The sequence below is a fragment of the Trachurus trachurus genome (assembly GCF_905171665.1).
Source record: "Trachurus trachurus genome assembly, chromosome: 3".
Taxonomy (NCBI): Eukaryota; Metazoa; Chordata; class Actinopteri; order Carangiformes; family Carangidae; genus Trachurus; species Trachurus trachurus.
Window position 1 is genome coordinate 12697875 of NC_139893.1, and position 143382 is coordinate 12841256.

Here is a 143382-nt window from a genome sequence, read left to right on the forward strand (position 1 = left end):
TGTAAGTGATTGCGGTCGGAAGATATAACTATTTAAGACTTATATTAACACAAATATATCACTCACTTCTGCTTTAATGTTAATGTTTTTGTCTAACACTCAAAGAAAGCAAATCCTTCTGTATTCTTACCCCTCTCAGTCTGACACCATATATAATACTACCTGCTATTTTGACATTTTAGTGAAAACATCTGTACATGTTTTCTTTTTTCTACTATTCCAACAAGATTATTTATGTTTTATGCATCATTTTAGGCAAATTTGTCCCCCCAAAAAACTATTAATTCATCACAATTTTGCTGTACAACATTGGTTTGTTATGACAGAATACTGGTACATCAGTGAGGTTGAATGAACTTTATTATCTTTGTGAATCATGACAATTAATCTGCTCCTCTTGAAGAATAAAGACATTTAAGGTTCAGGGAAGACATGTATTACTATGTGTCACTTAGTGAGATGTGCTGTGGAGGAGGAGGGACCCGTTATTTGTATTTGAACAAGGATTAAAAAAGAAAAGAAAAAAACCATAACCATAACATTAACAGTTACTTTTCAATATGTTCGATGTAGATTTTTCAGGATGTAATTCTTGGATTGTATTGTTCAATTTGGTGCAGATTATCACACTACTGTACTTCTGTTTCCCTTTATTTTTCAATCATAAGAGTTGTACAGATGTGTAGTTTGACCTCAGCACAGTTATAAGAATCTACTGAGTACCATTTTAGTTTGCTTATGTGTTGGTTCATGCCTATAACAGCGCCTCTTAACAGCCCTGAATGTGTTTGTGTGTGTGTCCGTCTGAGAGCGTGCACTGTATGTGTGTGAATCTTCACTGCAGACGTTGTGCTCACGTAGCTTCCTGCTGGTCTCATGGTGCCCCCTGATAAGCTGGTGCTGCGGAGGGTTTCAGAATGGCACTAGTGGCAGCGGAATTAGCTTCCATTGTCATGATAATGACAGTGATACTCTTGCCCCGTCCAACTCAGACCAGCCATTGTATGGAAACAGGAATGCAATTTCTCCTGCAGCGGCAACCGACAATCCTCTATGAGAGTGAAAGGTCCCTAAATGACTCTCCATTCAGGCGAGGCTGAGGGGGCCAGCAGCCAATTAAAGTGGGAGCAGCAGAACAGTGCCATCCCAAAGACCCGAGGCTGTCTCTAAACACGCACATTAAGTAGTACGGAGGCACACACACATATACACACACCCATTAGTTGCTGTATTTCCTTTTTTTTTACAAAGAACATCTAATCCCCTCAACTATCTTTTTCTTGACAGACCTGATTCTTTTGGGGGCACCGGCAGTTTGTACTAAATAACTCAAGAGGTGTATTCAGCACAATATTTACACAGACTCAGGAACATGAGTTGCCAATTTGAAAATGCCTCAAAATTATAGTTGTGGGATTGTGGGACAGAGCTCCTGAGCAAAGTGGAGGGAGGGAGGCACTCTCCAACTGCATCCATCATGGTTAAACTCTTTGGTGGTGTTTATGGTATCAGACAGTCTCCTCTGGGTGTTTATCTGGCAGCTGAGGCAGCGTCATGATGGAGGGTGAAGGGTTTCGAAAGTGTTCTCGCTACTGAACTGTGAGTAAAGTGGATGTGTGCTGCGGGGCTCCGAGAGCCTTGAGCTGAGAAGAAGCCCATTGGGCCAGATAAGTTTGTTTTTAAGCAATGCTGTTAATAATCACCAGCCACGGCACAGACAGTTACTCAGAGATTCTTGTCAGACCCCCAACTCCATACAAAAACAAAAAATTAAAAGAAAAATCTCAATGCCTCATTCTGCAGCCACTTTAAGCTTTTTCTCACTGGATTCACTGGTGCTAAATTAACATCTATCTACAGGTTGAAATGCATCTTAACATGCACTTAAAATAAGAATAAACATAATTCTTCCTCATTTAAATGTCATTAGTTCTTCCAGCCAGACGTGCACAATGAAAATGTTTTGTTTTGGTGGCAATCAATTTTTTGTTCATGTCCTCTGTAGAGCATCTTACTAACTTCAGCAGTCGGTGTAAGCTGGAGTGCAAACTACTGCATGCAGAAAAATGTAGTCATTTCAGTTTAGCAATGTTTTTGGGCGTCGCTGTGACTTCTTCAGTGACTCTTGCCTTGTTTGTTTGACTTCTGTGCAATACATTCAAAATATCAAGTGTAAATCTGTCATGATAAAGAATGAATCACTCATATTGAATAGTTTTTGTCCACACTTATTCTATTGCAATAATTTATTTTGAGTGAGTAGGCTACCTCCTCTCTAGCAGGCGAAATGTGTATAAATCCACTACACACATCATTTGCTATTTGCAGAAACTGCAAAGATCAGCTGCTGTTGTAGGATAATCTGCATTTTTAAATTCATTTTCTTGAATTTTAAAAACAAATGAGCATGGGTCTGTCCAAAGTATCAACACTGTTGGTTTCAGCCTTTCTATGGGTTTCATTGAGTATAAAAGATAACCCCAGGTTGACATTAACTTTATTCTTTAATCTGCCATTCACACTTACAAGTTATAAGTTTGTACAGTAAGACCTGTGAGCTTGTAACATCCAACAAATCATCTGTTGTAGGCATTAAACAGCTCCTCAGTCACAACACAGAAAGACGTCATGTCATTCAGTCCTGTTATGTTGGCCATTGGCAGCATTAATGCACATTCAAAGGTAGCAACAAGATCAAGTACAAAATATCTGTCCTCCAGATGATATTAGAGGACGGGTTTAGATGAAAAGCTCTCATCAGACAGGATGTTTTGTTTTTTTATTGTAACTAGGGCTCTTATGTGTTTAAGTATCTTGTGATAGTCATTGGAGGCTGCAATCAGTCTGCAATTATCTCTCCTTACATCTCAAAGAGGAAATCCAGCTGCACACTAGGATCTAATGGCACAGGAGGAGGAGTATCCGTTTATGTTTATGAGGAGAGGTAGATGATACTTCAAAGCAAAATTACAGGGTGATTTGTAATCATGTGAACCAGTCGGGTAAAGATCCCTCTAAGTCCTCGCTTTATGTCTCCACCTGCTCACGTCCTCTGCTTATGGAAACTGGGACGATGTTTTTCATCTCTGCCATGCTCTTCTCCATGCTGTGGTTTATACTCGGCAGTGGCATCTCTCTTCTTTTGATGCTGGATTGAAAGCAAACAACATGAGGGCATTCAAAAAGCCCCTATTGTGTTGGTGAGATTGAATTACGATTATGAATTCTATTCAATTATTTGTCAGAGCCATTTATTCTTCTCTAAATTCTTTCCCAGCTCTAACAAATTCAAATGGACAAAGACAAGTATTGATTAATAGAAAAGAAAAACATAAAACATACTTATCAGAGTTTCAGATATGAACACAGTTTAATTTAACATCAAACCAATATTCAGTCTAGTCAGAGGACTGCAGTGATTATTCTGCCCGCCCTCATTCACCATTAAACCATTATTTCTCCGTCCTTTATCTACATGATGCTTTCTCTCTCTCTCTCTCTCTCTCTCTCTCTCTCTCTCTCTCTCTCTCTCTCTCTCTCTCTCTCTCTCTCTCTCTGTATGTGTGTGTGTCACTCCCCCCTTCTCCCTTCCCCACCCCCCTCTCTCTCTGCTGCTGCTTGCTTTGTCTTTTTCATTTTCTCTTTTCAGTGCAGTCAGTATTGAGCGGCCCACAGCATTTGGATGCAAGATGAACTTTGATAAGAGTTAATGAGAACACAGCATTGTGCAGGAAAAGAATGGCTCGAGCTGCACTCAAGAGCCTCCTCACCAGGAAATGGACCGTAAAGAGCTGCAGCCACCCACTCCTCCGGGTTTGGAGGAGGAGAAGACAAAAGAGGAGGAGAGAGGAGAGTAGAATCAGAGTTAAGACAATAGGAGAGACCAAAGAAAGACAGGGCAGGAAGAGTGTGAAGGACAAAGAATGGAAAAACGGAAATATACGTCTGCTGCACAGAAATGTAGATCGGTATAGAGTCATGGGTTCAGACATAATGAGGGATAATTACTGTATTTTATATAACACAACTTTGATACGGCAGAACACAGATTAAAATGGTTCTGAGCTCATACAGCAGTTGTATGTCTTACTGCACTGACAGATTGTAGATAACATTCAAAACACGAGTGTGTTTTTCCTTTTCAAACCCTTTAATGTTTAAAAGAAAACGAACGAACAGCATCTGAACATCTTGTTTTAGGTGACCTCCAGTGGGTTTCATCCTCTCACCATGCAGCAGTGACATATAGGGCGGGGTTGGGAGATAAACCACCTCACAGAACCAAGTACACAACAGTATTTTCTTTCAAATCCAAGCCTAAACCAGCCAGATTTCTATTTCACGCACGTTTTACATCAATTTTCTCAGTGAAGTGCGACATTAACCAACAACGTTCAAACAAGTTGCACCATTTCAATACATTTCTGTTTCCACTGACAACAAGAAAAACACAAATGTTGCTGTCTTCAGTGGTTAGCAACCTGCAGCTCCACCATTGTTTCCCTGTCAGATATGGGCTAAACAAGTGTTTTTCTTACTATTGGCGACAAAAATCAAAGATACTGTACAAAAGCAAAAAAAGTGCTGCAACCACAGCAACCTTGGTCTTTACATTTGGATTATCCTGCTCTGTGCTCGGTGCCGGCCACAACAATGCTCCTGCATTCTTTGATTTGTTAGGAGCAAGGCCACACACACACGTACAAATTGAACCTGTGCCATGAAATCCAGCCATCCTGGATATAATCCATATTTTCAATGCATGCATTAGTCAGGAGAGATCAACGTCCTGCCAATGTCCTGCCTTCATCACCTACAACAGCCTCTTTCTGGCGAGAAGTGTGTGTATTCAATTTACACTAAAATCGTTTATATATTATTTGTGCTTCCTGTCAGAAAGAAATAGTTGATTCTGCAGCAATCAAACTGGTCTCTGCTGAGAGAAAACTCTCAATTTCTCTTTTTGAGGAAAAGAGCTTCTGGGAAAGGTCTCAAACAACTTGGGTTCAAAACATTTTCTCAAGAATTGCAGCTTCTCCGAATTATGGGGAGAAAGCTTCTTAACTTACTTGGATTTAATTTGACACGATAATCTAATTTGAACTAATTTGCATAGTGAGTTTCGGCCTTGTTCATGAGATGTGATGTATTTTATCCCTTTGTATATTGCTCAGTGGTGTCCTGTGTGCACACCAAACAAATTTCCCAACATATTTTGTTATAATGCCAATAAAATCGACTCAATTTACCATGCTATGAGAGTTAATTACACATCTTTTTAAACCTTTTAATGGGGCCGTTTATCTTGGAGGAGACAGGGAGCGATGCAGGGAGACTAAGATGTAGTGTGAGGGAAAGAGAGAGTACAGTGTATGAGAGGGACTGAGGAATGAACGAAAAGGAACGTGAGAAAAATGTAAGTATAATGGAGGATAAAATGATAATATCGGAAGAGCAGATGCAGCAGTGCTTGGCAAAAGAGAAGTCTTTGTCATCATCCACTGATGAGAAGGTTTCCTGGCTGCTACCAAGAGAAGAGGAGAGGAGGAGAAAAGAGATCAGGAGGCAAAGTAGTGGAACATCTCGAGAAGGCTGCTGATAAATGAATAAATGAAGAGTTGAGGGAGGAGAGGGCTTGTCAAGGATGTCATATCTTAATTGAAAATGACAGCTTCAATTAAAAATGTCTAAATTGAAAATCATTCCGTCCGTTTTCTAATTAAAAGCGAAACGACTGATAGTTTTGACTCATTAACTTCAAAGAGTGATGCTGCCTGACAGAGTTGGGGAAGTGTGTCATTTGCTGAGCGGAGAAGGAGCCGTGTAAAGGATGAGGAGGCCTGATGCGCCGGATGAGGATAATCTGCTGCAATGACTTTCCCAGGGAGAGAGACAGAGCTCTTGGTCAGTGCATGAGTGGTTAAATTAAAAAATAACCAGGAATCAGTGAAAGGCTATCGCCGTGGGGGCTGCAAGGCTGCACTAAAAGCAGCAATTAATTTCCAAAACAAAAGAGCACAAACACAAACTTCCTCTCAACAAGCCAAAAGGACATTCAAGGTCTGATCTACAGGGACTGTTCATTGAGTGAGGACGACTGAACTGTCTTCTTGGTTCGTTGGAGACAAATAAAGTTGTTCTAACATGAAAGATGCGTTGTACAGTAGGCTATATGGCTTCATAGCTGCATTGGTTAATTGATTTCTGTCAGACAAATACCATTGTTAAAGTCCAATGTTCAGCCTTCTTTTAGGTTTTTTCATGTTTCCACCAAATCCAGAATAAAATGTCTCGTGCAGCTGCTTCAGACAGTTATTTTACGTCTGTCTGCTGTTTTCTAAAGAATGAAGTCACCAATCACTTCATTAATCTGAATCTTTGCTTTCAGCTCAGTGTAAATACTTATATTATAGTTACTAAATATGCACTGTAGTTTGGACGCTTTCAAAGGAGCATTCAAATACACCACATCAGTGAATACAATTATAGCTCACAGTGTTATCATTTACAGATTTACCAGTCCTTTAATGTGTCTTTAATGTTCCGTATAACATGGCTGAGCTGACTATGTTGTCCTCTGTTGGCTGCACTGGTTTGCACAGTTAGCATCTTTTTCTTGTTTATGTTGTTTCCCAGCTTGAAACGTGCTTACTGTCAAGGTTTTTATTTCCTTTGCCTGACCCTTGTTCCTGCAAATTGCCTAGATTGGTTCCTGACATTCATGATGTATGGAAGCCCGGCAGTCTGCACAGTCTCTGTTTAATGAGATGTCATTGGTGACTGTTTATTGGTTTAAAGGTCATTAATTGTTTTGACTTTTTATTTCCCTCATGATGTCTTGTATTGACATGTTAACAAGGTTAAAAAAAACTACTATATTACTGTAATACTGCAGCTTAATTGCATTGTTTTGTTCCTAAACACTGTATTGTTACTGCTATCGGCTGTTGCATATAGGGAAGAAAGGTGATGACAATTCAAGGGGACCACTATACGTTTTCACCTTTCAATGACATTAGATACAAGAAAACCAAAAGTTACATCGGACATAGTGGAGAAGTATCAAATCTGAATGACAGGCAAGTTGCCCCAAATAAAAACATGATATTACATGGTCTATGAAAAAAATGGCGATGAAAAGTCAGGAGGCAGGGGCAATAATTTTTCAGGGGCCCCAGATTTACTAGCAACAGCCCTGGCTCGAATGCAGTGTGTTGTTCCTAAAATGACTTAAACCAATGAGGGATTCATGAAGTCTTGAGTGCATTTCAATAAAGACAACAACAACCAATTCAAGAACAAAGATTAAACATTGATTATAATGGTACAAAAGCAATTGTTAAGTTTAGACTTTGTAGTTTGAGGAAAACAATTCCCTGTGCCAGCAGCTGTTCTCAGAGCTGTGAGACCAGGGTTGAGTCTGGGCTGCACTCTCTGCATAAATTACTCCGTCCAGATTTAATAACTTAACTTAACTTTGCAAACTCGTGTTTTAAATTTAAGTCCTGCTGCCCACACATACCTCCTCGTTAGCTTGTTTACATAAATCTGATGCATATATGATGTTGTGCACACTAAAACATGCACTCATACACACACACACACACACGATTTGAACTCAAACAGCATATAAAATCGTGACATGATCCCAAAACATTTCTTCCTGACCTGACGTACAACCTGATGGGTAATCATTGAAAACAAAGAGAGGAAACATATCATTAGACCGTTAGCTTACATACTGTTGCTACCTGAGGTAAGTGGAAAACAAGACCTGACTGCTCTTCATTTGCCTAAACACACAGACACACACACACACACACACACATGCATTTTTAGAGAGAGAGAGAGAGAAAAAAGACAAAATAACTATAATATTCTGCAATTATCTCGTTAAGTGTCAGTTGTAGGCCAGAGCGAATGAGCAGGAACTGCTTGGTGAAATAGTCATTAAGTCATCTATTAGTTCTCTTGTTTACAGCAGAGTCGAGTGTAGCACCATCATCTGCTCTGCGGCAGACAGCAGCTGCAGTTTACGCTTTGCAGAGTATATCAAAGGATGAAATTAAAGGTCTGGCGGAGTCAACAGGTCAAAGACTTACTTGAAGTGTTACAGTAAAGCGGCTGTAGTTTTATATTAACAGTCTATCAGGGGAAAAGGGGTTACCGTGGTGATGAACCAACATCCAAGTTATCACCCCTCAGACCTGCACAGCTTTAAAGCTTTTTTTCAAAGTCATTGTTGTGACTCTCCAGCCCACAACTCTACTGTTTGTGTTCACAAGCTCTCTTCAGTAGCTGGTTTCAGGGGAAAACCTCCCGGCTGTCGACTGGAAATCAGTGGAGACCAAAAGTGGAGCTGAAGCAGAGTCACTGCTGGACCTAGATTTTATGAGCTGTCAGAAATGAGAGTTCAAATAATTGTTAATCATGTTTAATATTTGATTAATGTACAAACAGGGAGTTACGTCAGTTACACAAGTTACACTACAGTATGTTTAAGTTTATTGGTTTAAGGCTGCAGAAAGAAAACCTCAGAGTGTGAGCTTGGTTTACTACGACTTTGATCAGTAAGTGATATAGTATATTTTATATAGTCTCCTTATTTTTGTACTTAAATGCATTCAGTCTTGAGTGAATCTTACAAACCCAATCAATATTTACTTAAATTGTAAACTGTATTTACTGGAAGTGGCTGAACTGCCCACAGCAGCTGATCTCCAGATATGACACCAAGCAGCAGGCAACAGAATAATCAACTTTTAAATGGCGCTTTTGTTTTATATATTATACAGTATATTATTCAGCTCCATTTAGATTTGGGGGTTTAAATGTATTGGCACAGTATAAAAGATAAAAGTCAGTCTATATTCTGCAGATGTAAAGTGTGCTCTTGGGATTGAATCATTATTCTGTGCGTACAGCTTGTTCAGCATCCCACAGCTGCTGTTGCACAAAACGATTTATTTCTCTAAGGTCTAGAGAGATGATAACAAGACAGAGAAAATGACAGAAAATTCAACATGCATGAGAGCAAATATCTTATGAGCATGTCATCCTCTCAAGTGTTTTGTTCTTGTGTGTCTTCATGTGTTTGCCTGTGCTCTGTCAGGATTTCTGGCTGATTCAGTAACGTCAGGTTGGTAAAGAGGGATTTTCTTTTTCTTTTTTTGTCTTTGTGGTCACAGTTGGACAATCCAAGTGAACAAGGCTATCCCTGACGCAGGAAGATAGGGTGGTGGAGGATGATGAATGGGGCTATTGAGGATGCTACTTGGTTCGGCCACACAGATTTTGTCTGTCTCGTGGTGGGAGACGGGCGAAGACACACTATAGTGAAGTTAACTGAGTTGTACACTCTTACTATCTCTGAGCATAATTGAATCTTTCTTCTAATTACTCATCAGAGACTGGTCAGTTTATCCTCTGAAGAACCGGCACTGATCCTTGTTGAGCCGGTTTTCTTTGTTCCATACATCACAAGTTTGGAAACAGTGTAGTACAGTCGGCATGTGTGTTCTGTGTCCTAGAGTAGAGATGCTCCAGGGGGACACAGACTCATCCAGAACTGAAACCAGACTGGATAGACGCCACTGTTATCTCACAATCAAGTTGCCAGCATTAAAAAGAAAATCCCAACAACAAAGAAATGGTCTAATTCCATGTTTTACAACACACGACGCCACCTGCCTTCGTTTTTCAGTCACAGCAGTGAAAAGATTTGATGCCAAGGTTATAGATTCTCCTCCATTACATTCAATTTTTAAAACTTTTACATCTTTTGAAATAAAAAATGATCCATTCCCACAGTAATATATATCAGCGCACACACTGCATTTCTAAAGAATGGGCTTTATTGAACCAGAGTATGTGTTAAATGTAATAGCTGAGGGCCGGCAGCAAAGCAGGGTGAATGAAGTGCCAGTTAATGCCTTGTGAAATGTGTAGCTGGCCGCAGGCCTCTTACCATCAAGCTCGGCCAATTCATGCTGCTGCCACGGATACCCAATGCTCAAAAAAGGGGGAAATTTCCCCACCTTGGCGCTGTCACACTGACGGAGCACCGCCTGATTTATTCACCACTGATCACACATACAGGTGCCTGAACACACACACACACACACACACACACGAGGCATGAATGCATGTGCAGTCTGCACTCAAACAAAAACACAACACTGGCTCAGACCTGGGCTATAGCTCTCTGTCCAATTGAGTTTGCAGGTCCAGTAGCAGAACATAATGAGGTTTTCACACTGAGACACTCCAGCTAGAGAGAGTGGCAGGGGGAATAGTGTGTGTGTGTGTGTGTGTGTGTGTGTGTGTGTGTGTGTGTGTGTGTGTGTGTGTGTGTGTGTGTGTGTGTGTGTGTGTGTGTGTGTGTGTGTGTGTGTGTGTGTGTGTGTGTCGGGGGTAGTGGATGTGGCACAGAGAAAGAAGGGGAAGGAAAGAGAAAAGGCAGTCAGTGATAATATATGAGCTGTCTGTACTGCTTCATGGGTAAAAAGGAGATTATCATGTCAAGATACAGTAATACCTCAGTGAACATGGATTTTCATCTGGGTTTGTCTGGGTGTGAAGACTCAGACTGGCTAATCAAGAGAGAGGGTGTGTGTGTGTGTGTGTGTGTGTGTGTGTGTGTGTGTGTGTGTGTGTGTGTGTGTGTGTGGGAGGGACGTACTGGCTCCAAGACAAACCTGGGTTAGAACAAGATCCAAATCCAAATCCAAATGACGGTTTCCTATATGGATCTCATTCGCTAGGCACGATTCCATTTAAGAGGCAGAGTCAACATTGGTGCTATAATTGCATGCAAATAAACACATATTGTTGTGAAACAAACTAAAATAATTGTGCAATACAGTTCATTTAGTGACCTTATGTTCATAAGAAATGTTTATAGTGATACCTGCTCTCTGGTCCTTCCAAAAAGATAACCGCTGTCACATACAGACAGGCACACAGACACAACATCTACTGTAGGACACATACCATAGATGTTGTTTTGTTTTGTTCAGCTATGCTATATTCGTTCAACACATACTGCATGCAAATCAAGACAAGAATTGCAAATATGGACTAGATTTTAAAGTTAAGAGCAAAAACACAAACAAAGAAAGCACAGGAGGATGCAGGTGAATATGCCAAACTGAAATACGCATGTGTCTCACATAACAACAAGCAGGTCATCAGCAGGCTCAGAGGTTAATAATGATAACAATGAATCCATGTCAAAACATGACCAACCCTGATGCTTTAAGTTCAAAACAAGTGCATTTTCTCTAAGGTAATTTTCCTGCCGCCCTTTTCCTCCTGAGGAATTCAATGAGTCAACCTTGGTTAAGAAAAAAGGGAGAACATTTTGCAGGAGAGCAAAGCAAGGGCCAAAATAATCTACTTTTAATTCCCCATTTATAAGTTAATTTGAGTAGAGGCTGAACTTACTCTAAATAATAATCAGTCTTTTGCTGTTTTGTCTTCTTGTTCTATTGAATTCTCAGCTTATTTAGAGGAAAATTTATTTTTGAACCACAATAGAAACTAGTTACAAACTAGTAAACAAATAGTTGTGTGCTCTGCACTCTTCATATCTTCTTTCCACATTCTCCCCTTTAAAAGATTTACATTTCAATCTTTATAAGAATTCAGCTGTGACTTGGCCTTAAATGACTATTTCTGTAGCATGGCAGCAGCAGCGAGTGGTTTCAACTACAGTATGAGTCAGAACAGACACATGAGGATCTTGGTCGTCTAGCATTAACTTCTCAACATCGCAACACAACGCAACCTGTTTTTTTTTTTCAAGCAGGATAAATGCAGCTACATATGTGATGGTTTTCCTTTTCGGGTGTTGTTTTGTTTTGTTTGCAGTCTGACTGCTGAACCTCAACACGACCGCCTGCCTCCTCACGAGAGTTCATCGACAGCTCATATGCTGCTTAGCTATGTGGTCAATTTATTAGTTGGTTAAGCACAGCTTGAGTACGTCAGCTAAAACAACCCTCTTTCTGCACGCCACTCGCCTGGTTTCAGAGGTGTTACTGTAAAACAGGAAATACCAGCCAGAGCCAGTTTTCAATAAGTAATTACATATATCCACAACTTTTCAAAAGCGAGTGAAATAACAGATTGCAGAATTTATTTATTTTTTTCTTCAACCTGAACAGTTTTCTTTTAATGTAAGTTCAAACTTGCTAATATATCCCATTTAAATCCATGCCTGCGGCCCCTGTACATCAAGCTCAGCTCAGTTTTTTCTCCCTCGGTCTGTTTTTTATTCAGATTTTCTGTATTATTTCCCTCTCTTACATTCTCTCGTCATTTGTTCTTTTCCCTGTACCCTGTACTTTTAAACTCATTCCAGCCATTTCCTGAGGCTGCAGGCTAATTTTCTCTCCCTCTCTCCGCTGCTGCCCTACCCCTCAGCCCTTTCTGTTCAGGTGAGTCAGTCCACTGGGCTGCATCAAGCCGAGTTCTGCTCCACTACCTCTCTCCTCTCTCCCTGCTGCTCCCCCCACCCCCTTTCATTTACAGTGGAACGAAATGTTAGATGTGGCGAGTGCATTTATGCTCGGTGCGTTCTCTCACATATGCAGAGAGATGGCTGTACATATTGTTAATTTCCTGTGTTCTCCACAAGCCTCCAGGAACTGGGCTGTGCTGCGAGTTTGGAAAAGTGTTCACAGTCTGAACTCTAATTCATGCGTCGCCGTTTGGCCTAGAAAATGTTTGTTAAAACTATGAACAAGTCTCACTTACGTATATTTAAGTGCTCTGAGGCTGCATCCAGCTCTCTTAATAAATCACTGAAGTACATAAGGTGATCAGCTTTAATTGGAATGAACTGGGCAGCTCCTTGGAGCCTGTAGCCAGCTCTCATTATAACACATCCATGGAGGGGCTGCTGCACCACTGGCATCTTTAGTGTTTCTTATGGAACAACTCAGTATAATGTCACATATATTATGTATTAAGCAGAGTGATACTTGGTAATACCCAAATATAGTTTTTTCTTTTTAGCTATTCCACCAACTGTGCAGTTTCTGATTCATTTTAGCAAAATTTTACAGTTTACATTGTTTTTGCATTAACTGACCATACTGTAGGCTTGTGTTGTTCGCAAATGTTTCGTTCAAAAGAACAAATTGTTTGGCTGATTAACCGTTTGGTTCATTTCTCAGTTCAGCTGAGCTCAGCAGCGAGCGTGCAGGCCGGCAGTGGAACTGCTGTGTGGTCCGTGAATCACTGAATCACTCGTGAATCTAGTGGCAGAGACTCTCATTGCTAGCCTCGTAAACCAGCCGCTCCCGGAAATGCAATTCATTTCATTTCTGAGGGAGAGTCTGGCTTCATCCCCGTTGTAAGCGTTTGGCCTGAAACCCTCAGAAGGCCGAGCGAATCAGCGTCGCTGCTGTGATTGACATAGCACGTTGGCCAATCAGGGACCGACTGGTGCAAAGCCCCATCACTACACCAACTTGCTGATTGGCTGAATGAGGCCAGACTCTCCCGAGAAATGAAATGCATTTCCGCGAGAGGCTGGTTTACGAGGCTATCTCATTGCAAGGAAACAGTGTATTTTCAGTGAGAGACTTACTGAACGTAGTGTCTCTCAGGGCTGAGGGCTCACGTTCACTGAATGTGAGCCTCAGGGCTGACTCGTGAACGATTCGGTGAACAAATCTTTTTAACAAATCTTTTTAATGAACTAATTCTAGGGATTCAGTGCTCTCTAAAGAACTGCTTTGCCCAACACACCACCATACTGTATACCCACAAATACTCACCACCCTCAGCCACAGCCAAGTGACAAATGCAGTCGATCAGTGAAGGCTTTACCCACACGCGCCACTGGCAGAGTCTTTGAAGGGAATACCCATGCAATATAGTATCTTCTTTTTTATGCAAACATGCTATGTTTTGATTATGCTCGTATTGCATAGCTACACTGTTAATCTGGGTTCAAATATGTGAATATGCCACTGACTCACAGTGTGGTTTAGTTGACACATGGAAGCAAAAACAATTCCTGAATCAACGTCAGCGTTACAAATCACAAAAGCTCTTTATATATCGCATTAAATATTTCTAAGTCAGTGCCTATAGAGCTATACGGCTCATGGCTCAATTTGTGACACCACTGAGATCACACAGTTATCCAACAGTTAACAGCTTAGTAATGCAATTGTGCTAGGGTTAAGTGTAGTGTGAAAAGAGGTAATAATCATTTTAGAGTTGACTAAGATTAAAGTTTGGCTTGCAGCCAGTGCTACCCTGTGTTGGTTGTTAAAGAAGCTAATTAAACCCACATGAAAGCCTCTCCTCGGGTGCCAGAAAGATTAAACACCCCCAGGTGTATTCTCTCTTCAACTGCAGCATAACAAAAAACGGGACAACGATGAGACGCAAACTGTTTACAATATGTAAAAAAAAGGGGGGGAAAAAGGGATTCTGCTGGGTTTGTTTTCAGATTCAGACGTAAATCACATTAAAGCATTGCTGTGATATGTGATCATAATGATATATCTGGAGGTGTATTAACCCGTCAGGGGTCTTGTTTACTGCAGAGATGAATTTCAACATGTGATTCCTCATTAATTTAGGTTATCAATTACATTTCTAATTCTGAGTTTGTAATTAATCCGCTCATCTCCTCTGTTGCATAACCACAGTGGCAAAAGACTATTCTTCCTTCACTGTTTGTGTATGTCATACCTTTACTTGGCCTTGATTATTCATTGATGAGCGTCTTACCACACGTTTATTTTTCTCCTGTCATCCTCCTTGAGACTGTGTGTCCTTATCAGTTTTTTTTGTTCTGTGTGTGAGTGTGTGTATGTGAGTGAGTGATGTTGAGTGAAATGTGAAGCAAGTGCTCCGCTCTGTCTCCAGGTTTCTGCTCTTTGATATAATGTGCATTAAGATACAATCACACTCACGCACACTCACTCACGCACACACACACGCTCTGGCAGCTTCTTCCTACCTCGCCTGGCTGGAATTTGTAAAGCCCTGGGCTCCAGCCAAGCTCCTGTTGCTGAGGGGAAACCAGCTGCACACTCACCCAATCCTCCTGCCAGCAGCTCTCCTGCTAATGGAACAGTCCAGTGGCAGTGCATCCCCCCTTCCTCACCCCCCAACACCCCCCTACCACAGGAAAACCAGTTGGTACATCCCGTTGGAGCTCCCCTCTCTCTCTTTCTCTCTCTCTCTAGCTGGTTTGTCGACTGACTCAGTAGTATCGCAGCAGTCAGCCAAAAGGCAGCCTGAACACACACACACACACACGCACACACGCATCCAGACACACAGAGAGTGTGCAAGAGCGAGGAGGACGTAGAGAGAGAGAGAGAGAGAGAGAGAGAGAGAGAAGCCTCTGCCCTCTCAGTCCCGCTGGTTGTTTTGCATCTCTGATATGACCCTGTTCAGCCCACGATGTGAGTATACCAGCGTTGATCCCTCTGTTTTGCGTCTATGTGTGTGTGTGCGCGCGCGTTTGTTAGTGGATGTTATGTTTGCACGCAGCTCGGTTTTCCTCTGTTTCCTCTCTTTTCTTTCTTTCTCTTTCTCTCTTTTTTTTTGGAGCTTTGCTGCCGTCTCCTTCCTGTCCGTCCACCAGCCTCTCTGTTCATGAACTCGTTTCTCTCGACTTCATCCTCAAACCTTTGTCACTTTTGCCTCGTGGTTGTTTTTTGGGTTGATTTCTCCTCATACCTATAGCTACACATTGATCCAATCCAGATGGCGCTCCGGGAAAAAATAGTCTGTGTAAAAAAAAAAACAAGGGAGGCAGGAATCTAAGATGTAAACACTGTGAAGTATGAAGGGACGTCTTTGATAACTTCACCAGAACTGAACTGTGAGGTGCAAATGATCAAAGCTCATCCTGTCCCGTCACATTGGCAAGGTCAGCTGTCTCTCGCTCTTTCTCGCTGTCTCTCCCTCTTTCCCCATCTCTCTCTCTCTTTCTCTTTCTCTGGGCATTAATGGCTTTGAGGGACAGAAACCGCCAAACGCTTAATTATGTTGTGATCCTCCTTTGTGGTTCTGGGTTAAGCTTAATACATTTTCTTCTCTTTTTTTTGATACTTTAGCTGCAGATTTAACGGTGACTTTGTGCACAATTCCTCATAAGTGTAGGCTACTTTACCAGATGTGCAGTCAGAGTGGCTGCATCTCCTCAACTTCCATGCTAGTTCAGAAACAGCCCAGTGCTGCAAAACCTCCAGTAGAGTTCAGACTGAAGGACTGGCAGTAAATGTGGACTGTCTCTGTGTGGTTTGCTGTAATGTGGGATTATAAAACACCTATGGCACTAGTGTATCCCTCTAACTGTAATGCAAGAGTTTTTATTTCCCTTTTTTTAGCTACTCATTTTTTTTTGGCACTCAACAGTAATGCCATCTATTCATATCAGCCCTCCCTACATATCCTATCCATTAATCCATGTTGTATGCTGACAGCGATATCTGCGATTACACTGTATTTAGCCCTGAGAGTGGAAACTAAAACTGGTGGCCGTTTTGGCACTAAAGTCTGACATGAGGTCATTTGCAGTGCAGGAAATCAAGAAGATGCAGCATGACACGGAGCAGAGAGGAGAAGAAGTTGTATGCACATTCATGCAGAAACAAGAATGGCCATTTTCTGATGCAAGCAGCAGAGCATACAGTACAGTGTAGAGAAGGCCAAATTAATTATTGTAAGGCAAAGTAGGAATATAGATGTAGAAAAATCAACTCAAGTGTAGAAATTTGTTTGCCCTCAAGAGAGAGAAATGATCAATACGGAAAAAGAAAACAATAGAAAAGCTTCATTTTTCACCAAGATATAAAATCGTTTCTAAAGTCTCATTGAGGAGGATTAGAAAATATATATATATATTTTTTTATAGACTGAAATAAAACCAAAAATATCAATGTTTGTTATTAGCGGAAATATGTGTGTGTTTTGAATGTAAGTGTGTGATTTACGTGGTGGTAATTTCTTATTCACATATTTTTGATGTGCATGTGTGCGAGTATGTTTGAGCCTAAAATACATGCTGTGCACAAATTCCCCTGATTTCCTGTGTTTGCAGCTAGAAAACAGACAGTAATGGAGCAAACATGAATCACCTGAAGCCAAACTACACATGATGACACTTAATTGAGCGATAGAAAAGTTGCGTTTCCTGTGTGTGAGGAGGTGAGCAGGTTCAGACAGGGCAGCAGCTTTTCCTGTAGCTGGTAAAAAAAAAAATCAGAGTGGAAAGTGACTGGGGTCTTTTCCACGTTGTTGCTGTGTAATTTTGTTTCCAGGTAGTGTGATTAAGCCGGCTCTCACTTTGGCGCTGTACGGAGCGACAGTCTGGCACTCAGCCTGACATCCGCTGATACCGAGCACAGTGACAGACTATAGACCGTGGCAGAGGCTGAGGCTTTATAACTCATTATGGCTGATCATGTGTGACCTTGATGTGTCCTTTAGTGCCCTTTGCTCCTATTTTACAAACATGCTATCAGTTGCATTATAGACTTGATTTCTCCACAATCTGTCTGTCTCTTTTTTTAGCTGGAGTCTCCGGGGCTTGTCCCTGATTCAACTGGTCTATAGTGAGAATCATGACTCACAGCACAATGTTATTAAGTCACGCTGCCCATGATGAAGACCACCAACTTAGAGGCAGTTTTTATGCAATATCATGTGCACGATAAATGTGTTGGATGCATCCCAACATCTGTATCGATGAAGAGGAAAACAAATTGTTGAAATGACAAATAATCACAGGAGTTTTTACAGAATGATAAAAAAATGGAAAATGAGAAACAAAAGATCAGATGTTGTATTTTAACACCTTATTTTGTGTATTTTTACCAGTAAAATGAGTTATAGAATGTCAATATAGTGAAACACGGTTATAGTTGTACAAAATATGTCTTAATAGGATAATTGCTATTTTTAGAATTAACAAATATATAATCATATTTGCATTCAACTATATAAAAGTGTCTTATAAGTTATCAATAGTCATTAATCCAGTGCAGAGAAGTGCTAAATAGGGCGGGTTGATCTAAAGTGAAGAACTGATATGAGTAATAGTCAGGGAAAAATGTATAATTGCATCACAACCACAACCACCATTATCTAATTCATCATCGCAGCAGTCGACACAATTGCTAAAGCAGAATGTGAGTTATCAGTGTGTAATTTATAAAAGTCTGTGTTTAACTAGCCAAGGACAGGGGAGAACTCATGTGTGGCTCAGTTGAACAAGAAGAAAATCAGAACAAAAAAAAAGGTGGGGGGGGAAAGGGAAGAGAAATCAGTCATAATCAACATTTTACTCATCTATGTGCCGTTATTCTAGAGAGAAAAATCCATAAACTTTGCGAAACTGCTAAAAAAAGCAACAGCTCTGATAGGCTGAGATATTGTATCTGTGCAACATGATCTTAAAAAAGCAAATCAATAGTACAATAACTTGCAATTTAAAAACTGTAATTTACACATTCATACAAAAATATACTGTAAATTTGTGTAGGTGTGTGTGGGTGCGTTTGTGGATTTTTCTCTGGAGAAGCTAATTGTAGCGTGTAGGACTTTGTTTACCGAATAGCAGTCTGATTGCCTCCTGAGGTTTGGCTCCTGCAGAGCGACACGACTGTGCTCAGCAGCGTCCTTCCCTCTCTTCCTGTGTCACGGCTTCATCATGCAGTCAATCACACAGTCGCACTGTAGCTCATAAAACATCATACAACTCAGTTTGCATAAATGAAGATTTGTTTCTCATGGTGCACATCGTCCCTCTCATGAGTAGTAAAACCTGTATCTCGACAGTAGAGGAATATGTTGTTAATTTCACATGACAATACTGCACTGGCATATGAAACGTGGGCCTGTATAGTGAAGATGTGCAAATGGAGTCATGTCTGGTTTTAGCTGAGTGAATTAAGATGCCAGTATTTATCTGCCTTTGTGTGTGTGTGACCAAAATTTTAATGGTTTACCTTTTTCTCTGATAAAGGAAAATGACACATGAACATAAAGGAAGTAAAATATTGTGTTGACATTGCATTACAATGTAAGTCTAAAGAAAAACCCTTATGGAATAATGATAGTGTATTTAATGATAATGTATAACATTATTTTATGGATATTTCCAACACACAACTACCATTTATTTGCAGCTGTTATTCCACAGAACAATGTTTTCGTGTGTTATTTTCTCTTGATGGCTTGATAAAGAAAGAGAAGAATTCTTAAAAAAAAAAAAAGATTTGGAAGGCAGGGTATAATTACATCCATTACAGCTTCTCTGAATTGCTAGAACACCAAATTCATTTCTTTGAACCAAATCCTCAGTGGACTGAATCCATTTATTGAATACATCACAACTTTGGTGAAACTTTCTGACCGTTAGATACAAGTTACAGATCTCATATAATCATATAGGGAAACGTTTTGAACGCACTAATATGCATTTTGCACTGCAAGGACACATAAGGCTAAACACAGGTTGCAAAAGCCAGAACTGTTCCCATGTGATGACGAGGTCAAAGGGCAATCAATCAGAGAAGATGGTCAATGTAGTTTAACAAAGTTTTCAGTTTACAGTTTTGAGAACAGCAGTGGAGGTATTGAGAAATGTGTTTAAGCCATCGTGAAAAACTGTAAATCTGTTGTAATTATTGTCACTGTATGATATAATTACATGTATCCATTTTTGGTATTAACCCCCACAATGTGTAGGTATATGTTTCAATACAGGAGTGCTGGTTGGCAATGCATGAATATAAATGATGACTGAAATAATGAATAGCTTTATGACTTAGCAAACGATCATTATAGGCTAATTATAGAGTGGAATATTACAGTATATTATGCCAACCTAAAATCTGTTAATGCTTATGCTTCATGTAGTCTCACTGCCCAATTCATCACTCAGTCGTTGGATTTCTTTTTTTTTCTTTTTGTACAAATCTGACACAAAGCCGCTGCCATGTTAAAATCCTGTTATTAAGTGGATAAGTGGGTGATTGATTCAGTTTAACGCCATATGTTTGCAGTGTGTAAAAAAAAAGAAAAAGAAAAGAAAAACGACCGAAGGATCTTAATCTGCTGTAATGAAAAACATAAATGTATGTCTGAGGTGTCATATCTGATATCAGTTTCAGCGCAGTAGTTCCCTGGCAGTGCAGGTACGCGTGGCTCAGGCCGGTGACAGTTAGTGTAATGTGTCAGCAGCAGGGACCAGTTCATCACAGTTGGCTGCAGAGAAGCCAAACAGAGGTCACCGTTTGACTCCAAACTGTCAGAAAATTATCTCTGCCGTGGGAGGTAAAGGTACATACACGTGTCTACATTTCTTTTCACACATTCAGACCCTTACTTAATTAATTGTAGCTTCCAGCCATTTGACAACCACGCTGTGCGAGTGTACGTGCAGCTGGCCCAGTCACGCTCCATTCACCGCCCATCTGTCCATGTCAGACTGTCCTCTCCTCTCCTCTCCTCCTCTCCTCTCCTCTCCTCTCCTCTCCTCTCCTCTCCTCTCCTCTCCTCTCCTCTCCTCTGACTTGTGGTTAATTGTCTCAATAGAACATGTGTATGGAAGTGTTTTGCAGGAGAAACAAATAAAGACAATGCGTAAAGGGATTCAGCTTTTGAGACAAGCCTACGACAGGATCTGGTTTTTCATTGTGGGCCTGAAAATCTGAGACAAAAAATGAATGCAGAATTGCACAGCTGGCTCAGAGTGGCAGGCGCAATCAACATAAAGTGATAGAATATGGACAAGAAAAACAACCACTGTCAGTCAGAGCCAGCCCCTTCAGTCATTATCATGTCAAACGGTGACAACAGCTACAACGGATCAGGTTAATTTTACTCAAATAAAGAATAAACTTGAGCGACGTATAAACACGACCAGACGGTCCATAGGGTTAAAGGTTAGGTAATCATCTGGAAATCCCTCTCAGCCTGCGCTTTTGTCTCCCTGCTGTGTTGTGTTATGGAGGGTCTTTGTTGTATCACTACAAAGTTAATTGGTTGCTCTTCCATGCAGACATGAGCATGAGCGGAGAGCTGAAGTCCAGTCGCTCCAGGGCAGCGAGTAAGAGGGCCAGCAACACCACTCACGGGTGAGTACGAACCCCTCCCTCCTCACACAGTCCCACCCACCTACACCCGGTCAGAGATGATCATCATGCGCTCTATTATCTGCTGCAGCCCCTTCATCTGCAACTCAGTGGACGCACCTCAGCGTTGCAATCAATGCTGCATTATTTGTCATTGGCTTCATGCTAGCTGCGTTTCTAAGCTGCTATTGATTTCGGCCACTGGTGCTGTCTTCATCGGTCAGTGTTTTAATCTATCTGTTGATGTAGTGCACACATATGATTGGAGCTGATTGCTGTTTATTGCCAGTGGTTCAATCCAGCGTCATGGAGCTACACTAACGTTGATAGTTGGTGGAGGTCAGTCGGCGGGAGGGACGACCGTGCGTTGACTTGTTTTGAATTCATTCATGCTGTCATGAGATTGCTCTTACCTCAACCTCTCTCCTTGAACTGCGGCCTGTACTCCAGCTGCAGCTCTGTAGGCTTGAGCTTGTCTAATGAGCATAAAGCACCGAAAATACTCTGTGTGAAGGTTGAGCAGATTCTCATCTCCTACATAGCTCGTACTCCGCTGCCTGTGGGCGCATCTCTCCTGCTTGTCGTCTGCAAGTCAACACATTGTCCTTCATACAGTGCATGATGTGAAAACAAAAAGAAAAGCACTTAAGTAAAAGCACTACACCCCAAAAAGGTATACACATTCATAAATATTCATTCACATTTATTCCCTGAAAATACATCTTTACTTACATAGATGCACAAAATGATAATGAAATTGCTGTGAATGGCTGCTTCCATACAGGTTTTTTGCTGACAGTAGGAGGACAGATCATCACATTAAAGCAAAAGGGAAAAACATTATAAATAAGACTGGAATAGTTTGCAGGACATCTGCTCCATAGGATGGAGACGTAAACCAGGTTAGGAATGCAAACAGGAAGAGGATATAAATATTAACAGATGCAATAATATTAATGCAAACCTGTTTGTCTCGAGCATAATCAGCAAATCTCATTATTATCATGCACTTCTGCAGAACTGTGACTCCACATATATTTCCAGCATCACAGTTTCTGACAGCTCTATTTCCTGTCCCTCTGATCATTTTATGAAATCACACAGTCTGTTGAGGTATAAATATTGCAGCATGGAACATTAGATGTATTATGTCCCTGTTGTGTCCTTCAGAATAGTTTATCCAGCTTTCCGCCTGAACTCTCTCGCCCTCCACTCCCTCTGACCACGTCTGTCTCACCTTGCACCTCCAAACCTTATTTGCCCATTCCACCATGTAGTTATTCAGCAGCGTGCAACCATGCATTAATGAGGTTAGTCATAAACGCACGCACGCACGCACACACACACACACACACACATACACACACACATACAATGACTAACTGGGACACACCTGAGGTGCGCCCTGATATAACCCGGGCCTGCCTGATTTTCCCAGAGCTGACAATGACTTTAGGTGACTAGAATAATGATATTTTTATGATAACAAAGTATCAAAAAAGATAATACAAATGGATGCTGGATAGAAACATGAATCCTAAGATGTTTCTCTCTGACTGCTGAATGTGTAAATGTAAAATATTTGGTGAAAACCACTTTGCCATATCATCCCTGCAGCCGTGCAGCTGACCACCAGCGTCATTAGGTGTTGACATGTGTAGACTGTGAAGTCAGGTGACCAAAGTTCAACACAGGACAATGTCTGGTGCAAACATAAACTTCAAACAGGATAGTGACGACAGTTGACATTGATATTTTGTTGGTTTTTAAGTTTTCAAATATCCAAATGTGTCATGCCGTGAACCCAAACCAACATCTGCTAAATTTCATGATGCCAATTCACCAACTTTGGGTTTTGATGTCAACCCAATTTTCATTTCCAACCAACGTTTTTGTTGTTGAGTTGTTAGAGTCCAAGCGGCTTTCTGACATTACATTAATGTCCGGTGCCTGCTGGGATAAATCCTGGTGCCAGCTGGTGATAGATCAATGTTCCTTTTCCAACATTTTCCACTGCTGTCACTTGGCCAAAAAAAAAAAAAAAAAAAAAATCATTTATAGCAGGTTTAGAGCAGAAGACCAAGTTGGCAATTTCAACTTCATGAATGCATGCAGTCAGCTAAGGCAAGCTTTCTCTCTCTTTGCAATTTAGATTTGCAGGGAATGTGAAAGAAATAAATTGTAAGACAAATCAAAAACCAATCTACATGATCACTCCCAGAAACAACAGAAAACTACAATATAGCTAAAGTCACAAATGTAAATCACGGCGAAACAGCTACCAAAAATCTCTCTGTCCAGACTCCAATAATCCTGTTCTGTGCTGCTGGCAGCAGTGTGCCCCCGTCTCCTCCCTCCTCCCACTGTTCTCACAGAGCTGGCGAACAAACACTGTGCCTGTGGCCTAGATTACTTTGTGAACAAACTTTCTAACCCATGTCTAAGAAGCTAAAGCAGTGTAATCTACTGATGCAACACCATGCATGTTGCCAGCGTTTCTGAACCGTTATTATTGCTAGAAAGTTGGATTACCAAGCTCAGAAAAAGAAAAAAAATCAGCTTCTATTTACAGTTAAACCCTAATAAAATCTTTTTCATTGTATAAATCGTAATGTATTCAAAGTCATTTCTTGGCTCATAAGAGAATAGGCATGTCTGCTCCCTCACTTCCCTTTGCCACTCTTGACACTCTCTCATGTTTCCCCATGACTATTTACCCCCACAGCGACACTGACAACATAAGGGTTTTGTCATTGTTTATCGTCTCTGCTTCCCGACTGCCATAGGTCCCCTGTAGCTTGGCGAGCCCCAGCTGTGGCAGGGCAGGGGGGATGGGGTAGAGAAAGTGGCAAACGTTTCACAGCCCAGATGCTGCTGCTGCTGCTGCTGCTGCTGCAGCCGTGGCCTCTGCGTGCTCCAGTGCACTACTACAAAAGCTCACTGTGCTGTGTGGCCTGTATAGTGAGGCTCAGGTGCCAGAGGAAGGGTCTCAGAAGTGTATGTGTGAGTAAGAGTGTGTCTGTGTGTGTCTGTGTGCACATGCACAATTACTTATGAAACATGGTAAACCAAGACAAAGGGCTCTATGGGAGTTTTTTTTTCTTCTTTCTTACCTTTTGTCTTTTCAGCCACTTGCTGTCACAGAAGAGCCAGAACAATATTGACAACTAAAAGCACAGTTCCACAATCCATCACTCCAGACCTATAATTATAACAAGATTGATTGCTCCCCCCCAGTGTTAACTTTTAAGGCATTCTTTGCAAACCCTGAGCTCTTTTCTTACTTCATGGCTGTGTGGTCGTAGCTCTTCTCAGTGTTAATGCCCGGCCCGTGTCGAGGTTATTGCAGCGTTCGTTTTATTAACTGCTCCATTTTGCATCGCGGCAGAGAGCGAGGAGAGGGGACCGGTCCTGAGCACTGAGTGGCAGAGTTTAGCGAGCATCTGGTCTCTGGTATTTTTCGTTTGCTTTTTCCACGCACTTCATTCTTTTAATATTCTCTCATCTGTTTTAATTATCAGAGGAGCCGGTGGTAGAGGATTTTGAGTTAGGACGGAAACATTGCAACAAGCCCATCTGTTGTAGAGACACGCTGAGGCTGATGGGGGCAGGAGAGATGGAGGCCTCGGGGTGTGAACTCTGCAGTTTTCTGGAGCAGTGGGTGATGATGCGAATGTGTCATCGTCACTATAAAGAAGTCAACTGAGGCCAGAAGACTAAATGATCATTCAGGATTAAAAAAGTAGGCCTAATTTATTTGGAAGAGTGGACAAGCAAAAATGCTTCAGTTGAAATAAACTGTCAGGGGCAATAAGATCCTTCACAGTTTATAGACCAACTTCCTGTTTCAACTTTGACCTTCTACATTTGTCTTCATTGCTCATGGTTTCCGTCTAGATAAATGATCATGTGACTGTTTTTTTCTCACCCCATCAGACTTTGCTATATGTCACCATGTTCCTCAATCTCATCCGTTACTTCGATGAATGTAATGTTACCATGACGGCCAAAACTAGAGTATTAAAATAAATAGAGGTTGTAATAAACCTGAATTATCCTCCTTTAAGAATTGAATAAATCTGAGAAGATGCAGTCTGCAGCTTTATCGTTCACTCGGAGTGTATTTTTAGTCACATCTTGCTCCATCTAATTTGTTCCCATGCAAGACTTGTCTCTTATTTTGACAGATTGTAAATGTGTATCTAGCCTGAGGCGCGGCTGGGTGACATCTGTAAAACCACCACAAGCAGTGTGGAAGCAAAGGGCAAATGGAGACAATCAGCAGTAAAGAAAGCCGTGTTGAAGTTCACCAGTTTTTATGAATAACCTCAGACGGCTGGACATATTTCTGATTGTCACAACACAGCTGACTCCCAGCTGTTATGACACCCACCTACAGCTAAATCTGCACACTCAATGTCATGATTATTGTTTTATTTTTTAAATGTTTTTTCGAATAATGGGAGTTAAAACCATTACTTTTAAAGAAAGGCTGCATTTGTATTCATTATATTTACTGTTAACATGCCAAAAAATAGCATTTTCCTCAGGAAAACACTTAAATAAATGCAACATGGGGGCAGATCAAACGATATAACCCCCCCACCCATCACCCTCAATGTGGATGTCAGCCTATTATGACCCACCACCTTCGTCTCTTATTTTTTCCTGCGTTTTGCTGACTTGACCAGAAGTCATTGTCGCATTTACCTGATATCTGATTGTTTTTATACATATTATGAAAATCAATGAATAAAACAAGGTAAATACAGATAGAAGAAAAAATGCCTACTGCAGCATGACTTTGGTTTATGCTGTTCATTTGTTGTGTATTGAAAAGCACTTCAGAGTATACTGGAGTTCGCAGTGATGAATTTCTTGCTGTTAAGTTTTTCACAAACAGCAAGAGCGTTCTGCTTATGTCTGCACCTTGGTAAAATGAAGTTAAATGAAGTGTGGAGGGAGTTCTGGGCCTGTGTGACTAATACATCAGTGTTTTCATTCTCAGTTGTAACGTTGGTCTCGCCATGTCAAATGCAGCGCTGACAATCAGCTCTAATGTCTAACAAGAATGAAACTCATCAGCTGACACAGTGTATGTGTGTGTTCATGTCAGACTTGAACCAATTGAACCAGATTTGAGTCTGGCATTCGTTAATGTTAATGAAATTGGATGGAGAAAGTGATATTTAATAGTTCTCGAGGTCTCTGATCCGTTAAAGTCGACCTCTCTTAACATCATGATGAGTGTGGTGACCAGGAGCATGGCGCTTTTGGAAATTCGGATCATTGAATCCAATAATATATTCAAACTTAAATACTAACCAACAACAGATAATCACAATATGCACAACCTGTTTCACATACTGATCGTCCACTAGAAGAAAAAGTACACAGAGTTTACACATGTCACTGCACCTCCTCCCTCTCAGCCTCTCCACCATAAACAATATGCTTTTGAGCTCGGCCATTTGGAGCAGCACTTGCCTTTAAGTATATCTGGATGACACTGGTTTGTTTGAAGCTCACTGAACACTGTAGCATCCTCACACACAATTTCTTAGTGAGTGTGCGAGGGACCCTGAATGGCAAGCACAGGGGTGGCATTTTTTTTGCTTGAGGTTAAAACAGCGCACTAACTATACACCAAAGCCTGCCGTACCTTCCCCATTCACTTTAGCACCAATTTTTAAAAAACGCAACTGCTATTTTCATTTGTCTGTCCGGCTTTTCCCTCCGTCCTTTTTACGGGCTTTCTCTCCGCACGGATGCACAGACAATGTGTTGTCTGCAGTCCGCCCCTGTGAGAGATGACAGGGGGCTGTACTGTAGGTAAAGGTCAATGCAGTCAGAGGTGGATGTACTGCTGGAGAAAAGGTCATCCTGTGCAGAGCAGAGAGGAGAGTGCACCTGCTGCTTTCGGGGCCACTGCCAAAGCCTTTGAGACCACAGAGAACAAGTGAAGATAGGCGACGGGTGGATAGAGACGGAGGAGTATGAAGAAAGGGAGAGAGCGATATGTCGGCTGTGGACCCGATGTTCTGTGGAGATAAGGTCACGAGCCAGCGGTGGTGACACTCGTAGCTCATGGCATGATAGCAAGACTGACCACGATCACTGAGAAAATGAAATGTTTTTTTCGAGGCCTGTGTGGGCATGTGTGTGTGTGTGGGAATTATTTTACATCCATGTATTCTGTGGCCCTGTGCATTACCAAGCCAGATGAGTTATCTCCTCTGTCCTGCAGGCTCATCACTCTACTGGGGTTGGTCCCTCTGCTAATGAAGTCATCTCTATCCCTACTGCCTATGCTTGAGGGGGAAAAGCGAGGGAAGAAGGTGGAGGAGGCAGGAAAGGAAGCATGAATAAGAGAACTGATGCAAAAGGGTGAAAATGCGCAAGGTGCAATACGGAGTAACGACGGCACCGAGGACAAGTGTGAAACAACTGAAAGAGAGAAGAGTAGATAGGAGCGAAAAATGCAGAGAGAGGAAGAAATAACAACAGTCCGGGAGAGTGAGGGGTGAAGAAAGCAAAGGAGGAAAAGCAAGTGAGCACTGCACTGCGTGTCATTGGCCCCCTGGCGTGAACAATCCATCTCAAATTGATCTTCCAGCTCGGCCCAGCAGGGCATTCTGAATCAATCTCAAATTGATCTCTGTGCCAGAGGTCGGGAAAACTAGCAGTGGAGCTTATCAGAAATATAGTGGTGCTGGGAGGATCTGACAGGGAAACTTATCACACTGCACAACAGGAAATGGGCTCTGAGCCCCCGGGGCAGCAAGAGGACGAGCCTGCTCCCTATACGCACACCACACACACACACACACACACACACACACACACACAAACTACACTTACACACACACAGATTCAATGTCTCTGCGTGTACCATACACTGACACATGCTCCCCAGTGTTCAGCACAATACGGACGGGGGTATACCGCGTATAGACACAGACACATAAACAAACACACTCACACCCCCTCCGCCCAGGCATCAGTACACACACCCAGAGGCTAGTTCAAAAAATAAAAAGTTTGTCGGAGCACAATATGTCAATATATTTTAAGCCAGACAGGTGAGATTCGAGGCCTGGAGCTCTTAATGACTTATAACACATTTAATGTGTCCTCAGCAACGCTGTGTGAAAGGCCCGAGGAAGAACAATCAATATCGTCTTGCATTTAGACAGTCGGTCAGCTTAGAGGAGCAACCTGCCTCTCCAGGCTCAGTAAAAAATAAAACCATATAAACAATTGTTCAAAAGTGACTTTTCTCCAAACAGAAAACCCCCAGAAACACTTGGAAAAGTCCGACCCAGGAGTGTAGGAACTCGTGCCACCGCTTCCACTGAATGTCTGTAGTTGTATGAGCTGCTACTCAAGATGTGACTTTGAGTACTGCAGAGTGACCAGTGCTCCCATTGTCAGGTAGTGTAGGTTTTGCAGTGGCTGTTTTTTGTTGTGGGTCAACAGTCTGAAGCTGACAGAGACTTTTCAGAACGCGGCAGGGGGACCAGGACACATGGTAAAACCGACTCAGAGATCATTTCGACGACACGGAGAGCTGCAGAACGACACAGAGGCAGAGCAAAGGGAGCAGTACAGGCAACGAGAGACGGAGGGAGTGCAGTGGAAAAGAGCGGTGGGTGGGTGGGTGGGAGCGGGGGCGTGTAGTGTGTGTGGGGGGGGGGGCTGTCAGCGTTTGGGAGGGCAGCAGCAGCAGCAGGAGAGCCTTTTCTGTGGCCTGGACTGGAAAAACTCTCTGTCAGCACAGAGGGGTAATGGGGGTTAGCAGAGGGGAATAGAGGGAGTGAAGATGAGTGTTTGAGTATAAAAACATGTGCGTGTGTGCGTGTGTGTGTGTGTGTGTGTGTGCGTACATGTGGATACAAGTGATTGCATATCCCAAGGCAGAATACAATGTATCAGTGACCCCAGTGACCCTCAGCACCACAGTGAGAGAACCAGGCAAACATATGAATGCATGCATTCACAACTTCAAGCAACAATATGCACTCTCTCTGTGATCGTTGGCATTTTAGTGTATTTATTCAATATTTGTGTAGATTATTCCATAGAAAAAACTTCTCCTACATCTATTTGAAGGTCCCTTAGGGGCTGAAAGCCAGAAGCTCCTGAGAAACGGCAGACAGATGCTGATTTAAGGACGGATCATTAGGAGGTCACCACCACCACAACAGTGCCAAATGTGCAGGTTCTTTGTTGACCAACGTACTTTAATTAATGCTTCAGCAAAAACAAGCTGATTGTCATTTGGCCTCCATGAGAGAAATGTGCACACACACACACACAAACACACACACTTCAAAGTCACCTCCCCACAGCTTTGTACTCCACTTACTCATGCATTTGAACCTGTGATACCTAATGAATGCCCTTCAGATATCACACTTGCACACCTGCCTCCATGATTGTGTCTTTAGCAGTATGAAGACCATCTGTTGACAGAATTTATTCACCACCACAACTCAAACGTTGCCCTTTACTGTTACTAATATCATTTTAATGGGAACCCTAAACCTTACTTTTAAGCATAAAAAAGCCATTTAAAAAATAATTCTTGGTGCCTTTCAGGCAAATTTAGCCACTCAAATATGTGCAGTCTCCGGTCAACATCCAATGCACCGATTACACAGATGTTATCTGTAAGCTCGCTAGCGATGGACACGCCAACAGTGAGTGTAGGAGTGTTGCTGTGTTTGCATTCAGCTCACAATCTGACTGAATTCATAGCTCAACACGGACTCTGGATGCTTTAGGCATAAAGCTGTAGATTCATGGCTAAAAAGACAATATGACGCATATATATTCATTCTTTTTATTAGATGTGTAAAGCCCTCATGTGTACACAGGGGCTTTGTTTTATATCCCAGGCCGGTGCTGAACTGCACACAAGTGCTTTGTCCTCTTGTTTCTGTTAGGTTCATGAAGCAGATTCATAAAGCCTCGGGAAAAGGGGGATGTTTTCTACTCAAGTTGAAACAACTTGCATCATGAGATCTTGGGATCTGCTGCAGTTGGTACGTCCGTGGCTAATTTGCGCCCGCCCCTGTCTTTCTGTTGCTTTTTCGCTGCCATTCAGTCTAACCATATCAATTCACTTTAACTGGTGGGCTATTAGCCAAAAGAGATATAGAAATATATTTTCAACAGAGAAAATGTTGATGGATGAAATAATATGTGCAAAAAAACAAAAATTTAAAAATCATGAAAATATAATAAAATTAAGAGGATACAATTTAGATTGTAAGAAGAGGCTCCACATGATGGAGGAGCAGCACAGACTCTGGAGCTCCAGCGTCCAGGCTCATGATCCCATGATTCCTTGTTTTCAACAATTCATTTGATCTATGCTTTAAATTTAAAAACACTCTGAGATTAAATCTTTCAAATAACAGCTGGGAAAATAAAGGTGTGTAAACGTTTTTTTTGATCAATGTATCATAAAATACTATGTTTCTCATAAATGGCTTTATTCTGTGAAGCTCAAACTTAACTAAAATACTTTGTGTAGTTGGACTTTTCAGCCCTGCTGTGTTGATCTCGGATCTCTTTAACATTCTGTTAATGGCTCCTTCTTTGCAGCAGCAGACTGTTCAGTTTTTCTCTGAGCTGAACAAACACGAGGGCTTAATCTCGTACACTAGTCTCCCTCTTTGCTTTGAACACGTCCGTCTCTTCACTTTTGATTTCCGTGCATCTTGCCATCTCCCTTCCTCTCAAGAAACGAGGCCGATACAGGGAGGTTGTTGACAGAGCATGGCTGCTGCTAGCTGGGGTTTAAGTTTTGTCCAGTGAGGATCACAGACTGCAGTTTGAGGTTGACTCAGCAAATGTCAGTCCTGTCGATCACAGTTAAAACCACAGACAGCTTTCCTGAGGGCCTTTCTGAATGGCAGCTTATTATTTGCTCTAGATATCCCCTAAACGTCCAGATCCTCTACTGCCATCTGAGGGAAGAACTGGATTTGTTTGGCAAGATGACAAAGTCTAATTAGTCATTACGCACACACACAAAGCTCTAGTATTTGACAGTTCCTTGTCCTTTTTACTTTCCTTTTAGTCGCAAGCAAAGAATGTAATTTTAGCTCAGTGTAACCATGCTGCTTTGCCCTTCATGCAATTGAGCTGAAATGACTTTTAGCTTTTAATTCTTCAATAATTTCATGACAACAGCACAGTTCAGGACGGGAAAACGACGCAGGGGCTTGACAGAGTTGAGAAGGCTGGAAGGATTAATTACTCCAGGCAGCCTCGGGTAACCTTTTAACTTTACGCTCTTAGTTGGTTTTGACGGGGATAGTCACCCCTGTTAGAGGAAGTGTCTTGATGCCTGTGCTCCTCGTGCTCTTTACGGGGGAACGGCGGTGGAGAGGGAGGGGTGTGTGGATGTCACTTGTCACCTTACCGCTGTGTAATGCTGCTAATGAGCGCTAAATATCCTGAACTCTGAAATTTCCAATTACGGCTCCCAGCGAGACCTTGAGCTTTTGATGAATGGCCCTGAGCTCGAGGAGTTGGCCCACATATACAAGTATGCTGCTTCACTAACAGGTAGATGACATGTTTACCAGATAACCTCTTTTCCAACTCTCACTCCTCCATGAATTGTAACAACATTTATTTCACAATAGATTGTCAAAGTTGGTTAAAAAAAAAAATAATGTGCTCATTTCGTTACGTGTTGAGTTGTGTGCAGATGGTCCTAAGTCATGCAGAAGAATTGGTCTTATCCTACTCCAAACACTCTGCCTTCAGGAGGATTAGGCCGCATTCAGTCAACTCTATGAACGTGTTCTCACAGCGTATACACTGAGCTGAAGCCACACTTATCTACATATGCACATATGTATGGTGTGCAGACTTGTGCTGTACCTATACACACACACACACACACACACACACACACACACACACACACACACACACACACACACACACACACACACACACACACACAGAAATTTAGATTATACAGCACTGCACCATCTTTCAGTGATTCACATCCATAGTTTGTGTGAAGCAGAGGCAAGAAAAATCTGTTACCTGATCAGACTGGATTATATCATTTTATATAAGATTAACCCTTTTTTCAGTGACAACAAAACATGCACAGTATTATTTATTTATTTATTTATTTATTTATTTATTTATTTATTTATTTATTTATTTATTTATTTATGTCCAGTCCAGTAAGATTGCTAAATGAGCAATTAATGTAACAGCTCCTGGGGCTTTTAATCACAGTAAACACCTGTTACACCGTGTGATTTGAAAGGCAGATTATGTTAATCTTGTGCCTCGGCAGTCCAGAGCTATTGACTATTGACTCCTCTCCTCTCCTCTCCTCTCCTCTCGTCTCCTCTCCTCTCCTCTCCTCTCCTCTCCTCTCACCTCTCCTTTTCAATCGTTTAAACCTCTCCAGTTGCTCTGGGATCAAAACCCTTGTGCAAATGGTGACATTAAGGTTTAATGGTTACAGACTGCCATGACACCATCTCCCGGCCCATGTGGGAAAACATTTAAAAACACTGTCACTCGTCACTTAGATGATGTATTTCACTTGTTTTTTTTTTCCATTCGTTGCCACATTTTAAAAAAAGAGACCCCCCACTCATAATTTCCATCTCTGGCATTCTTTAGCTGGTTGGCTAATCAAACAGTAACCTACCATGCTACGCCACGCCTCGTCCCTGCCTTGGCTGATCCTACAAGCCCATTGCCTCAGTCAGGAATGTCCACACCCTGACAGCTGTGGGAGAATCTGACTCATTCCTCCCTCTGTCCCCATCCTCCTTGTCTCTTTAACAAACAATCCACTCATCCACTCGTACTCTCCCTGCTCCCTGCACTTTATATCCACTCATGTTTGAGAGCTCTGGCACACCTGCGAGTGTACATAAGGGATGCGTTATGGTGGACAAATGGCCATATAGAGGAAAATGTCTTCCTGCTGTGGAGCACTGTCCAGTTCCCTGATGCATGCCTGTTAGGTCCTTGCACTATTGCACATGCTCTACTGATGCAGCAACACTCCCCAGCTCCACTTTCTGATAGTGTAACTGCAATCAAACCTTAAGGGCTCCCAGCCATTCAGGGCTACTTAAACTAAAGTGAGGAACGATGAGTGCAATCTGAAGCATAAAGCTTATCTATGTACCTCCATTTTTCAGACAGAATAAATTGCTCTCAGGGCATTATTTAACCTTGATGCATGTATGATATAAATTTATGAGCTCCTCCAGTTGCCATTACTCTAGTACCTCTCATGCTCTGGCCTGTAGCTGTATATCACCGCCCTGCAGTACATACAGTATATCCAGATGATGCAGACCAGTGGGCCAAGCAGTAATGGATGTCAAGGAGCAGATTACATGGTGATGTGATATTGATCGGCTACTTTCCTGCACGTGTCATTGATTAAAGCAGCAGAGTGTGTGATCGCTGCCTGTTTAAGTGGCTTCTCAGGAAATAATAAAGATGCTCTTTGTCAAATGTTACTTCTCCCTCCGGATGAGATGTGAAAGCTGCAACGTGTGGTAGTAGCAATTAAATCTTCTAGGTAACTTTATGCTGCGATATCGACATATACCATGATAAATCAGGTATTGATAAAATAACCAGATGGGAATGTTGAATAATGCCTTATGGAAAAATCAAGGAATTTCATTACAACAGTCCTGTAAATCCAGTATTACCCTATAGAGCAGTCATGCTCATTGATTTGCAATATTGCCATTGATGGGACCAGGGGGAGAGGGATAGTGTAGTTACAACAGTGTACAGTAAATGGTAAAACACACACACAGTAAGATTGACAATAGTATATATTTATATATGTTTGTATGTGAAACCCCAGTCAGAGGGATGTGTGCAGTGAATAATAAATTCAAGTTGACCAATATGTGTTTGACATACAGATTAACTGAATTGAATCCATCTAATATAACTTACAAAAGAATGAATCACTATTTGTGTCCATGTGCACATACACATACAGCATAATATGATGTGTATTTGGTGCAGGTTGTTGTAATGGGAGCATCACTCATCGGTTTTGTAAAAAAAATAAAAACAGGAATGACAGGAAAAAATTATGAATGTGAGTGAAATGAGGAGAATAACAGCGACAGTGATTAAATGAAAGGGTAAGAGGGAGTAGATTAGCTTGGAGTCCGTCCTTGGAGAGTGTCTGAGAGAGAGAACGAGCTGCCAGCTCTCCCTTCATCCTCCCCTCGTCCCCCATCAAAGCCTCCGTGCTTTCATCTTAATCAAACTCACCCTTAATGTCCTGTGGTCTCTCTTTCTTCTCTTTCTCTCTTTCTCTCCATCCCCTAATTGTCAATCCATGAACACAAACGTCGTGTTGTGGCGGGGCAAGAAGAGAAATCCCACCGCACAGGTTTTATGTACAATAATCTCCTTTCTGCTTGGCTGCCTGCTGTTGTTGTCAGTCTGTCTGTGTAGATGTCTATTCCACTGTGTCCTCCCCTGTTTATTCTTCTTATGCACAAAAATATGCACAGTTTGTGTAAGTGTATTGTGCCTCAATCAAAAGATTAAAAACAATTTTGTAATTTGATAAATCACAACCAAATTAGATTGAAGCTCTTGTGGTCATACACACATCATATCAAGTGTAATGGTCTTATTTTTATCTTGGATACAGAAGAAAAGAAAGTATCAATACCGGATTTTCTACATGAATTGATTTGTCATTAACATATTCTAACATGATTATTGTTGTACAAATCTCCGTTCTATCCAACGCTTCATGTAATTTGTATATAATGTAGACAATAAATTGGGCTGAAAAAATAGCAAACAGGCAACAAGAACTTATGTATGTATAGATACAGGTACAAGCAGGATGAAGAAGTCTTCATTGAAACATCATAAATGATCAATCAAAGTGTGGCAGGGAGTTTTCTTCTTCATAACCTCCTCTTCTAATGAGGCTGCGTGATTTGGTGGGAGCTGTGGTCTATCTGGGACCGTTTTGTCTCTACAGTCCATGTCCCAAGGTTCAATTCACTGTATTTTTTTTATAATGTCTAATTGTGCTCCACTTTGAAGCACACAGCGTAAAAAACCTCTCTTGACCTTTACCTCTCTATCGGAAAAGATACGAAGCTGAGGGAGTCACTGCTGGGATTTAACGGGGACGATGAAACCTAGAGGGAACATGGGAAGGCTAATATCTGGCCTGCGTCTTGGTCTGTTATTCAAATCGAGTCAAATCGTGACTTAGTTTCCAAATCCTCCTCATTATTCCTAACTTCCAGCATCTCTCACATGTTTTCTCTTGTTTGCCTTGTAAAATATATTACCCAAACTACTGCACAATACCACAAGTATAAGGATGAAAAGGATCAAACCAACATTTTAATTTGACCGTCTCAGCTTTTGGTCACACAGATTTTAGGCATCAGACCCCATGGCACATGACACACATATTATGTTTGTCAAATGAAGACAGTGAAGCTTTCTGCACATGGCTGAACTCTATTTGCAAAACTTATGACTTATTGAACTTTTTCTCAGGATTCAGGATTTCGTAGCTCCCATACTGTATAAGTACTTGAATGAGTTATGAACTATTTGCTCTGTGTGCATTGTACACATTGAGTACACACAGTCACTCGGCTTAAATTAGTAAGTAATAAAGATTATTTTTCTCTGTAGTCAAAACAAACTGCACAATGCTTCACTTATAAAACCATTACACATAAAGCCAGAGGAGGGAAATGATAGCAGGAAATACATCAGTCTGAAAAAGTGAAGGAATAAAAGTTTTTTAAATGTCAATTAAATTGAGTGATCTGATATTAGAGGTAAATTGTTCCAAATTAAAGGCACAAAAAAAGAAGCAAATGCATGGCCTCTCTAAGTTTCCACATTCACTTGGACAAAAGCCCAAGCAATTTAGAAACACGCCCATGCACTTCACCCTGCGCTACTACTTGATAGTTAATTACCACAGTTTTATATTTAATTCCAAAACTCCACTAGTAGATAATGGAGAGAGGCCAGTGCAGGAGTAATGTGCTCGCAGTGCTTTGTCTTTGTTAGTCTGAACCAAGCTGCAACTCTTTGGCTCAGGCAGGGATACAGAGAATTACATTAATCTGAGTGTGAAGACACAAACGCGTAGATTAATGTCTCTGCACTCTAAAACAGAGAGAATTGTTTCTTTACAGGAAAAAGCATGACTGAACAGGTTTATAAATATATGAGGGATAGACACGGGTTAGGCTGCAACATTTGGTCTTATGATACTCATTCTGTTTTAATGTATTATTTTTGGAAACTACCCTGTTGATTGTTCCGCTCACAGTGGAAAAACTCACAGAAATCAAAGGGAGTGAAACCTGAACAGCGGATTCAAGCAGGGCAACAACCCCCTCTTTGTACTCACATTAGGGGAGAACATGACCAACTGTTGACACAACATCATTCAGAGTCTGACTGCATTCGTTCACATGACTTATTATGTCACAACAGGTGAGATGTGAAAGCAGCAGCTATATTATTGGTCACAGTGAGGTACATATTAACGCATAACACAAGGGAGACACACTTTGCCTCTATATATAAGCAGGTTTATTAAAATAGTCCGATACGGCTGATGGTGTTTAATTTTTCCAAACACATCAATATGCTGGTGAGAGTGTTTTATTCTGTGTTGCTGATATAACTCTGACAGATGAATGAAATAATCCTCATGTCCCTGTGCTGCTCACAGCCCTGTGACTCTGTGGTGAATCTGGATGGTTGGTGCGGATAGGGAGCCAGTGATGACTGTGACCATGTCTGTCTGATGACTACTGCATGTTGCAATGCGAATCAGGCTTTAGTTAAAATAAAAGTTGAACTTTTTTATATAACAAATCCAGTTGTGGTGAAACTCATTAATTTCTAATGATACTGTATATGATGCACTCACACGTCACACCTGCATTTTACATGGAAATGTAATGTGTCATCCTTCACCTGCTGCTGTGACTAACTACCGTAGCTCTTCAGGAGCCTGGACGACTCCTACTGTTAGAACAAATCTGTATTCTCAGTGGAGCCAAGACAAGTAATTTAACATCTCTGTCCATCAGTCAATTCCAAATGCTAATGTAAATCAATGACGATCACATTTTGGAGGAGAGAGAGAGAGCGAGAGAGCATATAGTGAAATGAAATGAAGTAACTGGAACTAATTCCTTGTTCTCCAGTGACAAGCGTGCTTTACATGGCTTTGCACTCATTGCTTCATGAGCTGTGTGAGTAAATGTGTCTGAAGGTCGTGTGTGTATGTGTGTGCACCTTACTACAATTTATGCAGTCATGAATATGCGGGAACATTTACATGCAATATAAAGTTTTAACAATACATATGAACAATATATGACAAGCACATTATCTTCTCTCTTTTTGCGAAAAAAACAACAACTATTAAAACATAAAAACATGCTACAAATGTTAAGCTAACAGAGTGGATCTTCTGTGTTAATAATTGACTATTATTTCCAGGCTATTTCTTGACATTATTTCTCAGCTATTTCTTGACATTATTGCATAATTAACGGCCTGTAAATGAAAGGGTTACCAAATTTTGCTATTATTTACGCCAAATTATGTTGTTTCTTAACTATCATCTTAATTATCCAGTCTAATAACTAAACAAGTAGATGCTGACACTGACGTGAAGTGACTGTACAGAAGTTTAGGACAAAAAAGATCAATGATTATTTGTCAAAGATGTCACCACAGTCAAGCAAACAAGAAGCCCACATTAAATGCCAGTTTGATTTATTGTCAGTGAGATTTAAATTGCATCTGTCAAGGCTCTAAGCCAATTGAACTGCATCTCTAATAATTCACACAGTCACTCTCTCTAGTGCGCACACACACATGCACACACACAGACACATTTTTGAACTGATGGCTTTTTATTTGGTAGATGGAGTGAGCATGTTGGGGGAAATCTCTGGGATGCTTTGTTCACAAAAAACAACTCTTTGCCTATAGTGTACACGCACACACACACAAACGCACACACGCACACGCACACACACACAGGCATGCTGAGGCTGAGATGATTTATAGTCTGGCATGTCTAATGGATTGCTTTGGCACTTGAGAAATTATGAAAATAAATTAATTAGCCTTTAGTGACCCTGCTGTCCATCTTGCCCAACCTCTCTCTCTCACTCACACACACACACACACACACACTGCTAATAATACACAGCGATCCGGGCACCTGGCTGCTCACTGTGGATGTAAATACAGTCTAAATGGGCTGTCCTAGCTGTTACAGATTAATCTCCACTAAATCACGCATGCATGAAAATACCCCAAATGACCATATATTTGTTATTCAACATCCGCAACAACTAATTGATGTGTATACAGAGTGAAGCAGAAATGAACTATGAGCAGCTGAAAAGTACAAACTATGCAGCCAAATTAACAACAAAGAAACAGAGATGGGAAAAAAAGAATAAAAGCTCAAGATTACAAAGTGTCTCTACTGAGAAAAGTGATTGAACAAATATTAATTATTTCTGCAGTCTCCACAGCGATGATGGTAAACCAGTGAACGTCTGTGTGAAAGAAACAAGCAGAGAGCGAGCAGCAGCCTCAGCTTAGTTCCCCCTCAGTGAGGATTTTGGAGAATAGCTGTTATTTTCTGTCTCTCTTCAGGCAACTTCACTCAGAGAACAGAAAGCTTGGCTCAGCTGAGGAGGTGTGGAGTAACTGCGTCTCTCTTTCTTTTTTGTACGTCTCAGTTTGTCCTTAACAAGGAGAGGGTGAGAAAGTAGGATTTGCTAGAAATACACTTGTTTCCGTGTCCTGAAAAGCAGAAGCACCCAGATGTCTTAACTGTTTGACAAATGAGCTAAAACAATATGTAGGCCTGCTCCATTTCAAACAGGATAACAGGAGGCTGTCTTCAAATTGGATTGAAATGACTGCTTTGTAATTTTGGGCAGTGTGCAGCTCAGACGTGAGCACTTGTTCTAAATTATTTTGAGGTTTCCTGTCTCCCGAGCTCTGAAAACCAGCTGGTATGAGACCGAGAGGAGTCCATGACAGTAACACTGGAGGAGACGTGATTACCTCCACTCCAAAACAAGTCCGCACCACAGATCCACACAAGCGCATACAGAGGTTGTGCGTCTCATGCTTTTACAACGTGTCATGTTTGGCTCTGTGCGTTTGCACATGTGTGTAATTCTTCTGTGGAGAAGTATGTGGTTAAGTCCCCCCGCTGCTTGTCTCAAAGAGGAGATGAGCTGCAACCACAGCCACCTCCCTGAGCAACAGATAAGCAGATGGCAAACACTGTGGGTGTGTTAGTTTCCCAAAATATGTTAACATGTCCTGAAAAATCGTGTAGTTTTTTTTGTCCTTTCTCGGGCTGATACTTGGATATGAAAATAAATTAACAAGTTGCCCTAAAATGTGAGAACTGTTATTTTCATATCTGTTAACTTTAAAATGTAAAAACTTTGTCTTTTTTTAAATTACCCGTGGGCTTGTTTTTAGTAGCTGACTGTGCAGGTCCTCAGTGTTTCGTGTCTTTCAGCTTATTGTTTTGGTTTTGCTGTCCACAGGCTTATTGTCCTAGTTCTCACCACTCTCATCAGTGTAGTTTATGACTGCAGGAGACAGCTGTTTTTAGCCTGAAAAGCTCTGATAAACCCACTGTGCACCACCTGCCCAGCATCAAACAGCAAACAGAAAATAGTCAGCGAGTAGTTGGTGAGCATAGCGGAGCATTTAGCAGCTAAAGAGCCAGATATTTCCCTCAGGAGTTAGAGGAGACCTAAAAAAAAAAGGAGGATTAGTATTGGACTTGCATTCATCAGGCGGACACAAACTCAGTCACCAAATGAATGCAAATGCTGCTGCGAATATGGTGATAGATGTGTAAATAGGCAACTGTTTTCCTGATAAGTTTGCATCTTGTGTCAGTGCATGAAGTAAAAAAGAAAAAACTTGCACATTGAGAGATGCTAAGCACGAGCGCAGTATCTCATATAAAAGGAGATTACTGCAGGCTGCTGATGCGTTCAATATATTTATCCAATCAATACATCAAAATAAACAGTATTCATATAAAATATTAAACAGTTCCATGTGCCTCAAACTTTCTGGTTCCTGTGAAGGGTCATCATCCAAATGCATCTAAAAAGTAAAAGTGAAGCCAGCCAGCCATCACAGAGAGAGGAGAGTGGTGCAGTGAGTTGGACAGGTGGAAATTGTCACACGCCTTTGGGCGGGCTCTCTTCGAAAACATTCTTGGAGTTGCCCTCAGCTGTGCACCCCAAAAAAGTGAGGGTAGTAGTAGTAGTAGTAGAGAGTAGAATGAGGGAAAAGAAGAGGACAAGTTCAAATCCTGTGTCAGTGGAGAGGTTTCTGGAAACGGATGCAGTTTGACAGTGTTTATACTGACACTTTAAAGCAGCAATAAGTAACAGCGTATCAAATGACAATGTGAAACACCAGCGTGGCAAAGTGAAAAGGTCAGAGAATTATCACCTGTATATTAAGCAGATCCCTTCAGTTTTATGGAGCTCTGTGGTAAGTTTCACTTAATTGTTGTGAATATTGGAGATAGATTTTCCACAGCAACATGACTCGACCCAAGAGACCATTTACTTAATATTGCCTCTATAAGTGATCAAAAACATTATTAGTTTACTCATCCAGTATATCTTCACTGCAAGTACACTGAACAGTGAGCAGGAATTTAATTGTCATACTATTGCAATGCAATTCAGTCATTATTGTGCAGGTAAGACTATTGAATTGAATTGAATTGAATTGAATTGAATTGAACAGCAAGATTGATTTGACGGAAACGAAGAGCAGAAATCCCGACAGATAAATGAAAGAATGACAAAGAAGGGAGAGAGAGAGTGAGTCAGCGAGAGAGACAAAGGCAGACAGAGGGAGGGTGAGCAACATGGAGGGATTATTAGCGACAGTGTGCGGGGATTATGGAGGAATGCTGAGGTCTGACACACCACAATGTGATCTCGCTCTGGCTTAGTGTCACTTTTCTCGCCTCCACTTCCTCCGGTTTGTTCCACAGGTACACATCAGTCAGCCCATATAAGTTCACTACTGTCACAACAGTCACCTGCCTGCACACACACACACACACATATACACACACCTCACAGGTTGCCTCACTAGGTTCACACATGGAGGTGTGGTACAGTTGAAGCATGAGACAAATATGGATTTTCCACCTTTTGATGCTGCAGCAGAACAAATCCAGTGTCTTTTTCCAGCTGGCTGGAGATCATGAACACTGTATTCTTTCCAGATGAAGTGGTTGCACCATATAACTCTGTTGCAGCTCACACACACACAAACACAAACACAAACACACTCAGACACATCCTTCCCTAACACACTGACACACCAACCGAGCTTGCTGTTTGTTTAGACAAATATGTGATAGCAGGGTAAAAGTGCATCTTGTAGTTTTGACAACACTTTTGTAACCTCCTCCTCTTTCTTTTGTCTCTTTCTCTCCACCTCTCCGGCAGATCTGAGTTTGACCTGGACTATGACAGCTATCACGAGGACTACTATGACAGGTACTGTCAGAAAGCTATGCATGGCGGCTCGCGCACCTTATTGCTTGTCTGTGTGTCACGGGAGGCTAAAAGGGATGAGGCTAACGCAGATTCCTCATCCCTGCTGTCTCCAGTAGTCTCCGTTTCCCATCGCTGTCTGCCACACAGCTGTCAGTCATCTGCTCTCTTTGCTTACAATGTTGCCTGTTACCACTCAACAGCCTGGAGCGCACGCGTCACATCCACACACACGTCCGGGCAAAGAAATGTGTGTGCACACACCTCCAAAACAAATCTGTATTTCAAATTGGATCTAAATGTTAACATTAGTCTGTGTTTTATCATTTGCTTAAAGGGATAGTTCAAAATTTTGGCAAATTGGCCCATTGTCATAATCCCTATACAGTAGTCATAGCAGTAGGTTTGTTACGTTTATTAGTCGGTGTAAGCTATTTTTAGAACGGCGGAGCAGAGTCACGAGCTGCTCAGAGCTACGCTACGGAGGCTAATGGGATTTCTTGGTTTCCCTCATCAAACTCATCAAATACACAATCCAACAACTCCAAAACGCTCTGGTGGGCAAGTTGTTACTTGCACATTCACCACGCTATGAGATAATAACTGAACGTTACGAGACAGAGTTGTTTTTGAGGCAAATTCATGCAAAACCGCTGATGCGCGTTGCCGTCAGGGACAGTTTTTCAGAAAGCAGACTCTACATTTAACTCGAAAACAACTCTGTCTCGTAATGCTTGGATTGTGTATTTGATGAGTTTGATGAGGGAAACCAAGAAATCCCATGAGCCTCCGTAGCGTAGCTCTGAGCAGCTCACGGCTCTGCTCCGCCGTTCTATAAATAGCTTGCACCGACAAATAAAGGTAACGAACCTACTGCTATGACTATAGCGATTATGGCAATGGGCCAATTTGCCAAAATGTTGAACTATCCCTTTAAGGCTACATGTCAAGCTTATGATATTATGCAGATGAACATGTCTTCGTCAGGTGCTTGACCACCACAAGTTATAGCAAGGCTCCAGTTTCTGAACTTCAGTGGTGGGATGTCGTCATTCTCCCAAACGATATTCCCACACTTGGTATTTTGATGAAGATTTAACTTAATGCGCCATAGAGACTCCTCGCACACAAACATCTACCTGTGTTCTTCTTCATCACCCACCTAATCAGGGTTTTTTCTTGAATTCATCTGTCTGTGTCGTTGATTAATTTATTTTATCAGCACCTCAACGCCTCAGAAATTGAAGACTCAGCAAACTTTGTCTGCCACTTTATTGCTAAATATGCAAGATGAGACCGTTTTTTTAAACTGCTGTTATCCATTTGTAGCCTACTGTGTGAGTTTGTGGCAGTGTGTTAACAGTGCGACCAAAAACCTGTCTCTCTCTTGGTCAAAAATTGCCTTAATTTCATGGTTTCGATACTTTTGATATTTAAGGCAAAAGAAACAACCAGCATAAAACTAAACATTTTGCTAGGTGACCTTTTCTCTTTTGATTGGCTGCATTTTAACTAAATGTCAGGCATCTCTAAAATGAAAATGACCATGAAAAAGATCAAACTTTTCACACCTCTTTGTCACCTTTGGTAAATTTCTGAGAGAATATGCAGTTTTAACAGCCGTACGATAGAGTCACATAATAAAAACAGCCCCTTAAAAACAGTGAAACTGAGTATGTTGTGTGTAATATTGTGCAGATACAGACTTGTGCAGTTGAGTGCAGTGGTTATGTGGATGAGGAAGTTAGACTGGGCTCTGTATTATTGGTCCTCCACTGAAATTGCTCAGGGACCTTCCTACATCCCTCAGGCCTCACTCATAAACACTCCACTCAGCACATCTGAATAAAAGCAGGCAGTCACATACAGTAGTACACACACACACATATACACACACAAAGACCTTACTCCATTGCCTTTCTCATACTTATCGATGCTCTGTTGCTCTGAGTATTAACTGTCATCTTTTCTTTTCTGTTTTTTTTTTTCCTTTGGTTTGCTTTGCTTTGCATTTTTCTGTCTTTGCTCTGGGGGGAAACACTCACCACTGATTTTTAATTTGTTTTTAACACAGTGCATGATTATTCCCCATTCTGTTGGCTAGCACTACTGACAGCTGTGTGTGTTTGTGTTCGCCTCTGGGTGCGAGTGGAATGGAGACTGCGTGTGCATTTTTGTCTCGGTGTTTGTTGTTTGCGGCGCGCATCAGTATGGGGGGAAGAGAGAAATGACTGTTTTTTTTTTTTTCTCTTTTGTCCGCTGTCCCCTTGTGTGAACACGAAAGAAAAGTGTCTTTCAACACACAGATAAGAGCTGGAGCTGACAAAGCTGCTTTTCGTGTGGGGTCTAATCCATAGAGACAAACACTCTCTCTCTCGCACACACTCCCACACTTTTCTGTAATCCTCACTCGTCTACAGTCTCTCATTGTCTAAGCTTCCATTCTCTGAGATGACACTTCAAAGCCGGTGTAACAACACATTGTCTATCTGCCCCTGCAAACTGCTCTAAAGGACTTTAAACTCCCATAAGTCTTTGGTCTCTGTGTCTCCCCACATGGACAATGCCTAAAGCCTCTAATCTTACACACTTATGGTGGCCTAGTACACTTCATCCTTATGTGACACTGTGATACCTGTGTGTGTGTGTGTGTGTGTGTGTGTGTGTGTGTGTGTGTGTGTGTGTGTGTGTGTGTGTGTGTGTGTGTGTGTGTGTGTGTGTGTGTGTGTGTGTGTGTGTGTGTGTGTGTGTGTGTGTGTGTGTGTGTGTGTGTGTGTGTGTGCTAAGAACACAGTCCGTGCAGAAACCCCTGTATCATGTAAAGTGGCCTCACAGAATATATACGTAGTACCACAACAGAAAAACAACGGAGGAAACCTTTCAGTGAGCCAGGTTGCCTCTGACTGACTTTCCAACAGCTCAATCAGTAAATCTACATTACTGACCGACTCCTTGAGTCTGTGCAGCTGACAGCTTGTCTCCCTGATGCTGGCTTGTGACATACAACAGAGGAGCATTTCCTTCTCCTGGCTCTGCAGAAACCATTTAGGCTACATTCAGACTCTCCTCCATCCAGAAATATCCAGATTGGGACTAGATTTGATTTGGACTGCACAGAATTACAGTTTTTTTTTAAACAAACCACTTAATCTGTTGATCAATTAGGCTACTGTTGTTAGAATAGATTTCATTTCCCCCCCAGGTCTTAATCTCTCCTGGAGCTTTTCTCAATAAAGACTGGTTAGCTTTGATCCAGTGGCTGTGTCTCACCTGGTCATTGGGTCAGTGAATCACCACATAATCTGTATCTCTATTGAAGCACATCCGCATGCACACACACACACACACATCCACACATCTACACACACACACACACACACACACACACATACAGTGTCATTTCTATAACCACTATAGAGTTTGACTGTGATACACCTCCTGTCACCGGCACTACCAGCTTGGTGGGGAGCTATTGATTGGCCCTGACAGAACCAATTACATTTAGTGACAGATAGAAACATGGAGCTGTCCACAGGGACGGGGCAATGCCAGCGCACAAGAGAGAGAGAGAGAGAGAGAGAGAGAGAGAGAGAGAGAGAGAGGGAGAAACAGAGATAGAGAATAAAAGACAAATGGACACAGAATATCAACATCCATATTTATCCATGAGATGCTTGTGCAGCTGCTTTTCTTCATGGTGTACGTGTCTTCCCTTTTATTTCAGTCTCTGGCTTGTATCACTCTTCTGTTTGTTTGAGTTTTGGCGCAGATACATTTTTCACACTTTACTTAAAGGAATGTAAAGTAGGCCATGTTTTAACAGAACTCTCTTTTTTCATTTTACAAAATATTTTTTACAAAAAATGTGAAATGCTGTATAAACAGTTAACCTTGTGAGAGCTATGTGCAAAATAAATAGTCAAAATCACAACATTTCAATAGAAGTCATGAACTAATTGATTTCTTATTGTGCCCTTTAAGTAAAGTGTTTGGTTCCATTTTTATAGAGTTTTAAGTATTGTACCAAAAAAAGCTGCATGGTTACACTTAAATCATTGTAGCGTGCTCTACATCAATCTGGATGAAGATTAAAGTAATCTTTTGTGTAGGCTACACACTCACCACCTGTAAATGGCTTTAAAAGCTTTGTGCATTGCTTCTTCACTGAGAACACAGAGACAGCTCAAACTACCTGCAGAATAATCATCATCTCTGCTGTCCAACTCCAATGCTGCTCAGTTTGGGTTTTTTTTTTCATCAATACGTGGCTGATTACATTGTTTCTAGCTCATTGTAAGGAGCCTCCCATTCATCATGATTTCAGAAAAACACTTATAGCTGCATGAATAGATTGTTAAATTTTTAAGAAATTGCTTCTGCTGATTATCCAGGGTGTATGACTATCAGCGTGTGCCGGCATCTCTGTCTCCTCTACACCTGGGACCCAGTCTGGCCAAGCGATCTCGTTCCTCCTCCTCCTACCCCTCTGGACACAGACGCAGTCGAGACAGAACCCACTCCAAAAGCTCCAGAGCCCACTCCACTAGTTCATCCACAGCCAAGTGTGAGTAATGTGACTGGACACCAGTGAGATCTGACTGAACTAATGCTGCTCAAAGCTGTTTTGTGTGTGGGGGGAAACAACAACAACAGTAACAACACCACCAGTCTTGCAGGTTTGCACTGGTGGTTGACCTCTCTGCATTATGTCTGATGATAAATAAAGAAGTGGACATACAGGTGCTTTATATACACAGGAAGCTATACGTTCATTTGATCTTTTGCATCTCATGCCTTCAGTGTAGCAGTTACACGCTTAAAATGCTGTGTGTAGTAGTGAAACAGTCACTTCTTGTTCTTGTTCACTGACGCTGCTTTGATGAAACAAAAGGAAGAAATCAGCACCAGGATTACTTGACACCTAAATCTCAGCCTGAGTGCCAAATTGGGAAGGGAAATAAATCATGCTGTCTGAGTAGTTCATAACCTCAAAAATTAGAAATGATGGCTTTTAATATAAAATACCCAAACTGTCTACCATTTATGCATTTTTTTTATATAGCAGTGTTTTTTTCACGTAGGTGCTATAGTTTCGAGAAATGCAATTCCACTTCTTGCTGAGAATTAGAATATCAATACCACTCTTAGTTTTGCATGGCAAATATGAACCTAGAGATTTTCAGGCTTTGCTTTGTATGGCAAAACGAGCTATAACATTGAAATTAAGGAAGCTAGTAGGTGGATTTTGGTATCTTCTGACAGAGCCTATAGTCTCGTTGTTTTGCTCTGTTTTCACTCTTAATGATAAGCTAAGCTAATAAACTATATGGAGGTATGGTAACAGGATCAATAATATCAATCTTCAGAGTGAATAACCGTGTTCCCTAAAATGCTGAACTATTCCTTTAAAGTGCTTTCCATTTTCAACTGGTGTACTTTCTTAATGTCCCTCGCACTCACACACTCTCTCTCTCTCTCTCTCTGTGTCCCTGCAGTGGGCATGGAGGAGTTGCAGGTGATTAAAAAGGAGCTGACTCTGATAAAGACACAGATCGATGGGCTGCTTGACAGTCTTGACAGGATGGACACACAGAGGAATGACCACAAAGGTGAGACACTCATTCAGGAAGACAGTGGAGGCAGCGAGGTGTGAGAATGAACGATAGATAATCTATCCGCACATCAAAAACATTTTAAGTTGGACTCCAGCGGTATGCCACTTTCAGATTTCTGCTTGATTAGCTCCACCCGTCGCAACCCCAATCAAAACGATTCAGGATCTGTGCCGCAGGGCGACGAGGGTGGGTGGGGGTGATGGGGGGGGGGGGGGGGACGCTCTGCGCCAGCGGAGCCAGTCCTGTAATACCTGACAAATCAATTATTTTCCTCCAGTCAGGATTTTTTGTCTTCCATTTTCTTGAAAATTGAATCAAAGGCAAAAAAAAAAAAGAAAAAAAATCAGCAGGTGAAGGAGTGTCTGGATTTATGGGTGTGAACAAATTACAGAACATGCTGAATAAACACAGTGGTTGAAGTAACTGACTGATGAGGCCTCAGAAAACACACAAATATCAGGGTATGAAGATGACAGCAGAGGGTTGAGCTGCTGCTGCTGCTGCCCTCATGTGGACCATTCAACACAATACAGACAGTATAACTCCACAGAGCTTTATCACCCCTTCCTAAGGAAATAGCTTCTTAATTGATCTGATAGTGAACTGAAACACAATTTACTCTATGTCCTCAAACTAAAAAGTTCTTGTTAAACTGTGAACGGACACCTGCACAGAAGTGTGTATGGCTATGCATGTGTGTGTTCAGCTATCTACTTTAAATGACCTTGGGCTGTAACTTAATGTAGCCTATCTCTATTTGATTCCCCTCCTCCATCTCCTCATCTGTCCTTCAACCTGTCACTCCCACTCTTGCTTTTTATCATCTGCTACCCACAGTTAAAAATATGTTTTATTAATGGAAGATCCAAACTAAACTCTTCTCTCCAAACTCGATGTGTTCATGTCTGTGGTGCAGGGTCTCCCCTGAGAGAGGACAGTCCAGCTGGCTCCCTGTACGCTCTGTCAGCCAGCAGCCCGGAGCACTCCCTCTCCTCCCTCTCTCCACCCAGCTCCCGCCATCGAATCCACAGGGAGAGCCCTGACCTGAGGGAGCCCGAAGATGACCACCACACGGTAACTGCACCGTAAGATTATATGTACTTTTTCGGGACTGTTTAAAAAGTACACTGGCGAGGGTCCACATGCCGTGTTTCAGGACAAAGGTCAAAATTGGTGCAGCCATTTTAAATTGTATTCAAGCAGTGGATCTTTGTGTGCCAGGGCCTTGTTCTGTGGATAAAAATATATCACTGAATTTGTCTTAAAGTTGAAACAGTAAAAAAAAACGAAATGTACAGAGACTATATTTTATTTAGAAAAAAAATCTAAATTAATTCCAGTTGAAAACTTTTCTTTGGCTGGAAAGTTACACAGACAAGACAACCAGATGTTCCTGTCTTGTGACACATGCAAACATGTCACAGCTACTGTTACTGAACAACTGTGAAACCAATTCACTTTATATAATAAAATTTTACCTCCGTCATTGTGAGCTTGCAGTTTGATAACACGTCTCTTTTGTTTTGTTTTTTCTTTCACTGTCCTGTCTCGCTGTTTGTCTGTCTGTCACAGATGAGCAACCACAGCTCTGACCCAGAGGAGGAAATATGAGGAACGAAAATGAGAAGACGAAGGAGGAGAAGTGGATTAAGTGCCAAACACTGAGGAAGAGAACAACAACCATCACCAACCCAACGCTCATCACAACACACATATCAGAGGCTTCAATCGCCCACCCGGGCGTAAATATCAGAAAACGTAATACAATTAATTATAGATCTCATTGACAGGAAATTGTGACATTGCCCTGATAAAGGGAGAAGACGTGAAACAACTGGTAGCAGGTTAAGTTACCTTAAATTGAACCTATTCTACTGTATGGGTACTAGGTTTTCACAAACAACGATATTCCAAATGTTGTTGCATTAATCCAAATGAGACAATGCAGTTTTCTGATTAAAACATGTAAGCAGCTTACCAGCTTATCTTATTCACATTAAACTCTTCTTATTCTGAGAACAGGCAGCAAATGCCATTTTCAGACTATAGTAATAATTATTATTAATAATAATTTTTGTATAGTCATGAGGTTTTGCCAGAAAGGAAAGGGAGAACATTTCTGCTGCTTCAACAGTTTCTCCCAAAAGCCACACAGCAAAATGACACAACATTTAAAGGAAAATTAAAGCATTTCTGTTTCTTCTGGACCTTTAATTAGATATTCTACCAACAATATAAAGGATTGAAATACTAATGATCCACGAGCCTTTATAAATCATGTAAACAGCTTAATTTAACACTGTGTCAATTTCAGAATAAGGGTAGAGCTGGAATATTGTCTGCACATAATGTAAAGTTAAAATCACCGTCATGTGGATCTGCTGAAAGGAAAAGAAATGTGTTTTCCCTCAGAGTTGATCTTTCAAGTGGGCTTTTTGTTTATAACGGACGAGGACTTTTTCTCTATTGTATATATACAATGTGGCTATTCAAGGTAAATTATAGTAATCCGTGAGCTACTGGATAATCACACTGATCATTCAGAAGAGACAAAGTGTTTGTTTTTTTGCTTGTGAGTTTCATTATGCTGCTTCTCTGACTGTAACCCCCTGAAGGAAATGTACAAATGACCCTGTTATGTTTCACCTTTTAGAAATCGAGTAGTTTCTCCACTTTAAATGTATTAGAGGAGTGTTGCAATTCTCTTCCCCTGTGTGCTTGGCACTTGAAGATGTGCAAAGGCCTAGGTCAGTGTGTAATATTGTGTATTATTGTAAAACTTTACTGTAATTGTTCAGCCGTCTGATTTTAATCTTGCTTTCTGATTTCTCATAAGTTTTTTTTTTTAAAGACAACTATGATGTTATTATAATTCTTATGGTGTTACATGTTTTTGTTTGCAATATTAAGATAAGCCAAGTGGAAATACTCATTGTCACAGTAGTAAATGTATTTTCATACTGACTCTACGATGGAGTTGTGGTGTTTTTTTTTTAATTTTGAAAGACCATGGATCAAGTGAAAAAGAAACAAACACTTCAAAGAAAAAAAACTAGTGCAGCCACTAATCTAAAATCTGCAAATGATATGTGGAGAAAATCAAACATATATCACAATAACTGAACTGCAGGGAGTCCACAGGGAAGCTGATAATGGCATATACATATCACCTTACTTGGTTGGAGACAGAGTGGGCCACTGGATCACATGTCTCTTTGAACCTACAACCCCTCTTTTCCTGACATTCACATAGTCACACCAAAGATCAGCCTGAAGCCCTGAGCCTCAGAAGCAGCAGCAGCAGCACCACAGCATTACTAGGTGCATCGCTTTGAGGAATACAGGGTGGTGATACTGTATCAGCACAGTGAACCACACTCAGTCTACAGCATTTTCCATCCAAAACACATCATTACCCATGCACCACCGAGGAGACTCCCAAAATCGAAACCTCTGTCAGTGTCATAATCCAGCAACATGGCAGTCATGCAGGTCAGAAACAGGTCAAGACATGGATTTACCTCAGTTGATTAAACAAAATAAGAAAAAAAATCAGCATAATCTTTTCAGTCTGTTATGCTTATCAACAGCACTGAGTCACTGCACAGACACGAAATCAGACACGTTTTATATAAATCTGAAAGAAAAAAACAGAAAACAAATGACAGTTTCACCAGCAGCCTCTCTGCCACCAGCTGTCTCTCTGAAAGCCAGCTTAGCCTCAGAGATGAATGAGAGAGAAAAGGTCATGTTTACAAAGCCGAGGTGCTCAGGCCCCACAGGAAGAAAATGGATGATACCAATAATTACGAGTTTATTTTTACTTCCAATGAAAGAAGAATTTGTGCATCACAAAATCTGAATGTGATATAAGACGTTGTGATGAGTTGAAAGAAGAAATAGGACAAAGTCTTTCACTTTCACTTTGCCCTTTTTTTAAATACAAAGTTGTGCGTGTTTGCAACTTTTATCCCTGAATGTGTTCATCTGCCCGTGCACTGGCCTCAGCATAGTCCACTGTGATCATCCATTTCTGGTAAGTTCAAAGTGCGAAGTGCAAACTGTAACAAAGGGAGCCCTTGCATAACCAGGTCTTCTGTTGACAAATCGATAAGCACATGGAAAGTTAGCGGAACATTATGCAGAACTTTAAAGGGGTGATAGGACAAAAGTCGTATGTTGTTGAATAAACCATAAAATTAGATTTAACACGGCTGACCCACATCGGACTTCATTCATCTGTTCACATGAGTGCAAACAGGCTGCAGCAGATAAAGGGTCATATATTGGCTGGAAATAAGGTAAGCACAACTCTTGTTAAAAAAATATTTGTGTTTGATTTTAAAAACTACACATAGTGCAGCATTCGATCTTGTATGATAGGATATGTTATTATATATTTGTTGTGTTGTATTGTACTGATGAATGCATTGCATAGCAACATGGTAGCAAATGGCTATGGAGACATTTTATGAGAGGCAAGAGATCAAGTCAACATCCAGCCTCTAAAATAACAAATAATTTAATTTACAATTAACTCACCATAACTGTAATATAAGGTAACTACATTATATTGTACTTATTAAGACAATTACATCTCCAGTTATTTCATTTCTCTGATTGTTTATGTTACAAAACACCACTTTAAAGCTCAACTCCTGCTTTACAATAATCAGTTTTAGAAAGATGGCAGACAAAACAAGAAAGTATTGTCTGTATGTGTGTTTGTTTTGAAGTGAGATTTTTTTCCCCTGCACTTTCATTAACTAATGTTTCATTGCAGATGATTGAGATAGAAACCACAATGTTAAAAATCATGTAGGCTATCCATCAAAACAGAAAACATAATGAACTTGGTGATTGTCCAATATAAATTCAAGAAGGGATGTTGAAGTGTTTATCTGGTCGAGTTGGAATAAACTGTGAAGTGATGTGAACTACAGAAGCTAAATGTTTATTTAAGAAAGCACCCTGCATGATTGTCATTTCATTCAACTTGTGATTTAATGTAATAACTTGATCCATTTATAGTGTCACTTCATTGTTCTGTAGAGCGCTGCAATGTCAGGTTCACCTAGTCCTCTGACCACCCATGTGCTGAACACCGGGATGGGCGTCCCTGGGTCGAACATGGTCCTCAGCCTCTATCAACAAGACCCCTCCACAAATGTCTGGAGATTGATGACCACTGGGTACAACCATTAGACAATCTCAAACATTACTCTTGCAAAATTCATATCTTCATTTGCAGCTTTTCAACCCTATAATTTCTCAACAGGACCACTAATGATGATGGACGTTGCCCAGGACTCATTACTAAAGAATTGTTTATACCCGGCATGTACAAAATGCATTTCGACACTGCTCAGTACTGGGCGAGTATGGGACAGACCTCCTTTTACCCATATGTGGAGGTGAGATTCACATCTTTCTCAGGTGCCACTGTCAGGTTTACTGCTCCTTTACTGCTATATTCTTGTAACCGGTGAATTTGTCTTGACAATCTTGACAGTGAGTCCATCAACATGTAATTGTTGATCTCTTCATGTTTGTTTTGTTGCAGATTGTCTTCACGATAAATGACCCAGGCCAAAAGTACCACATTCCTCTTCTCCTGAGTCGTTTCTCTTACAGCACGTACAGAGGGAGCTAGACTTCAAACGTGATGGACTCCCACAGCAAACTCCATCTATCAGCTCTCACAGGCAGATGCAACTCCACCACAAGCATTTATGTCAACATATATGATATATAACTTTTGTCAATTAAATACAATATGTTATTAAGGAAGAGTGAGTCTTGTGCTTGTGCAGTTATTATCAAACAGTGTTACTGTCTGATGTGTTTTTCTTTTGTATAAGAATTTTTCAAAATCTGCAGACGTTCGGTGCGCATGGGGCAGAAAGGAGGGACAAGACACGGGGTGAAGATTTTTTTTCTTTTTAGGCATATTTCTATGGCAAAGTGGGTATTGTCATAAAAATATATTAGAAGAAGAGACAGTGCACCCTGATTGTAGGTACAGGGTGCTTAAAAAATAGAAAGACTAGGTAAACTCACAGATCTACACAAGATATAGGTGGTCTTGTAGGAGTAAAATATCAACAGATTCAGTCCTCACAGCTTTATGTAAAAAGTCAAAAAGTTTATTTGCCATTTGTGCATACACACATATAGGAACTTTTGTGCGGTTGTTCCAGGTTACGTGGGAAAACACAAGGACATACTGTACAAGACACAACGAAAAACACTTTAAAAAGGCTCGAGCCTGGAATTAAGCCTGACTGTAAGTCTGACTGTAGCCAGGTAGAAACTATTGAAGAAGCGTGATCTGTGTGTGATGATGCTGTCTGTCTGGTTGTTTGTGTCTGAAGTTGTAGGCTATGTGCAATGTTTATATGTTTGAGCAGTGAGTGAGCTGGGTGTTGTGTCTTTGATGATCCTATCTGCTCGTTTTTGACAGCGCAGTGTGTAGCCTAGATGGAGTTCATGGATGGAAGTTCAGTCCTTAAAATCTCTCTCTCTTTTCAGAGCCTTCCTCTCTGACTGTGTGGTAGCCTATTGCCATACATACCACACAGTGAGGATGCTCTCTACCAGTCCCTTGTAAGCCTGGGTGAGAGGGCGACAGTGCAGGCCTGCCTTCCTGAGCAACCGCATGAATACTCCTTTTCTTCCTCCAACTTTCCTGTCCTTATCCAATAAAAGGCTAAAACTGCCCACAAATAGGCTGCATGTATCATGTGTAGGCCTATGTGTGTGTGTTTTTTTTTTTTTTTTGTAAACAGTAGCAGTTACCTTATCGCACCAGTAGGGGGCAGCAACGCACTGAACCGTACCCGGTCTGCCTGAAAGAAGAAGAGGAAGAAAAAGAAGAAGAAGGGAGAAGGGCCTCGCCTCTGATGGGAGTAGAAAGTGGATTTTTAGTGCGCTATTGACTCCTTTTCAGTCTTTGTGGGCCCATATTTCTGTTGTAAACAATGGCTGACGACGAATTAGAGGCGATCAGGCGGCAGAGGATGGCGGAGCTGCAGGCAAAACACGGGGTAAGAGACGGAAACGTGGTCGCGCCCACCTTATAAGGAGATGCTGAGTCCAGTCAGTCAGTGTGCTGCTGCTAACTAGTGAAGCTAAACCTGTCTCTCTCCACTGCTGCTCATCTGGATTTAGCTGTCACACAGAGGAAACTTAAACTACATAACTCACATATAAAGTCGTGCTTGGTGTAAATAAACTGTTATCAAATAGCTCAGCAGTGGACGAGGTAGCTAAGCAGCATTATTGTAATTTGCTAGCTGTGATTGTACTGAGACGAGGTTCTCATGGTTACCGATATCAGAGCTAATCTGAACAATGTTTCTGTGCTATTATGTACATAATAGAGCAGCTAGCTTTAGGTTTGAGTATTTCCTACTCGTTTTCCGTGAAATGAGAAGAAATGGACAGTTTTCATGAGGGTAGAGTGTGGTTTTAGCCTACATAATAAATAAAGAAATAAACGCATCTAGAGCAGTAATTGCAATGAAAGCATACATTTAGGCTAAGTTACACTATGATTAAAAAAAAAACGTGATTATATGGGATCCTTCATGAATATAATAGGAAAATATCGTTTTTCGATGCAGATATCAATTAGTCTATCTCATCACAGTCAATATGTGGCCTCTACTGGTCTGGACTACAGTCTCATCGCCATGCATAGCACAGCTTGATTAATGCAGTGGTCAATATTGCAGATATTAGCAACTTATCCAAGGTATATTTGTAGCAGTATACATAACTAACAACAACACATTGCAGTACAGAAGTGTAATTGTGTGTTAACTGATGATTTACCAATTTTCTTTAGGTAAATGAATCTATGTACACAATAAGATGGGGTAACTCATTTTGATTTGATTTGCTATCTTAATTATTCTTTCAGGATGCTTCAAATAATCAGCAAGGAGAGGAGGCCAAACAAAGGTAAGATGTGTAATTGTGATTAATGTTTACTTCTCTGTCTTCACTTTTGAACAGTTCTCTACAGCTCTGTATAGTTTTATATTGACAAATAAACACCCATTCTATTGAACAAGATCTGTATTCTGAGTTATATACAAACTACAGTGAAATGATTGTTGTTATAGAGTTATCATTGTGTATTTGAAAAGCACTGAGAACTACGGTATACAATATTAAAAAGTGTAGCTGTGGGACCAAGCTGTTTCTGTTGTGGTTTGCCAGGTTAATAATTGCAATTTTACGTCTTCTTTTTTAAAAGCTGATGTGGGAACATTGTTATTACTTTTAATTCACAGAGAGTCAGACATGAGGAACTCCATACTGGCTCAAGTCCTAGATCAGTCGGCCCGTGCCAGATGTAAGTGTACTCTCAAATTCATCTTGTAGCGCATTAGAGCTTCCCTTTGAAAATTAATCATGTGCTCTTATTGTCTTTTCTCAGTGAGCAATCTGGCTTTGGTGAAGCCAGAAAAGGCCAATGCAGTGGAAAACTATCTCATTCAAATGGCCCGTTTTGGAAAGTTGGGAGGAAAGGTAAAAAAAAACAACAATGTTTTTTTTTTAATTATATGTGTGGCTTTATGGTTACGTATGTTCTTCCACATGGCAACACTGCAGTGAACAGATTTTCTCTTTTAACAGATTACAGAGTCGGGCTTGATCGAGATCCTAGAAAAAGTCAGTCAACAAACAGACAAGAAGACAACTGTCAAAGTAAGTTCCACTGTAACGCCACATATGTTTCACGATGATTAATGTTCAGTCTCTTGTCAATTTGACTTTTTTTTTTCTATCCTCTACCAGTTCAACAGACGGAGGGTGATGGACTCAGACGATGAGGATGATGACTAACTTCAAACTGGAGCCCTGGAATGAGCCAAGACGTCAGGAGAGGATATGCTTTACTGGGACTCTATTAGCATCTTTGACCAGCAGACTCCTCTTAGCTGAATCCTGGGATGCCACACTAGTTTCTGTGTGTCTCTGGAAACTACATGCCAAGAGGGACAAGACAGGATGTGAAGCTGACATTGTGTCATACGAGGGATGGGGGGTGGAATACACACAGTGTCAAATTAGTTGTTCTTTCATGATCTCTTTTCATTCAAATTGCTGCAAGTTTGCACTTTTGGTATTGCACCCCTGATAACTCATGGCACATGTTACACCTCGCATACTTCTAAGTAGTTGCTCTTTTCTCTTTATTTTCTCCACTGTTGACCTCTGATCTTCAAACATAAGAGGCTAGATAACATGCATATGCAAAATGCATAATACAACATACTGCTGTTGATGCATTTTATCTAGGCTGCTGAATGAAAACAATACATAATTCCCAGGGCCAATATTCCATTATTGGCCTTGGATGTTGCACTTAACACATTTTCTTTTTGGTGACATGTATCATAAAGGTTTACATAAAAAATAATAATAAAAAAAGCCTTAAACGCACATGCTTGTTTGTTTTCTAAAATGATCGGCACAAAAATCAGAAAGTAGATCAGAAAAGTTTAGGTGCTGTTTTTGCGTGATTGACTATTTTTGCTGCATCAGCTATTTCAGTTTTTGTTTTTCATTTCATAAACAAGAGTTGAGAGTAATTGCCAAATGTATCCAACTACTTTTAAAATTAAAATAAAAAACGAGGTAGAAATTTGACTTTATTTTCTGTGTAAAACAATATGTTGCCTACAGTAAGATCCCCACAATTGCTGTAGTGCCTTGGATTGCTTATTTGCAGTTGGCTTCGCTTTGAGCTTGACATTCATGTTAAAAATCACTAAAATTAAGTGCATTTACATTTTTTACACTGTTTTGTCATACCATGTTGAAGAGGAGAACCACATAAATTCAGTAAGAAAAGTAGTACCTAGGTAACTAAACGGTTTATCTATCACCAGTTGTAAAGGTAAGAATCTCTGTATGTTAAAGTATGCGAAATCTACTGCAATGTGCATCTTAAGTATCAAAAAAAGAGAGAAAACCTCACTATGCAATGGGCAAACTATAGGATTATGAGTAATAAAGCATTAAGTATTTAATTGTAATAGGTGAAGGTGTTGTAGTACATAGTAATATGTGGTATGTGATGTGATGTACCTGAGTGCTTCCAGCATTGTGTATTACTAAATTTAAGTGTTTAGTTTGAACATGAACTCTGTATTAAGCTCTCGTCTGGCAATTACAGTCAGTTTCATGTTTTATTTTTAATTTATTTTCCTTCTCATGGCTGCTAACCCACATCAGAGTACAAATAAATTTAGCACATAATTCACATGGCTTTACAATGAGCCCAACACTGTGTCAAAGATACTCTATTTGTGAGTAGTGGGATGGTCTCTGCACTTGCCCCATTTTCGCACGACCGTGGTCAGATGACTTCTCATTGGCTACTTCGACTGTTTCGTCAAAACTGCTCGGCTCTGATTGGCGGCGGCGTTAGCCACGTGTTACACACCAGCCAATGAGGAGAGACCTCGCAAAGCGCTTCAGTAAATGTTCAGTTAGCGACAGCGTGAAGCTGCTAAACACGAGAGGAGCTTCAACAGTTTATTTGTGATTAGTCAGGTGAAGTTTTATCGATACAAACGTCGGTTTACATTCACAGCTATGCCTGAGAACAGCGTGGACAAGCCAAATGTAGTTACATGCACCGCGCCAGTGAACATAGCTGTCATCAAATACTGTAAGTATGTTTAGCCCTGTGTAGTTGTAGGTGTAGGACACAGCACTACACCTTTATAAACCCTGTGTAAATGAACATGCACGTGTTTATAGTCTCTTAAAAACTGCATTAGGTGTCAAATATATTCATTTTGTTTAATATCTCAGTGATGGACTGTGTATGAAACTTTGCTTACTTTTTCAGGGGGCAAGAGAAATGAAGAGTTAATCCTACCGATTAACTCATCCTTGAGTGTCACATTGCATCAAGACCAGGTATTTTGACGAAATGGACTATGTTTATGACTGTGTGTGTGTGTGTTGATATACAGTATCTATGAACACTGTAGCAGAACTGGCATTGCAGCAGTGTAGTATCAGTCTGTCATCAATGTGACAAGGTTGCTGAAACAGGTGTATCATTTACAAAATGTAGCTGAAACACTGCAAGAGGTGGAATTAATGGCACATATCAATACTTCATTCTGATTAAAGAAAACATTATATATACTTCTCTTTCATTTACACCTGGACGATGGGTGTCATAAATGCTGTCAGGCGATGTGCTGATATCTTGAGGTTAAGGTTTTTGCTACTTTAATAATATGTTAGTGATAAAATGGCTAACAAGTTGTTTTTGTTCTTATTCCTTATGTTCAGCTGAAAACTACCACGTCAGTTGCAGCAAGCAGATCATTTCAGGAGGATCGGATATGGCTCAACGGCAAAGAGGAGGACATAACCCAGCCGAGGCTACAGTCCTGTCTCAGAGAGAGTGAGCCCTGTGTTTTAGTTTTCCTTTTAAAGAGCACAGGAAGGATGCGAAATGACAGTTTGAAGAGTGTGTGGTCCAATGTAATTTTTCTGTGTTCTGAATTCAGTTCGACGACTAGCACGGAAGAGGCGTAATGATGGAGACCCTGGTCTGGAATCAGCCGGTTTGTCTCACAAAGTCCACATCTGTTCGGTTAACAACTTCCCCACTGCTGCTGGACTTGCCTCCTCGGCTGCTGGATTCGCTTGCCTAGGTGAGAGTGTGAGCTTTGTTTCACTGCTTGGATTAACTACTATTTTACTGGAGTAGTAATTTTACTAAAAAAAGCTATTTTTCAGCATAGAATAATGTCAAGAAGCACACATAGTAGAAAGTGTATTATGTTGCCAATTCTTCAATATGGATATAGCATAGAATTTCAAATCTATTATATTATTATAGATTTAACTATAAAACTGCAAGTACAATGCTGTCTCCATTTTATACCAGGCTGTCCTGTTCTTACTCCCTCCGTTGTCCCTTTGTTACAGTTTACACTCTGGCTCGGGTGTTTGGTGTCGAGGGGGAGTTGTCGGGGATTGCTCGACAAGGCTCAGGCAGCGCATGCAGGAGTATGTATGGAGGGTTTGTGCAGTGGATCATGGGGAAAAAAGATGATGGCAAGGACAGTCTAGCCCAGCAGGTGGAGCCAGAGACTCACTGGCCTGAGCTCAGGATCCTCGTACTAGTGGTGAGTCTGAATTTGTGCGCAACACAATGAAATGACAATGAAAGCATAATGATTGTGAGCCACTGATGCACTGGCACATTTATGCTTTATTGTTGAAGTCACATACTTTTTACTTTTAAAAATGATAATTTCTTGTGTAACAGAGTGAGTGTCTGGGCTTGTACTGTGTAAGTGAGAAAAGCAGAGTTACATTAGATGTAATTTGATGTGCTTTCTCACAGGCGAGTGCAGAGAGGAAGCCGATAGGCAGCACGTCTGGAATGCAAACCAGTGTAGAAACAAGCTGTCTCCTAAAGGTAATTTGTCTCACCCAACAACAGCATGCAGTACTGAATGTACAAACATCAATGCCAATACTGTAGAGGGTGGTTCACACTTCATTTAACACTGATACTCACTTGAAGGGACCTTGTGTGTATGTGTGTGTGTGTGTTTCTCTGTGTGTGTAGCACCGGGCTGAGTCTGTTGTCCCGAGCCGGATGGAGCAGATGATTGAAGCGGTGCAGAAAAAGGACTTCACTGCATTTGCTGAACTAACCATGAAGGACAGTAACCAGTTTCATGCCACCTGCCTTGACACATACCCTCCCATCTTCTACCTCAGTAGTGTGTCCCAACGGGTCATCAGCCTGGTGCATCGCTACAACAGACACTACGGAGAGACGAGGGTGAGCAGCTATTGCGCCTGCTCTATCCCTGAGAAAGCACAGAAAACAAGAACAACAACAAGAAACAGTATAATGATTATACTGACTATTGTAGTATAATGAATTAAGTTTAAGTTAAATGTAAAGGGATGTTCAGTGTAATCTGAACCATGACTTCTCTGAAGGGTGGTAAACCTTTCAAAATGCCTTATGAAATACCTTGCAAAATGGTTGCTGCTGGTCATGTCAGTTATATTGTACATGATGTGTAGTTAATGGAGCTAAAACATGCAAACTGAAAATACTAGTATGTGTGGTGGTGTCTCTGTCTTATAATAAGGTTTTTTCATATATGTATACCTGCAGCCTCCTGACTTACCACTATTACTTACGACTGCGACTAAAGAACGTGTCCGTTCACACAGCTGAATTTCTGAGATGGTGTAATGAAGATGTGAAACTTGTGGGGTGGTTTTCAAACTTCAAAAACAAAACTCTCTCTCTTCATCTGACAATCACCATCTGTTTCCTCCCAGGCAGCCTACACGTTTGATGCAGGGCCCAATGCTGTGATCTTCACTCTGCAGCAGCACGTTCCTGAGTTCGTCCAGTTGGTTCAACATGTCTTTCCCTCAGATACCAACGGAGGACAGTGAGTTTTACAGCTACTGGATGGGTAATGTAGTAAAGCTAATTAAAGCTTTACCGCATTGTCCACTGCAAAGAAACTTTATCCAAGTTTATATACATGATATGACTATTGTATATATTAAGATTGTGTCTTCCCTCTCTGCAGGTTCATTAAAGGTCTTCCAGTTAACCGTGCTTCTCTCTCTGAGGACCTGAAGCAGAGTATTGGTTTCGAGCCCATGCTCAACGGATTAAGTTACATTATTAGCACCAAGGTAAACACAGACACAAATTTAGCTTTTTGTCTGCGCTTCCTCCAAATATGCCTTTACATAACACTTTGTTGCACTATTTCAGCTGAATATTGTAGCACGTATTGTGATACGCAGTAGTTCCTGTGCTTTACTGACCCAACATTAGAGAGTCAATCAACTCTATTTTACTATTCTTTATCAATATTAATCTTTTATTAAATAGAGAGCAGTCTGTCTGTTGCAGTATGAGCTACTGACAATCCTTTCGTGTTTTATTTTCAAGGCTGGACCAGGCCCTTGTGTTGTGGAGGATCCCACTCAGCATCTGCTTGGATCTGATGGTCTCCCTAAGAAAACCGCATGATGCCCTGCAGCCCTAACGAAACACAAAAGTGTCACTGAGCAATAACTACTGTAGGCGAATTCAGCAGGATACAAATTCGCTTTTCAAATATGTATAGAGTTTTCTATAAATTACAGAACACTAGGCATCTTTTTTTCGGGTATTATGCGTAATTCCCCCTTTCATGTCTCAAACTGGACTAGTGCATCTGTCTGTCTTCACATCACACTTTTTTTGCATAGCTCTCCAGAGGTTTTCAGCATCTGGAGGCAGTTTCTGCTGTTGACTTGATGGGTGCGTTTTGCTATTGAGTCTGTGCTGGTAGATATGGGTTGCCAATAATGCACTTTCACCACTTCCATATGTCTAAGGAGGTTATTTCACATCAAATTGTCGCTTTAATTGGTTTTCATTTTAATTTTGTGAAAATTGTACTGTATTCTGTAAAACTGAATAAAGTATATTTTAGTCAATATAAATTAGGTTGTTAGTTGTTTTTTTGAACAGAAGTTTGAATAGTTTTAATATTGTAGATTATATTTCAGATTTAGAAATACCTCATTTATGGGAAATTAGTCTTTAACAGTGCTCAATTTGACATATACATATATAATACAAGTAATAATAATATAATTTTCTCCATTTCAGTTTAATGTAAATGTTTATTTTTTCAGTGGCAGAGCAAATGACAAATTATATAGTAGTCATATCCAATTTACAATTTTTGTTTCCTAGCCAACTACAATCACTAATCAGGTGTTGCATTTCCTGGTTTGAGACATTACTAATGAGTTACCTACAAAAGGATACAGACTGGAAACAGTAAAACTGACATGTCATTCACTGGTTGTTTGGCTCGTAATTCAAGTGTTTGTGGGTTGGTTTAAGTCCATGTCACGTCACTTTTCAGAACATGGCTCTGTGAGGTGGGCGTGGCCACCATAAGCCCCGCCCCCCGCAGCAGCGCACGTCTACATACCTCAAATCTCATAAATTCAGTTCCTTCCTCCATAGACGGTCAGAGGTGTGTGTATCTCTGTGGAGAGTGTCAGTTGTCCGCGGTGGAGCTGAACAGGTGAACGCGATGGGTAAAATAGAGTGGGCCATGTGGGCCAACGAGCAGGCTCTGGCTTCTGGACTCAGTGAGTATGAAAACTTGGTCTAAAGTTGTAGAAATAACTCATCATTGAGTTTCATAAAAAAAAAAAAAAAAATGTGTCTAATTCTTTTATACTAGAAGTTTCACTTATCTAAAATGAGTTCATTTTAAATTATGTTTTGACCTGCCATTTTTGATATACTACCTGTAAATGTAACATATTGTTTTGTAGCTCAAAAATAATTGCACTCTGTCAATTCAGCCCTCTTTCACTAAGAAATAAAACTTCATTTCAGAGTCAAGGAAATAACATGTTTGAAATGGTCTTGTTTCCTGGTGAAGAGTCATAAAAGGTGTATTGTCTCGAATTTTTCATTTTTATCTTCCTGTTTCCTTCTTTCAGTTCTCCTCACTGGAGGCATTGTGGGGGTGGCCGGACAGTTCAGGGGCTGGCAGTTTGCTGCTTATGCTGTGTATCCTTTATGCTTTGCATATACCAAAATAGTTAAGATGACCGATTTACAATCTCTCTTTGTCAAGATATTCAGTTTACATTGTACATTTTTAAGTCCTTTTTCAAATGGCAGACTTCTGTATCCTAACTGAGGTCTGTGCAGGGAAAACTGCAGCTTTATAATTTGTAGCTTTTATTAAGCTTTGATTTGACAATTAGACTTTTAGCAAAATAGGCAACCAGGCTGTGTGAGAATTCATAAATCACAAGCCTTTAAGTAGATAGGATTTTAGGTGAAGCAGAAGAGTAGCTAATTGTTTAGAGTGGAAGATGCTTAAAAAAGAGAGAGAGATGGTGGCGATGGTATCTGCTGAAATACTTGTGGGCGTAAACCACCAGTGTTTACACATGCAGTATGAACGCAATAGGCTGAGAACAAGGATGTGTTGCCTTGTTGTTTTAATCTAGTATTCTATTTTTGTGTATTGTGTAATAAGGCTTGAACCTACATAATGTCTCAAACCAGTCTTTCTCCTTTTAGATATTTTTACAATGAGGGAAATACGACATGGCTGAAGTAGTTTTTTCCCTTGAATTCTTACCATGTTCTACATTCTCCTTTATATCAGAAACAATCAGTCCATTCATCCATTTGTCCTACACCTGCTGACCTACTTCAGGCCCACTGATGTTCATTTAATTTTATGTCGACATCCCATCGATTATTACTTGATTTATTGAACCATGTAGGATGAAACATCCTTGACAGATAACCAGTGCTGCTGGAGTGTTTGTGTGTCTGCTTGAGTATCCCAGAAGCAAAAGGGCCAAGGGAACAAGTGTGGCGAGAACGTGAGTGGTGTTTTATCATTAAATGTTTTTGCAACATATAATTGACTTATGAGTGACGTATGATCGTGTTGCTCACTATTGTGTTGTGTTTTCCCTCAGGGGCCAGTACTGCTTCACTGTGGTTGTTAAAGCGTTTGGACCGTTGACAAGGAACTACTATGTCAGAGCATTTTTGCACGCTGCGTGAGTTCACTGCATCAGACACTTTCCTTTGCTAAACAGCATTCCTCTCATTGGCCGTCAGTCTCTCCAAGAATAGATTCATGACTTGTCGTTACTTCTTTTGTCCTCAAATGTTTCTTTCTTTTGTTTTTTTTTAGAATCTGTGTACCTGGAGGCTTTATGCTCGCTACTGTCCTTGGGTGTGTATGCCTCGGTATCGCCAGCCTCATCTACCTTGCGGTGAGTTGGTAGAATAATCACGTTGTTCTTCAGAGTATAGCAGGTTAAATGTTGTCATAGGTGAAGTGGTTAGCTGTGACAGGAAGCGGCCAGTAACGAGGAAATACTAACAAGGAAGAGATTGTTTCATGATATTCACCTCTGTTGAGACATGGCCCTGCTGTTATGAAAGCTGACGGTCAGGGGTGTGACTTCATCAGTGTAGAAACCTACGTTGTAAAGATTTCTAGGCAACAAACTTATCTTATCATAATCATACACACAGCTGTGAGTGTACGTGAAAAGAGCCACGGTTACTCAACCTCCAATTATTGTTGTTGGTATATTAAACAGTCAAACAGGCTGAGATTTAACTTCCTTGTCACCTTTTGACTTTTATAGGCAGCTATCCGTGGCGAACATTGGGAGCCCATTCTTCCACGTAAGGAGGTCCGAAAGCCATTAGATAGCATGAAGAAACCTCCTCAGAACCCACCGCCAAGACCTCCTCCAGAGATGCGCAGGAAACGGGCGGAAGACCTGGAGGGAGCAGCATATGACAACCCCATGAAGGTGACTGATGAGTAACCAGTCCAATGCCCCATCCTCTGTATCTCTGTAACCAGTCACAGGAGGACATCAGTGACCCTGGATGAATAGTTTTCTGCAGTCTAGTGAAGATGGTTGGACTAAACACATTTAGTCTGTGCCTTTGTACCTCAACCTGCAGAGAAGTATCTTGAATACAGACAAAAAATGAGTCTCAGCACAATCGGGGAATTCAGAGAAGGATGGGTTCAAATGAATACTGTGTTTTACTTTTGAACAAAATCATGCCACAGGAGACAAACATTACAGTAATGCTATAGCTGCTAAGTGGCAAACATGTATAAATATTGACAAGTCAAAGGACATTATGTTGTATTTTAACTTCTGCAATAATATTTGTTTTCTGCCCGAACCATTAAATATTTCAAACTTTGTTGCATCCGCTGTATTATGCGGCCATGCATAGCTCTCACTATATATTGTATACTGTAAACAGTATATCACAATCTGTTCTTAACCCTTGTGTATTTGTGTCAACTGGTCATAGCACTGCAGGACAAGACTTTGCTGTTTGTTACTGTAGCAATAAATTGACATATTTCCTTTTTGGCAGTATCAGGTCAAGTTTATGTACTTTTAATGTCTTGTAAATAAACCAATTGTACCCACTGAATCATGACAGTCTAAAGTTTTTACTTGCATGCATTTCATTGTACAAGTTTCCATTGGAAATGTATTTTAGGTAATGATATTTGCAACTTCCCCCTTTCGCAAACATACAGGATTTCAATACACCAGAATTTCCCCTTCTCATCTTCAGTCTTCAGATTCTGCTTGTCATTGTGACATAATCTGTCACACTGCTATCCATTGTTGATTTACAATTGAAGGAATTTACAATTAAAACATCTGGCATAGCTGCTGTAGTTGTCAGACAAGTTTTTTGTGTCAGATCTTGTCCAGTGTCTGTGTTTTTTATGGGTTTTCTTTTCTTTCCCACAGATGAGACAGTTGACCTGTTAAGCAGCTAGTGTCTGTGTGGCAATCTTAGAGGTAAAATGGTACTTCCTCATTTTGGCTTTATGAGGCCACTACATTTGAGACACACCACTAATATACAGTACTTAAAAAAACGCTCTCACCAATAATGTATTCAAGAAACAACAATAACTTGCCCATCTTGTTCAGGCAGTTTACCTCTCAGCTTTACTCTGCCACCTCCTGCTGCACGAGAGAATTACAAACCAATTCAATTCACTGAGAGAGTTAAAAGTGAAAGTGAGAAACAGCAAGTGAATTTAGAGCACATACACAGACTGAAAGAGTTTAAAAGTTCCCTTAGAGTTAAACATTTTCTCACATTAAAAACTATATAATCAGATCCAAATTTACATGGAACCTGAAAAACTGTTTGACTCCCTGACAAAGGCGTGTAGCCGAAACGCGTAGGAGTCTTTTAATGGTTAACATGACTAAGCCATAACAATAAAGGCTTTTTAACTGTTCACACAGAGAGTGCCTTGGATATTTCTTTTTTTTCTACCTAGTACCTACATTCAACCTATTTAGAATGACACAGCATGAAATGAAATGTATAGACAACTATAACATAACATTATAAACATTTATGTTCAACTTACTTTTGTACTGTATGTCCATATTTAGATATGGAAATGTCAAAGGAAATTGCATCAAAAGGAAGGAACTTGTTCCTCTTGGTGAAGAGTTAAAACACTTAAAAAAAACTAAAAAAAAAAAAAAAAAAAACTAAGGGGCACTAGTAAGAAAATGTAATCTGAAGGGGAGATCACTTAACTATTCAAGCTTTGTTTATTAGGTTATATATATGGCAAAATGAACAGGACTGAGGCTGGGACTCTCTTGATTTGAAGATTCTTCAGAATCAACCAAAGGGGCTATATGCAAATGATGTAGCCGTCAGTCCGGAAAATGAGGTGCTTTGACTGAGAGATTATGATCCAGGTTATCTCACAGAAAGGCATTTACAGTTCCTTAATGCACAGACTATAAGAGAGAGAGTAGGCTATCACATAATTTGTATGCTATATATAATGACACTCTGTAGGCTAGGATATTGCTTAACTTCTCCTTTTCCCATTTTACACTTTGTTCTTTTTATTATAGTTTAATAGCATTTTGACCATAAAAAAGGAGGCTACAACTACTATTTTGTCCTTGTAGAAAATAAATTAGAACCTGTGACTTGAATAGTAAAATCCATAAAGGAGGTAAATGTCTTCGCTCTGTCATGAACTTGCAAGGACTCTGTAGTTGGAAGGAGGCTGCAAGATCTATTTGCAGATCTGTTAAAAAGGTGGAGAGAGGGAATTTCTGATCATCAACAGTTTCTTTGGAAATAATATAGGCTATATGGTGGATCTGATGAGTTTGTTGAATTTCAAGTTTATCCAGATAATAATATGGTGGCAAATTTAGCCTATATTTGGCCTTGGTTGAAGTTATTTAATGGTACTCTATTATGTTAACTTTTTTTTCCCTTTTAGCCTACTGTAAATAGATGGGTATTCTGGTAACTAGTGCGATTCTACTTGATGCTGTTCTTCATAAACCCCATAGAGGGCAGTAACACATAGAGAAGCGAGAGAAAAGAGTAGAAGATAGTAGTAGAAGAAGAAATAGAAACCAATGGAAGTGATCGTCATTTCACTGACTGTCAGCTAAACAAATACCCAACAAATCCTAAATATTGAGGTGTATGTGTCCCCGTGAGTAGCGGACCATGTCTACCCGGGCTCTGCGAAGGCTCCGCGGGAAGCAGCGCGGCCAGGAGGCCCTGGCCCTGGGGGACCTGAGCCCGGAGGAGCAGGCTGAGGCTGGGAGCGAGGAGGAGCCGCAGCAGCTGGACGAGGCGACCGCCGTGTCTCAGCCTCCACCACCGGTCAGGAAAGACAACAGCCGAAAGGCAAAGAAAAACAAAGCGCAGAAAAACTACAGCAACATTTTTGAGCTGGTAAGGCAAGGCGACGGTCCAGCTCTTCATGTGGGTGTTATAATTAACTTCTGTAGTTGGACGTGGCGGCGCTGGTTCGTGTGTTTACAACGATATTTCAGCTGCTAACACAGGCTAGCATGGTTAGCAAAGATAATATCTCCTCTTATTTAACTACGTAGTGAATTGAATTATCGGTAAAAGTTTGTTAGACACATTAGTTTATCACTTAAGAATATGACTGGGTGGTTGTCCACGATATCAGCCTTAAGAAATGACTGATTGAGAAATGTGCAGTAAGTCTACAACAGGCTGTTTAGTAGATGTTATCTATCTATCTATCTATCTATCTATCTATCTATCTATCTATCTATCTATCTATCTATCTGATAGTCCATGCTATCTCCCACATTTGGATCTCTATAAAACCCTTGCAGGACATGGCATGAGAAGTCAAGTTTTAACAGAAAATGCACATAAAAAATAGTGTTTAAAGTAATAATCTTAATCTTACCTGCCATTGTTTCCCATGCTAGAGTAGTATGTATTCTTGCCACTGATTGCTCCATATTTATTATGTCAATGTATGTATGTGTTAATACACTGGAGCTTAGGGCATTTGATTTATTTTAACCACGACATAATGCCAGGAATGTTGTTTTCTTAGCACTGAGCATTTTTTTTAATTTTAGTGTATTTGGTTTTACTCACATCCCTGTTGTTATTGCCGATATCCAATTTTTACCAGATAGGTGATGTCGACAATGAGGCAGAGAAAATCTCACCTGATGAAGATGCAGAGAAACAAGATGGAAATAAAACAAGTGGTAAAGAAAAGACTGACAACAAAGAGGCTGATAAACCAGGTCAAAAGCAGCAGGAGACTTCGACAAAGGTAAGGGAAAAGCAAAGAGTGTCAAAGGGTGTTTTCCTCTAATCTCACTTAGATATTATGTTGATTTAGATTTGTGAAAATATCACCTTTCTTTTCTTCTAACAGTCTTCATCTGGAGATGGAGCTAAAAAGAAGAAGAAAAAGAAGAAATCAAAAGTGACGCCAGTGGATGGACCGGTACGTTTGTTCAGAGTGGATTCAATGCAAATCGAAACCCTAATTATCAATAAAAATCCTATAATCATTCTTCAGCTCCTTTTAGCACTCTTCTATTTTACAGTGTCTGTTATGTGTTAAATGACATCTCTGTTTGTTTTCAGAGTTCAGTACCAGATGATAACATTGATTTATTGCTGGAGAACTTGGAGCAGCCAAATGGTCTGAGTTTGCAAAATGAAGATTGCGGAGCCGATGACAGACGATCTGTGCTACATGTGGAGCACAGGTGAGAAGACCAGCAGCATCTCTTGTGTAAAAACAGAAATAGCTCTTGAGCAGTGCACAAATAACATGACAAGTCAGTGGTCTCAGTGTAATATACTGTACGTATCTGTGATTCTAAGCTGCCACCATGTGGTGGCGCTTAACACCATGTGATCATGTGTCTAAGCCATTTCTCTCAGATAATGCACATCAGCAAAGACTTACAAGATGTTAAAACATATTAACATAATATAAGAGTTCATTTGCAAAAGCAGATAACTTAAAAAAAAATTCAAAACTATTTTTAATTATTATTTACACCAGGTGATATCAGTCAAACCAAAGTTGAGTGGCTTTGACCAAGGAGATGAGACGTAACAAAACAGACGTAGCTCAAAAAAATAAAGCTTTATTGCAAACAACACTATATGCAAAGAATAATTCAAAAGCATCAGCTCATCTTTTCAAAATGGCATTTATCTGCTTTTGCAAATGAACTCTTCAATATTGCACCTGTCAGAGACCAAATAGTGTTGTTGGAATAGGCCATTACCTGTCAAAGCATGTGATGTCACAGTATGTGTTTCAGCTGTTGGTTGAATAGATGGATACCAGTTATGTGTGAAAAATCTGCTTGTTTCTTATATCACTGGTTACTATGATTGTGTGGATTTTGTGTCGGCATGGACAAAACAAACAGTCAACTCACATGTCCACAGCGTCCAAATCTAACAGGTCCCATGTGTTCCTCAGTCTATACTTCTTCAGTTGGTCCACCATGTCAATTAGCCTGTTTTTTCTGTTTATTCACAAGGAATCTCAACCCAGAGACGGAGCTGAAGAGATATTTTGGGGCTCGAGCTGTTCTTGGGGATCAGAGGTAAAAAGAAAACCATACATTTTCTAAGAGATTGTTTGGTGTTAGATGTTTCAGGTCATCGGTATGGATCTCTTTTGTTTTGTTTTGTTTCCTTTGACAGACCTCGACAGAGAAACAGACAGTTTCACCGTAGCACCTGGATGACCTTTCCCAAAGACAGCTGGCCTCGCTTCAGCCGCCCAGGTGAGCTTTTCCTCACAGTGATCTAAAATTGCAGTTTAAACCCTTTTGTAAATGTATACTTTAGGACAGAACAGACCGAACAGGGCTAGCATTAAAAAGCTTAAAATACCTTAGTAATGAATTTTGCTGGTACGCTCAGTCTCTATTGACATATTATGTAAACTTTCCATTAGTCATTCATGCTATGGTTGGATTTTATCACCACAAAGATCAACTTGGGTCGCTATGAAAACAACTTATCTGTACAATTTCGGATTCCCTCAGTCTGTTTCTGTTCAGAACAGAAATTTTCTTATAATCATCCTTCTGTTGACACCATTGACGTCACAACTCATACGATCTCCCACATGTCAGGCGTTACATCACAAAAATATGGGTTGTTTTGTATCTTATAATGAAGTTCTCTGTGATTAATTCTATCAATCAACCATGGCACACCATGCGAAGTGATAAGTTACAGTTGTCTCAGGCCAGATGACATTTGTTGGTATGCACAGAATGTAAACAGCAAACAAATCATCAAAACATCCTTAGTATATTACATTGTCTACATGTTTATACAAATAATTATTCATGCACATGAATTTATGCATAAAAGATACAATTAAGTTAAATTGAGTCAGCATTTAGATTGAGGTGAATATGTCAATTTGAAGAAAAAAGAAGAAAATAGTAATGAATGAATGAATTTGTTAGCCATAATTATTATTTGCCAAAACAGTTGAGTACAAACTGAAAAGTCGGGCATTCACAAGAACATGACAAATGACCTGGCAGACCAAGGATCACAGGTCTTGTGGATGAGTGTTAAATCATTTACTTTGTGAAGAACAACCTCTTTATGTCTGCACACAGCAAGTCAAGAATGGCCTCCAGATGTAGGCAGATGCATCTCCTTGTCAACAATAAAGACCCTAACCCTAACCCCTAACCCTCTGAGGATTTATCACCAGATTATGCAAGCGCCTGGTCAAGCCCCAGGCTGAAGCTCAAAAATATATACAAAAATTAAACTGATAGAATAGAATTGGGGAGTGAAGTTGTCTGGACTGAGGAAACAATAATTTGCCTCTATCAAAAATAATGGACAGAGGATAGATAGTGTGTGGTGTGTACAGCGGTGGCAGCCTTTGTGTGGCTCGGATTGTCTCCGTCGGTTCAGCCATCATGTAGTAAAAAGAGGTTTACATTTTCTTGCAAAACAGTAAGGGCGACATGAGTTTGATGTGAAGTTGCATCGATCTTACTACTGGTTAAATTAACCATGATTTTAGTGTGATAAAGCAGCACTTTACCTGCTAATTGAGGTTGCCAGTGGAGGCCTGTGTCTTCTGATGACTTTTGAACCCTAACCTTTCAATCTATGTGTTAAAATATCTGTATCTATCACACCTTTCCAGCTATATAAACCTAGACCTACTCAAAATAAACCTGAGATTTGGGACTTCAGTGTAACTATTATCCATCCTGTATTATTACCCTCTCATGTAGTTCTTCACTTAATCCTTTTCGACATCTTCACAGGAATCTCAATGGCTTTACTGCAGTCAAAGGATGGCATTCAGTACTTCACTTTTGAGCACGGTCGTGATTACCAACAAGTGCAGTTCAAGTTCCTGGATGCGGTTGAGTCTATGGATCCCAACAACATTGTGGTAAGGGTTAGATATCACCAGAGATGATGTTGTAACCCTCTCTAGTGTGCGGAGGTTAGATGTTGACCTTTCTGATGCTTCTGTTGACCGAGCAATGCTGATTATGCTCAGATTTAGTTACAGTGCTCTGTCACTGAACAACAATGAACCAGACAAAAACAAAAATGTTTAGCCCCCGTGACCTGATCATCACCATGTGTCTGTGCCTGTTGGCTTGTATTACCAATTACCATTATCCTCCTTGTTATCTTAATGCACATTGATGCATGTACTGTAACTGAATTTCTTTTTCTAGCCCTGTCAGTTTGACTACCATCTCTTTTTTTTCTCTCTCTCCAGGCCTTGCTGCAACTTAACCCCTATCACATCGACTCCTTGCTGCAGCTGTCAGATGTCTGCCGCATTCAGGAGGATCAGGAGATGGCCCGGGATCTGATTGGTGAGGGTCATGGATCTTTCCATGGTTTGCAAACCAAAGACAAGAATGGATATGTGTCTGCGACCCAAACTGATAAACACTGTTTATTAAGTTGGCATCACTATATTTAACCAGAATCAGTTTAAGAGCAAATTCTTGGCTCAAAATCTGTGATGGTTCGCGGTCATCCAGTTTATAATTTTATGAGAAGGTTTAATCTCGGTCAACTGGACTTGGCTGTAGATTCTTGAGGACATTTCACCTCTCATCCAAGAGCCTACCTCAGCTCTGAATAATTGGGAAACCGAGGTATTTCGGCTCGGTGGGGTTATTAACAAGGCGAACGAGGCCACTGAGTGGTCAGTGCTCCTGGTCGGTGTGACGACTGTCCCCAGAGTCGTTAAGGTCACCTGAGGTCAGGTGTGGACAACAGTTGTTAGAGTCACATGAGGCCAAGTGTGGATGGTTGTTTATTCTCCAAGGAAGGAATGAAAGGACGGCATTGTAGGTGTGGGATAAGTTGTGTCGTCTCCTCCTCTTGTGTTGAGGGATGGTTTTTCTGCTTTGACGTAAATGACCTCCTTCACTCCTCTTTCAAACCACCTGTCTTCCCTATCTCAACTGTGAAGATTGTTGTTGCTGAAAGAGCGTCCCTTGTCCTTGAGGTGTGAGAAAACCGCAGAGTCTTTTCCTTTGAGCCTTGCGCTTGGCGTAAAATGAGGCTTAGATGGTTTACAATATCGATATCAATATCCAATTTATTGATCTCCGATGTAGCAAGTGTGGCTTTGCTCTTGTAGACAGCTTAAGGCACAGGCTCTGTCTTTGATGCTTTTATGGACACCATGCTTGGTATATAGACATGATATAACACAGCCACTCTGGAGACATGAACGTGACTTTTATATTGACGTCTGTTTTACATCATAGCTAAGAGGACCAGGCATTTTCTGTACATTCAGATTAATATTATTTCATCATTTCACTTGGGTGTTTTTTCTCTGAACATTTCACTTTTCTTCAGTCGATTATTAGTGTAATTACATTTATTTAACTGCATGTCAGTGTCACAAAATATGAGGCATATACCAAATGTGTTACTTTATAATGATGTTTTTGTCTGTGTTACCTTATACCTTAACAACAACTAAAATCCAGAAGAATGTTCTCTATATGAACATATTGCAGTTCATAGATTATTCTGAAGCCCAATTCTTTTAAATGGAAAAATACATGCACATGTAATTACAAATGCACAGTATCATAACCGACACATGTGTCATAACTTTGTAAATTCAACAAACTGAGCCAGTCTTAGCTTAAACTGTTAGTTTGGTCAGTGTATTGCTTGGGCCAAGTGTTTACTTTATCGTGAAGTAAGCTGCATAAAAGGCTGTAGTCAAATCACTGATGATTCACAATTTTTGTCAGATTATTTAGCTAAATGTTCATGGTTGTTTCAGTGCTGCAGTGCAGTTGTAAACTATAAGTCAACAAAACAGTCATTGTCAAAAAGGCGAATTTCATGATTCATTAGCAAAATAATAGGTTTATTATCACAAGCCCTTCCCACGCGCGACTGGGTAAACCAAAATAGTTTATATCGAAGACCAGAGGGATAAATTAACAAAGGATGCCTGTCTTCGGCCCTTGTTACAATTAATAAATTGATATAAGCATAGATAATTAAATCAGTGTTTTCCATGTCTGGTCATCTCAGGTTGCAAAGTTGTGCTGTGCTGTGCTGTGCGGTTGTATGTACGAATGCCATGTGGTGCACTGTACTCATAATAAATTAACCTATGCAGTGTGTTGCATGTTTTTAAATCTCATAAAAATGATTTAAAAAAATGTTTTTTTTTTCTTTCTTTTTTAAAGAAAGAGCCTTGTACAGCTTTGAGTGCGCTTTTCACCCTCTCTTCAGCCTGACCTCAGGTTCCAGCAGACTTGATTATCTGAGACCAGAAAACAGGTTGGTTACTCTTTTCTTTGCTTTTTGTTAGGTTTATTAGGCAACAGTTGGTCCTAAGATCGTTGAAATAGTTTTTTAATGAAATTAATGATTAAATAATCTTTGTCTGCAGGGCGTTTTATCTTGCTCTTTATAAGCACATGATGTTCCTTGAAAAGAGGGGCTGCCCACGGACGGCTTTGGAGTACTGCAAACTCATCCTGAGGTACAAACAGAAAAGCTGGAGCTCTGAGAAAGAGGAGCTATAGAATTAATGGGAAATTTAATTTTTTAGACTAGATTGCTAAAAAAAAACATTTGCTGTTTACTTTAAATTTGATCATTAACATAGCTCTCACCTCAGTTAAGGGTCATTAGTTCCCTCGTCTATTTACTCTTTTATCTCTGCCTCTACAAAAAGAATGAAGAAGGCAGTTTGTACACTCCTCTTCCCATTGTGTCTTTTAGTTCGATCATTTGACATCACACTGAGAAGTATTACATATTATCACATGGCTCACGAGCTAAACAAAAAGAACTCTTATTTCCGTATATAAAGCAACCACCTGAAGCAGTCATCAGACTTAAGATACTCTTCAAAGACTGTTTACACGGCTACTACGTTTATAGCCTTCTGGGGGGGTAATCCATTTCAGGGACAGAGGGAGGTCTAAATTTAATTCTAAAAGTCTTGTTGAATCTCTTGTTTGATGAGTTTGACTACTGATAATGATCAAAGATAGCCCTTACATCATTTAAAAGGTGAGAAGCAACTGAACATGTGTTTGAGGAAATGTTTTCCAAGTTCCCACTGTGCTGCTTGGTGATAGTAGACATTCAAATTTTTCCAATACAACATTTATCATGGTCTGTGTGGCTGTAAAAGTGACAGTGTAACAGAGTTTATGGTAATGAAAGCTAATGGTTATGACCATGATAACATTTACATTGGTGATAAATCCTAGAAATGGTCAATGTAAGCTTTTAAAAAGTGCATTTCATAAAACCTCCCACACTTCGACTTTATACATAGCCTACTAAGAGGGATGTTTTCCTACACACTGTTACATCTTTATCTACCATAGCATTAGCTTTACAGCCCACCTATATGATAATAAGTGCTTTATATATTATTTTTTATCAAACCCTTGCTTCCTGATTTTATGACAGCCATGTTCTGGTCCTTTCTGTAAGGCAGCAAAATGACACTGATTGATAAACTTAAAAATATTGAGAAACACAAGTGTTTCACATATACTGTGTGATATGAGTAACACTGTCAAACTATTTTAAGAGAAAATGATCAATAATAGGATTTCTTTTGTTTTCTGAAACACAGGCTATATTTTGTGTTGGGCACTTGTGTTGGGCTTTGAAGAAAACCAGCGAAATTAACTTATATCACTGCTGTTGTCAGTAGCAATTTGTGCACAACAGACTGACAGCTTTGATAAAAGCTACCACATGGTTACTACTCTTGGTCAGTTGCCCAGGCTTCAAATTTTATTTTAATGGAAAATGGCAGAACAGTGACATAATTTGATGCTTTGTGGTTTTTGTTGAGTTATTTATTTCTCACAAAAGTGGCAGCATTTAGATTATGATGATGACTATCGACTGTGTCTAAGACGTTATGAGCAGTGTTTCTAGCATGTTGAGAGTTTTATGTTCCACCCAGGTTTGTTGGATAAGACCTGTACTAGAATGCAGACATTTGGTCTTAAGTAATCATTTGCTCATAATCTTGTTTGTTACTCTGTTATTAGTTTGGACCCTGACGCCGACCCACTTTGCATGCTCCTGCTCATTGATTTCCTAATGTTGCGTACCAGAGAGTACCAGTCGCTCCTTCAGCTCTATCAGGACTGGGAGGTAAGGACAGCTGTCATGGTCATATGTGTGTAATTAGGGATTTTAAACTGAAGTTCAAAGTTAACTAACTTGTCTTGCGTATGGTTTGTTATTGCATTTCAGGAGCACAGAAATCTGTCCCAGCTGCCAAACTTTGCATTTTCCACTGCACTTTGCCACTTCCACCTCAGTCAGCAGGAAGACATGGATCCTGAAGAAAGCGACAAACAAAGGCACAAAGCCGACCGGATGCTGCAAGATGCTCTCATCATGTTTCCCGGAGGTTAGAGAAGGAGGCAACCACCAGCATATGTGTTAAGAAATGATTCCCCAATGTTCATGAGTTATTATATGATTTCTATAAAATATGAGTTTTTTGCCAAATTACTTGTCACATAAAGTTAGTTGTAAATAACACGTACACCATGTGCTGTAAATGTGCTTTCTGCAGTCTTGATGCCTCTGCTGGATCTGTGCACTGTGCAGCCAGATGCTACAGTCACCTCACATGCCTTCTTTGGCCCAAAGAGTCAAATAGGGTAATGTATGATCCCTTTGTTTCCTTGAGTGTTTCTTAATCCGGCATGTATTGGCTTGAAAATTAATTCAAATTGATATACCATGGTGTCATTTATCATTAATTATTAAATATTGTGTAGCCTTAAACTATAGCAAATACATTTTCCTCCTGCAATCAATCTTTCAATGGTCTTTATGTTTGCCACTTTGTTATGTTTTTCTTCACCTCTAAAACCGAATTTAAAAAAAACAATCCTACCCTCTCTACGTTTTCAGGCAGCCCCCAGCTCTGGCTGAGCTGACAGCTCTGTATGTGGGGAGAACTTACAACGTGTGGAGGGAGGCTCCAGCGATGCTTTGGTTGGAAGAGTCTGTGAAAGAAGTGCTGCGTCGAGTTGATGCCAAAGACCCTTTAGTGGAGGATTGTCAGAACAAGTGAGATCTTAATGATGATAAACATTTTGTTTTTTCGGCAATATACCTCCACTAATGACAATGAAAAGCAAACTAAAAATAGTTCATGGTGGGAATGTGTTGAAATATGGAGATAATAAAAGCTTGAGCGTGATTAGAATTTGTTACCAAGTGAACTGGGTTTATTGCTTTTACTTTAAATGCCTTCATTATTCAGATAATTGTTCTCAAAGCTTTCATCACTCTGTTGAAGGAGGAAACAGAGGTACCAGAGTGCACCAAGGAACATCCATCGCCACGTCCTCCTCTCTGAGATCAAGGAGGCCACCTCAAGTCTGCCTCTAGTAAGAAATGATCAGCAGCAACTTGTTCTCTTGTCAGTTTTGTTATGTAAGCTATTCCAATTATTCACATAGGACACAGGAGCCTCATGATTAAATAATTGCATTACATGACACGTGGCCTCCCTCTCTAAAGTCCCTGTCTGACATCATCTTAATATATTTTTATGTGAGTGCATGTTGCGATGTTCCCTGACTTATGAATCAGATTTCACGCTAGGAAACTCTCCAATGGATCAAATTCGAGATGTTGAGATGATGTCACTTAGAAAATTCAATGATTAAGTCCTTCAAAACCGCAACCACATGTTTTTAGAGCATCAATCTACAAACGGAAAACTAAAAAGCAGAAGGTTAGTTTAGTTTTTTCAAAGGTTATGTGAAATGTATACCAAGATTTGATTGGATCCCACATGTGTCACATATTTTTTATTTATTGCATATACTGACGATACCTTTAGTGTCATACGGGAGGTTTTCACAAAGCCTCCACAGGGTGTTAATCTGAGCTCATGCACTCTGGAGGAAGTGACTAATCATAGTTAATGTGTTTGATAATCCCAGGAGGTGACCACCCAGCCTGTGATGGGCTTTGACCCTCTACCTCCGCTGGACTCTGTGACATCATACACCAGACCAGAGAGGTAATTGAAGACACATTCATTCACCACAGACTGACAGAAGATGTATTGTGGTTTTCAATAAAACAAGCTTCATATCTTTACTTTGCTTTTACATTTTAAACGAGATGCATGTGTGTTCGTGTGTGTGTTTGTGTTTGCGTACAGGCAGCATGTTGGTGCATCCAATGAGAGTACACTGTCGCTGTTTTTCCGGTCGTTACTGCCTAATTTCAACCTTCAGGTGAGTTTAAAATCTTCAAGGAAAATGTTAACCCTTGAGCAGAACCAGATTGTGGGTGTGTAGCTCTCAGCCTCAATTTGTTGACAGACAGAGTTACTTTAGATTTATAGTGAGATTTATACTGTTCAACGTGATACCATCACTGCTTAATCGCTAATCAGAGAAAATATAATTAGTAACAATCTCTGGTGATGCTGATGATCTGGAACATCAAATCAAACCAAAACAAATGTAAAGTGATGTCTGGCCCTAAGCCATGAATATAAATTAACAGAGTATCTCTTTACTGTCAGCTTTACTGTGCGACACAGACACATCCTGATCCGAATCCAGACTCCACAGTCTGAACTAGCGACTAACAGGGAAAACACTCTGTGGTCACTGCATGACAGATTAGGTAGAGACAAAGATCCACTTCCATATACAACGTCACAAATGATATTATCTTCTGCTTGTATAGAGGAATTATCGTAAATGTGCACAAACTGAAATCCATCCATCCATTCAACTGCACCACGTATTCATTCAGGGTCACAGGGGGGCTGAAATCAGTGATGAATAATATTCATATTCATATGGCACGGTACAGTTAATTTAGTGCAATTTACGTGCTTCCATCTCTATAATAGATGTGATGGTCAGTGGTGCAAAATAATCATTTACAGAAGTAAGTTTTTTTCCAGTACATTAAGAGGGTAATTTGTCACTCTCACCGCTGCTGCCTTTGTGCTACGATCGTCCCTTGCATAAACCACTGTTACGTAAAGAGTTTTACATCTAATGGGTTAATACTTTCTTTTGTCTTAGTTTGATAGAAGACACATGGATTATGTATTTCATGAATAAAAAAAAACTATTTCACATGTTTCATATACCAGTATTTAAAGATCAAACATGCTCCAAAACCAAATTCACATATGGTATGTATTTCATGCTATAAATCTTAGTGGTGAATTTTAGAAAGTATTTTCCCAAGCTGAAGAGCCTAGTGATGGCAGAAGCAGTTCTTTTGAGAGTACTGAATCACTTCATTAAAAAGATTTGTTCAAAAAGTCTGTTCACCGAATCGTTCAGTGCTTGGCGGGACCCCTGACTGCACGGTGCATAGTCTGACTCAACAATAGCCACGTTTCCATCCAAAAGGGATTCAAATTCGAATTCGGAAATGCACATTAAAAGAAATTCGAATCCTGTGTGTTTCCATTAAAAGTACGGACTTTGGTGTAAACGCTTTACCGTCTTCCCGACCCGGAGTGCGGATATCACCATGGAGAGAGGACTTTAAAGCAGAAGTAAGCGATCCGGTCGTTTTGGCTAACTTCTTGTCAGCCGATGGAGTTAGCAGTCCCCACCCTCGTCCCTACGTCACCACATTCACGCGCATCCCTTGGCTGCACACACAGAGTGGACTTGTCTTTTGAGAGAACCTGAGTGCCAGTACGCTTACTGAACATACTGATGAACGGCACCTGAATGTACTACACAGACACTTGCGAGCGACACAGCGACACGTTTGCGAACAACACTGAGTGAGCGGGAGCCCTCAGTGACAGTATGTTCAGCAAACACATCACTGAACATGCAATGCTGAGCTCAACTGAACAGAGAAAAGAGCGAAAAAGGGTCAGGAAGTGATTGCATTCAGTACGTTCACTCAAATAATTAGTTCCTTAGAATGAATCGTTCACGAACGACACAACACTAGAAGAGCCAACAAGAACCTAGGACATGAATGAAGAACCCATGGTGTGCACATGGCCAGATCATGTGATTTAATAGCTGTAAGCCCTACTTTCAGATAAAATTTGTTTGTCTCTAACAAATCGTCCATGTTCACGGAGTCTGTGAATAATCAACAATGAACTGACCTGTTCCAAATGGACTTGACCGCTAAGATCATAAATTTTCTTTATGGTTCTCCGGTTTCCTGTGAGAGCTCCAGAGAGTTGTGTTTTTTTTTTTATTATTATTATTGAGCGAACTGTCCAAAGCCATTAAAGGAACACAACATAAAGGTTGGATTTCCTGTTTAACGATTACTGAAATAAGACACAGACAAACCCATTAAGTAGGAGGACCCTCCAGGGCTGGTGAAAACAGCTGAACTGGTCAAAGATCTGGGGAAAAAATCTTAACACACATCCTTGACTGATGAAATATTTCCTCCAAAGACTCATGGCTACCCCAGGGGGTGACAACCGAACAATATCAAAGAAGGCATATGACCTCGTTACAGTTAATTCTGTCCATGATTTCTGACTGTGTCATTGAGGAACAAAACAGTAACAACATTCATGGGTGCAAACTTCCCGTCATCTCGATTTTCCCGTCTCTTCCCAAAAAGCGAGGTTATACGCTTATATAAATTCAAAGGGACAAATTTACTTTCTAAGAATTACTGTGGGACATTTGGACTGTCTTGAGTGTTATTGTCCTGTGTTGACTGCTTCCATTTCAACCATTACTTTAATCTTAGTTGAATTTTGAGATCCAAATCCACCACTGTGCAGCTACTGCTGTTGGCGGGGAGATTTTTTCTTGAAGTATGAAAAAAAAAGTTGCATTAAATAAATAGCAATGATTCTTGGCTTGTTCCAGGTCTATACTGTTCTTAGCAACAAATGAGTGTTTGCTCTTTCCTCTCATTTACTCATCCACTCATTAATTTGCTCACTCCCTGTTCCCACAGAATAGATGTAGTTTGGCCCAGATTGTGAGGCAGATTAACTCAAAGACCATATGGCGACAAGCACATCTGGCTGTAGAGCAGGACAGTGAGATGTCAAACTATCATTTCATCTCAGTCCAAGTCTTATGGCCTTTTCACGTAAACAGACATAGCCATTACTGAACACAGCACTATGCAGTTGCTTTGAACATACATTGCTGTCATTTGACAAAGATGTGATTAGATATACAGTATACAGCTATCTGAGTTCTCATTAGATACGGAAAATAGAAGTTATGTATGGCATGGTTGTTGTGGGGTGACCGCTGCGGTATGCAAGCGTGTGACTTCCACAATGTAGAGCTAAGTTTACTCGGATCTCCTATCAACAGTCAACTGATCTAATCGCTCCTTTGCTTAACTGACTCGTGTTATTTTGCCAAAACTTAAATGTATCTTAATCACAGAAGTGGCACATGACTGGAGCGACATCCAAATTAACTTTTTAACTGATCTATGTTTTTGTCATGTTTTCTATAATAATAATCATCATCACTGTCAACAGGATGGTAAAAGGAAGAACATGTGAATATGTTGATTTTCTGTATCATTGATGATTCACTAATTTTCCTTCGATGAAATTCAGCTGCTACGGCAATTTAATTTCCCTCCAGCAATTAATTAAGTCACCTATCTATCTCTGATTTCATCAGGGAGCAACTACATAAATGAAGAACGCATGCACCACCACTCTCCACACAGAAGCTGTTAGTCATAAGAGCAGAGCTGGGTAACTGGGGAGGCTTTATCTTGTCAAAACATTATCATACAAAGCACTCTATCATAACATGCGTATCGATGCATATTGATATTATATGTCAGTTTACGGGTACATGGACTGTATGGTAATCAAAATGAGACAGTTTTGTGTGAAGGAAATAATATCAGATCATTAATTAAATCTATTGTAAAAGACAAAAAAAAAAAAAAAACTAACTTGCCATAATTTGCAAGTTTCCTGTGTGACATGTCTGTGATTGATATGTGCACAATATCCATATACATTATCAGGAAGACCCGCACACAGAACTTTGTGTGGATCAGCTATACATGTTTAATGGGCACAGAAAGGCCCAAGGCATGTTTCCATCAAGACGGTTCCATCTATCCTGATCGTGTTATCCACTTATAGAGAGGAAGAGATACAGTATGGATAAAACAAACATGGTTAAGACGAGGGAAGATGCATCTTTTTTTACTGTTAAAGTTGTCTGAAAAGAACATAAAGTTATATAATACAAGCCAAGATGAGCCTGTTATTGATGCGTTGTCATATGTGTTCAATCATGTCGCCATCCAATGGAGCCACTTAGTCTTAATAACAAACAATTGCTAAGACTCTTTCAACATCACATGTTTCCAGTGTTCAATCAGTTTTGATTGTTGCAGAACTTCATTAAATAATTTAATGAAGTTTTGCAACTTAATTGTTTGGCATGTGTAATTATTACACTTGGCAAACAATTAAGTATAAGAAAATGACTACACGTGCCAATACCTGTCTTGTATTGGATAGCAGTGTCAGAAACAAAGTTGCAACACTATGACCAGTGACAGTAAGTTTCACAAAGCCAAATGCTTCCAGCAAAATGATTAAGACTGTAGATCTATATTCATTTAAGTCTTTTTTTTTTTTTTCCTGTAAAGGGTGGGCCGAGGCAGGAGGATGACATGGAAGTAGCGAGAGCTGGTCAGGAACTGAACCAGGAAGTGAATCGTCTTATGGTGGCAATGAGGGACATGCTGGCAAACATCAGGTTTCAGGAGCCACCGAGAGACGACAACCCCTACAGAGATGAGGATGAATGGGACTGAGAGGGGGAATAACAAGTCTATATCAAGAAGATGAAGAGGAACCAAGTAGGAAAAGAAACTTTGAAAAATGAATGTCATCAAGAAAAAATCAAATATTTAATTGTGTTTAATAAGAAAATGGAGAAGGACAAATATCTTTTTTTTTTTTTTTTAATTGTCACAATTTCAGAATACAAGCATGGAAGAAACAGATTGTCCACTTCTTGGCCTTGAAGGCATCGATAAAACAAAATTACTCAGGGCAAATCCGACAGTTGTGATCTTGGGGAACCTTTTTGTTAGAATCAAATTGGTTATTTGGACCTGTCAATAAAGTTAACAATGTTACTTACTGTAATTAAACAGTTGCAGTTCAACTCCGGTCATTGCGAGTTGAGCAGCACCATCACATAATGCGTGCTTCTCTTCTTCCACTGGTGTCGGCCTTTCAGAGTGTCTCATGTTCACTAAAGTTCTTGTTCTTGGGCTGAGTGGATCCTCTGTATCATAAATTCAACATTTTGCCTGGCAGCATTTAATGGGGGATGTTTTTTTTGCCACAGAATCAAAAAAGAAAATTGTGTTCTTATTGACTGAAACCAACAAGCTCCAACAAGCTTAAAACAAATAACTTGAAAATCATTTCTGTTCCAGAGACCAAATGTAACATTTTAATTAGGAGCCAAACAACCCTTTCAGTCTGACAAATCTGTTAATATAAAACTGTATTCTGTAATTATACCACTTCTATTTGAATCTTTAACCATCTTTATCTCAGAAAAATAAACTTGTATTTAATTTATGACCTGCTACTGAGATAAGGAGGAGGGTCACACACATGGTTACATAAAGAACAAAAGGTGTTTAGGGCGTCCTATTGTGTCACACATATAATTGAATTAACAAGAGACATGGGAAAACCCTGATGTAGTGAGAAACACTGACAGAGACAAGAAGGGAAGGTAGCACCTGGCATTGTATTGAAGAGAAAAGATCAATATAGGGCAAACCAGTGGGTGCTGAGTCAGAAACACTATACCAAATGATTATTTTCTTCCACATATAAATATACAGAAGTGTATGTATCCAGTTGTTGCTGAAATCAAAGCAAAGAGTAGATAACAAAAATGAATCCTTTTTTTAATCCTTTTTTTAACCTATTCAGCATCAGAACAAGTTTTCAGCAACAACACTGTTTACTTTGACCTTTTGTCCAGTTAAACCCAACAAGCTCCCTGGGTTTTATGTGTGGACACTGCGCTGCTGCTCTTCCACCATGTGAAGCCTCCACCTTCTTGTTTCCTTGTTGTCTACTGCTGTCACCACAGCAACACAGGGACAGTTACATATAGTGCTGTGTTGACCTCATAAAATATCAGATGATGTAGTGACACAGTTTGTACGATGTCTTTGTACTGACTGAGGGTTTGTACGTCATCAACTCAAGTTGCATTAACTTCTTTACCTTCCATTGCTACAGCGAAATTAGAGGCTCTAACTTCTTAATCCTCATGAAACAGTTTCCTATGAAATGTCCATGATCTTTTGCTTTTTGGTGAGCTAAACTCCTTTTTACCATGAGCAGTGTACCACTTAACCTTTGTGCCATTTATTCACATCAGCTTAACACTCAACTGCTGGGATTTCAATAAAAAACGTTTACTAATGATGATGAAATTCAATTAAAGGGTCAATAACACTTATCAATAACTGCATTAACTCCTCACATCTCTGTGACCCTCTCAAACAACTCTCTAATTAAGTTTTAAAATATAGGAGGCTCAAGAAAGGTGGAGACAAATATATTAGGTTAAACAGGCAGATGGAAGAAGAATTATTTGATTACTACTAAAAGATGGGCATGAATTTCCCAACAGTAGTTTAGAAAGCTCGTTACACTTCGGGTCTTTCCTGACGGGACAAATAATCACAAACAACTCAGAGTGATTCTGTTGAGTCGGAGAAGCTGCTTCTCCTATGAGCGGCCATGGATGAATCCTCAGTTGACATCTCTCTCCATGACTTTCAGGATTAATTCAGAGTATTTGAAGCTTGTCTGATGCTAATTTTGAGTATTTACTGAATCCAGACACCCATTGCTGTTAATCCGTTCTTTGGTTTTACTATCTATAAAAGAAATACTGTGGTTCAATAGTTATTTTTATGACATTTGCATTTTACATTTTCCGGCACCCGCAGCCCATGTTTTTGATTCTTGTTCTAATAATAAAAATAATGATGTTTATTCATGTGGAAAACACACAGTCATCCAAACTGAGAGAATATTGTCAAGAAAACATGTCTTCAGAAACCAAACCAAACCAAATAAACCCCATCATTACTGCAGGATGTCTCTCCAGCTGTGCTGCCTGTTGCAGTGTTTCACGCTGATTCTCAGTTAGACTTGACATGCCAATGTTTGATTATTTGCAGTTTTCGTCACCTAATAAAATAAAAATAGAGAACTGGCTACAGTTTTTCAGAAGTCTGCTGCTGTCCATCAAGTTATATTCAGTGCAACAGTATGGCTAAGAGTTTGTAGATGGTTTGATTATTGATATTTTCATTTTGCTCTCAACTCTCAATCATATAACCTCACTTACTGATGGTTGATTGTGTTGATTACCTGCACTTGGAAACACAGCAACTAGACTTTTAATATTTCTACTGTGTTTTTTTCTCTCCATTTTCCATAGGTTAACTCATTTTCACCATAGCATGCTTCAACCCCTGACAGTGTGCAATGCTCTTAATGGGGTTTTCATGGGTCAGCTGTGGGTCAGGACAGTCACCCACTAACAGCAGAGTTGGTGGTTCAACTGCTCATTTTCCACATGCCGCTGTGCCCTTGGGCTTGAACTTGTTGTAGCCTACTTTTGTTGATAATTAGGCCAAGAAATGTGCTAACCTAGATAAATGCTATTCACTGTCATCAATAATGGTAGAAGGAAAAGAATCGTCTCATGATGTACATACATATTTCATTTTCCAGTCAAACTCTGCAGGTCACATCAAAACCAGCTGAAGCCCCGGTTTTTATTTTTTCATTAGAAATTAAAACTAATGAACAACAGTCGACCTAAAAGCTTCTTGGTCACACAGAGGACATCAATTCTGGACACGCTGAACAAGTCACCCTCCACACAAACTGTAGCTGTCTATACACTAACTTTTTTTTTTTTTTTTTTTAACTCAGCGGGCCACATGATGTGTGTGACTGTGCTTGATGGTAAAATGATGTCATTGTTCCCAGTTCACCTGGAGCTATGGTTGAGGCTGTGGGAACTTTTCATGTGACACATTGGCAGGATAGAAAGGCTTTCATATCAGATGCTCAGACCGAGCTCTGTGTGGTTGTCCGTGTTAGTGTGTGGGAGGTCGGTGGATGTCTGTTGCAAGTGTTTCCGCTGGTGTTTTCAGGGCACTGATGTGATTATTTCACTATGAAGTGGGCAAGATATAATTTCAATTATGATATTAATTAATCTGTGTGACTTTCCAACCATGTTTGGACAAGCTACTAGAATCTTGGATATTGTAATGCTTGAAAATGACCAGAAATATGGTCAGTGTGCAGCTGTAATTCAGCTGTGATGTCTGGACTGCAGGACAGGACAGGTTAGGGTATCTGTTTCCAGTATCCAACTATCCATTGGCTATACCGCTCATGCAGAGTTGTTAGGGGATATTATTGATTGATTGATTGATTGATTGATTGATATCTTTATTTCGATCATGTAAACGACAGTGTAAAAAAAGATAAGATAAAATAATAATATAATAAGTGAACAGAAAAATGTATACACAACATCTCATAAGCAACGCAGTTTACATGAGCGAAAAGGAGTAGGAAGAAGTATAAACTTATCTCATCCTACCCCTATAATTTTAACTATATGTTCTAATTAAACATTTTACACATTACACATTTTAATCCAAATAGTAAGTAAGTAAGCAAACACCTTGTGTGAATTATTCAATGTACCTCTGGAGAATCATTTCTTTATGTCTCTTTTTAAACATGATTACACTCGAAATGTTTTTGATTTCAGTACTCATATTATTCCACAGTTTTACTCCACAAATGGTGATACAGAAACTTTTCTTTGTTGTGCGAGCTCTACCAACCTTTAGATTTGATTTCTCTCTTAAATCATAACCTTGCTCTCTTTCGTGAAACATTCTCTGAATGTTTCTTGGTAGCAGATAGTTCCTTGCTTTATATAATACTTGGACTGTTTTATGCTCCACCAAATCAAACAATTTTAGAGTTTTAGATTTCCAAAATAAGTCATTGGTGTATGCCCCATAATCAACCCTGTGAATAATTCTCATTGCTCTTTTTTGCAGTATGAAAAGTGGCTGAAGTGCAGTTTTGTATGTGTTTGTATTATCAACCTATGTAGGGACAAGGGCCGGATAGGTCACAAGTTTATCACAGGGCTGACATATAATGACAAGCAATGCTAGTCACGCCTACTGTACCAATTCAGCGTTCCCAAGTTTGCATGTCTTTGAACTGGGGGAGGAGAACCAGGGGAGAACCCACACAAGGAGAACATGCAAACCCCACAGAGGAAAGCCCCCAGGCTCAGGCATCCAACCTAGACCCTTCTTGGTGTGAGGTAACCACTGCAACACCTTGTTTTGCAGTCGATCATATACCCTGTTTGCAGTATATACATTATACATCGTACCCTGTTGCAGACAGTATATTCTTAATGCTTGTTCTTGCTCTTTATTTTCAGCTAAAGGGGGGTTTAAAATGTTGCAATATATATAAGTTCAAAGAAAATGTGAAGGGGAGATGCCAAAACCCCCTCCAGGGGCTTGTGGCATTCTCCATGCTTAATGCACGTATAGCTTTCTCTGGGTCAGTCACCTCTCATAATGTCACAAGTTTTGACACATAGTTAGTGTATGATTACCATGCTTTGTTCAGCTGAGGGTTTCTTCCTTCAAGTCGCAAACACGAGTTGAATCAAATAACATTTCACATACAGTTGCTCAAGGCAAACAGCTGAAGCCCTGCTGCGTCAAGACAACCCGTGTAGTCAAACTTGAATGTCATATTGCACTGAAGAACGAGGTGGTGAACACTTCAGGGACACTGAAGGAATTTTATTAGTTTCTTCTGTTCATGTTTTCCATGTGAGGGACTGGGGACACATTAGCAGTTCTGTGCAAAGATGCATTCCAAAATCCAGAAACGATAATATGAGGCGTCAGTAGTCTGAGTAACTAAAGTGGACCTCTTCCAAAATTAGTCTTTTTTTAGTACAAAATTCTCTTACTGTCCCTCTGCTGTGGCTCAGTACGCAAACACTGTCAATTGAAACACCAAGATGGAATCTGGTTCTAATTTTAGAAAATACTTGATTTGTCTGATTCACAGGCTTCACTCGTTCTGAAACAGGACCAGGTCTGTGTGTTTCGACCTCCATCACGTACACTGTAATTACATTATCTGCAGTTTTGTGTGCAGAGGTAACATATACAGCAACTTGAACCTTTAATTCACTCTCACTTATGGTTTCAGCAGCAGCAGGTTAATGCAGCTACAACATTTCCAACATAAAGTGCTTTTTAATTTAAAGGCCATGCACAGGTGAGTGACAGGTGAAGTGGTGACACAAACTTCCAGCCTGTTTTGGATCAAATTGAACCATTAGGTGATAGGAACACTTTTGCAGTCTCAGTTCCAATAAATATGTCAGAAATGGCAAAAGTTTAAAAACTGGACAATACAACAACTAATATCTCAGGCATAAGGCCGCTGAGACAGGAGCACAGCCCAGCTGACGTCTCCATGAGAGGAGGAGGAGGAGGAGGAGGAGTCGCCCCCAGTCTTTCAAGATCCAGCATCACTTTGAGGAATGTTCACGCAAGTCACAGCCTCCAGTTTTCCGAGATAGCAAAGAGCTTTATTGACTGTCACTATGTTGGTCAGAACAGACTGAACTGGGACAGGGAGTTCTGCAGACGGGCGGACTGTGAGAGTAGAAACCCATCAACTGTAAGCGCTACATGAGTGCAGACAGATGTTTATGGATCTCTGTGTTGGACAAGTTGCGCCCATCGAGAAGAAGACTCGGGGCGAGGAGACGCACTTTTAATACGGGACGGACATAGCAGCTATACTACCTGGACCGCTGCAGCGCATTTGTGTGACAGGTCCGACAAGTTTTCCAATGGCTCGGATGAATAGCGATGACATTTCATTAAACGCCTTGTGGATATTTAACAGTCAACATATCCTTACGTTCAACAACTGAACGCGCTTACTCGGACGAATCGCTTGATTTTCCAGCTGGCAGAGGGACAACGTGTGACTGCAGCTGCTGATGCCGAAGCATCAACCGGACCGCAGAGAAAACTGATGAAACTTCCTCACCCCGTTTGACCCCGTGTTGCAGTCAGTGAGATCCGCTAGAGCAGCCTGTCAACACACAGTCCTCATACACACAAGTCAGGCATGGAAATGACCAACAGGTCCCTGCATAGCCCCTCTCTCCTCCACGTGGAGCTCAGCCCGGTGAGTGACTTTCTGGAGGAAAATGACACGAACTCCACAGGCGGTGAGCGACACTCTCTGGGCTGTGTGCAGATCCGCATCCCCCAAGAGCTGTTCCTGGCGCTGGGGCTCATCAGCCTGGTGGAGAACATCCTGGTGATCCTGGCCATCATCAGGAACCGCAACCTGCACTCGCCCATGTACTACTTCATCTGCTGCCTGGCCGTGTCCGACATGCTCGTCAGCGTCAGCAACGTGGTGGAGACGGTGTGCATGCTTCTTCACGACCACGGCCTGCTGGACTTGCAACCAGGTGCGCTGCGCCACCTGGACAACGTCATCGACGTGATGATCTGCAGCTCCGTGGTGTCCTCGCTCTCTTTTCTGTGCACCATCGCCGCGGATCGCTACATCACCATCTTTTACGCGCTGCGCTACCACAGCATCATGACCACGCAGCGCGCCATCACCATCATCGTGGTGGTGTGGCTGGCCAGCATCACCTCCAGCATCCTTTTCATCGTGTACCACACCGACAACGCGGTCATCGTGTGCCTCGTGACCTTCTTCTGCACCACATTGGTGTTTAACGCCGTGTTGTATCTGCACATGTTCCTCCTGGCGCACGTGCATTCACGGCGCATCACGGCTTTCAACAAAAGCAGGCGCCAATCCACGAGCATGAAAGGAGCGATTACCCTCACCATCCTGCTTGGGGTCTTCATTTTATGCTGGGGTCCTTTCTTCCTCCACCTCATCCTCATACTCACCTGCCCCACCAGTCCCTTCTGCAACTGTTTCTTCCGAAACTTCAACCTTTTCCTTATCCTCATCATCTGCAACTCGCTCATCGACCCGCTCATCTACGCGTACCGGAGCCAGGAGCTGCGTAAAACTCTGCAGGAGTTGGTCATGTGCTCTTGGTGTTTCGGCGTGTGACAGCGAGTACGTTCAAGAAGAAAATGGGAGCAAATCGGGTCATAAACAGTGTCAACCATCTCCTTTTCCTCAGGGACGCTGTCAGGGATTATGGGCGACATGAAAAAATGCCACAGTGGGTTTCACCACCACAGGCCACGCCAACCCTGAAAATATCACACTGTGCAGACATGAATAAACCATTTTGCATGCAATTCACTTTTTAATGCACAAATGTTATCCTCTAAATGACCATCTTTTAGGGTCATTTTAACGGTCACTGAATTGAATGGAAAATTCCCCTGAAAAATAATGAATTACTTCAAAGCAAAAACAACTTAAATATTCCGTAACCTCTTCAATTTAAGTAAATGGACATATCAAATAAAAGAAAAAGAATAGCATCGGCATAAGATTTCAATTTAAATGTACAGAGAATTTAGAAAATAAGCACTTATTAAAGTGGAAATCGAAAACAAAATACAAAGGCTGATGTTGTTGCTGGAGGAAGTGTCAAGTGGTCACTACATCCAGCATCCATACCGACTATCAGCTCTTTTTGTTTTACATAACTACTGTGCAAACAGTTAATCACATGTTTTTGAATTCCTATTATTAATGAATGTCATAATTTATCTTTCTTTCATTATAATAATAATAAATCAATTAACACGGCCAACATGTTCCGTGTATTAAGAAGAAAATGAAACTGTTAGTTTTATTAGTGCATTGTACATAAGATATTCTATTCTATTATATTAATGGTGATATGTTGATAAATTAATATTGAAAAAGCCCTGATGTTGTGTTGTTTTTTTCAGAGCCTTTGTAAGTCCTGCTATAGCCCTTGGTCTATCTGAATGTTGTGTCCATAGCTGAAGAAGCCGTGACTAGTGCATGTTGTTGCCCTTGGTTGATGCCCATGCCAGACAGTCTGCATAACAGACAGACTGTATCTCTGATCAAGACTCTTGTTGGCAATAGGCCATCATGGATTTGCTGATTATGCACGCATGGCTTCAATTTTATTTATTGCATTACACCAGTCTTGGCTCAGGTTCATGTATTGTGAAACATCTGGACAGATCTTTAGAGAGAGATCCTTAGTTTTGAAACTCTCTTAGAGAGTCAGTAGGTCACTGTACTAAATTACAGTAACTGGGAAGCATTTTATATTTGTTAAAAGTCTTTTTATGTGTTTTTTCTCTGTGTTTTCTTGTATTTCTTTTTGTTGGCTGAAATATTGTGTTGTATTTTTTTAAAGCGATTGAGAAATCAAGAAAAGAATCAAAAAAATGCACTGGAAATATGTGGTGATATAGTCTGTGTTCAATTTCTTGCTTCATTAAATTAAAACTGAATGCCACTGCTCATTACAGGTTTATTTCTATTTGAAAATAACCTGAGCAAAAGTCTTTGCGTTAGTCCAAAAATTGGATTTATTTCTAAGAGAGCTTGTCAACTAAACTCTTTTAATACAGGCTTTAACATGTAAAGATTTTAAAAATAAATGTGTGATGTGTTATAAAGATAAAATTGCCACGTGAGGTCTAGCGGTTAATTATTTTCAAATGCAAATCCTGTGACCTTTTTGCCATCTTGTGTCAACTTCCTTCTGTTTTCAAAGAACTGTTGTATTTTTGTGTCACATCATTTGAAAAAACAGAAGCGTTAAGTGCATGAGAATAATGTTGAAATAACTGCTGCTAAAACACAATTTGTTTTATTCAGGAATAAGTTGACAAAAATGATTGTTCAAACGTGGAGAAATGAACGCACGGCATCAGTGAAATATGAAAGGAGAGCTTTGTAGTTAGCCTTAAATGGTGTGATGCAACGCTCATAATCAAGGCTTATTTGGTGGTGTTTGGTGGGAATTAGTTTACTCCCCTAAAAATAAATGTCCGGATGATTGAAGAAAAAAAGATGCAAAATCACATGAATGGCCTTGTATGAAAGGCCTGAGGCCCAGGGTGTACGAGGCTTTATGAAAGGCATGCCAAAGTTATATTTCTGGAAATTTGTGTGGTTCTTCTCAGAACTGAGCAAAGAGGGATCGTTTCTTAAAGAGTTGTGTGGCCTGGTTACATGCGTCCGTAGGTTGAACAAGTGCGACAATGGAAGTGATGCTGGTGGAGATGTTTTTGTTAAGTACACAAAAACACCACTAATAAACCTATTTATGTTTTGCTTTGTTTTTGGCTGTTGCTGGTGCAGACACCAAATTCCAGCAAATATACAGTACCAAACGACAGCATTGAGACAGAGTTGATATATGCTGGATGAAATTGTCCTTAAAATGTGTTATAAATTAAAATGGAATTTTAACTTAATTCCATGATAAACTATATTTTTTATTGATACTATGATACTATTTTTGTTGTAAATAGGGCCCACATTTGAGACTTGGAGACTGACTGGTTTTGCTGAAGAAAAACTGTAATGCTGACATGAATCTCACAGTGAAGGATGTAAAATGCTTTGGGTTGTTTGAAACACAACTGTTTCCAAATGAAAGGAAAAAGACAAACAGATCTCATGATCACTGTCTGCAAAGACTAAAATAAGGATCTTGTTTACTTCACCATGCAGTGTGAAATATGCATGTTAAAACTGACATTATGTAGATTGTTGTTTACTGTTGTTCTTGTTTTGTTTTTTTTTTACTGCTGGACAATATATAATCTACACAGTCCCCACTGTTATCAATTGAGTCCTATATTTCTCAGTGCCATTTCCCATTGATTTTGAACTGTAATCTACTTTACCCCTTCTTTTATGTTTCTTCATTATTTTATTTTATTGTATTTTTTGCTGTGGGAGCTGTTACAGAGGACTGCACAAATACAAGTTGTCTGGCATCTGCTGCACACCAATAATTTCTTTCAAAGATAACAAGACTTTGCTGCTCAGTGCTTCACTATATCTCCCAATTAAAACCTAACTGAGCTCATGGGCTGTGGGTATAACAAAGAAAAAAACAGAACTGCAACATGCATCCCATATTCACTTGAAACTGAGAGACTGTGTTACAGTTATTGTATGAAAGTTGTTTGTTATATGTAATCCTTGAAGTTGTTTACATGTTACCTATTTGTCTCAAATACATGTGCAAATGCAAGAAAAGCTTGTTATAAATCAATAATAACAGCAGATATGGATCACTTCTTCAATACACTGTATTTTATGACGTTATTGTTTCACAGCTGTAGCATGCATTATCTGCATTGTCTATTGAAAATGTGTGTGCAGTTCTTTGGAAATGTTATCTGCATTGGTATACCACATTATCTGCAGATAAACAGCAGACACAAACTTAACAGCATGTCTTTGAACTTGAACATGCAACACAAACTCCTTTTCTGCATCATAGAAAAAATGTATGCATTTGCTCTCAGCAGACAGAAGGTCTATTGATACATTACACAAACAACAGGCACATTTTTGAAATGCTCCATTTGTAAACTCGTGATCAAGTTCCGTTACTGTGCTGTAAAAAAAAACATATACACTGATATTTTGTACAGTTTTTACTGTGCTCCAACTTTTCATCTATCTATCTATCTATCTATCTATCTATCTATCTATCTATCTATCTATCTATCTATCTATCTATCTATCTATCTATCTATCTATCTATCTATCTATCTGTCTGTCTATATCTACCTCATTCATCTACAGGGAAGGGGAATTCCTGCTGGGACAAATATAAATCTTCATTTGGTCCTACAGGAAGAAATTAAAAATCTTAGTTGTTTTCAATTATTCCCCCTCCAAAAAATTCTAGGTTTAATTTAATTGACCCTCATGATCAACTTTGGGAATAATTAAATAAAATGCTATCTTGCAGTTTCAGCATCTAAAGAGTGAAATGCCAAAAAATGAACATTTTTCTCAGTCACTTTGGTGCTTTTCTCACACCACTCTCACATTTGCACAACAGTTAGTGCATTTCTCAAAACAATTACTACAAACTGCAAAATCTCGTGGATAACCTGCAAAAGCGCGTCCATTCCTCAAAAGCAAGTATTCATGTCAATGAAACTATCAGTGTCATCAAAATGAAAATTCCTTATGAACAAGATAGTCAAATGACTTTGTCAGGTTTTCATTATGATAGTTTACTCTGTAAGTGTTTTCCAATGCAAAAAAGTCAGGTCTTGGTGACACTTCCTGAAAATGCTCAAGACAGCACTATACACTACAGCCATGTGAAAACTATAAAGTTACGCATTACTGTATTTAGTGGAGTAACTGATACTGAGTATGTATGTTTCACATTTTTACTGCATTCTTTGCAATTCTAATTTGTTCACAGCATCTCTCTCAACCTTATGTCATTGTTTGCAATCACCATGGCACATAGCATGAAAGTGCAGATTGTTGAATTACGGTCCAATACTCTACTGTTCTCCCTGAAACTATTTAATAATTGAATTTACAGTGGTTTTCACAACATTTAAAATTAGTTTGACAGATTTTGACAACTAGTTCAACAATTTTGTATGTAATGCCTCAAGCAATGAAATGAGGACTATTATAGGGAACGACTAATCAGCATTCATAAGTATAGTTCATTTTGACAGACATGACATAAGAAAATTATAATGTTATAAAACAGCAGAGAATTGTATGAGAGCAACTGATACATGTCCAAAAGCATTTGCAATTTGTTCAAAGGAAGGAGAAATTGCTGCGATGATGTGCACAAATGACTAAATGTTGTGGAGGTTGAACTAATAGTCCTGACAATTTTCATTCTGATCTGAAAAATGCACCAAAGCAACTGAGAAAAACTGTAAATTAAGCTGTCTCTGGAGCTCTAACTTTTTATTTTATTTTATTTTTACAATACAACCTTGTATTGTATTGTAAACCCCAGATAATCAGTTATTGGTCGTAATTATACATTAATCTTATTACCAAATTCCATGACTTATATTGAAACTGTTTAGCAGACATTGTTTTAGTGGAGGAATGAAAAATGACACTGAATCCTTCTGGGTGATAATTGGAGTCTAAAATTGACACCTCTTCAGCCTTAATATCCTTAATAACACAATATATTAATGTAATAAATGTTTGCATATTATGTATTAATTTAATAAATATAACATTTCAGAAGGAAGCAGACATAGACATGTCATGGGGATGCCACTTGATAGTAATTATCGTTGATTAGCCCAAAGCATGACCAAAGTGTGTATAATCCGCAGCGTGCATCGTGGTTACAGTTAGGGCTATGAGTTCTTTCTTCATCACAAAGCAGCTCTGTTCACAGCAAAGACAAACCTCGACAGCTGCCATCCAAACAACAAACACACACAAGTTATAATGATTCAGGGGTTTCCATATGGCCAGAAACCAAGTATCTGTCCCTGAAGGAAGGTCAAAAATAGAATATAAATGAAGATTTACTTTGATACAAGTACCAAAAAATTCTTGAGGCTTAAATGTGGCCTGCCAAACAATTAAAGATACTGAATACTGAAATGAAAGGATAAAATAAAATAAGCCAAGAGTGGGAGTGGCTGTTTTTTTTTTGTTATCTTGTGACCATGAAAACAAATTAAATTTTTTTAATTTGGACTTTTTTTTTTTTTTTAATCTTACTATTTACTGATTGTTATGCAGTCTCAATGTCACATCTGGTGCCCATAATAGCAGCTTAGATTGTGTATAGGCATTTTTGATGCATAATAACACAGTGGGTAGAAGAGGACAGCATGAACATTCAAAGACTGCAAAGAATGCATTAGATAAAATACAAAAAAAGTAATTAAGATGACACCATCATTGTCAACACATGCAGCCACAGACACATGCTGCAAGTACAGATGACAATGGGGGTGTTATAGAGAAAATTATCAACCTGTCTAGGATATGGTGCACAGTTGGTGCACACTTGTTATTCAAAGATTAGATTTTTTCCAAACACCACTGTTGCCAACTTCAAAAGTAACAAAGAATTGATTAACAAGCGTGTCCCAGCTGTGACATCTGCCTATTTGCCTGTGGTGTGTGTATTTGGAGTGTATGTTTTGAAACCAGTGAAGATGTTGTCTTGGTTTACGTTTTGTCTGTTTGCTTGTATTATGTTAAGTTGCAGCGTGTTCTGCTCTTCCGGCCACCGTATAAAAGTGATACAAAATGTTATTTGTTGTGATGTGTCTGAAGTGGGTCACATGCTTCTGTCAAACAGCATTCACATCAATGAACAGAAGATCTCTTTATTCATGAGAACGCAGTGCCCTTTACACAGTGTCTCTCCTGAGAAAAGACATTTTTGTTCATTAAACATGGAGAAATTGATGCTATGGTTTGTTTTAGGCTCACTGTGCAACTGCACATGTAATACTTTTTGTTACTTTTTATACCTGATTATGGTATGTATGCTTCTCTCCAGTGTTAACGCTCACAAACCGATATACCAACCAGACCTGCAAGACCTGGATGACAGGTTTAAACAGCAGCAACCATACTGTATTCTGAAATGGCTGCTCACATCTCTTAGAGAAAAAAAACAATCCCCTTCTACATTCCACTCTGACATTTCTGCAGGTAACAAATCATCATCATTAATGCATATCGCACCCTCGACTTTGATGTGAACTCCAGTGTGGTTCTCACAGGTTCCAGCAGGACATGCAAATCTACATTACTGCACCTATTTGCATTTTTTGATCAAGAATAAAAACATGAGAGCAACTGCAGCTTTAAAAGTTCACAAAAACTCTCGATGTTCACCTCTGAAAAGCCACAGAGACTTTCATGAGAGGTAAAGATTTCTGGTTATTTTTCCATTTCAATTTTGATGAATATTCCAGTAGGCTATACTATATTAAAGCAGAAGTGAGTGATATATTTGTGTTAATATAAGTCTTAAATAGTTATATCTTCCGACAGCAATCACTTACATAGAGTGTTTGGACTGAAACACGGGTCTCTCAGTCCCTCTGCTCTGCTCTGAGCCGAAGAGAAAACATTTATCGTATCCTACAGTTTTTATCCAATGAGGAGAGAGAACAGCATGCAGGGCTGTGTGTGCAGCCAAGGAACGCCGTGAATGTGGTGACGTAGCGACGAGGACTGTTATGGTGCGTTCAAGGAAACTCGTATTTTTCCGACCGTGAAGTCGTACCAGTTCGATCTGGTACGAGTTCACCGGTCGGAAGTTACGAGTGGCCGTTATAGTGACTTTCACCGGTAAAACAGGTCGGAAAAACACGAGTGGGTTGCCTGGAACGCTACAAAGTCGTAAGTTGTGACTTGAAGCTGTAATTTACGATTTCAAAAGCCTGCCTGGAACGCAGCATTAGCGAAAACGACCGGATCACTCACTTCTGCTTTAAGATGCTGTGTAAATATGTTCTTTTTTTTTTTCTTTTTTTTTGCTGTGTAAATATGTGACATCTGCATACATGATGTAACTGAGTAATCAGATATCACTGCTGTTTCCTTACACTTTGTAAAAGCTTGAAATTGCAAATAATATTTTGAGCACCACAAACAGCGTTATGGAGAAATCTCCATCTTACACCACTAGTCAAATTTCAGTCAGTGATTAGAAGTCTTTGAAACTGGCAGCAGTTACATCAAAGCGACCAAAAATAATCCTTCCAAGTCAGTAGGCTACTTGGAAGGTGGCAGCATATGAGTACTTGGATGGGGATGCCGTTTCCTGTCTCAGGTATTCCTCAAGAAAACCCACCGAACGTCTATTTTCAAAATAAAAGTATGAATTGTTACTTCTGTTAAAAAAAATAGCTTTAAGTAACTTAATTTGACTTAATCACCGTAATAAAATTATTCATTAATCATAAATCTATAAAAATCGATCCACAAAGCATCTTTAATTACTCTATCAATCATATACTGATAGATTTACCCAGTTGCCGTAAGAGAGTTTTTTTTAATTAATTTATTTTGAAAATACCAACCGGATGTAGACGTTTTACGTTTGAAGTGTTATGACTTGACACTTTTGCCTTGTGATGTTGCTGATGATAGAGACAAAACAACACGGGGGGAACCGCTTATAATTAACTACACGCCTCGGTCATAACATATATTTTTACAAGGGCCGGTTCCCTCGTGATAAATAAAGGTCAACAACGGGGTAAGATACAAACAACACCGACCGATTGAATTCGTGAAAATTAGCTTCAAAACAACACACGGATAGTATGTTTTGTAAGGCTAGTTAGCTGGGTTAGCATTAGCTGGTTGTTGACATCTGTCTATCGGTGTGAATGTGTTGTTTTTATATCGTTAGCCTTAACTGTGGATGGTTTTATCCCATGCTGGATACGTTTAGCAGCGATACTAGTAGAAACATTATTATTACCAGAGGAGGACTGTCAGAGGTGAGCCAGGCTGCTCATAGCTGCTGTGATGAGGCTGTGGTGCTTCAACCTGTGTTTTTATCAATAATGTTTATAAGAGGCTTCACAGGAGGATTATATGAGACAAAAAGTTGCTATGCTTAATTAAATCATCTATATTTTGATTGTTATTAGCCTACTATAATAAGTGTAAGTCGCTGTTGTGCAACCCTGCTCGGTGACAGTGGTGTTGTCCAGCTTTAAAGAGCTCAATGATTTTCATAGGACAAATGTAGGCTAGTTTTATGCTGTTTTATAGAAGACACATGCTCAAAACACTTGACTGATGTAATTCATTCATTTGTAGTTGTGTAGCACCGCTTTTGTTGTGTGTGTGTGTGTTCAGTGTTTATGCAGGAAGTAGTCAGACCCTTTCACTATAACATTTTGTTATGTTGCAGCCTCATGCTGAAACCGTTTAAATCAAGTCGTTCCCCTCCTACAGTCACTCAGTACATGCATACAAAACAAAAAGAGTATCTTCAAGATCTCTGCTTTTTTTTTTTTGTAAAGGGAGAATTGAAATATTACATTGACATAAATATTCACACCTTATGCAATGACACTTCAAATTTAGCCCAGTTGGCTGTCATGTCTCCGGTCCTGATCATCTTTGTTTTTCGACATGTTGACACCTGAAACCAGGTAATGAGGTTGGACACCTTGGTGGGGAAGGTGGAAAAGCACCTGATGGTCACTCTGGCTGAGGTCCAGTGATGCTGTGTGGAGAGATGTCAGATGGACATCCGCCTCGGCGACTGTCCACCAGGGTGTCTGTCCATCTGCTATAAGGCGCAATGGCCACATGGAGGGCTTTCCTCTGTGTCGCTGTGTGAGTGCTGATGGGAGTTTGCAAAAGAGCACCTAAAGCACTTTCAGACTGTGAGATTTTGACTGGGGCTTCCTGCCAAGTGTGTCTGGTAGTTGTTTTTTTTTACTTTTTTGACTCACTTTGCATCTTCATATCAACGACAGACCTAGATATACAGTAACTACTGTCACTGTGAGAGTCGAGAGTGGGAAAAAATATCTTTCTGGCACCGCCTGATATTTTATGCCCTATGTGACCTGTTACCTGTGCCATAAGAAACAACTTTATCTGGTCTGATGAATAAAGATTGAACTGTTTGGTCTCAGTTCTAAGTGTCATGACTGGAGGAATCCAGGTAGGATAGCTCTTCATCGGTTTGAGAAGATCCGTAGTGAAGAATGACAGAAAATCTCCAAATCCAGGTGTGCAAACAAAGCTTGTTGTGTTACACCAAAGAAGACTGTAATAGTTGCCCAAAGGTACTTCAACTTATTGCTGAACAAAGTCTGAATACTTACAGTATGTCAATGATGTAGATGGGCTGATCAGGGTGAATAAACTCTGTTTTCAGACCAGATCAATAACTGAGCTCAGGTTTGTTTGCTCCTGTGGGTCTGAATGTTTTTTGAAAGCACTGAGATTTCCTTTTATTGTTTAACCATGAAAGAGCCTCTAGGCCGCTGGCCACTGACTTGTCCACATGATGATAATAAGTGCTGTTGATTAGTTTTTAAGCCTCTGGATATGGCAACATGTTATTCAACTTTATTAGTAAGTGTAGTAAGAAAAACCTAGATGGTTTTTAGATTATACTTCAGCAAGTTTTTAAGTCGAAATTGATTGACTAGTCAAAGGGAGTAACACACAGTCGAGGAAAACAGGATGTGTTATAACACATGGCGGGTTACATTTTAGGAAGTGAAAGATCCAGCGTCTGCCAAGCTCGACTGGTGCCGGAGAGAGGGAGTAAAAAAGAAGGATATCTTAACCTCTGCCACATAAAATCTGTGTCGTGCAAGTTCCTCAACTTTCAAGTACAGCAATGAATTGATGCATCGCTAATTTTGGACACAAAATGTTTGGTGCCCCTGCAATGTTTACTGGTGCTGAGGCAGCACAGTGGGCACATGAGAGCAACTGTTCAACAAAGCAAACGTGTATTTTGTACATTTTCTTTGTGACACATTACTTGTTTAGGTTTTACTGTCTTCCTGATGAGCATAATTGCACTTTAATTGGGATCTGATTAGGAAGGAATACATTGCACATGAAGTAATAACCAAGGATCTGCCTTGATCATTCTTCCTACTGCAAATTATAAACACAAAGTAAAAATAAATAAATAACGTCATGTTTCTTTTTTTCCTTAGATGTAGCCGATGAAATGGAGTATGATGAGAGACTTGCACTTTTCCGCCAAACCCGCCTCAATCCCTTTGATCGGGGAGAGGAAGAAGATGGTCCCCAAGGAGGCAAGACGCCCCCACTTCATGGTAAGCTTTGAAAAATCATGACACAGTCATCTAAAGTCTTTTTTAATGTAAACTTTGATTTATAAGTAAAGATGTGTGTTAATGTGAAGTCATTACACTGACCCATGTAGAAAAATCATAAGAGTCTAAAATCTAGTGACTGACAGCAACTCTGGCTGTGTTTTCCTACACTCTGTGGGTTCATGTGTCTTTCTCTGGACATCGTGAAGAAATATCTGGTTTGAGAGATGAGAACATTGTGTGTCAATACTGAAACTGGATCTGAAATGCTACAATTAACTTTTTGCGAACTATCCAAACATTATGAAGTATGAATCGAGCATAGCACAACTCTGTTTGACCTCATTTCAGTTTCTAGTGTATGAGGGAAAGTCCCAGTAATTAAGTTGTGACGTGTATATTATGTGCAGCTGATATAATTGTGAGGACAAGAAATGAATGCCTTCTTTGGCAGATATCCAGCCATTATTTCATTTTAAATATTGGTGAACACTGCAGGTTTTTGACAAAAGGGCAATTAACTTGGAATTTTATTAACCATGTTTGTGTTAAGATAACACACGTTCCCCGTCTGAGGTCTGTCCTGAGCATCATGAACCACTCAGCTGTCCTTGAGGTGCTCGCTGTAGATTAATATTGTAAGGACCTATGGGGATCTAGAAGGGTCTAAGATAGAGCTGCCAGATAGATTGTCTCCTCATTTCCCATACTAAACACATGGTCTTGCACCAGGACGTGTTTTCTGAGGCTATCTGCTTTTCTAAATGTCACTTACTCACAAGTATAAAGATGCTCCCCTTATAGCGCCAAAAAACATTCAGTCTATGATAGAGCTGCAACAGTTAATCGATTAATCGAACAAAAATCGATTATTAAATGAATCGTCAATTATTTGGATAATCTAATAATCGGTTTGAGTAGTTTTGTCAGAAAAAAAGTCAAAATTCTCTGATTTCAGCTTCTTATATGTGAATATTTCTGTTTTTTTTGTTCCTTTATGACAATAAACTGAGTCTCTCTTTGGTTTGTGGACAAAACAAGACATTTGAGGACGTCATCTTGTGGTTTGGGAAACACTGAGATTGATATTTTTCAACATTTTTTAACATTTTTTTGACCAAACAACTAATCGATTAATCATTTAAATCGATAATGGAAATAATCGTTAATAATAATCACAGCCCTAGTCTATGAAGTGTTATCATGCCACTATGGTTCACTCATTTCATGGGGCATTAAGTATTTACACAGGTCTAGAGCAGATACCGACGCCAAGCGGTTGGGGGTAACTCCAAGCTTACGGGAAAGGAAGTTGGAAATCAGGTGACTGAACCAGAGGAAATGAAAAGCATTAGTGTAAGCAGCTCTATACGCACATTTCCTGTATTGCCGGATTCAGGAATTATAGAGCTTTTTGTTTCATTACAGTCATTTTGACAGTGACATGCAGACTGACACAAAGTTAGCGGAGCTGATTTCACTGCTTTCTGCAACATTGGCCTCTGTCTGACACTGAGAAGCCGAATTCAGGCAACATGTTTTCTTCTGAGGTGTATGCAGGTAATGTTTTCTTTTTTGTCAGAATAATTTAGATTTGGTTTGATAAAACATATGATTGTTGTTTTCAACTAACAAATGGTGACATGTGTCTGAGGTAAATGTGCTGCAGTATGTGAGGGCTTCTCTCTGTTTACCACAGCGTTTATTACTGGTAGCCTACATGTGAGGCTTTTGGGAAACATTGGTAAATTGTAGCAACTACCCATAGTCTGCATATGAGGTATTTAGGGGACATGTGTGTAGTGTACATGTGTAAATTATAGCTGGAGTAAATAACCTGGCTTGCACTCTTTTCCTCTAAACTACATTAGTCTCTGCATGTACACTGGACTCATACTGCGCCCGTCACCACCACTGTGTTTATTATCAACCTGTGGGAAACACTGAATAACGAGCAGAATCATTTTCTCTCCGAAATACTTAATAGTAGTAGGCTAGTAGCTGTGTTTGTAAAAAATATCCGTGCTTCAAAGTTCATTCAGCAGGTCTGAGCGGCGGTTTGAATCACACTGTGGGCGTCTCCCTTGTCACCTGCCTTGGTCACACATTAACAGAACTCACAAGACAATTACCTGGAGTTCCGTCACTTGTCCATTGTTCCTCTACTTCTTCGAGAGTTCCCGAGCGCTGGGTCCAGTAGTCATGTGTGTGAAATTAACATGCGTGACTGAGTGCACTAAAGGACCATAGTTTGAGTGCCTACAAGAGCAGTGCCTTATGCCACGTTGCCCACCTCTTTTATTTTTATTTTTTCAGAAGCAAGGCTCGAGCTGTTCTCTGGAAGCAGAACCCAGAGTTCAGATCGCACAATGGACCTGGGTCTAGCTGAGGACCACTTCTCAAGGCCTATGGTGAGTGAATTAAAATGTTAGGGAGTGCACATACAAAACTTTTCTGTTGACTGTGAGTTTATACGTGCTTTTCTGCTTTTCATTCGTTCCAGGGTTCGTTTGTGGCCTCTGACATTGAACAACTGAAACTGGCCATAGAGGAGTGTAAGAAGCTGATCTTGGAGCTGCCAGAACACTCAGAGAGGCAGAAGGACACTGTGGTGAAACTTATACACCTTCGTCTCAAACTGCAGGAGCTTAAGGTTTGAACTAGAAAGTTGAATAACGTGATGTTGTAGTTGTCTGGTGTTGGCTCAGTTGGACAGAAGTTCTTAATTCTCAATTGGCTAATTTCACTAGCATGTTCTCATGAGTTTGTGGAATGGACAGCTGTGTGTGAGTGGGCTATGTTTATGTAAAACACGCTTTTTTTGACTGTGTTTCTAAAACAACTATTTACTAAAATGAATGCTGCTGCATTCAAGTGATTTTAGTGGTTAAGCATTTTGTAATAGGTGCAACAGTTTCCAGTTTTAGTTTGTAGTTGACCTGTGGCTTAAAATCTGTGCTTATGAGTGACTATCAGAGCTAATAGGGGAAATCCAGCTGGGCTAATACTATGAAGTGGCTACTGTGTGCTAACAACACATGTCAAATCTTTAGTTATATCACTTTTGGCCTCGTAGCCACTGGCCTGCACAAGATAAGTGAGAGCAAACATGCCGACATTCTTGGAAATGATAAGTTGATAAACAAGGGCATGGAGGTCCTGTTTTATAGTTTCTGGAGGTCTTATTTGAATGACAGACAGTAAGTAGGTTAGTTATATGAATTCAGTTTTTCATTTTCACTTAATTACTATTTTTTTGTCACTGATCTCTGTCACCGATGAAGCTATTTTGGCAGCATGCTGGTAATGTGTCAGACTGATGATTGTAACCAGAAACTAGTTTTACAGCGGTGACAATGATGAGGGGAAGGACTTTTTTCATGAATTAGGCTTCACCACACTTAAAATGTTACTAATGCTGCACCAGCGAAAACAAACGCAATGATTTTGTGTGTCCTTGATGTTCGCAGTGTTTTTCTGTGTCATTTTAAACCATATCATTCGTAACAGCTGTGTCTTATGTGCAAAGCTGTGAGCTATATGGAATTTTCCCAGAGTACTTTGTGTTGTACAATAACACAGCTGTAAGTTAAATCCCCATGTGATTTAAGTTGAACATATGACTGTTGTCAAGGGAATAAAGATTTGTCTTTGCTGCTTTAGGAAGTAGGACAGATGGAATATGAAAATACACAAGTAGCTGCATATTGCTGCATATTGCTGTCTTGTTATACATGTAATCGATTGCAGTTTGCAGGCACAATACTCACAGTAACACATCTAAGCTATAATATGAATTCTTAATCTAGGACAGTGGTTCTCAATCTTTTTCTGTTATGCCCCACTTTGGCCCACGGGGAATTTTTCAGGCCCACCTTTTTTTTGGTGGTGGTGGACAGCAACAGGGAGATTTTTTAGGTTACACTGTAATTCAATAATCATTATAAATCATTATAAATGAGGGTGAGTACTGTATATGCTTACTTACATACGGTACTTGGTTATATCCAACATCCACAACACTCACTGATAGACTGTTTACGACACAGCCTCTTCCTCTGCTGCCACTTGAACAGTTCCTCCTAACGCTCCTTTTCCCTCTAACCCCCCCTGCAGGCCACTGGCATCATTGCAGCCTTTTCTTGTTAATTCTAGTGTGAGGCTGTCATTTCTCAGGACTGTTTTCCCACAGTCTCAATGTCAGTTGCAACGTGTCTTCCCTCCAGCAAGACGCAGTCGGGCTGGCGCAGATCCCAGATACCTGCGCCACTAGCATTGCTGCGCCCAGACTTTGGGACACTCTCCCACAGAATCTGAGAGCTGCAGAATCTGTTTAGTGCTTTAAGAAGCACCTGAAGACCCATCTGTATAGACAGGCATTCCCTGACGGTCTCCTGTGATTCAGCCCTACATGGGCTGCTGCTGTTTTATTTTTGTGTCATTGAATGTATGTATTTATTGTCCTGTAACCCTGTAAAGCACTTTGTGAGTTCTCTCTGTGAGAAGTGCTATACAAATAAACGTTACTTACATACTTACTTACATGTCACTGTTTTCAAAATCGAGATCTGGTTTGTTCTTACAAAATAAAGTTTGTAAAGTACCTATGTGGAGCACACCTGCTGACAGATGTGCAGCTGACAGTGACAGTTTCCTCATCAATAAACCTGAGCCTCCTCCCTCACTCAGGACAGGACAGGACAAAGTCTCCTGGACATATATATTTGATGTAATATGAAAACGATATCTAGTGAGAAAAAAACAGGCGGGAAACAGTCACAAAAGGGAAACAGCCAGCTGTGCCCACAGCTGGCCACAGCTGGGCACAGTGGTCTGTACCAGCTGTCTATTTGACCACTATGGGCTCGCCCCACACTTTGAGAATCACATTGCACATTTTGCTGTAATGCATGTCTAACAACCATGAAGTGTGTTACAACTGCTAATACTATACTTAGTGAATTTTGGTTTTGCACTGTCCCTTTAAAAGGACCCTGAGGAGGACGAGCCCAATCTGAGGATCCTGCTGGAGCACCGCTTCTCTAAGGAAAAGAGCAAGAGCGTGAAACAGACCTGTGACAAGTGCAGCGCGATCATCTGGGGCCTCATCCAGACATGGTACACATGCACAGGTGAGACATTCTCCAACATGTCAGTCTGTCCAATGTGTCATTGGGTTTTCTTTGCCCAAATTGTAAATGATTGTATAACTCATTGCAACAGGATGAATGATGTGATTTGTTGTGTCCCTGTTGTACTCTGTCTGTCTGAATGTTCCCTGTATTATTAGGTTAGAACAGGGGTAACAGGGTTTCCACAGCCTATCATTTCATATAAAGAGTTTTCCAAACAGTGTTCTCTGTATTTATCCCTTCACCAGCAGATTCAGTGGAAACTCCCTGACTCTGTCAACCTCTCATTTACACATTTATCAAACCCAGTGGCCAGAGCTGTGATCTAGTGCTGATGCTAAAAAAAATGTCACGTCAAATCATGTGAGTATCCATTTCCTCTCTCTCTTTCAGGTTGCTACTACCGTTGCCATAGTAAGTGTATGAACCTGATCACGAAGCCCTGTGTGAGGTCAAAGGTCAGCCACCAGTCTGAGTATGAGCTCAGCATCTGCCCTGAGATAGGACTAGACCGGCAAGACTACCGTTGTGCCGAATGTCGCACGCCTATTTCACTGAGTGAGTATTAATGTGTCGTGTTGGTCGATGTCTGGCAGGTCAAATCGAGAAACAGAAAACGCAACATGCAGACAAATGGAAACTGGTCATGGTCTACTTGATACACATAATACATATTTGACATGGGACATAATCTTCAGTAAATCTATATCATTTATTTATGTAAAAAAAACACATGTTTAACAGGGGTGTTTAAAATGCATTCAAGCACATCTAACTGCCTTTTGTTTCATAGTTGGGCTGAACTGTGTGGTATTTATCTGACAGGGGGCGTGCCAAGTGAGGCCAGACAGTGTGACTACACAGGCCAGTATTACTGCAGCACGTGCCACTGGAATGACACGGCCATTGTCCCAGCTCGTGTCATCCACAACTGGGAGTTTGAATCACGCAAGGTACCCTCAACTACTACAGTATGATACAAAAAACATCTCTGCATCTTTTGTACATCATTTTATGAGGCCTCTTGTCAAGTTATACCCACTATTACAGGAGATGTAGGTTTACTGAACACATGTTCAAGCAGGGTTTAATGCCATTTTAGATGACTGCTATCATAGTGCATCAAAATCTCTATTTATAAATATTTAGTAGAGACTCAAATGTGCAGCTGCATTCATGTACAGTATTGCTTAATGATAGAATTACACACAATTATATTACAGTACTAAAAAACCTTAAGGGGTCACTTCACCAAAATCACATGTTGAAGTATACTGTATGCTCTGGTCATGAAACCATGTTTCTCATGGCTGTAGAGCTTTATAGATTAAAAAATTACAAGTGGAGTCAGCTTGATGTTGTTTTAACATCATTATACATTTAATTCCATTAAAAGCTATAATAGAAATATGGCTTCATGAAAAGCCAGTCAGTATCTGACCTACTTTTAGGTTTAACCTCGGTCAGGAGGAGGGAGGCAAATCCCGGTCAGATGATGGGCTGGTCATTAAATTACGTTTAATGCCACGTCACTGTGACGATATGAAAGATGTATTAAAGGGATAGTTCGGGTTTTTTGATATGAATCTATATGGCATCCCCATCATCAGTTACGTGCTGTGACGGTGACTTTCCCCGGACTGTGTCCCGTGAGCGGAGTTCCGGCCTGGTTTCGGTGCTGACGAATGTAGTCCGGCTAGTTGGCTGGGGTCACGAAAATAAAGCGTTCTTCTTCTCAAAACAATATGCATTCAAAAGAGTGATACATTTGAATCACAAAACCGTTGTCCACGAAAAAGTCTGACCTCGCAATCGCTTGGCGCTATTTTCTCTCCCTCCGTATCACTGCGCGCTGCCGCCTGTAGACGGCCGTGCGCGTTTCTATCAGCTGTTTCACGGAGTTTACTGCTCGGATAGTTCACATAAACATATCTGATTATGACACAAGTGATGAAGCCATCCCTTGTTTTAGCACAGAGCCAAAGGGAGAGCTTTATGAACCTGATGTGATGCTGAACTTCGTCAGATGGAGTTAAAACGAGCAGACAGAGAGAGAGAGAGAGAGAGAGAGGAGGGACAGGGAAGTGACAAGCTGAAGTTAGACCCACAGCTGTAGCTGTGACAGACAGGGTGACCGGGTGATGATCAGTAATGCAGCGCAGTCCGTTATGGAAGATCTGAGGCTCCTCTGACAGCTGCAGGTGAGCCGCAGGTGAGCTGCACGTCAGCTGGCTGGAGAGTAGTGTCGTTCTTTTTTTTTCTTTCTTTTTTTTCCAGCAGCAGCGTCCGGTGCAGGTGATGCACGCTGTCTGTCTGTGTATGTTTGTAGGTCTGATCTTCCACCATGAACTGCGCTGCAACGATCACCCACCTCTTTACCTAACTCCATCTGACGAAGTTCAGCATCACATCAGGTTCATAAAGCTCTCCCTTTGGCTCTGTGCTAAAACAAGGGATGGCTTCATCACTTGTGTCATAATCAGATATGTTTATGTGAACTATCCGAGCAGTAAACTCCGTGAAACAGCTGATAGAAACGCGCACGGCCGTCTACAGGCGGCAGCGCGCAGTGATACGGAGGGAGAGAAAATAGCGCCAAGCGATTGCGAGGTCAGACTTTTTCGTGGACAACGGTTTTGTGATGCAAATGTATCACTCTTTTGAATGCATATTGTTTTGAGAAGAAAAACGCTTTATTTTCGTGACCCCAGCCAACTAGCCGGACTACATTCGTCAGCACCGAAACCAGGCCGGAACTCCGCTCACGGGACACAGTCCGGGGAAAGTCACCGTCACAGCACGTTAACTGATGATGGGGATGCCATATAGATTCATATCAAAAAACCCGAACTATCCCTTTAATGGGTTCTTGTGGACATCTCCAGCCTCTTTGTCCTCTCACAGTGTGACTCCATTTCCAGGTTTGTCGTTCGTCAATGCGCTACCTGGCCCTGATGATGCCACGGCCTGTTCTGAAGCTGAAAGAAATCAACCCGCTGCTATTCAACTTTGTAGAGGAGCTGGTGGAGATCAGGGTGGGTAGCTTGGCACTGGCAAAGACCTGGCAAGAAACTGAGCAGTTTGAAGTAAATGTGCTCTCAGGCTTTGTAGGCAACATCAACTTTGTGTTTTACATCAGATGTGGTTATGATGAAAATCAAACAACCTTTAATCATGTATTGCTAGCTCATGGAGTAAGAGAGGAAATCAACAAGTGTGTGCATTGTGACATCGACAGTAATGTGTGTATTCCTTTACAGAAACTTCGTCAAGATATTCTGTTGATGAAACCCTATTTTATTACCTGTAAAGAGGCGATGGAGGCTCGGTTACTACTACAGGTTGGCATCCTTTGGTAATACATATTAACCAGACTTTAAAATGACCTGTGCAATTGAAGTGTCATACACTAGCAGATATCTAACTCACAAGTCACATGTTACAACAGCACCTCTTTGTGGTGAAAGTGAAGAGCTGGCACTGAACAGAGGAAAGTTGCTAATTAAATAGTTGTTGAGACAATGTATGGGATTTGTCAGATTACTCACACAGACTGGACCTGACTATTCTCACTTCAAATTCTAAATGTGTGCATTTAATTAAATTCTTAAAAAGACTTTCAAACAGCGAAAAAAATTGTAAATGAAAAAAAGAATGTTTTGAATTGCGGATGTTGGAGCATTTGCTGCTGCAGTCTGACCTCATGACATGCTGGGGGATTACATATATGTTTTAATGTAATGCACAATTTCTTTAAGAACTTTTCCAATGCATTTGTCCTCTGCAGCTACAAGATCGTCAGCACTTTGTGGAGAATGATGACATGTACTCACTACAGGATTTAATCGACATATCCAGCGGCAGACTCAGCTGTTCCCTCACTGAGATCCACACTACATTTGCTAAACACATCAAACTAGACTGTGAGGTGAGCTCATATGTGAAACATAAAGTCTGAAATTCTAAAATCCACTGCCTTATTATCATTAAGTAAGGTTCTGTCTTATTTTGTGTGTCTGTGTTTGTGTGTGTTTGTAGCGTTGTCAGGCCAAAGGATTTGTGTGTGAGCTGTGTAAGGAAGGAGACATCCTGTTCCCTTTTGACAGTCACACCTCAGTCTGCCACGACTGCTCTGCCGTCTTCCACAGGTTAGTCATCAACCAGTTGATCATGTGACTATGTGATAGTGGGAAATCGTTATGTGTGTGCATAATGATAATAAAGAATTCTTGAATCTTGAAAAATATAACTATGCGGTTGCTTCTAGTAACTCAGAAGACATATAGAGATAATCTAGTCTGAAATTACAAGTTAAAAATACTTTTAAACTGCATCCAGAAACTCATTAATGAGACCTACACAGATAGTAGCTGAACAGTACAATTTTCTAAACACTGCACTGGGGACAATAAAATAACCCACTAGACACCATTTATAAAATGTATTACCGTATGTGACAAACAATCAACATTCAAACACATTGATGTTTGTTTTGTCTCTATAGAGATTGTTACTATGATAACTCCACAACTTGTCCACGATGTGCCCGAATGACTGAACGGAAACAGGACGAGGAGTCGGATGTGAAAGATGCATAACGCTAAGGGGGGACCACATGATGTTACTGGATGTTGCACTTTTCCTCATGTTGTATTCAACTCGACCAAGAAAGTCTGAGCACAGATTTGCTTTTCATCTTTGTCTTTGGGTTGTTTTGTGCAAATGTCTCTATACAGTAGTGTTTTTATCCTCCCGTGCACTACATTATGAAGCAGGGTACTTAGAAACCCATCTCGAAATTAGTAGATATATATTTTTTATCAAACTTTTTAATTCACACTAAAATTGGATGTACTGAAACACTGTGCAGGTGTGCTCGTGTGAAGTATTCACATGAGAGAGTGTGACTTGTATAAATGTACAAAGTAAATTCCCTACCGTGAAAAGCTACCTTGTAATTGGGTGATTATGCATGAAGGAGTTGTATAGGAAACCATGTCAGTAACCATGCACTGAGCTGTCATTTCCAAATTTCATAGGTCATTAATATTACACATCTAAAAATGCATAGTGTTGAATCTGTCGGACTACATGATCTATCCATCTCTTTTTAAACTTTTTTTCTCCCTTTGTGACACATATTTCATCATCAGTGTGTTTCACAAGCACAGTTCCTGAAGCCGTCCATACCTATTGTATTTGCCTTTTTTCCTTTTCTGTTGATTTGTTTCACAAATTCTTAAAAACATCCCCAGGCCTTAAAGCAATATTTCTTTTTATCATCCTATTTGCACCTTATTAGACTCTCTAGGCCTGCTCTGAGTTAGTTCATTTTTCAATTAGCCACCCTGGATACTGAAAAGTCTGGACTGTAATTGTTTGATAAGAAAAGCTGTATATACAATCATTAAACCATAGCAACCAGGGCACCAGATACATCACTATAGCATGCAGTACCAGTACATTTTCTTTGAAGGAGAACTGACGAAGAAAAGGAATATGGGAGTTGTATGCTTTTCCTTTCATTCAAAACTGTGAACTCATTTCAGATGGTCTGTGTTGTATCTAGTTCAGTTTAATACCATAGTAAATACTGTAGATGTGAATACTCATGAACATTGTGTGCCTAAGATTGTCAGGTATATACAGCTGTTATCCAAACGTCTTAATACACTTAACCATCTTGTTAATGGTTTTCAGTCTTAAAGTACCTATAGCACATTTTGTCCAGCCAGTGATGACAAATATGTTAAGTGATAACTTTGGTAATGTGTAAATGTTGACCTAAAGTAGCCTAAATGTTTTAAACAATGACTTTTGGCTGTGATATGTGTCAGCATGATGTACTGTATATATGTTTTGTGTTCAAACTAATGGACATACATGATGTTGGTAATACCATGTCCTGTTGTAAAGGCATGTGGAGTGGAGCATGAATAAAGTAAAGAAATACATGAATGCTGCTGCACTGTGTTAAAATCAAGTTCAGTTTTCAACGACTGATCGATAAGTTATGATCCATCGTGTCTAGATGGCACAGACTCCAACAAAATCAAATATATTTGTGGTTTGTAGTTTATTTTATAATTATTTACGTTTTATAATACAGCATATTGTCATTCAATCATCGGGTAATTTTTTTAAAAAAATATTTATAAGTTTCTTGGAGTACAGTGTGATATCTTCACATGTATGGCCAACAAGTCACTTCAGTTTACATTTGTAGAAAAATAAGGCAACCACTAAATACTTTCTCCTGAGGAGCTGCAGCACTAGAATTTAGACATATTTTCTATGTATGTGTATATATATATATATATATATATATATATATATATATATATATATATATATATATATATATATATATATATATATATATATATATAAAGAAACAAGCTAAAATAGTTTTAGACTGAATATTTCCCTCTGAAATGCAATGGAAGTCAAACGTTGCATGCCACCTACTACATGATACAATGCATACCCTACAATGTATTACAAAATAATACAATGAAAATTATTCATAGGGTATTTGAAGCCTTTATTTATATCTTATTCATTACAATTACTAAAGGCTAGAATCAATCTATGGTTGGGGTTCAACAAAAGTGCATTGCAAGTAATTTATTGGTAAAAAAAAAAAAAGTCTGCCAAATAGCAGCATCAACTTTTTTTGAAACAGTATGGACATCACATAACTTTATGTAGGCTAAATGAATGAGATGCAACATGACTTTATGACCGTTACATAAATCTTGGACACCACGCTGGCCTCAAGGGAAATGTCGCTCTGCACTTTTGTAACCGTGTTCTCGCGAGACGACTGGTGCAGGCATCGTGGTGCGATTTGCTGCTTGTTGATGCTCCGGTGCACAGTCCAGTGAGTGGAGCCAAGAGAGAGACAGAGACAGTGGTGGACAACATGGGTCTTCTCGCTGTGAGTGTCGGACCCTTTCGGAACCGCTTTCGGACGTGGAGCCGCGAGTTGTCAACAATCTCCGCTACTTTTCGCAACAGCAGCACGCTTCTGTCGGTACGTGTCTGCCACCAGTGTCGCTTTTGTTTTGTTAGTACAGAAAGTTGTTACTGTGTTTAAAAAAAGAGAAAAGAAACCTCATGCATTGTTTTCTTTTACAAAAGCTACATTTATGTGCGTTGGACAACAGTGTATTGCATGAGTTTCACGGCGGTGCTGGAACTCTGTCGTGGGAAAGGACACAGTGTTCCTGTGGTGCAGCAGGCAACAGCCCATCCCCCTCCTAAAAAAGCATGTAAACAAACAAACTGCAACATTGTTTATATGACATTCCTCAGTTGTTTGTATTCTCGCGATGTGTCCCTTTGATTATGTTGAGTTTACAAGTGAATTTACTCTGTTTCATAATGTGAGAGGGGGGCGTGTCTCTCTCTGTTCATGTGCATTTGTTGAAGGGGGCGCGTCCAGAAAATGCTTTTCATTCATTCATTCATTCATTCATTCATTCATTCAGTTGCATTAATTCCAAAAATAGATTTTAAGCAAAACTTTGCAGACACAGAACTTAGTAAAGTAGGCTAGTGGACTTTAAGATTTGGAGGTTAGATTTCCTTGTGACTGAATATTCAAAATGCCTTCAAAATAGGATGTAGTCCATGCCCGGTGAGGTGCCTTGCACACTGCTGATCTGATTCAGGGCACTTTTGTTTTTTAATTAACAATAATAGAACCTGTCAAGTTCAAACTGTCAATATTTTCTGCAATACCTAAGTAACTGATTACCTAACCCTTGCAGTTCATGCACTGTGCAGTTCTTGTAAGACTCGGCCCAAGGCATAAGCGAACTAAGCACCTGCCCCGTGACCACTACAGGTCCCTAAGAGCAATTAACTTAAGAGAGATTCTGTGTAAATCTTTAATTGCTGTTGTTGGACTTCACATTGTTGTTACAGTTTATTGAAAACCAAAAATATAAAAGCAGATGATGCGTTTACATATTTGTGACTAGTACCCAGGCTGCACATTTAGCAGAATTTGGTACCATTTCAGATTAAAAACCATCGATGGGGTAAAAAAAACAAAAAAAAAACAAGCCAGGCTAAGATGGTGATTCGTAATCACAGATTAGACAATCAAATAAATTCATAGTAGATGTGTAAATAATCAATACTCAATATTATTTGCAGCCCCAAAATAAAATTTTGCTTAGAGCCCTGAGGAGGCTTGAGCCGGCCCTGTTGATAGTAAATGTTCAGGTGCTGCGGATTCATCCACATTATCTATTATTACTTTCACCTGCGGGGAGGGTTAACAATGGTAGAGGGGACTGAGGAGTGACTTTAACCTGAAAAAAAGCGGAGGAAAAGACGAGATGCAAAGCTAATTTGGAGCTAACGTCTGGAGAGGTGGGACTATTTTTTTCACAGTGAGGCTATTTTATTGAATAATATGTATTTCTGGTTGAATAAAACTACATGAAATTGATTGCGTATCCCTCTTCTATATTGCCTTTATTGGTAACCGTTTTATAAAAGCAATATATCACTCCAGTCCGTGGTATATGCTCATTATACCACTCTCTTAAATATCTAGAGCAGCACAGTCAACTAGGCTACAATGTAATCAAAACTGCCTTGTCCAAATTACAGGAGCTGTTTCTTTTGATAAATGTTTCACAATATTGTTGTGCATTGTTATTACCCAGAGTTCGCCAACAAATTATATTCTCAAGATGTAAAATGCAATTACCACATCAGTTTTATATTTTGTGAAAAAGTGAAAATGAAAAGCAGAGTAACTATTCCAGCTCAAATCACAAATCACAATATCAGACCAACATTATTATTATTTTTTGCATATTGCATTGCTCTATTGATACATATATATTGGGATATACTGGTGTTAGTTTGTATGTGGGAAGATCATTTTATGTTCATTTGATTGAATGTTTTATTTAATTAATTTTAGTCATGTGATTATTCATTCAAAACTATATATATAAAAATTAAACATATTGTTCTATATAGATTTATTTAGCAGGTCTAGTTGATCCTAATTTGGCAGAGCGAAAAGGTCGAAGTGACTTTGAGGGAGAGTTCATGCAGGATAAAAGTGATCAAACTTAACAGCTGTGCATCTATAACAGCCCCAGTGTCAGGTTTTTGCCATAGGGCACAAGTGGGTCACTGAATGGTATGAGTATTATGGAAATGATGTCGTATCCATATGATCAAGCCAATCAAACCCTCAAGGGAGACTTTGGAGTGAATGTTCAGACAGTGCTCTCATCAGAACAACGAATATCTTTGAGAAGAATGGTGGTTCTTGTGGTTGGTATTGGTGTTTATGTTAATATCTGCACTAACATAATATTTTCAAATATCAGTAATAGTGTTGAATGGTCTCAAAAATCCTGGACCAGCTGTGCTCTTACACCTTTGTGGAAGGGAAATACATTTAATCTACTTTCAAAAGTGTCAATAACTTTGAAGAATGATTCCTTTCATGTTTATTCTGCCCGGATACATAAGTAAATACCACGTGAGCTTTATAGCAGCCGCTCAGTGTCAAGTATAAGTGAGTTATCTGCACCAGTGTTGTAATGACTTAATAAAATTAGGTTAACTGTGGCAGGGTCCAGAGTTCCTGGGTTATAATGAGATTTCAGTAATCCTGTAAATAATGTTGTTTGGGGTTGCTTGGAAAAAAACATTTAGCAGGGCAGATTTCTCATATTAAGATGAAAGCTAGTGTGCATGATTGAAACCATGAGACTGGGTTATCATGTTTTCATTTCATTTTGTGATACCATATTACATGTATATGTTGATTTCATACCTCCTTGCTTTATATTCTTTTTCCCCACAGGTCTTTCTATGGCCCTGCCTCCACTGCTAACATATTCATCATACAGTGTTTTCATTTCAGAAGACATCATTAATCCAAAGGAGATGTGGAGGATTTTATCAACACAGTTTCTCTCTTGCTCGGTTACTTAGCTCAAACAAGCCACCAAGAGGTAATGTACATCCTCCTTCTTTTGCTCTTTTTTTTAAATAAGTTAATGAGTGTAGACGATGAACTAAAGCATTTTATGGGTTGATGCAGGGTATTTGTACTTATTTTTTTTAAATCTTGTGTGTTTGTTCTTAAATATATTTAGGTTTTGAAAAGTTTTTCCCAAAGAGTGAAGAAAGCACTGGCGTCAACAAATCTGAAGGTGAGAAGTGTGTTGTTACTGGAAGCACCATGTGGATGTCCTCTCTTCTCAGTTTGGCTGCATTGTGACATTTTGCTCTCTGTTGCTCTTTGGATAAAAATGCTAAAGACCAAGAGTCACTGGGAGGTGAAGGACAGGGAAATGACACAAACGACGACGATGAGGACAAAAGAAGGAGAGGGAGAAAAAAGGAACAATCACACTGGTGGACACAATTTCAGGTGAGGAAAACTGTCTTTTCTTTACGTTGTTATTGCAACTTCTTAAAATTCAACATAAACAATCATAAAGTGGAACGTATGGACAAAAATGTTGGCATCTAAGATCTAAATTTAAAATAAAAAGCTGGCAAGTTGCATTCTCTGTAATCTATTAAAAAATGAACAGAAATAAGTGTGAGATGACATTTTCTTCAATTTGTGTAGTAACATTATCATCAAATTCTACCATGAAAACAGTGCTCATAGTTTTGAGGGCGTACTGATGCCACAGTGTGTTTACACAGCATTTCATAGCATCAATCTATCAGTCCATTAATTTTCTGTCTTCCGATATTTCTCCATCTTACAGCATGATTTTCCCTTGAATGAAAAAGTAGTACGGAATATTGCCATTGGTGCAGCAGGCATGGCCTCGGCTTTTCTGTACTTTTACTTCAGAGAGACGGGGGTCCAGATCTCCTGGAAGGATTTTGTGCAACACTACTTGGGCAGAGGTTTGGTAAGAGGATAAGAGTGTTTTAATATCTCCTGAATGTGCATATCTCTTGTCTCTTGATGTTTGTGTTTGCAGCCATGTGGACAAAGTTGGTTCTTCTTGTGCTGTGTACACAGGTGGATCATCTGGAGGTTGTCAACAAACAATATGTCAAAGTCATTCCTGCCTACGGAGTGAACACATCAGAAGTGGTTAGTTTCAACAGTGTCGTAATGACTTAATGAAATTAGGTTAACCGCGACAGAATCCAGAGTTCATGGGTTATAATGAGATTTCAGTAATCCTGTAAATAATGTCGTTTGGGGTCGTTTGGAAAAAAACATTTAGCGGGGCAGATTTCTCATATTAAGATGAAAGCTAGTGTGCATGACTGATGTGCATGACCAATTCATACCAGCAGTGGAAACCATGAGACTGAATTTCATGTTTCACTTAGTGTTACTTTTTTGCATCATGTGTTATAATATATAGCATCTCAGTAAGAACCTCAGTGGCAGTTCATCCATTGCGTATTCAGACTACTTAATGCATGTGCATGTTGGAGCTGCACTCAATAAGGCCAGTTTATAAATGAACATGAAATGAAATGAGAACATCAGACAACCAGGAACAATGCAGGGTAGTAATAATGCTAACAAATTTTATATAGAGAAAATTATCATGGACAAACATCTTGAAACGGTAACGGTAAAATAAAAAATGCAAGACTTCGCTTTAGACACGAACAGCACAAGGCTTTCTACTGCATCTAGTGCACTGAATGGGCATTTGTAGCTCATAGAACCCCACTTCAAAAAACGCTAAACTATCCCTTTAAGTACATTGACATATTCTGTACATGATGTTTTTTGCTAAATGTTTTTCCTGTTGTCTGCATGTTCCAGAACTATTTGTGGTTCAACATTGGCAGCGTTGACTCGTTTGAGCGCAACCTGGAGATGGCCCAGCAGGAAATGGGCCTCGATCCCTCACGCAAAGTGCCTGTATTTTACAGCACTGAAAGCGATGGGTAAGAAAGAACTAAGAGATTTTTATATTAAAACAACTTGACTCAACTGCAAAGGGGATTTATTCCTGTGGGTCCTGCCATAATTTATTTATTTTTTCCTTCTCCACAGGTCACTTCTGTTTAGTGTCCTCCCAACGTTGCTTCTTGTGGGCTTTTTGCTTTTTGCCATGCGTCAGGGACCAATGGCAGGTGGACGTGGAGGTAAGGGGCGAGGAGCAAACCCCTTTAGCATGAGTGAATCCAAAGCTAAGATAATCAAAGACAACATCAACGTGCGTTTCAAGGATGTCGCAGGTTGTGAAGAAGCCAAACTGGAGATCTTGGAGTTTGTCAACTTCCTGAGGAATCCGCGTCAGTACCAGGACCTTGGAGCCAAGATCCCAAAGGTCACTTACTATGACTATTAAACCACACAGAGTTAATTGTCATTTTGTGCTAGAGCAGGATCTAAAAATCATACTGTATCTGACATACTGTTATGTGTTTGCTCTCTCAGGGTGCAGTGCTGTCAGGGCCACCTGGAACCGGGAAGACCTTGCTAGCAAAGGCCACTGCAGGGGAGGCTAACGTCCCCTTCATCACCGTCAGCGGCTCAGAGTTCCAGGAAATGTTTGTTGGTGTCGGTCCTGCTAGGGTGAGTTTATCCTTCTGTTTCACTAAATAATTTATTTTATTTTATAACATAGAGCAAATGTACAAATCTTTGTTTGAATATTAACATCATTATTTTTTATTTCTCTTTACCCTGTATGGTTCTAGATAAGGGATATGTTTGCAATGGCTCGGAAAAATGCCCCTTGCATCCTTTTCATTGATGAGATCGATGCAGTGGGCAGGAAGAGAGGCAGAGGGAACTTTGGCGACCAAAGCGAGCAAGAAAACACCCTCAACCAGTTGCTTGTGGAAATGGATGGTAAGTAGTAGTTTATTTAGTATTTAGACCTTTCTGGCATTCCTGCTAAAAATTAAAAAAAATCGATATCAAGAGGTCTTTTCTTTCCTTATAGGATTCAACAGCAGCACCAATGTGGTGGTTTTGGCCGGTACCAATCGAGCTGATGTCCTGGATCCAGCTCTGATGAGGCCTGGACGTTTTGATAGACATATATACATAGGTAAAGTGTCTGTTGTCAGCAGTTTGAGCTATTTACTAAGCTCCGAATTTAATTAACCAAATTTAATTAATTAATTAACTGTCCTTTTTATAATTCTTCTTCACCAACATAAGTTTTATTCTTGCTTCTCTGTTTTATCTCCGCTGGTGTTTTATATTTCCATGCTGATGCGTGAATGAGCGTACTACCATGCCACCTCAATAGTCAGCTACTGCATACCAGGCTCTATGCAGCTAGAGTTAGCCAGTGTGGCACTAATGTGCAAGCAGACCCAGATTTAACTGCGAGTTCTTGCACCTCAGTGCTGGTGGAGTTGTCCGTCACATTCTCATCAGCGCAATATCCCAGTGATGCTCTAAGGGATACATTCACGTACATTCACTTGGACTCAAGGATTAACTTAATTAGGAGTTTGGTGGTGGAAGGTCAAAGGCCAAGACCACTACGATCTCTAAAACATGTTTTTGGTCACAATTCAAAAAATGCATACACTAATTATGACACAATTTAACAGAAATATCTAACATCAATGATGAAGTGATGACATTGTATATTCAAATATTCAAACTTCATCATAAAGTGCACCAAAAACACTTGTGGCCAGTGTCCAATGCTGTAACTCAGGAACTGGAGATTGTGACCATATTTCATGTAACTTGGCTGCTTGGCAGAAGCATCCATCCACGAGGCACTAATTCTTTATTTTTCCTGCTTCAGATGATTTCTATTTACTAACATTCAGACTCTTACTGGATGGTTTCCAAATGTGAGCTTCAAGCCTATTAGATTTGCTTCTGGTTTCTTTTTCTTTTCTGCACCTGTTCACTTGTGTTGCATGCTGGGCCTGTTTATCTTTTTGTTTGAAATGGTTGATCTTTTTTTGCCAGCTAAGATCTAATTTGCTTTGCGCCAGCAGTGCTGGACAATGGTGGGCAGGGCAGTTTTCTCTGTGACAGAGAAAACTGGGTCAAAACAAGAGCGCTGGCTTTCTATAAAAGAAGGATTAGATAACTGGAGGCCAGGATGAGGGATGGGACACACACCGCTCCTCTCTGTGTTGTTTAGTTTCACTTTTCCCCCAGCCTCCCTGTGGTTACATGTACAGTGTTGTTGACATAAAGTTGCTTCAAAGTAGTCATATTACTTATTGATTACAGAAATTAATTACATAACTTGTTGCACTATGTTAAACTCATTAAAACATGTGTGGGTTTCACTGCATGATTAATGTATTGTGTTGAGTCACCACAGGTCCAACTGTAGCTGCAGCACTCAGATAATTGTCTATGGATATTCTCATTCATCCAGGTCATCGTTATCTCTGGGCAATGAATTGAATCGAAGGCAGCTTGACTTCAGGCCGATGCATCCGAGGACTAGTCAGACCGATGCGTTACGAACTGATGAAGCCTCTTGGATAAGAGGCGAAGCGTCTTCCTAGACAAATACAAGTCCAGTTGCCTTCGATTCAATGTGTTGCCCAGAAAACACTCAGATAATTGAATCTTCAGATGCTTCTTCACACACACGCACAGTCGCACACCCTCCTACTTTTGCATCATTCCCAGCTGTCGGTTTAAAAAAATCATGTGTAAACATCAAAATATTCACAAGGTGCATGGTAAAAAATATTTTCTTTTTTCTTTTTGTTTCTACAGGCCCACCAGACATTAAAGGAAGGGCATCCATCTTTAAGGTGCACTTAAGACCTCTGAAGTTGGACTCCAGTATAGAAGTAGAGGCTTTGGCCAGAAAGCTAGCTGCACTAACCCCAGGTTTTACTGGTAAGAACAAGAGATGTGTGATTACATATGTGATTACATTTCCACGCGTACACACAGCTCAGTTTTCATTTAAAATAATCTAGTTGAACAATTTGTCTTCTTTGCATTTTTTTCCCCTGTCACATCAGTGTCTAACTCAATTCTGGTGTCCTCCTCCTCTGTGTCCAGGGGCTGATATTGCTAATGTGTGTAATGAGGCTGCTCTAATTGCGGCACGTCACCTCAACCAGCACATCGACACTAATCACTTTGAACAGGCAATTGAAAGAGTTATAGGGGGTAAGTTATAAACCACATTCATGCACTTGGTGTTATTACAGCACTGTAATAGAATGACTGTTCGATGTGGGTCAAACACTGTGATTAAGTTAGCAGTGACAGCTTTGGTCTTAAAGCAGTAGGTTTTGCTATGTATTTCTTTTAGATAAAATGTGCTATTTTTTCATTTTTAAATTAGATTAATTAAAAAAACAGGGGATAAAGGTGCTGGTTGGCTTCAAGATATATCATGATAAAGTTTTATAATTATCGATACACAGGGGAGTATACTGTATTTGCCTAAGGGAGGTGGGTCTCTGATAGAGCAATAAAAATGGTACCACATGGAAGTTTGTAAATGTATCTTCAATTTGAGACTAATTTTTATTATTATATATTTATATAATTATTACCTAACTGCTGAATCTTGGAAACTGGAGCCAATTAACACTCAGGGCTTAATTTCCCTTTATTAGTGGCCCAACTCAGTTCAATTCAATTCAATATACTTTAATTGTCCCCGTAGGGAAATTCGTTGTGGGCTTCACAGGTGGTCCGCAGTTTGACAATAAAAACAATCAAACAAACAAACAATAAAAATCGAGCGATCAGTAACCCGTACTGCTACAGTACACAGCATCATAAAATATACATCAGTCAATCAATCAATCAATCAATCAATCAAATTGAGTTACTTTAGTTTCCGAGGCTTTTTCGTCTTGTAGACCAGTGTAACCTGTGCAAAGCATATAAAATGTTGTTTTGTAAAACCTTCTCCTCTCTATCAGGGCTGGAGAAAAAGACTCAGGTACTGCAGCTTCCAGAGAAAACTACCGTGGCGTATCATGAGGCCGGACATGCTGTGGTGGGCTGGTTCCTAGAACATGCAGACCCCCTACTGAAGGTATTCAAAGTATTTTCTGTTTCCTCCTGCACTGCTTTGTTGATATCTGCACTGCAACCACTTTTTTCTAGTCCAAGTAAGATCTCTCCCATTCAATACACTGATTATCAGACTGATTGTAGTGTCCTCCCTCAGGTGTCCATTGTTCCAAGAGGCAAAGGTCTGGGTTATGCCCAGTATCTGCCTAAGGAACAGTTCCTGTTCACCCGGGAGCAGCTGTTTGACAGGATGTGCATGATGCTGGGTGGTCGAGTGGCTGAGCAGGTTTTCCTTCATAGAGTCACCACGGGAGCACAAGATGACCTCAGAAAAGTCACACAGTCTGCCTATGCACAGGTAATCACCACATTTAACAGCAAGCATGATCACAACATACTATATGCTTCTTGTAAATACTGTATGTTATTCTGGATTCAAAGAGAAGGATGACAATCAAAGATAATTAGGGATTTCATTGTGGGGGTCTGATTGTATTAAAAACATAGCAGCAATGTCATTATTCTTTCTACACAACTCCAATAACAAGTAGTGCCTTGGAGATGTAGGGTATAGTCCTGACTGTTTGGGCAGATGCTCAGTTCAAAGTCACAGACCTTATTTAATGGGAGAAAGAAGTAGGTCAAACTCTCGTTTGCCTGGAAAATGAGCCCCATAACAAACAGTGGGTTTGAAGTGAAGCAATGGCATTTGCAATAAAGTCAGTTTTTTTAAACAGATGTTCCAATTACTCTTTTTTCTTTATGTTGTAGGTTGTAGAGTTTGGGATGAATGACGCGATGGGTCAGGTTTCCTTTGACCTTCCTCAGCCGGGCAGAATATTTACAGAGAAACCCTTCAGTGAAACGACAGCCCAGCTCATAGACCAGGAGGTCCGTCTGCTCATAGACGCTGCCTTCCAGCGAACACTGCAGCTCGTCACTGATAAGAAGGAAATGGTGGAGAAGGTGGGAACTGTTTTCACTGTGAGACCTGTTGGATGGAGCTACAGATGAGGAGTGATTACAGTAAATTAGGTGGTTTACTTAATTGTGAAGAATTGTGAAGACAGGCACTACTACTACTACTAGTTATTAATAATATATTTGGTTGTAACTATTACTGTTACAGTTGTCAGTTGTGCTTTCAGTTTACAAGAAAATCTGTTTTACTAGTCTGCAAATGCTGCTAATTGATGCCTGGATTAGCCTTAATGAATATTGTCTATCGATTAAAATGTGTTGCAGGTGGCAAAACGTCTTCTAGAAAAGGAGCTTCTAGACAAGGCTGACATGTTGGAGCTGCTAGGACCCCGTCAGTTTCAAGAGAAGTCATCCTATGAGGAGTTTGTTGAAGGGTTGGGGGAATATGAAGAGGACACCTCCCTTCCTGAAGGGCTAAAGAACTGGAACAAGAACAAAGGTGATGAAAAACACCTACAGAATCGGCAAAACAAAGCAGCGCTCTACCTGTAGGTGGACACGCTGCTGCCTCAAAACAAATGTGCCACTGGATTTGGATGAATATTTGCGCGCAGTGATGTCGGGCTCGTCTCACTGACAGCTGCAAGAGGAGCAGTGGCGATGTGTTGCACAGGTCTTAAGTGACCAAGATAATTCAATTAGCAAAAAAAAATGATTGTAGGTTTTTATATTTCAGCTGGAAATTCCAAAAAGTCACGAATTATGTTTTGCGAAAACTAAAGCCCATGGGGCAGTGCCTATTGGTGCCTTCCACACTTGTACCCTCGCACTCTGATGCAGTCTTATATACAGTATATCTATAGTGTTCTATAGTGCAATAACCCTGACAAACATACTACCACAGAAGAACTGGCAGTCGTGGTCAGGAAAACAATGAAAAAGAAGAATAATAATCACCTGACCTTATGTGAAAGGTACATTAGTTATGTGTTACTTGCTGTAACACAACTTGCAGTGCTGGTATCACATGATGGTATCGCATAGAGTTACATTTTTTACATTACATTTTTTTTCATTCTCCTTATCCAGTCTTTTTCACTTTTAATTTCACGAGGTGTTCACATTTTAAATGCCTTTGACTTTAGTTTTCAAACTTGCCTCACGTCACTGGGCGAATAAGTCATTCTTACATTTCTGTTAGTTGATCTCAGTTGACATCCCTCTGCAGACCTCAGCCTGGTTCTCATTAATGTATCAGTAAAGGCAGCTGCCATTTGTAAATCTGTGCACATATGACACGTTACGAATATTTTCAGATCACATGTATTTTATTTAAGTTGATGTCTCACAGTAAAAAGAGTCAGTATTGATGTAGACATCGGTAAGTCAAGAATAATAATCAAACGTACTGTACCGCTGGAAACAAGCTGAGGAAGAATAAAATATTTAAAGTTGGCGTAACACACTGCTGCAGTTTTATTGCAATTTTTAACTCTCCGGTCACTCTACCTCACAATCTTTACTGCTTCTTAAAATATCATCTGGACTATTGACTGTTCACAAGACTCTCTGGTTATGCAAGACTTTCTCTACTTTTCGGTCTTGATGAAAAGTGACTTTCAGGCTGATACCGTACGTGCTTTACTTCACCGACTGTGATCAAGTGCTTAAAGTAAATTAAACCTCCTACTCCAGCATTTATTAATGCAACAACAAATTGCTCCTGTTCAGGATTCATTAATGTTTCTTTCAGTCATGGCTTTTGTTTGAATGTGTTCTTAATTGTGAGCCAACCAAGCTAAGCTAGATAACTATTCATGCAGCATTCTCATTTCCTGTATTTGAGAACCACTCATGGAAGAGCTTGAAGGACACTGTTAACTAAATGTTAATAGTTTCTTAATGATTAGGCCAGTTTGCTCCTGTGCTGAGTGTTTTTTTGTTGTTGTTGTCGTTTGTTTTTAATTACTTGATCTTGGATTCAATTTGAATCTGATTTTCCGTTAGATGCTAAAGACTCCAACCAGCACGACACTGGACATTTGGTCATTCTCAGTTTTCAAAAAACACTAGTGAGTGATGATGATGAGCCTGATTGTAAATCAGCATGTAGGATAAATGTTGTGTGCTCCGTGCCTGGTCGACACTGTACTGTTTTTTTTTTTTGATGAATATTCCTCTTTACATGTTGGCAAGAATTATCGATTTCACACTGAGATGTAAAGACAAATAAAAAACATGAAATGTGAGGCTGTTGTGGCTCACAACGATATTAAACAGTTTTTATACTCCACTGCTTTGTCTTGGGTTATTTTCCCCCAGTATTTTCAGGCCACTGAGTCATGCCAGCTTCTTTTGAAGGATCTTATTCTGATGATAGCGATTGAAACATGTTGAATGCAAAAGGATTAGTGTTAGAGGTATAACTGCATCAGAAAAAAATTGAACAAGAACTGCTTATAGATCAGTTTTTTGTGACACCCCACACTCACTCTTAAGCTGGGTTTGGTATCTACAAGAGAAATTGTAAACCCATCGTTATTAAACTAATATACTTTTTGCAGCTGGTCCCGTTACACTGTGCCACATGCATTTATACTACAATATATATTTATATTTACACTACAATTATAGTAAATTAATACTCGTATGTGATGACGTATAGACTGTATAACTTGACCAACCACACAAACAAACTTTTTCAAGGCTTTTATTTATTTTTCTTCCTTCCAAGTTTCACTTTTGCTCCATCGTGTCACAGCATTCAGAATTATTGGCACTCCTGGTATAGACAAACTTAACGTGAGATAAATAAATCAAGAACTTAGCTATTCCCTTTGCTTAGAAAGATGATAAATATTGCATCATAGGTTAAAGTCATCTCATAAAAGATGATTATAAAATTGTTGGCACTTTGTTGTATATTTGGCATTCATGCAAATCCACCTGATATTGGTGCAGTTCTGACTGCCCCCAGTTTTACCCATCTACTTCATGCCTGTCTCTTTATGAAATTTAACTAGCTTTGGATTACCAATTTCAATTTTAGCAGCGATTCATGTGGCAGGTATCATTTTCAAAATGATAAGGGAAAGTAGAAAGAAGGTAATTTAAACAAATGGAAAGAAAAAGTGACTTGAGTATTAAAAAGTCCAAGCTGCTACTTGGTCTGTTTATCTTTGAGTCATCTGCACCAAGTGTCAATAATTCTGGAGGGCACTGTAAATACAGTTTAGTGAGAGAAGTGCAATATTTTTTTTAGGCATTTAAAATAATTACACACATTCTTTATTAAGATGGAGAAGGTTTGATGAATTGAACTTGGCCTCACCGAGACCTACTTTTCAAATTACCTTATTTACTGGCAACATAAAACCGTGTCAACAATTTAAAGCAGCACATAAAGTAACAGCCTGGGTGTGATATTGTATTTGGAAAAGGAAAAGGAAAAAAACGTTACTGATTAATGTTTCGGCTCATGTCCCGGTAATTCAATGTGAATCCCAGTGTCTGAACTTCACATGGAAGATCTGGCCTCATGCTGTGGACACAACTTTCAGTGCCAATCTCAATGTCCAGCAACTATCTCCCACCCTGAGAGGCTGTGAGGATGGAGGTCCTGTTACTCTGCTGACCTCGTACCCTGTCTTTTCAATTAAAACAAAACTGAAACTTTTCTGGCAGCCCAGAGTGCATTGACAACCCCCTTGCATGAACAACACAATGGCTGTGTGTGTGTGTGTGTGTGTGTGTGGGAGAGACAGAGAGAGAGAGAGGGAAGGGAGAGAGAGAAGTAGAGTGTGTATCGCACATCTCAACATCTTTTGTTAGAGTACAGAGCACAGTGTCCAGAGTTCAATCTGAACTCATCTATTCAGCACCATGAAACATTATGTGTGAGTGGACGGTGGGAGATGGGGGGGCCTCTTGGTCCGCTTTGTGTTCCCATTCTGGCTGTGTCTGTCTGGCTCTGGGTTTTCTCTCTCTGCGGTACGACCGTCCCTCATCAGACATCACGGCTGCTTCGGCCGTTCCAGCTTCATTAAGGGCTCTGCGGTGTCTGAGTCGCTGTGGTGTTTTCTCTCTCGCGGGGACTCGACTTTGCTGCAGCGTGTCCATGAGGGGGAGCGCATGTACCCACCTCTAGGGAGCACAGGCTGCTGGGAACCTGAAAAGGAAACACACAGCGACTTCTTAGCAACAGGAATCCAAAGTCAGACATAAATATAGATGCAGTGTTTTTTTAATTAAATACTGTATGTAAACAGACAGAGCTCACGCTGAACACCTGTCATATTTCACACTGCTCAAACAAACCACAATTGTCTTAATGTTTACTGGCGCCTAGCTCCACTCCTGCTAAAGTATCCAGAGTTCAGCTCTTTAAATGCAACAGAGGCCCTAATACAGTTGCTGCTTGCTTTTTCTCTCCCAGCCATTTAAAGCCTTTGGTTTATGCAGCATGCCTGCACACACAAACACACATAGCAGCCATTTCCTGACAGGCCACAGATTGTTGTTCCAAGATACCAGCATTGCCTGCATTTTAAGAGACTGTGAAATTGAGAGACTGACCAACAAAGATGTGGAAAGAGTTTTTTTTTAAATTTTTATTGATGTACATTTAATGCATCTAAGATGCTACACAAGAGTATTACTCAAACATAATACTTCTTTTTCTTTCCGTTAACCAGGAAATACATTACATACCATACATGATCTCTTTGCTACTCACAACAACATGGCCATCTTATATCAACTATTTATTTAGCTGTACTTTTAAAATAAACATTTTTCCAGTTCTGTGACCAATGCCATTTCACACCACTTGGTGGTGATGTCCTACCTAGCAGACAGCAAGGCAGCAGAAGAAATGACAGATAAGAGACCTGACAACTTACTCTGCCTCTCACTGCCCATATCAGTCTTATGTTCAGTCTCCTAAGTGAATGTTAAACTCGGTATCTGGCTTATATATCTTCCAAAATGCCACACCCATGTCCTCAGACATACCACAAACTGGGAGACAAAGAGAGAGAAAGGGGAGGGGTGAAAAGACATATTGATTTTGGAAGATTGATGGCGTCTCCAGTGGATTTTAAAAAGCAGGACAACAACCTCCTCGACTGCACGAAGGAGTCTGCTGCAACGAGTGTCACAAACACCTGCTGATTGTGGTTATATAAATGTGTGCTTGATGTGTACCTACTGAATTTATGCACTTTAAATGTGGGTATGTAATGAACATCTACCTTTTTTCACATTCATTTTGTACATTGCTCAGATTGCTGATGACCTGTTTCTGCCTTAACACCTAATCAACAGACTGATGAACATGAAATCAGCTAAATAACTGAAACAGACACAGTGAGAAATGCTTGTACATCTAATAGGCAAATTAATTACATGGCTTCTGATAACATAAATAGATTTTCTTTTTCTCCCTTCTCCTCCTGTTTGTCCCTCTCACTGTCACATTCACAGAATACCCTAAGCTATGGGATACTGTGCTGTTTTCCTTCTGTGCTGCTGGCAAGCAGCCATTCAGATTCTTCAGTCAGCATGCTGCTGCATAACTGAAACAACTAACATGAGGCTCTCCTACAGAAAACCTGTGAAGGAACAGGCAAAGTGACTGTTGTACAACACCGACTTTGTCTTTGTGTGCGCACATGTACATACAAAAAACAATACAAACAACAATAAATTGCCCTCTACTTCAACTCACTCATGTATTGTATTTAGGGGAAACAACAGTCCTTTCACATGCTAATCCTTGCACAACCCAATCGGTGTTGGGGAACTGGGGCAAGTCTTTTGCAAAGATAATGGTCATTAATTCCTGGAGTGGCCCCAAAGATCAGCAAGTTGAGCTGAGACTTGACCTTTTACATTCAGACAAACTTATTCAGTGAGGCAATAAAATGTGAATCGCCACAAAGACAGAAAGCTGCTACTTCAATCATGCTTCTCCTCTGGCCAAATCCATGGCAATGACATCACTGCAGGTGCAAGGAGACTGGAAACACCTGCGTTGACATCACTGATTAGGCCTGTTGTGTTTTTGCCAGTGCTGATCGAATGTTGTAGATTTCCACTATGATGTCGGGTCGTGTTTCCACGAGAACGTTCCCTCTCTCTCTCTCTGCTCCACTGCTAACACCAAACTAGATGTTTCAAATGTGTTCACCGCAACAATCAAATGAGATAGATGAGAGTATTCTGTGGTGTAAACAAACCACACACGGACAATCAATCGAACTCACTTTCTTCTTTCACCTTTTGTCTCCAAACCTCATTGTTGCCTGTTTCCTACATAACCTCAGCCTGTCACATGATCACGAAAGAAATCCTCGGTCCAAATCCTTACAGCCAATACCCACTCTAATACACAGCTCAGAGCACTTGATCACAAAAAAGTCCAACAAACAGAAACACAATAGGTTATAGTTTGCGATGTCATCGGTTCAGACCGTGTTACAGCTCCATTCACAAAGAATAGGAAGCAAAAGCCATGCCTGTGGTGCTTCGTCATGGATGTGTGTAAACGTTATGGTTCATTAGGCTCTAAAACAAAGAGAATAACCAACTGGACAGAGTCAAGCTTTTGTTCTTTTGTGTCTCTGGAGCTGCTCTAGAAAGAGACGCCTGATCAAACACTAATTACCTCCCTGTTCCAAGCTTTCAGGAGTCTAGTCATGAAGTGCAATTGATAATGTTCGCTAATTTAACTTGAACTGTCCATAATAGGATGAAAATGTCAGCTGCCAATAGATGAGAGAGAAAGAGAGGAAGATGGGAAGGGGGTGAAGGGCAAATGGAGAAGAAAGACAGCAGGATAAATGAAAACAAACAAGACACAAGTATCTATAAATAATGTGATCCTGTAGTTACCTAGATTATGATAAGTGTTTAAATGGCTTTTGAAGGACTTTGTTTCTTGCAGGGAAAACTGAATTATTCAGGAACCTACATTTAGCATGAACTCGCTTACCCATCTCATGCTGCCCTCTCCTCTCCTCCCCTCTCCTCCCCTCTCCTCCCTCTCCTCCTCTCTGTACTTCCTTTAACCTCTCCCTCAACTCCTACATGCCCTCCACACAATCAGCACTTTCCCATAGAGTCTAAAGCTCAAGCACAGCACAAGTCGCCACCACCTGACCCACATTCATAATGCAAACTTTGACACAATATGAATTAGTAAAAACAAAGTGGTTCTCTTTCTCCACCACCTCACTGACAGAAGTTATGAACAAATAAACCAACAATGTTTCAGTAAACTGCCTTTGTAACGATTTTGGTTTGCAATATTTCATCATTGTAGCTAAATCAAGGTTGTTCAAGAAACAGAAAAACTTTCTGTGTGAAGTCAGAGGGCTGAATAATGAAATAGGTTTTAGGGGATACAGATGAAAAAGAACAGCTGGTTCTCACAGCTGAGATTTGTGCAATAAGGTTTGTCTAAATCCTTTATACACACACACACACACACACACACACACACACACACACACACACACACACACACACACACACACACACACACACACACACACACACACACACACACACACCGCTGTCAGTCAACATTTTCATCCAAATACAGCACCATAACGCTACAATTACATGGACATTTAGCCCTAGTGGAATTCAAACCACTGGCAGATGTACAGTAGGCATCATTCACCAAATACAACACAGTCAATTATCCTGATCAAATAAAGTTTAAATAAAAACATACACACATTGCAAGCCACACTTATCACTTATTTGTACCAGGCTTTTCTTCGTCTGTGGCCTCGATACAGATAATCTATCAATATCAAAACATCATGTTGTGCCATATAACTCTGACATGATGCAAAACACTTTGCAGTTGTGCTACACTGCCTGTCTGCAGCCATCTTGGCAACTGCTCCTATCTGGGATTGTTATCCCTCCTCTGTAAAAGCCGTATCTCAGGCAGAGAAAGCCGAGGAATGAAGGATAAAGGCGAGCTAAGAGGCAGAGCATGTGGGTGAGGGGGATTGTGTCTATGCCGTGTGAAAGATATAAACCTCTCAAGACGTGAGAGACTTTTGGAAGTAAGTTGAGAAAATTCACAGCCGATTCATTCAAGGTTAAAGACTCTGAGCAGGAGGAAATGTTTGCCACATCCTCAGATGACTGATCTATTTTAATTCATGATTTGTGCAGGTAAAAATAGCGAGAGTGAATGACATGCTGCTCACTGTGAAATTCTCTCTCAAGTTATTTAACAATCAAATATATCATATATTCTCAGAGTGCTAGCATTTCATCATTATAGGGCTTTTTTTGTTCTAACAGATCTGAGGCCGTGTCATTGAAACCACTTAAAATCATAATCGTGGTGAACAGCTGCTGACAGCAGGGCTTCGTCTTAATGAGACAGGAGCGCTCGTGGCTGTTGGATCTCCTGCATCTGCACCACAGGGCCACACCCGGAAAGAGTGGCTCACAAACACTGTTTTTCCTGCTCAGCTGTGGAAACATAGGCTCAATGTAGAGGGAAGTAAGTGTAGAGAGTACTGCATGTGAAAAACTCCTGTCATTTACTGGCCTGTTGTTGTTTGAAGTCAAATTGTTTGAGACATGTTTAATAATTGTTGAGTGAACATTGACAGATTTGATGATCAGACTGATTTGGACTGTGATTTTTAAGTATGTGTCGAATCTGAAGAGACTTGAATCCTTTTACTGTTGGATTAATTGTGTCAACTCATTATATGTAGTCAATTATAAAAAAAAAAAAAAAAAGTATAACAATATGGTTTCACATTTTAAAGTGTCAAAACCATTTTATACATTTAATATCAAAACTGATAATAATTGATTGATTTTATTACTCTTACTTCCTAATAGTAACAAGACCAGGAGCTCATTGAGGAACTAGAATCTGATGCTCTCTGTAATCTGATGATCGTTCTGTGCAAGTATATAAGCAGTAGTGATCTGGCATCTTGTTTTCCTTCTGGGTGGAGATGCGGTCCCCCAGGGTTAAAAGCAATATGTTTAAATATTCCTTTCCAAATACAATAAATGTGCTTAATTTGAAGTAAACCTCGGCCACACTGCTCAGTAGCACTTTATTATGTCTTTAATGACTAGATACATCATTTTTATGTGGTTGTTTTCTGTAACTACTGTCATTCATAGTCAACATCCTCTAATGTTGTGTTTTTGTGCCTCCTACTGTAAATCAAATTTTCTCCTCAAGAGACAATAAAGATGAAAGTTAGCAAATGATCATGATGGAAATTTTCCACTGTTAAATGTTTTCCATCCAGTTTGAATAAATCTGCAGCTGTGATTCATCTAAGCTGGTACAGTAAATCCATGATATGTGATCATCTGGGCAACCACAATTTTGTCATGCTTTACAGTTACATTAATACTATCAGTAGTGGAAATCCTCTTGCTGTATATCATAAACAGGATGCCTGTTTTCAGTTTTAGTAAAACTGTTTATCTGACTACTTTAGACTACTTAAGAAATGCCCACCCCTAGAGACTCTTCTAGTCCACATGTCCTTAGGCAAGATACTGAACCCAAAATTGCCCCCAATCTATCACTGGTGTTTAAATGTGTGTGTATGATAGAAAAAAAATGCAATATGTAGGTAAAAGTACTGTGTCAACATGTAAAGTGCTTTGAGTGGTCGTTAAAACTAGAAAACACAATATAAATGAAGACCATTACCATTTAGTTTTTATGAAGAAACAAAGAAAAGTGTTCTTTCTTGGACATATGATGGGCCTCTGCACTAAGAGCAGATATAACATGTTTAATTTAATCATCTGTGGAGCTGAAGACAGCAGCATGCCGTACAGATGGCCCACTGGGACCATAACTCACACTTAACAAGCTGTGCCATGATAAGGAGCGTTAGTAATATACAGAAAAGAGAAAGTAGAGAGGGAAATATGTTACTGAAGGAAGAAGAGAGGAGATACTGTAGTAAGAAATCTAAGAGGAAATCTGAGTGAGAGCAGCCTGACATTGAATGTGAGGAAAATCCTGTTTTGTAAAGTTTTAGTTTTGCCTTTCAAGAATGAGTGTGAAGTCTGACAATACAAAATGTGTGTTTCAATTAAAGGAATAATTCACCCAAAATTCAAATCTCATTATCTACTCACCCTCATGTCGACTAAGGGCTGGGAGAATTTTCAGAGTCCTCCGTGCCTTCTCGGAGTTACGGGGGGGTCCGCGCAGCAGTATTTGTCCATATAATGGTTGTGAATGGTGCTCACTTTTCTTTGTCCAAAAAGACACACCAAATAACATCCAAATACCTCCATACTGCTCGTCTGTAATGTCCCTCTTGTATTGAAGCCCCGACATGAGAAATTGTTCCGCCGGATTTGCACTGACACAGGAAGAGCAGTGAACTGAGACACTGGGAGCTTCCGCTACAAACAAGCTTAAAATATAAACTTATTTAATTTTTTTCGGAACAATTTCTCATGTCGAGGCTTCAACACAAGAGGGACCTGGATTACAGACGAGCACTATGGAGGTATTTGGATGTTTTTTGGTGTGTCTTTTTGGACAAAGAAAAGTGAGCACCATTCACAACCATTATATGGACAAATACTGCTGCGCGGACCCCCCCGTAACTCCGAGAAGGCACGGAGGACTCTGAAACTTCTCTCAGCCCTTAGTCGACATGAGGGTGAGTAGATAATGAGTGAAATTTGAATTTTGGGTGAACTATCCCTTTAAGTCAAAGAAAGACCAGAATGATGAATTTCTTTGTTGGGCTTATAAACCCGAAGTATGAGGGTTTTATATTTTATCAGTCCATGCACAAAATATTTGTAACACATTGTCTAAAGTGTGTCAGTAGACCTTTAAATTTCAAACGCTCAGCGTGTTTGTATGCTGAGAGGCAGTGGTGTCTGTGGAGGAGAGAGTTCACTGTCCGCATGCAGGATGAGGCTCCCAGGTCATAAATAAAACATGGAAAAGATTTTGTGCTTACTTTTGCAACTCAGGAGAAAGATGTGCTCGCCTTTTATTATGTACCTGCTGCTTTGACACACATACAGTGAACTGTCTCACCTCTATACAGTATGGTGTAGGGCCCATATAGTGTAACCAATTAATGTCACTAATTTGCAAATAGGGGACTAGTGTGATGCAGCACAACATTGCATCCTTTAATTTCCAGAATTAAATGTGATACTAAATGTTATTAGTTAATACGAGTATAGACTAAGACAATTTCAAAATAGTTAAACTTCACTTTCAGTTCAAGGGAAGTTCATCCAGGAACGATACTGTGGAGAAATAATGTGACATTTCAAACCATTAAAGCTCAGTGGGGCTTTGAGGTCCCTGCTGGGCCATAATGAAATGAAAGTCCTGCTCATACCCACACCCACACACACACACACACACTGAAAGGATACAAAAGTATTTTGCAAGCAAAGGCAGCTGTTTGCGACTATTTTTGTTGGCACTTTCATAAATCAAAATGTGTACGTAGGCCATGGGTTAGCAAATCTGTCCAATCTGTCTGCACACATTAACAACAGATGTCAAACGCTAACGCAGCAAACAGCACACATCTGCGCAATGTACACATTTATGACTTATAGCTTGAACTGACTGTAATTGTTGAAATTCAGTGAGAATGTGCAGTGAAGATGCTTCATGGTTTGCACTGATTTCTATGCAAACTACTTGTTATACTTATTTATGCGGTTCGATTTTTAGAAGGCCGTACCTGGTGGGAACTCGTTGTGGTTTTCCTCATCAGAGTCGGCAAAGACTTCAGCCAGTTCCTGGTCAGACATGTCGGTCAGCTCAGTCAGATCCAGGAGGTCGAAGTGCACCTCTAAAGAAGATACACTGCTCAGTGGTTCTGCAAGACAGAGACAAAACACTTCACTGTTAGTCTGGAGCCAAGTTGAGAGATTAACATTATCCACTCGTTTTTGCTGACAGTGCAAAAAGAAAAGTGTCTCTTTAAAAGAAGTGGTGGATAAACTGTATTTCTTAGGAACACAGAGCTCCTCAAACCATTGTTAACGCTCTTGACTCCCTACCTTGCTCATAATCAGATCAATATCTTGCTCTTGTGGTGCTTTTGTAAGATCGATTTCAATAAATATATAATTTTCACTCAGTTATCCACTTTTATCTGCACATCTCATGTAAAGGTAAGTGTTTTTTCAGAGGTATTTCAGTCACGGTGGATTTCTACAATCTGCCTCTATAGTCAGAGAGTTACTATAATGTAGGCAGTGACTGAAGAATTGAAACATGAGCAAAAGTCAGCGGAGAGGAAAATACTGTAAGTAGCTCTTGAAGGATTGTGACCTTCACTTTTCTCTAGGGTGCCCACATGTTCATTTTTTGCACATGCCTCTCTACAAGCCAGTACTCTACTACTGCAAACAGGATCAATATCACATGTAATGAACATCAACATACCAGAACCAGCATTTCAATCAGGCTGTCACCAAAACTGAAATGTTAAAGGGATAGTTCACCCAAAATTCAAATTCCCTTCCTTATCTACTCACCCTCATGTCGACTGAGGGCTGGAAGAAGTTTCAGAGTTATCCGTGGCTTCTCTGAGTTACAGGGGGTCTCGGCGTAGCAGTGCATGTCCATATAACGGTTGCCGGCGTCAGTGCGATTACTGACACCAGTGCAAATCACACGAGATTCGGACGGACCGGGAAGAGGAGCTTCCGCTACAAACAAGCTTGAAATATAGACTCAGAACAATTTCGCATTTCGGGGCTTCAATACAAGACGGACACTACATACGAGCAGCATGGAGGTATTTGGATGTTTTTTGGTGTGTCTTTTTGTTACGAAGAAAAGTGGTATCCATTTGCAACCGTTATATGGACATGCACTGCTATGCCGAGACCCCCTGTAACTCAGAGAAGGCACGGAGCACTCTGAAACTTCTCCCAGCCCTTAGTCGACATGAGGGTGAGTAGATAATGAGTGCAATTTGAATTTTGGGTGAACTATCCCTTTAATGTTATGTCCAAGGGTCCAAGAACATCTGCTTGGCCCAACATCAGCTAGTTAGGAACCAATTAGGTGTAATAGAGCTGAACTAATCTACCATTGTAGTGAGAGAAATGATTCACTGAGACAGATGGAGATGCATTTGTATTTCGTAATGAATCAGTGGATGCCTGGTCTGCTGTGCAACGTCAAGTCTGAATGAAACACTTGACTGGTTGTTTGTGGGCGATAGGTTATGTGACAGGTTGAAAGCTGTTATTATCCCATCTTGTTGCCTGCTGTTTTCCAGGCTGTTTAGGGCAACGCTTCAGGCTGAAGAAGCAGAGCCTACTCTCCTGCTGCTCTGCTCTTTGTCTATGCTAGTACATTTAATTCTCAGCATCATCCTCTTGATAGACCACATATTGATTTAGAGATGGCTGATCATCATGCTGAAGTGGTGGCTGGTCATTTTGCCATGTTTAAAATATACAAAAAAAATATGTATCAGCAGAAATATCAGGAGACCCTTGGAATGAAAATTAAGAAAGCAGGTACTAGGGCAGAATACAAAAAAGAAAGGAGAAAAAACGCATAGGGACTGGGTCACATGCAACATTATCTTCATAGGCTTATGTATGAATACTAACAAAGCCAGTCAGCATGTAAATGCTCCAGTCCAGAGGAAATGAATTTAGAATTTGTAATTGAGTAAAAAAGAAAAAGAAAAACAGGGACAAAGAATGACAAAGAGATGAGAGAATGGTAGTATCAGAGAAAGAGAGGGGATGGAAGCAATATTAGTGTAATGGTTTTAACATGTTATTTCACCTCTCAATAAAACATATTCCTGTAAAACATGTCTCTTTACCTCTGTTCTCCTCCCCATCTACTTTTTTCCAAATTCAAATACAAGCATGGCCACTTCTGTCCCAATATTAAAGATCTAACTTGCAGACATTGACGTTACTGAACATAAAAGGAAATCTGTTATAATCCAAATCTTAAAGAAAGAGACCAGTTTTCATCCTCGCTATTGAATAGTCACACATAAGCTTTTGACTCATCTGTCCATGTCACAGTTTGTCTCATACGTCCACTTATCATCCAGCAGTTTAGCAGATCTTTAACTGCCTTCATCTAACCATCAGTCACCACTTAGATATAGACGTATTCTTAATCCTGCTCTGCCATCCTGATTACCTGACTGATTACAAAATCAATGAATACATTAGCCATTTGATGACTTGGGAATGTGACACCTAATTAAAGGGTTAAGCTTAATCGGTCTCCATCTGTACACCACTCAACACAAAGCCACATACAATTTAACAGCAGCAACAGCAATAATGGTTTTACATTCAATGGAGCAAAACCGCAACATGCAGTGTGGTTGACAAGAATCACATAGCACCTGTTATTTATGCATCTAATATTTATGTTACTTCAGACTGCTTCTTGAATGTGAATATAGTTTACTTTCCCTACACTGCCAGGCACTTGCTTCGAGCTATCAGTCTTTTTGACCCCTTTTTCTGGAAGAGAAGGCAGTGAAACAGGGAGGCTGGAAATTGTGGAGGTGGAGATGAAGAGAAATAGGCAGGATGATGGGAGATGAGGGAGAGATGAAGCGAAGTAGAGAGGTAAATGTAAACCAACAAGACAGGGAGGGAAGAAAGGGAATGTAGATGAAGAGGAAGGAAAGCATTTTGTAAAGGAAAACATTCTCAGCCTCATTTCCTTGCCATTTATTTTGGATTGGTTGCAAGGTTATTCCCATTCTGCTGCGCTTGTTTTCTAACCACCTCTCCCCCATCTCCTTTTTTTCTCTCTCCCACACCCATTCTCCTTGAATAATTGATCAGTACGTTTTCTCTCCCATGCAGTCACACTGAAACAACTGCCTTCCTCTAAATAGCCAATCAGGGGAGCTCCCAGACATCAAGTGGGGAGGACCCACAAGAGAGAATTCAAGCTGTGACTAAAAAAAAGAAGAAAAAAAGAGACTTTTTGTGTCTGAAGCAGATGAATGATGTAAAAGCCTCTCCTTTCCTTACCTCTCCCTACAGCGAGCATGCAGCCTCGTGGCCCACACATTTTTGTACGACATATCTTTTCATGTTTTTAATCCAACACTTCATATCCATGCCTTTGTAGTTAGGTAATTAATTTCACTGAAAAGTGATGTGTCCTTTAATATATCATATATTTTGTTTGCATGCTCTGAATTTGTCCAATGAAAAGGTTTTCCTTTCATTTTCAGTCTCTTTTCCCCTTTTCCTCTCTCCTTGTGTATAGAAAGGTACAGATGGATTCAATTGAAGGAACAAAGAATAAGGAGGATGGGTAAGAGGGAGGAGTTCACATTTGGGAGAAGGGATAATAGAGCAGAAGGGATGTGCCTTGCATGTTAGATGTGTGTAATCCCCTTCCCTCTCTTCTGGCCCGTCAGGGCTCTGAGGTCATCAATCCAGCCTGAGCTGCTTGTAATGATGTCTGAGATTTGATAGAGCGAAGACAATTGCGACAAGGCTACACTACGGAGACAGAATATTAAATACACAATGCTGAAATATATTTTCTCTGAACAATATGTTCTGTCATGTTTGTTGTTTTTTAATTTTACTCACAGACAGAGCATACACACAGCTGATGTCCATACACAGCTGACAGGAAAAGGAAAACTTTCTAACTTGGAGAGTGTACACACAAAAAGGTGCAAACCAGTGAGTGCTTCAATGTAATCCCATCAAATTAAAACATGTTACACAACTATTCTCCAGCATGGCATGCTTTGTCCACCACCACTGATGGAGTAAAGTTAGTTGACAAGTGCATGACATGTGTTAATTATGAAGGAAATAAGCTCAACCAAGTTTTAATCCATCTCCCAGCTCCTGCTACAGTATTAAAGATCAGTGCAAACAGATAAACACGTTTACTTCTCTGACCACTCCCCAGCAGTTACCAGAAACTCTTAATCAATGTTTGAACATCCACCCAATCACAATATGACACATATATACACATCTACTGGTCATAATAGTGACAAATTGCTCATTTCTGGGATATCAAGATGTGTGTCTTTTTTAATGTAGCTTGTTTGCTCTGAGCCTAAAAATAAATGTAGCACATGACTCAGAAGCGACTCTGGTTCCCTCTCTGAATTAAAAACTGCAGCACTAGGAATGTATTTGTTTGTGTGCCATTCAGCATGAAGCTGCAACGTGGGTTTTGTGTCAATGTGGACAAAACCCTAACAAATATCTCAATTGAATAAACTGCTGAAGCTGATCCCTTGCTGATATTGTGATGACACTGATCGAGGAGGAGGGATGACACTGTTATTTTCAGGACGGTATTTTAGCTGCATTTTTCCTCTTAAATATTTAAACTCAAGCAATGGTCTTTTTATGTCATACTTGACTTGACTGCCTCTTCCTCTCTTGCCACATACTATTAGTTGACCTGGCAGGTGGCGTGGCTAGTTAGTGGGACAGATTAAATCACAGAGACATTAGCCTCTGGATGAGTTGTCCCCTTGAAAAAGTGTTTAGTTAGTGAAGCAGATAAAGGCTGCCTTGTTACCCATGTAGCCCCAGTATCCGTCTCTGTGTTTCTGTGCTCTGGTCTCTGAGTCTGGCACGTACAGGGAAGTCTCTGTATGGGACTGATGCACAATGAGTTCTTTCAACCAATGCTAAGCCGCAGCGGCCTTTGAGAATGTGGGACCAGAATACCTAAAATAGGCAGAGATCATTCAGTGGGTTTCAAGATCAGAGAAGATCAACCCTGGACCCCACCGTCCATCCATTGTGTCTTACTATATTTTACTGTAGATTCATTCACTGGTGACTGTCACTGATAAGACTCTCTTTAATGGAGGCAGGAAATCCTCTGCCCTCCCCCCTTATCTCTGTCTTTATTGAATATTCTTGCTATTGATCAGGGATCTTGCTCTAGACATTTCCACCTATGCTTAGCTGCAACACCTCTTTACCACCAATGAATATTCATCACTGTTTATACCCCCCTCTTTACCCTTTCCCCCCCCCCGGTACTCACGTCTTTTCTCAGTGATGTGCAGCAGGCTCGCGGTGTGCCCCGACAGGCTGCCTTCCTCCTCCCCTGGCGGGTGCTGGAATAACTCCTTGGATAGGTCGCCTGAGCTGGAGGGCTTCAGCAGCTTCTGGATGTCTTTATTGGGCTCTATGAATACACACAGATACAGGAACAGGTTTTACAGATGCTGGATTATTTGCTCCACTGGCTTATCTGTAAATTACATATTGGGGTAATGAAAAGGAACAAATTACTTAGAAAACACGAGTGTGAAAGAAGTCAATGTTCACCCCAGTGTCTGACAGTTATGCTCACTGCTCATCTTCCTTGGATGTTATATTTTCGCATAATTATAAATCAAAACTTGACATTAATCCCTAACTGTCCGTAATACTTGAACATCTCCATTTTTACTATCTGTCCTTTTTTACCTTTTTCATAACATTCGTACATACTCTGAATTCCTGTTGTGCACACTGCACATGTATCGTTGATGTTTAAAGTTTCATTCCTTGAAAGGAGAGTGGTTTGCATTGGCTGCAGGTAGACACCTAATTCAACAGTTGTCACAGTATCGTCATTTTAATGTTTCTCTAAAGAAAAGGTAATCAGAGAGCCTGGTCATGCTCTTTACTCAAGCCAGCTGACAAAGCATCTCAAACATCCATTCAAAATAGAAAACCATGTTCAGACAGGCTGTTAACAAAGTCTGAAAATAGAAGGCACTTAAAATATCCCTTCAAATGCATGAGTATGCACAAACTCTAAATTGGTTAAACCTGATCAAGGTTAAATGTTTGTCCTTTTTAAGACAGCTATAAAAAAACACAATGGAGGCTGAGTTAGGTGAGGATATTAATACAGAAGCACTGCAATTTCATTTTTAAAAACCCTCAGAATTAAATATACATTTGCTATTGCATGAGGATGAATTTCTTAGTAACATGATAATGGACTATTCTATAGTCACACATCATGCAGGTTGCGTATAAAAACATTGACATTTACAAGCAAAAAAGACTAAAAAAAGAAAAGAAAAAGACTGTGTGTATGGAGAGAACACTGAGTAGAGATGACAGCACTATGGGTGTTTTATGATATGCAGAGTTGATGGAAAGTAGTGTGGGAGTACACCATGGCTTCCTAAGGAGTCTCACCAGATGGCTGGTATACTGTCTCTGCTTGCAATATGTTCTGAGACAGTTGAATTTCTCATTTCAGATGAAAAATGTGTTAAAGCCAAGGCCAAGCCTGAACATGATAGATTGTTATTTCACCCTGAGAAACTCATTGCTGGATATTGATTGATTTCTCCCGTGAGGAGACACGCTATACCTTTACCTCTGTTGCAATAATGAAATGTTTGTTCAATATTTAGACTGTCTACCAGCAGCTTTGATTTCCCTCTCCATAACATTCCTGAGCAAACACTCATTACCAAGATCCCGCTAAAAATATTGTCCCTGACCTTTTTACCATCCATCCATCTTATGCATTCACTTTGTCGCATTGCTTTAGTGACGATAGATGCACGCACTTTCCAATACATGCTCATGATATTAGAGTGTGGATGAAATAAATCTCTCAAGGATACAAGGAAAGGAGGACAAGTTTACACAGATGGCCTGATGGAGCCACCACCTGCTGAGACGACTGTGAAGTAGATCAAGCAAATTCTGAGAAATCTAAGTTACTGCTGGTAAAGGACAGTCAGCTCTCACACATCACATGTGCCCTTTGCAGGCCCTGTCTTGAGAGCTGTCAGCCGTGAATGTCTGTGAATCAGCAAAGATGGACAGAGCTGTTGACACAGACACAGAAAGAAAGAGAGAGAGGGAGGGAGGGAGGGAGGGAGGGAGAGGGATGTGGACAGAGAGAAGGGGGTAGGGGAAGTTGTGAACAAGCTACTGTACATTTGCCAAACTCAATGCCTCAGTTCAATAAATCAATCAACATTTGACTGTGTAGCTCAAGAAGGAGGAATTAACATGCTCTCTCAACACCCTTTCTGCCAGATCATCATGTGTGCTGCTTTCGCTCCTCCTTGAATTTTATATCCTGACGATATCCTCACAGGTAGCGCTGGAAATAACAGCTAATCTCTTATTTTTGTACCACAATACAAACACTGGCACTCAGAAGTCAGACCTTGTGACCCTGTTCTGTGATACATCATAATAATTTCCCCCTCTAATTCAATCTCATTTTGTTGGGGAATTAGTCATGGGCAGGTTGTTTTGGCCCTCAGCATTAGATATGTGAACAATAAGCAAACAAATTAACACAAAAACACAGTTGTGTCTATTTAATTTGTAATGGCTACAGATGTTGTTGTTTTACCCAAAGTTATAATAGAGTAATAAAGCAGCATATTAATGGTAGTTGGGTGCACACTGTAGATTCAGATGCAATTTATGTACTGACTAAACAAATAAACTGCCCTTCTAATGCTTTGTCTCACTTTTACACTATGAAAAGCTGACAATATGTAACCTGCACTGTATGTGAACAGTTAACTTATCAACCCTTTGAATGTGTAGATGGTACAGTACAATAGTGGCACTGAGGCATTGTGAAATGCCACACAGCACAGGCTTCTCTGGATGGCCTTTTACACAAAGGCCAGATGGATCCACTGTTGTGCTGCAATTTGTATTTAATCGGTCCAGTTCTTGTGTAGTTGACCTATGGTGTGCACATGTAAAAAAAGACCTGTGCTGTGAAGCAATAAATTAAATATGAAGCTCAAATGCAGAAATGGACGCTCCACAACTGGATCCTAGGTGGAGAAAATGATCAAAGACAGAGCACCAGTGCACTGCTATATTTAAACCTAACATACATCAGTAACTCTTGACTATGACCAAACTAAAATGCAGTGACATGGTTCAAGGAGAGCTCATAGGACAGCCATTATTCATGGAGGTTTTGGTCCAACCATTCCGAAAGTGTCTCCCTTATTTCAAACAACATGAACATACGAAGAAAGACAATTTCAGCAGACAGGCAAGTCACTCAACAGACAAAGACACTGAACAACCATGCCAGACTCGTGCACTGTGACAAAGGATGTGGCATGTATAAAAGAAAGAATAGAAAATGGCTCTTACCTGGGCTCCCTGCCCCTCCCTGTGCCTCCATGCAGCTTAGCAGAGAGTGTCCTGCTGTTCACCACACCAGCATCGGAGAGTGGAGGAGGCAGACAGGGAGGGAAGAAGCAAGAGGCAAGGGGACAGTGTGTCTGTGTGTGTGCATATGAGAGAGAAAGAGAGCAGGGGTGGGTATACAGCGAGACCTCAGCTTCCCAAAGACTCTGCTCCTCCTTCTTTTTTTTGTCCTCTGTTGTTCTAGATTTCCCAAACAGGTGATGTTGGTTTCCCCTTTTGCACAGTCCACCTGCTCCACTCTGCCATCAGCGCTGTCTGAGTGCTGCACTGCCTCACAGAGCGAGTCCACCACAGTGCGGGGGGTCTGGGAACAGCGACATCACTTCACATTTCCAAGCCACTTGGTTTGGTAAGCGCAGCATTGTGAGGCTTGGCTTGATATG

General features: G+C 40.2%; 10 protein-coding genes across 13 annotated transcripts in view; 9 read left to right on the plus strand and 1 right to left on the minus strand.

The window, feature by feature from the left end:
- Window positions 1-15262: 15262 nt before the first annotated feature.
- LOC311005574 (uncharacterized protein) lies at window positions 15263-50316 on the plus strand. Of its 2 annotated transcripts, none has more exons than XM_083998030.1 (7): window positions 15263-15437; window positions 21047-21122; window positions 41708-41758; window positions 46147-46319; window positions 47251-47364; window positions 48287-48455; window positions 48943-50316. In XM_083998030.1, exons 1-7 carry the CDS (start codon window positions 15416-15418, stop codon window positions 48944-48946), a joined length of 609 nt encoding a protein of 202 aa, XP_083854156.1. In that variant the 5' UTR covers window positions 15263-15415; the 3' UTR covers window positions 48947-50316. The 2 variants fall into 2 exon arrangements, with proteins under 2 accessions (XP_083854156.1, XP_083854155.1); XM_083998029.1 differs by having other exon boundaries at window positions 48287-48444.
- A 1168-nt stretch (window positions 50317-51484) lies between these two features.
- uraha (urate (5-hydroxyiso-) hydrolase a) lies at window positions 51485-53162 on the plus strand. The gene is made up of 4 exons (XM_083995951.1): window positions 51485-51671; window positions 52423-52562; window positions 52649-52784; window positions 52934-53162. The coding sequence occupies exons 1-4, from the start codon at window positions 51618-51620 to the stop codon at window positions 53021-53023; spliced, it is 420 nt and encodes a 139-aa protein (XP_083852077.1). The 5' UTR covers window positions 51485-51617; the 3' UTR covers window positions 53024-53162.
- A 1054-nt stretch (window positions 53163-54216) lies between these two features.
- Window positions 54217-56826, plus strand: pdcd5 (programmed cell death 5). Its single transcript, XM_083996299.1, has 6 exons — window positions 54217-54416; window positions 55295-55335; window positions 55671-55732; window positions 55817-55908; window positions 56017-56088; window positions 56179-56826. The coding sequence occupies exons 1-6, from the start codon at window positions 54351-54353 to the stop codon at window positions 56224-56226; spliced, it is 381 nt and encodes a 126-aa protein (XP_083852425.1). The 5' UTR covers window positions 54217-54350; the 3' UTR covers window positions 56227-56826.
- Window positions 56827-57849: 1023 nt separating this feature from the next.
- On the plus strand, window positions 57850-61850 carry mvda (mevalonate (diphospho) decarboxylase a). The gene is made up of 10 exons (XM_083995724.1): window positions 57850-58060; window positions 58244-58314; window positions 58699-58813; window positions 58920-59066; window positions 59344-59543; window positions 59765-59839; window positions 59993-60211; window positions 60727-60842; window positions 60987-61095; window positions 61358-61850. The coding sequence occupies exons 1-10, from the start codon at window positions 57985-57987 to the stop codon at window positions 61436-61438; spliced, it is 1209 nt and encodes a 402-aa protein (XP_083851850.1). The 5' UTR covers window positions 57850-57984; the 3' UTR covers window positions 61439-61850.
- Window positions 61851-62426: 576 nt separating this feature from the next.
- On the plus strand, window positions 62427-65439 carry cyba (cytochrome b-245, alpha polypeptide). Its single transcript, XM_083997991.1, has 6 exons — window positions 62427-62559; window positions 62920-62989; window positions 63748-63822; window positions 63922-64005; window positions 64143-64224; window positions 64606-65439. The coding sequence occupies exons 1-6, from the start codon at window positions 62502-62504 to the stop codon at window positions 64789-64791; spliced, it is 555 nt and encodes a 184-aa protein (XP_083854117.1). The 5' UTR covers window positions 62427-62501; the 3' UTR covers window positions 64792-65439.
- A 1977-nt stretch (window positions 65440-67416) lies between these two features.
- Window positions 67417-83055, plus strand: tcf25 (TCF25 ribosome quality control complex subunit). The gene is made up of 18 exons (XM_083995290.1): window positions 67417-67744; window positions 68472-68618; window positions 68724-68795; window positions 68939-69063; window positions 69856-69921; window positions 70022-70104; window positions 71629-71759; window positions 72099-72198; window positions 74056-74149; window positions 74262-74354; window positions 75895-76000; window positions 76103-76262; window positions 76431-76518; window positions 76775-76933; window positions 77166-77256; window positions 77818-77897; window positions 78042-78117; window positions 82493-83055. Exons 1-18 carry the CDS (start codon window positions 67514-67516, stop codon window positions 82658-82660), a joined length of 2070 nt encoding a protein of 689 aa, XP_083851416.1. The 5' UTR covers window positions 67417-67513; the 3' UTR covers window positions 82661-83055.
- Window positions 83056-89114: 6059 nt separating this feature from the next.
- On the plus strand, window positions 89115-90092 carry mc1r (melanocortin 1 receptor; the record flags this gene model as incomplete). Its single annotated transcript, XM_083969293.1, has 1 exon — window positions 89115-90092. One exon carries the CDS (start codon window positions 89115-89117, stop codon window positions 90090-90092), a length of 978 nt encoding a protein of 325 aa, XP_083825419.1.
- A 7961-nt stretch (window positions 90093-98053) lies between these two features.
- Window positions 98054-111849, plus strand: def8 (differentially expressed in FDCP 8 homolog). 2 transcript variants are annotated; one of them, XM_083969273.1, is made up of 12 exons: window positions 98054-98190; window positions 100637-100759; window positions 103076-103170; window positions 103263-103412; window positions 105750-105891; window positions 106285-106449; window positions 106717-106844; window positions 108813-108926; window positions 109152-109232; window positions 109679-109819; window positions 109930-110039; window positions 110396-111849. In XM_083969273.1, the coding sequence occupies exons 2-12, from the start codon at window positions 100651-100653 to the stop codon at window positions 110487-110489; spliced, it is 1329 nt and encodes a 442-aa protein (XP_083825399.1). In that variant the 5' UTR covers window positions 98054-98190; window positions 100637-100650; the 3' UTR covers window positions 110490-111849. The 2 variants fall into 2 exon arrangements, with proteins under 2 accessions (XP_083825399.1, XP_083825400.1); XM_083969274.1 differs by having other exon boundaries at window positions 103079-103170.
- An 885-nt stretch (window positions 111850-112734) lies between these two features.
- On the plus strand, window positions 112735-124944 carry LOC311006843 (mitochondrial inner membrane m-AAA protease component AFG3L1-like). Of its 2 annotated transcripts, none has more exons than XM_083999831.1 (17): window positions 112735-112927; window positions 115802-115889; window positions 116034-116090; window positions 116199-116311; window positions 116661-116810; window positions 116924-116998; window positions 117692-117816; window positions 117926-118202; window positions 118313-118450; window positions 118576-118729; window positions 118824-118931; window positions 120590-120715; window positions 120884-120994; window positions 121762-121877; window positions 122013-122213; window positions 122627-122821; window positions 123101-124944. In XM_083999831.1, exons 1-17 carry the CDS (start codon window positions 112817-112819, stop codon window positions 123326-123328), a joined length of 2373 nt encoding a protein of 790 aa, XP_083855957.1. In that variant the 5' UTR covers window positions 112735-112816; the 3' UTR covers window positions 123329-124944. The 2 variants fall into 2 exon arrangements, with proteins under 2 accessions (XP_083855957.1, XP_083855956.1); XM_083999830.1 differs by having other exon boundaries at window positions 112794-112927; window positions 115799-115889.
- Window positions 124945-126789: 1845 nt separating this feature from the next.
- The window catches only part of dbndd1 (dysbindin domain containing 1), a gene marked incomplete at its 3' end in the record, with an annotated part of 16609 nt that continues 16 nt past the window's right edge, over window positions 126790-143382 (minus strand). Inside the window, exons 1-4 of the mRNA XM_083969356.1 lie at window positions 142943-143382; window positions 139836-139979; window positions 134527-134664; window positions 126790-126944 (exon numbers count right to left, since the gene is read on the minus strand). The exon at window positions 142943-143382 is cut by the window's right edge and continues 16 nt beyond it. Coding sequence (XP_083825482.1) covers window positions 126790-126944; window positions 134527-134664; window positions 139836-139979; window positions 142943-142973 — 468 coding nt within the window. The 5' untranslated portion in view covers window positions 142974-143382. The remainder of the gene's footprint in view (window positions 126945-134526; window positions 134665-139835; window positions 139980-142942) is intronic.

Excerpts from the sequence above, each read along its gene's own strand:
- LOC311005574 (XM_083998029.1), top strand. The coding sequence starts at position 15,416 with ATGACCCTGTTCAGCCCACGAT. Across the intron at positions 15,438-21,046 it reads GACCCTGTTCAGCCCACGAT|ACATGAGCATGAGCGGAGAG; the intron begins GTGAGTATACCA and ends TCTTCCATGCAG. Across the intron at positions 46,320-47,250 it reads TAGTTCATCCACAGCCAAGT|TGGGCATGGAGGAGTTGCAG; the intron begins GTGAGTAATGTG and ends GTGTCCCTGCAG.
- uraha (XM_083995951.1), top strand. The coding sequence starts at position 51,618 with ATGAGTGCAAACAGGCTGCAGCAGATAAAGGGTCATATATTGGCTGGA. Across the intron at positions 52,563-52,648 it reads TGGAGATTGATGACCACTGG|GACCACTAATGATGATGGAC; the intron begins GTACAACCATTA and ends ATTTCTCAACAG. Across the intron at positions 52,785-52,933 it reads CCTTTTACCCATATGTGGAG|ATTGTCTTCACGATAAATGA; the intron begins GTGAGATTCACA and ends GTTTTGTTGCAG.
- pdcd5 (XM_083996299.1), top strand. The coding sequence starts at position 54,351 with ATGGCTGACGACGAATTAGAGGCGATCAGGCGGCAGAGGATGGCGGAG. Across the intron at positions 54,417-55,294 it reads AGCTGCAGGCAAAACACGGG|GATGCTTCAAATAATCAGCA; the intron begins GTAAGAGACGGA and ends TTATTCTTTCAG. Across the intron at positions 55,336-55,670 it reads GGAGAGGAGGCCAAACAAAG|AGAGTCAGACATGAGGAACT; the intron begins GTAAGATGTGTA and ends TTTAATTCACAG.
- mvda (XM_083995724.1), top strand. The coding sequence starts at position 57,985 with ATGCCTGAGAACAGCGTGGACAAGCCAAATGTAGTTACATGCACCGCG. Across the intron at positions 60,212-60,726 it reads GACACTACGGAGAGACGAGG|GCAGCCTACACGTTTGATGC; the intron begins GTGAGCAGCTAT and ends GTTTCCTCCCAG. Across the intron at positions 60,843-60,986 it reads TCAGATACCAACGGAGGACA|GTTCATTAAAGGTCTTCCAG; the intron begins GTGAGTTTTACA and ends CCCTCTCTGCAG.
- cyba (XM_083997991.1), top strand. The coding sequence starts at position 62,502 with ATGGGTAAAATAGAGTGGGCCATGTGGGCCAACGAGCAGGCTCTGGCT. Across the intron at positions 63,823-63,921 it reads GGAACAAGTGTGGCGAGAAC|GGGCCAGTACTGCTTCACTG; the intron begins GTGAGTGGTGTT and ends GTTTTCCCTCAG. Across the intron at positions 64,006-64,142 it reads AGAGCATTTTTGCACGCTGC|AATCTGTGTACCTGGAGGCT; the intron begins GTGAGTTCACTG and ends GTTTTTTTTTAG.
- tcf25 (XM_083995290.1), top strand. The coding sequence starts at position 67,514 with ATGTCTACCCGGGCTCTGCGAAGGCTCCGCGGGAAGCAGCGCGGCCAG. Across the intron at positions 69,064-69,855 it reads GTGCTACATGTGGAGCACAG|GAATCTCAACCCAGAGACGG; the intron begins GTGAGAAGACCA and ends TTTATTCACAAG. Across the intron at positions 70,105-71,628 it reads GCCTCGCTTCAGCCGCCCAG|GAATCTCAATGGCTTTACTG; the intron begins GTGAGCTTTTCC and ends ACATCTTCACAG.
- def8 (XM_083969273.1), top strand. The coding sequence starts at position 100,651 with ATGGAGTATGATGAGAGACTTGCACTTTTCCGCCAAACCCGCCTCAAT. Across the intron at positions 109,820-109,929 it reads ACATCAAACTAGACTGTGAG|CGTTGTCAGGCCAAAGGATT; the intron begins GTGAGCTCATAT and ends GTGTGTTTGTAG. Across the intron at positions 110,040-110,395 it reads TGCTCTGCCGTCTTCCACAG|AGATTGTTACTATGATAACT; the intron begins GTTAGTCATCAA and ends TTGTCTCTATAG.
- LOC311006843 (XM_083999830.1), top strand. The coding sequence starts at position 112,817 with ATGGGTCTTCTCGCTGTGAGTGTCGGACCCTTTCGGAACCGCTTTCGG. Across the intron at positions 116,999-117,691 it reads GAGTGAACACATCAGAAGTG|AACTATTTGTGGTTCAACAT; the intron begins GTTAGTTTCAAC and ends TGCATGTTCCAG. Across the intron at positions 122,214-122,626 it reads CACAGTCTGCCTATGCACAG|GTTGTAGAGTTTGGGATGAA; the intron begins GTAATCACCACA and ends TTTATGTTGTAG.